Genomic DNA, 144,179 nt, shown 5'->3' with positions numbered 1-144,179 from the left:
GAAATCCTTTACTATCAGACATATCAACATGTGTCTGTAGATTGTATTAATTCAGTTCAATTACCTGTCGCAGGTGGAGACAGGGATCAATACTTGGTCCTACACTGTGTGTGGAAAATCAACCTCTAGTTCAGATTCACCAAGCATCATTTGTCGGGGGTAATTATTAATAAGCACCTTACATGGAAACAAAACATTACAAAGGTAAACGCGATGATAAGAAAGAAAGCCGGAATATTATTTAAATTAAGACACGCTGTACCACAAAGTATTCTCATTTTGCACTATATCTCATTATTCAACCCATGTAACATATGGCTTAGAAGTATGGAGTAATACATTTTCATCGTATCTAAATCCAATTTATATCGCTCAGAAAATGTGTATGCGCAGTATAATATTCTCTGAATTTAGAGAGCCATCTTCACCTTTGTTCTAAAATCTACGCATTCAGGATGTTCATAAGCTCTGGAAGTTGCTAAATCTATACTTTTATGTTTGATTTGCTCCATAAAAATGTTCCTTACTACTTATCATATTATTTTCATATTATCAAGAGTGTTCGCGTTTACATGCACAAAAAAATGCGTATTCACGCATTGGAATTGACTCTCTCTCTACGCATTTCTTTCATTGTTATGCGTTTTCTACGGAAGCGTATTCGTGCCATTTTTTGTAAGAAAAAAAAAATAAAAATCTCGTAATTACGAGTTTTTGATTCTCGTAATTACGAGTTTTTGATTCTCGTAATTACGAGTTTTTGATTCTCGTAATTACGAGTTTTCAATTCTCGTAATTACGAGTTTTTGTTCTCGTAATTACGAGTTTTTGATTCTCGACACTATAAGCCCTGATTCTCTTAGTTATCAGACAATCCTTAATTACTCAGTCCTTATACAGATTTGAGCTCTTATTTCTCATACATATTGTTGGTTATTGTTCAATGAGAATATGGTGTTTTCAATATGGTATTATCTTGATTTATAAGGTGTAGTAAGCAATCATAATACACTCGTAGATGAATAAATAAATGAATGAACTTTGGACTGTTACATAGCTACAATTGTAGATATTCAGTATGTTATCCATTAAATCAAAAGTCAAGCATAATAGCGTGTAGATTTTGTCTGGCTGGATAAACACTCTTTTTAGGGTGAAATATCGATAGTATGACATTATGCAAATATTTCACATCTGTCAACACCTTTATTAGAGTCTCACAACCTGATAAACACCCCCTCCCCGCCTAAGGAGATAATCCCCGAACTACGAATACCTGCCGATGTGATGTTATTTTTTTTTACATCCAGCATAGATTGGCAGTTGTCATCATGTTGGGTATGCACTAGAAACTATGACGAACAACTGACATCTTCTGATACCCCTTCATGTGTGAAAAAGACATTATCAAAAACAGCAGTGAATGAGGAAGTCGGACAGATTTCCAAACTTCCAGATTAGTATTATTTGCTAACAAAGATTAACACAATCAAAGTTTGTGGGGACAGATAAAGTAAAGAATATTTAGCAATCTGTGTCTTTGCATTGCTTCCTCCTAATGTAAAAGAATAGTACACAAACATTGATTATGATCAAGATGAATGACCGAATTGAAGTGCAACTCATTTCAAGAACCCAAGAAATGATTGAAAATGGCAAATAACAGCGAAAATATGTTTATTTTTATCACAGGTGTTATCAAGTAGAAGTGATAAGTAAATCTCAAAATAGACGATGAGTTGAAATAACGCAGTGATAGTTAAATTTTCATATGCTTCCATAAACATTGAAATTACAAAATCATCATTATGCAAACATTCTGGCAATTTGAAAACCTCATAATTTTGAGATTTTTAGAAATTTGCGATTACTTGACTGTAGTTTTTGACGATGTATTCATTTATTCGCAATGACAATGACGGACTATAGATTCTCATGACAAGTTAATTCTCGTAATTACGAGTTTTTGATTCTCGTAATTACGAGTTTTTGATTCTCGTAATTACGAGTTTTTGATTCTCGTAATTACGATATTTTAAATCTCGTAATTACGAGTTTTAATTCTCGTAATTACGAGTTTTTAAATCTCGTAATTATGAGTTTTTGATTCTCGTAATTACGAGTTTTTGATTCTCGTAATTACGACTTTTTAAATCTCGTAATTACGAGTTTTTGATTCTCGTAATTACGAGTTTTTGATTCTCGTAATTACGAGATTTTAAATCTCGTAATTACGAGTTTTAATTCTCGTAATTACGAGTTTTAAAATCTCGTAATTACGAGTTTTTAATTCTCGTAATTACGAGTTTTTAAATCTCGTAATTACGAGTTTTTAATTCTCGTAATTACGACTTTTTAAATCTCGTAATTACGAGTTTTTGATTCTCGTAATTACGAGTTTTTGATTCTCGTAATTACGAGATTTTAAATCTCGTAATTACGAGTTTTAATTCTCGTAATTACGAGTTTTAAAATCTCGTAATTACGAGTTTTTAATTCTCGTAATTACGAGTTTTTAAATCTCGTAATTACGAGTTTTTAATTCTCGTAATTACGAGTTTTTAAGTCTCGTAATTACGAGTTTTTAATTCTCGTAATTACGAGTTTTTAAATCTCGTAATTACGAGTTTTTAATTCTCGTAATTACGAGTTTTTAATTCTTGTAATTACGAGTTTTAATTCTCGTAACTATGAATTTTTGAATCTCGATATTACTGGTTTTAATTCTCGTAATCATGTGTCTTCATTCTCGTTATCTACTCATATGGCGTACTATCATGGCCTCTACACATTGTAGTTTTCCTCCAGCTACATTATTACCTCTATCTAACATTATTAAAAGACTTTGGTCAGTCTTGGGGCATGATATATCATAGCCATTAACATGAGAATGTTGCAATAGTGTTAAGGAAGTCTGTGCCTGTATAGAAACAAAACACTTCAGCCATGTTGCTTAGTTTGCCAATTTAAGGGCAACTTGTAATCTGTAAACTCTGTACTTAGTGGATCAGCAAATCAAAATTAAAATTTACAGTTCTCACTTGCACCGAATGTCAAAACGTTTGATACATCGCAACCATATTTGAAAAAATGCATTTATTCACAGCATAAATGTAATAAATAAAATTAAACTGAACTACAATTGATGACTAACAAACTTACAAGAAGAAAACAGTCAAATATTGATTGCAAATGGCATTGGTATTCTCAAACAGGTGCGTTTGTTAAATTGTGTCTAGCCTATCGCAATACGTTTCCATGTGATTTACTCAAAGTTCACCATCCATATTTTGGATCACTATCCGGTCAATCTGAAACTGATGGGAAAATAAGATATTTTAGAACATAATTCCATCACAACATGATGTATTAACAAACCCATCGATACAACGCACACTGCACGCATGAACGCACAATGCAAGACAAGCTGTACAATGAAAATATTTTGCAACTACATTGAGCAGAATTAGTAGGTAATATGTACAATGCTCTTTAACAGGAATTGACTTGACTTCTTTCAATTAATTCCTGTTATTACTTATCAACTGATAGGGACATTAAACAGATCGCCCTGCATCAACTTAGATGTGAGCGCACAGCAAACATGGAGCTGTTCATACAGCATGCATATGCATAGCCCTGCATACAGGTCTGTGTATTCCCGGCGTTATACGGCCTCCACCACAGCCTTGCAACGGTCTATGGAGATAACTGGCGACTGCGGTCCGGATCCGGACCGCAACGAAAAAACGGTCTTTTTGGCCGAAATTCTACTCTCTCAGGGCAAAATCCTTTCCCTGCCTACCTTTACCTCCTAAGGACCCCCAGGAGGCCGTATAACGCCGGGAACACACAGACCTGTACGCAGGGCTAGCATATGCATGGTGGGTTGCTGTTTAAGTAGGGGTCATACAGGTCAATCACTCTTATGCCGCGCATTCGTGGCTAGCACATCGGTGATCATTGGATGGCATAGGTCTCTTATCCATAACAGGAAACTGACCAATCTAGAAAGAAACATTTCAGTGAAAATTCAGGCCAGCTACACCCCGTTTCCGACAAGAACTTCCCGTCCGCCCTTAGCTTAGCTGTGGCTGTGAGTGACCTTGACAACACTACATTCACTGATAATGGCGTCATTGAAAACAGTCGAAGATGTAGTATGCTCATGTAATTCCGTTCAATTGCAGATCTTACCTTTCCGTTTGGTAACACTCAAACAACTGCCCAATGAAGTTCCTGCTTCTTAAAACGTTTGTAATTGTTGACTGACTTCGAACATGTCGCACTGTTGGTGTGGTCAAATGGCTGGCATGGTAGGACTCGTCCCTTTGAAGCATGTTGCGTTCTCTTTCACCAGGTGTCATTAAAAGGAGAAGTCGGCTACAAATAGACGATTTAGCACAGAAGTGTTAAATAAAACAAAACCCCAAGGAGCCCACGCAAATATTATTTGCTGAGCAGAAATATCAAAAGAAAGGTGATGTCGAGAATTAAAATCTCATAATTACGAGAATCAAAATCTCGTAATTACGAGAATCAAAAACTGGTAATTACGAGAATCAAAAACTCGTAATTACGAGTTTTTGATTCTCGTAATTACGAGTTTTTGATTCTCGTAATTACGAGATTTCAAATCTCGTAATTACAAGAGTTCAAATCTCGAAATGACGAGAATAAAAACTCGTAAATACGAGAATCAAAAACTCGTAATTACGAGAATCAAAAACTCGTAATTACGAGAATCAAAAACTCGTAATTACGAGAATTTAATACATGTAATCATGAGAATCGGAAACTCATAAATATGGATATTGATACATATTTTATAATTATCTTTCATGAAAATGTAAAGTCTGTAATTGTCATTATGATTGAATATTTATGATCAAAAGCTTTTTTCTAGTAGGCAAATAGGAAATTCCTAAACTTTTAAAATGGTGTAGTTATCAAAAAGCCAGCATGTGAGCATAATGATCATGTCGTAACGTCACGAGTTAAGTGAAAATTTACTTTTCATTGTGTTATATGATTCCATCTGATCGTTTAATTGAAATTTCCTTTTCATTTCCATTTAAATATTATCATTTCATCATCACTTTTTCGCTTTTATTTGCCATTTTCCTGTGTTCTTGAAAGGGATTTTATGTAAATGTCAATTAGTTCATCAAATAGATAATACACATTTTTCGTGTAGTGTTATTTTATGTTGAGAGGAAACAATGAAAGGACACTCATCATACACAAGTCATACTTCTCTTTATCTGTCTATGTACATTATTTTTACATGAAATGAAGCTTTGAAATCTTTCCAACTTTCTTGTTGAGGCCTACTGCTGTTATATGCTTTTCATACATGAAGGGGGATGTCGGACAGACATATAGAAATCATACAGTAGGATAGTTCAAATATTTCATAAGATGTTGGTTTCTCATCATGATTTCTAGTGTAGACACAACATGAAAAAACTGACGGTCTGTACTAAATGTAAAAAGTTAACACCACTTAGGCAGGCACATGTAGTATCGGTGTTATCTCCTGAAAGGGGAGCTTTTCAGCTTGTCGGAGAAGACCCAAATATAGGTGTTTATAGGAGTGAAGTTTTGGCATAATAGCATACTTATGCATTGCATCTTTAATTCTGAATGTATTGTCTATCCGGACAGACAAAATCTATAGGCCATGCTTGGCATGATGCTTTGCGTGACTTTTGATCTGCTGGATAAGTTACTGAATATCTACAATTATAAGCCATGTAACAGCCCCAAAGTTTATTCATTCATTTATTCATTAACAAGTTTACTATACTTGCTCACTACACCTGATCGAGTCAAGATTCACGTTAACCTTTGTATTCGTTGAATTATGATCAACAATACGTATGAGCAGAGGTTCACACTAAAGAGCTCAAACACCATAGAAAGACTATGAGTTATTATAGTTTATGTCTCATAATATGTAGTAAAATCAAGGCTCATACTTAAGAGAGTCAGAAACTAGTAATCATGAGAATTGAAATCTCGTAATTACGAGAATCAAAAACTCGTAATTACGAGAATCAAAAACTCGTAATTACGAGAATCAAAAACTCGTAATTACGAGAATCAAAAACTCGTAATTACGAGAATCAACAACTCGTAATTACGAGATTTTAAAATTCGTAATAACGAGAATCAAAAACTCGTAATTACGAGAATCAAAACTCGTAATTACGAGATTTTTTTAATTTTTTTTCTTACAAAAATGGCACGAATACGCTTCCGTAGTTTTCTATTCGCAAAGGAAAACAGTAAAATGTTTCCGAAAGCACTCCCTGAGCTCTTGTGAGAACCAGAGGATATTAGTGCCCGATTGTCATTAAATTTGTTGCAACGTTTCTGTCAATCACTCATTTGTGTGGAAAGTTTCGGATTCTCTGGGCGTTGTCTGAAATATCGGCATCGTAGTCAAAAGGCACGTTATCATATCAACTGTGTCTATGAACTACGTATACGTTGATAATTTTCAGGCGAGCGATAGTTTCTGAAACTTATGACGCAAAGTGAGTGACTGACAGAAATTTTGCAACAAATTAAATGCCAACCGTTCATGATGATCGCGTCTCACTGTCCCCATATTTGATCAAAGAGTCCGTGAAAAAATGATTCAGAGGATCAATCGAAAGACACTTCTGGGCAACCCAACATGGAGAACACGGAGAAGCGCAGTGAAATTGAACCCATGTCGGAATACACGACGTATTGTCCTGTTGTCTCCGATACAACAACAGAGGATGAGCGCCAAAGTGAAGCCGTGAGCCGTGATGATAATGCACCGGTTACAATAAAAATTCCATCCACAACCACGCGCAGGCTACCAAGAACAGTGCAAGACTGAATATCCATAGTTGCGTTTTGATGTATAAATATAAATGTATAAATTTCGAACACTGCTAGCGCCTGGATTAGCTGCAATACCTCTAACCTTTGGGTTGCCCGATGTGTTCTGACGGCCGCATGTATACCCTTCGCTGTTACGTTTCAGCATGTTTGAAACACAGCCCAGTTGTTCAAGTTGTTCGTTGAACTTGTTTACATTAAAATATAACCCTTTTCAGAATTAGAGCGCGAAGCTACTGCATTGTATGTCCCATGCAGACAGTTTGTCTGGGGAAGTTGAAATAAAAAGATTTGTACATGGACCAGTGCATGGTAATGTTACATTGTATCTTAATCTTGAACACAGGGTGCCAATTAAAACTCTCATTTACAACTCGAGCCTCAGACAGAGCTAGTTTTGCCTTTGTACAAGCAGACTTTTTGGTCTTTATCAAGTAGCCTTGTTCAACACCAAAGTGGCCACGGCTACAGCTGAAACTAATTAGTGTAAGCAGTTTTATTGCAGTTCACTGCAGTGGCTTCGCGCTCTAATTCTGAAAAGGGTTGTACATGTACATCGTACAATCCGAATTGGTAGTGTAGATTTATTGAACGGCTCATCGTATTTTGTAGTCAGTTTTTTCCATCCATCGAGTGCGGAAGTGAAATTACGCGGCTTATGATGAACAACGAAATAGATGCTTTGCGAAATCACGAAATAACGAAATGACAACATTTCCACAACCCCAAAATTTTTCTTCAATAAAATCTAGTATTTAAATAATGTCCGTGACCGCAGCAGTTGGTTTACTGGGTTTAATGAACGGATTAGGTATGTAATGGAATATTTTGAAGTGACTTCAATCACGGTCGAACTACAAAGTGATACATGGCGAAATCATGGGCCGCCATGAAAATATCAGTATGAACACGTACTCCCACAGTCACTACAGTACCTGTTTAGTCAGGGGAGTTGTGAAGCTTCACAAATCTCTCTCGAAATAAAGCCATAACATTTTGGGATTGAGGTTTTTAATCTTCAAACACTAGCTGTCGAAACGCAGCTATCTGTTGGCGGGTAGCGTGCGTAGCTATGTGGTGGCAGGGTTGACCTTTGATCCGCAAAGCTCTGCATGCATGGCAGGGCACAGGCGACCCAATAAGTATTACTGAGTTTTTCACACTGTTTTCTCTATCATTTTCTCTTCTTTCTTCATGCTCTGAATGATCGGAATGAATAAAATAAATGGTTTACACAACATAACCTAGCCTCCATGACTATTTACTTTACACTTCATTACAAGGACGTATATCTCTCATACACACATGCTGTAATAAATTAGTCAACACAACTAATTATGCTAATCCGTGGACTTATCAGACGTTGGTCAACATCGGAAAGATAGGTTTTAGTATAAAATTCCTATCTTTCGCGATGTTGATCAACCCGTAAAATCCCTGATAAGTCCACGGATTAGCATAATTAGTTGTGTTGACTAATTAATTACAGCATGTGTGTATGAGAGATATTCGTCCTTGTAATGGAGTGTAAAATAAATAAAGAGTCACAGAGGCTAGGTTAGGTTATATAAACCATTTATTTTATTTATTCCGATCATTCAGAGCATGAAGGAAGAAGAGAAAATGATAGAGAAAACAGTGTGAAAAACTCAGTAATACTTTATGGGTCGCCTGTGCCCTGCCATGCATGCAGAGCTTTGCGGATCAAAGGTCAACCCTGCCACCGCATAGCTACGCCCCTACGCACGCTACCCGCCAACAGATAGCTGCGTTTCGACAGCTAGTGTTTGAAGATTAAAAACCTCAATCCCAAAATGTTATGGCTTTATTTCGAGAGAGATTTGTGAAGCTTCACAACTCCCCTGACTAAACAGGTACTGTAGTGACTGTGGGAGTATGTGTTCGTACTGATATTTTCATGGCGGCCCATGATTTCGCCATGTATCACTTTGTAGTTCGACCGTGATTGAAGTCACTTCAAAATATTCCATTACATACCTAATCCGTTCATTAAACCCAGTAAACCAACTGCTGCGGTCACGGACATTATTTAAATACTAGATTTTATTGAAGAAAAAATTTTGGGGTTGTGGAAATGTTGTCATTTCGTTATTTCGCGATTTCGCAAAGCATCTATTTCGTTGTTCATCATAAGCCAAATTACGCATGCATACAGCCTTTACGCAATTTTAGCAGACTATTAAATGCGTATGCCACACGCAAAGAGGAAAAAGTTACCGCGAACACCATAGACCATTGCTACGATACCCCCCCCCCCCCACCAAAGGTGGACATGAATGTATACATCTGCAGGTCAATCTTCAATATCTTACACAGGTGCAAAACTATAGCACACATTGTTGAATTTTGTTAAAAAATCAAACTTCTAGGTGTAAGTTCACAAAAGCCATCTTTTATGAGAATGTCTTGCTCTATGTTAATGTGCTTAAGTACGAAGGTAAAATGAATTCTAGCTGTAATCATCTAACTTTGTGGGATTTTTTACTGTCATAGTTACCATCTTCTCTTCACAAAATTACATGTATCAATATATGTACATCAATCCATGTATCGATACAATGTACATATGAGTTAACAGGCTAGGCTCGACTAGCACAAGACTATATTCGTAGTTTCTTATTGTCAATGTATTCTGCGGAATTTGAATTGTATTATATTTCTTGAATATTAAATATGGCAATAAAATAATGATGACGATGATGACGATGACGATGATGATGATGATGATGATGATTGACTTGTCGCCTGAAAAACCAACGTGTCGGTTTTCCACGCGGCGTCGCCTGACCTCATCGGACGACGCGACGATATCATACAAACGAGGCAACTCCACGGGCAACTCGAATTGCCTACCGCGTTGCTCGTCGCGTTGCCTACCGAGGTGCCTCGTGTAACTCGACCATGCGACTGTTAGGTAGCCGTCATTATTTACGGTCTGGCGGGGGTCGGGGTGGGGTGGGTTGCAGTAATTTCATCAGAAACTCCGAAATTTCGAGTACCCCTTGCCAACCATGATGAATTTGAGTAACCCCCCTCTCTAACTCAGAAATTTTGACTGACCCCCCTCTTAGAAGAGCTAAATAGCAATACACGCATTTGTAAAATTTACAAAAATACAGCGATAGTAAAGACCTTTCAAATCCTGATGTACCCTGCTTTATTATTATCGGTTATCTAATGACGGTTGAAAAAGGTGAAACAAATTAAATGAAATTCGAAGTGACGACGAAACATAGATATTAAAGCTCACGCTATAACCAGTATCTAACCACATAGTACTGTTTAATTTGGATGGGTATCATGACTGGGCTTTCACTAGGATATATGACTGGGCAGAGTTTGAAAGTAAAAGGGGAATAACATGCGCGAGGCTGAGGGGGAAGTGTCAGAGGGGATATTCACCATCTTGCGTGGAAAATTTTGAGAAATTGATTTGTGCAATGGTGCAGCCTAGTGCAATCTGAAAGCCTCAAAGGTGTTTTTTAATTTTTTTTTAACTAGTAAAGCTGTTAGAACACCCTAAGGGGAGAGCACAGGAGGGGTGTCCCCCTCTCGCATCGAAAATTTTGAGAAATTGATGGGTGCAACCATGGTTCAGTTTGAGGTGTTTCAATTTATTTTGCTTCAAAAATTGAGTAACCCCCTTCTTCCTCTCCACATTTTGAGCAACCCCCTTTCAATTTTTTGAGTTACTCCCTCACATGCTTACGATCCCCAGGCCGTAAATAATGACGGCTCCCTTAGGTATACTAGTCCCAGATCAGCCTGAAAGTTCTTTAAAAGTTTCCGTGGTGCATTGCGCACAGTGAACGTTCATAATTCTAATAAACTCAATTAAAGGTTTCACCCTGACAAATATTTTCGTGGCCGAATTATGAAATACAATATTCATTTTGAGTTTCATTGATATATGCCAGTCTTGTACGCCAATACGTTGTACAACATAAAATCTCATAATTTGGTTGTTTACTGTACATATACCTACAGAGTTTGACACGACCAAGGAAATGCTCTATGGGATGACCGGGAATAGGCGTAGATCTCTTGCGTGGATCGCTCCGGATCACTGTTGTTACTACCAAGAGTATAATCAATATTTTGGTCAAGAGCACCAGCCTGATGGCATGTGTTGTTAACTTTATCGCACCGAAAATTTGAAATCATCACAAAATCCAGTATTTGTACTGTGCGTATGTGCGCTACCAATGGCGTTCGGACGGCTTGCCTGCAAGAGGGCAATAGCAATTCAAACCACGTTATATCACACTTTTTTGGAATGTCATGTTGCGGAGTTTCATCCAATCACGAGATCAGTACTGTAGTTGAGGTGTAATATTCAGTGTTGCAGCCAGGATTTTTAAACCAGGGGACACTGTGTCCCGCTACTCTTTATTTTGGGGGACATTTTGTATATTTTGGGGACAACATAAATTGTGCACGTGTACAAAATACGCACACACTCGCACGCACATGTTGTGTGATTATTATTAGTACATAGATTTATTATAACATTTATGTTCCGCTCAAGGATCTATGTAATAATAACTGGAAAGACCTTTACCATAGTAACTGTGCTATACTGTTTTGTTCAAATCAACTGTGTCCATGTCCACCGACAGATCAACTAGTCTGATGAATAAAGTCAAGTTTGATGACTATATTATTGTTTGTTTATGCGTCTTTGTTTTGCTTGTCTCCATAGTTGGAGTGCATCCCTAAATGGAAATTCATCGATGGGGGGCCCTTCGGCCGAGATCAGTGACAAAGTGTGTAGTCTTTCAGCGTCTAGGCGGTTACGACTGCTTGTTTTGATTTTGTTTTGAACTGAAAATCCACGCTCACAATCGGCGGTTTGAACAGGCAAAACGAGGGCAATTTTAGCCAGCCTGAACAAGTTTGGGAATTGATCTCGATGGTACGCATACAGCAACTTCCATAACGTGGCCATCTTATCTCGCGGGTATAACTGTGACAATACCAGCGCCTTCACAATTGACCACTCACGGTGAACACAATTGCGATCAATTATAGGCTCAATTACAGTTCCATCTTCAAGAGTTTTTGCATCGCCGAAATCTGAAACCAAGGCACTAATTTCCTTGTTTCCAAATTCGCTGACCTGATCAGCTGACAGAAAAGACAGGGGTCGCATAGCCAGGACAGCAAAGGCATTAATCAAGTCAGTAGTGTCCTGGGGAAACCTCTCATTCAGGTTCTGCAGGATGTTTTCGATAAATCCACTCCTGATATTCCTGAAATGTGCAGTGGCATTAGGCGTTGCGCTGATAGCATGGCCACGGACCGAAAACTTGCCTTCGGACGTCTTCATTCCTTCGAAATCTGAAAGAAATTTGCCATCTTGTGTAGCCAAGTCTTGGACTTGACTAACGGTTGTCTTTACAGAAGCCTGTACAATCGCGATATCGATGTCAGCGCACTGAAATACCATACTCAGGTGTGTTAGAATCGGGATAACATCCATGAGTAGGTGTGTCGTAGCAACAAATTCGAACTGTGTCATCGTTAAGACCCTTTGCGACGGGCGTTTTCTCAGCTACTGAGCGAAAATATGTGACCAGCGAACCGTACGTTCTATAAATGGTCTCAAGAGCGGCGTAAAAAGAAAACCAGCGTACATCGTGTACTTCCTTGTATTTAAGACTGGGGTCATCAAGAATTGCTTGGATTTCCTTCACCCCCTCTGTGCGAACTGCTGATCTTTTAAAGTAGTAGTAAATATCCGTTAAAGTTTGTCGGTATTTTTTGAGATACGGGATTCCGTCGGCCGCCTGACTGGTACACAGCGCCAAGCGATGCGCCACGCAGTGAATACTAATGAGGTATGGGTTCACTTCACGCTGGATACGAACTGATACACCATTCTTACGTCCCCTCATGACGCTCGCACCATCACTACCGAAACCAATCAGCTGACTAGGTTTGACGCGGTGTTTCTCGAGTAGATTTATTTTCAGCTCTGTAGCTATGGTCTCTGCTGTGCCATCTTTTACTTTCACGTTTCCTATGTATCGCGTTTTCGGGGTGAAATCCTCCTCAATTACACGGACGTACATGACAAGCTTTTTGGATACGGAAATGTCCGTGCTTTCATCGGACAGCACACTAACAAATTCACTTTCTTGTAGTTGCTTTTGTATATCATTAGCAATCACTTTTCCGATGGCATCCTGCATCTCTTCGGCAGTTTGTCGAGAGGTGTAACTTGCATTCTGTCCGATCCGCAACTTATCCACGGTTTGAACGCCTTGCAATTTCAGGAATTTCAGGAGTGATTCATATTTTCGTGTGGCAATGTCCTCCTTTGCCAACCAATAAACCGACTGCATTGCCGATATAATCCCTTGATCGTTTTCTGACAGAGCTCGATTGACGGCGGTGTCGAAACTTCTACGCAAGGCGACTTCTTCAATTGCTTGCAAGTGATCACTACCGCGCATATGGCGGTCTAATGTTGATGTACGGAAATTTTCACATCCAGATTGTTCAGTAAACGTATTTTGCTTGCCAGTTTCACGACAAATCTTGCAATGCATATGTTTCTTTTCACTGTTGTATTCAAACCAGTTAGAACACTTTTCATTATTCCTCCAACTCTCTTGAAACTTTCGTTCCGTGGTTTTCTTTTTCTTCGACTCTGGTGGATCGCAATGTGTGTCACAATCAGATCGCGTCGAGTGTGAGTCATCACCCTGGGCAACAGACGGTGTTTGATCGTCATTGCGATCGCGATCGGTTGACAAACTCCGAGTTGGACTCGTGAAAAATGATGTAATTCGCTTTTGACGTCCTGCCATATTGAACTTGCCTACCGAAATGCCGTTCAACTGTCGATGCATGGCAATGGAATGGAATTTTCCGCGAACGAAAAACAAATGCATCAGTCGTCAATCAAATTTGTATCATTTTGTAACTCATTTGTTTCACAAAACAAACGTCAAGCGGCCGGACTACGATTGAATTTTGCAGAAGTAATTGTAGCAGTATGCGGTATCTGCCGCCAATCAGAGCTCTGTCGGACTACAAATCAAAGTAATATCAAGTGTACGGTTTTAATTAGCTCCGAAAATACGTAAATAAAAGCCTCAAAAGAATCATGCAAAACAAAGGTCGCCGTCAGTAATCTATCACTTGCAGACTACACCGTCACACAGTGGCTCAAGAGTGCGCCCGAGGTGACCCGCAGGACGCAAGAATGCGGGACAACAGGTCCCGTTTTGGGGACATTGTCGCAAGGGCGCGTCCTGGCGGCAACACTGTATTATTGTACCTTTGTCAATACCAGTGAATTTTGTGACCTCATACCCTCAGATACTTACAGATAATGTATCCAATTATCCATCATTGCTACCAAAGATGTTTTATACATCTTCAAAGTCAGTGACATCTCAAAAACTATAAAATAATAGCATTAATATATCCCCGTCCTCCCACAATTGACTCATCAAGCAAACTTTGCGCTCCATAATTTACTCGGCTCCGCCTTGTTATGCAAATTTTGCTTTCGTCCATTATAAGCTTGGAGGGGTACATTATTGCTTAGGTAAATAGACGATCTGCTATATTGTTTTTAAAAAGATAATAAATGACAATACAAACCATCAATTCACATTTAGCTTATCTTTTCAATGTTTTTCCACAAAGTGGACACTGTAAAGAAAAATTCTGTAAGTTTACGTTGCCGCAGGAAGGACAATTCAAAACCGGCGTCACACTTTTATTCAAAACAGCTCTGAAATGTAATATATGCGTAATAAATTCTATAGGAGTCAGCATGCCGTCGCAATGAACGGAATGTAAAGTGCTGTGTCTATTATGGGTTACCATTTGTGATAAGTCTTAAGCTATGTCGGAACTAGTGTCGGCTCCCCGCCCGCCCGCACCATGTGTTGTAATGGATACCGCTTATGGTCACATTCATGATGGAAAATATGTTGGCCAAATGTGCTCTACCCTTACTCTATCCTAGACTACCTTGGATCCTTAGGGCTACTGTTTTACACAAAAATTCCACGGACAAAATGTCGGCTACACGTCGGCTACCCTCCGCTACCGTGTGTCTTATGGACACATCGAATCTGTCTCCTCAAAACAATATTTTATATTAGTGGAAGTAATGTTTGAAACTTCTCCGCTACCCTCCGCTACCTGGTGTTCTATGCGCTACCGATTTTGAGCACATTCTGGATGGGAAAAGTGTCCGCTACCCTCCGCTACCTTGTGTTCTATGCGCTACCGATTTTGAACATATTCTGGACGGGAAAAAATGTCCGCTACCCTCCGCTACCTTGTCTCCTATGGGCTACCGATTTCGACGCCTGCAAATTATCTTTTTGTGAAAATAATGTCTAAAACTGGTCGGCTACCCGTCCGCTACCCTCCGCTACCTGGTGTTCTATGGGCTACCGATTTTGAACATATTGTTGATGGCAAAAAATATCCGCTACCCTCCACTACCTTGTCTCCTATGCGCTACCAATTTTGAGCACATTCTGGCAGGAAAAAACGTCCGCTACCCATCCGCTACCCTCCGCTACCTTGTCTCCTATGGGCTACTGATTTTGACTCCTCCAAACAATCTTTTAGTGAAAATAAAGTCTAAAACTTGTCCGCTACCCGTCGCTACCCTCCGCTACCTGATGTTCTATGCGCTACCGATTTTGAGCAAGTTCTGGATGCCAAAAAATATCCGCTACCCTCCGCTACCTTGTCTCCTATGCGCTACCAATTTTGAGCACATTCTGGCAGGAAAAAACGTCCGCTACCCATCCGCTACCCTCCGCTGCCTTGTCTCCTATGGGCTACTGATTTTGACTCCTCCAAACAATCTTTTAGTGAAAATAAAGTCTAAAACTTGTCCGCTACCCGTCGCTACCCTCCGCTACCTGATGTTCTATGCGCTACCGATTTTGAGCAAGTTCTGGATGCCAAAAATATCCGCTACCCTCCGCTACCTTGTCTCCTATGCGCTACCAATTTTGAGCACATTCTGGCAGGAAAAAACGTCCGCTACCCATCCGCTACCCTCCGCTACCTTGTCTCCTATGGGCTACTGATTTTGACTCCTCCAAACAATCTTTTAGTGAAAATAAAGTCTAAAACTTGTCCGCTACCCGTCGCTACCCTCCGCTACCTGATGTTCTATGCGCTACCGATTTTGAGCAAGTTCTGGATGGCAAAAAATATCCGCTACCCTCCGCTACCTTGTCTCCTATGCGCTACCAATTTTGAGCACATTCTGGCAGGAAAAAACGTCCGCTCCCCATCCGCTACCCTCCGCTACCTTGTCTCCTATGGACTACCGATTTCGACGCCTGCAAATTATCTTTTTGTGAAAATAATGTCTAAAACTGGTCGGCTACCCGTCCACTACCCTCCGATACCTGGTGTTGTATGGGCTACCGATTTTGAACATATTGTTGATGGCAAAAAATATCCGCTACCCTCCACTACCTTGTCTCCTATGCGCTACCAATTTTGAGCACATTCTGGCAGGAAAAAACGTCCGCTCCCCATCCGCTACCCTCCGCTACCTTGTCTCCTATGGGCTACCGATTTCGACGCCTGCAAATTATCTTTTTGTGAAAATAATGTCTAAAACTGGTCGGCTACCCGTCCGCTACCCTCCGATACCTGGTGTTCTATGGGCTACCGATTTTGAACATATTGTTGATGGCAAAAAATATCCGCTACCCTCCGCTACCTTGTCTCCTATGCGCTACCAATTTTGAGCACATTCTGGCAGGAAAAAACGTCCGCTCCCCATCCGCTACCCTCCGCTACCTTGTCTCCTATGGGCTACTGATTTTGACTCCTCCAAAACAATCTTTTAGTGAAAATAAAGTCTAAAACTTGTGCGCTACCTGTCGCTACCCTCCGCTACCTGGTGTTCTATGGGCTACCGATTTCGTGCATATTCTGGATGGGAAAAATGTCCGCTACCTCATAATGCTCAATAAATCTGTAAATGTAATTATATTCCTTTAAGAATTTTGGGCACGCATCGTAACCGACACCAATTTATTTGATTACAAATGCTGCACATTTCATTTTACTGGTTTTATAGACAATTTGAAAGAAGGTACTCATTTATAAAAAAGTTACGGCTTTCCATAATGTCAAGTGGAAGATTGAGAAAAAAGTCCGGCTTTTCTATTACATAATACAATCGTTAAAACTTGTACCAGCGCACTAATACATTACGGCTTGTTATCTATTTATTTCAAGATTATTTGGTTTCCGCTACCCCCGATACCGATCGATACGTAGCAGAGACCTCGGCGAAAAAAAATTGTGCCCCGAATCCTGCATTGTATAATGGACCCACAGCTAAATCAGGATATTCTCCGATTCCTCGAGTCAATTGGAAAGTTTGCTGTCAATGCACAGTCACCTGTGGTGTATTCCGCTTTGCGTCTATAGGCCTATATGCGCCCCATAGACGTGTGTACATATGCCTGAGAAGAGGCAAGCCGCATATGTACACACGTCTATGGGCCCGCAGAGCGGAATACACCACAGGTGACTGTGGTCAATGTCAGTCCTAAGCAGTGCCCACGAGCTATAGGCCTACGCTCACGGTTTCTTCGGTATCCGGTTACCTTACATCAAAGTTTGAAAGTGAAATCGATTTGACAAAGTGTTAGACATGGAATGCAGGCGAATTTTTTCACCTTTTGATCATCAAGCTGTGGGCTTTAATTTAAACTTTAAACTTAAGCTTAGTCAGAAGTCGGTTGAAATTATGCCCAGATTGCTTCTTTTACCCACTTTCATAAACGATAAGTCAATAATCTTTCTAAATTGAAAAGGAAACGTAACAAACGCGATGAACGGTACGAGTAGATGACATATACTCTACTCTACTCTAGGTAAGTTACTTCGGGGTTTATCGCTAAGCACCTGGCTCAACTCGGGGTCTCATGCTTGTTCTCCATACATCCAATCATCAGCTTTACAATTTATGTATTGTGTTCCATGATTTGTTCGTTTACTTCGCCGACATTGTATCAGCTGCTCTGATTCGCTAAAAGTTTTAACGCAGTTAATTAGCATAGCCTTTCACAAAGGCATCGTGAAGTTCATATCGTCGCCGATCCGATGTATGCAAGAGATAAATGCTAGCACTCAATGAATTTTTGGGTTCGAGAAAGAAATCAAAGCAAACAGACAAGTCGATACCCATGCTATTCTTATGCATGTGTCCATATACATCGTATACATTGCCTGTACACAGTCAATTCTGTGACGATTTAGTGAATGAGCTAAGCCGATCTTCATCGGTCGTACATGATTTGCTTTCGTAATCCGTTGTTCAACAACTTAACCCTTTGAGTGCTGTAATTTTTACCACTAAAATTTTAGTGCAACATTTTAACAAATTTTATAAATTTTTCTGCAATTAATTTGATAATTTTGGACCAAATGGACATCACATTTCATTGGCCACAGATTTTTATCAAAATTATGGCAAAAATCTGAAAAAATTCGACTGGGGTACATTTCATAAAGGCGACAAAAGTTGACTTTGGCGCTCAAAGGGTAATACTTTATTTAAAGAGATCCCGACACCTACAGACCAGAATGATAGTTACTGTTGCTATGGGGTGCAAACACTTAAAGATTACAAGGGGGTGTTTCATCGCAAATAGTAACTGTCAAGCTAGCCTCAGATTCGTAGTCAAGCATTTGGATCGCCCCTCCCTGCTTTCTCCCACGTTTTGTCACTATTTCCATGTAAAAGATAACAGTAGCACGCAAGTTTTTGTTTTCAGATGCTAATGGGCATGGGGACATAAATCTAATCCCAAGTGACATATTTTTCGACGTGGTACACTTATCACTTTACTGTCTACTCAGGAAGTCTTCGTGTTGTATTGAATTTTAAAGGGGCAAAGTCGGCCATTTTTCATGAATTTCGTTTGATAAGAGATAGGCCTACTATTTATATTGTTTGACATGTTGAAAGGTATCGTGTCTAAAACGGGGGTCGAATATATGCATGGTCACCCATACATTTAGTATCTTTCAACATGTCAAACAGCTTAGTAGTATCAAAAAAAAATCAAGAAAAATGGCCGACTTTGTCCCTTTAAGTCCGTTAAAACAGTTTCGCTTCTGTGTGATATCTCATCAGAGAAAGTCCGCTTTACTCACCGTGAACTTGGGTCGGTTGTCTACCAGACTATATGTCTTCTTTCTATCGTCAAAATGACATTTTCTAAAGATTGTCTTCATCGCCCAAAATCTCCTGCCATCTCTCCTCTTTTCCTTCTCGGCATCATTGGCATTATCGTGATGATAGTCATGTCAGCATCACTCGACAGTGTCATAAAATACACATAGAATTAATATTGGACAATTCTGTACAACTGGTTAACTTGGAAACTTTGCATGCTCCAAGTTCTCGACCTATGGTGATCTGCTCGTGCGACCACGTAGGCCTTTAGGCCAAATAAAAATACATGTATGTGTGTTTCCTGTAACATGCCTCTGAAAAATAGGGGAGGTAGGTCGGAGGTTATGTATTTTTTGTTTTTATGTTGTCGAATAAAAGCCATATAATACTGTAAAGTGTAGACAATGTACTTAATTTTTTTTAAGTTTAGGATCGGTGGGTTTTTGTAGGGTCAGTCGGGTTGCTGGACACACACATATCGTTATTTGGCCTATTTTACCCTCCCTAAAATGGAGACAGTTTACGTGCGAGAAGGGTTAAAAAGACCACTCCCTTTATATCTGTGTATCCTATTTTACACGTCACACGAGCCGTATGAAATAGAAAATTCTTGAAACGTTTGATTGCGGCCGACAGAGTGACGTTTGTAAACAATGCAAAGAAAGCAATAGGAGCAATAACGTAAACCACGTCTTAGCCGAAACCGCGACTTACCCGAAACTGCGACTTAGCGAGGGTCCACTATATTGCAGCCTCCAGAATTGCAAGCAGCTGACATATGATCCAGAGAAACATTCGTAGTCGCCTATACATTCTTTGAGCATGACTCGTGTAATAGCATCACAAAATTGTTCTTCTTATAAGATACTGAGGACAATAGCTATAATTTTTGCGACTAGTTTCATCATTACACGTTTTTGTTGTTTCTCGCAAAATGTTGAAATACAGCGTATTGTACCGTAGTCACTGTAACGTTGAATATGTAAAAACTAGCATCCGGACATTACACAATGCATATACAGATGCCAGGGCTCGAAATTAACTATTTTCCCTGGTTGTCCCATTGGGCTACCATTTTCTGAAGTTTGTAGCCCAGCGACAAGGTCTGGTAGCCCATGCGTGAATAAGAGGTTTTTTTGTAAAGGATATTTTTATTTATATCTAGACAATGAACGATTTATTTTGGATGACTCTATCCAGTAAGTGAATTTTCTAGTCTTTTAACATCAATACCTGCAGATCATAGCCTTAGGAGAACGTTATAGCATGTGTAGTGGACAACGGTGACGCCTCAAAGTTTGACGACCTATTCACACATACCCAGAGCCTATATGCAAATTTTGATGTTCGCAATGACAACGACTTTTCACTCAGCATGTGTGAACATAACATGGCTAAAATATATTGGCTATGAATTTCAGGATGACAACTTGGTACGGTCATGTTCCTATAACTTTCGTGGCAATTTTGACTATATTTCCCCACCATATCATGGGATGATCTCGTACACTTCGGAAAGCGAATTTTTTGGGAGGCCCGACAGGTTTTTCCTTGCAATTTGAATATTTTTTGTTTAATTGTGATTGATAAATTGTGATTAAATAACTATGAAAATGAATTTTCATTGGCCATCATTTCCCGAGCCTGTTATCCAAGTACATCAGTTCAGATAATGATATTTTATTGAAAGTTTGTTGCAACAAAGTCGACATGTCCTTTCTCTGTCCAGTTGGTTGGGTTGATTGTATGAGTGTTGGTCATCTCACAGCGATCAACATCATGTCGCCCACTAAGTAATTTCATGTCCTAGGCGTTGGTAGTCCGTGTGGGCTACCATTTCATTCGTTTTGGTAGCCCCAGGGAAAATTTGGTAGTCTGTGGACGCGGGACTACCGCTAATTTCGAGCCCTGGATGCTGTATAACCAGTTGCACCACATGCATTCCGATATGATTTAGGTAGATGAACTGGAAACTGTGATTTACAGACCGTGCAAACATACTGGAAACCTAACAAAAGTTCAAGGTAAATGGCACTTGGAGTTTCGATGTGTGGAAAACATCGTCATGTACATAGACAGCAACTCACTGTTTTAAATAATGCATCAGAAGGATGTTTGCTGATACCGAAAATATAGAAACATTACAATTATGTATAACTAACAAATTGACTGATGGTTGAATTCGAAGTTTAAAATTAATAAAACGGTACCTGAAATCAAGTTATAATAATAGCTACCATTTTCTGTGTAGACGTCGGAAAATCCGAACTATTTGAGACCGTGAGCTACCTTGTGAATACGCTCACTTTTGATATGGAAGAATTAATCCACACATTCGATTTTTATTGCCTTTAACATTATTAAATTTGTATGCGAGATATATTCCGCAAAATATCAGATGATGATTTCATTATAACACACATGCAGTGCTTTTCGACGCCACTGACGTAATATTTTGATAATTTAAATTACAGTGAACCCTGGAGTGAAACAAATACAGGGTACCTTCGGTAGATATGAAAAGACTGCGAAATGATAAAATATTATTAAGATTTTGTTTCCTTTAACATTCTCAGATCTGTCTACTAGCAATATTACATGAATGTCAGATGACGAGATCAGAATAGCACCATGCAGTAGTCTCGACGCAATTGAAAGTCATGATATTTTCACAATTTAAATATATTTATGACGGTGAACTCTTGAGTGAAATATTTGCAGGTTACCTGTAGTCTTTGATTGTGACTGAGGCATTTGTGCCAATAACTGACATTCGTTAATCTCAGAGAGGTGACAGAAACAAATAAATGCACCTGTATTTCATTTTAATTATGCAAGAACACTGATAATTTTAGTGGTCGAGTTACGACGCAGTTATTCGTTTCCACTTGCCAACTTGACACGAAATGCGAAAAAGTTGCGCAATACGAGAATTCAGTAAATTCTCGATTGGATTCAAACCCACAACCTATGGTAAAAACATTAGCGGTCAAAACCGCTCGGGTATATTATCCCCGGGCTCTCATGACGCGCCGGGGCGCTCAATTTTTATGAGAGGTATTGCAGAGCGAAATCCGGGAAGGGTCAGCTTAATCGGGCAATCAAATGAGGGATTCATTCTTTTTCACAAGACATAGAGGAAGGTCGTAAAAGTGTTTGAATGCAAACAGAGATCATCACATTAGCAAATGATTACGTTTATCATTTTGATCAGATTGAAAGTATTAAAACTAATGAGGCCAAAGACATTAAGAAAAAAAATCTGCACTGCGCAGAAAAAGAACGTTCCCTCATAATCAAAATTTTCATTAGAATTCCATCGTGAATGAATACATTGGTAGTCTATGGACAATGGAGAGTTTACACCCATAATTTCATGCATGTTACAAGACATAATGATAACTTGTTTTGGATTTATGCATGCCCGTATCTTCAGGTTCTCGACATTGTAAAATATTCTTCAGACAAAAGCGGGTCCCCTCTTCCTTTTTAAAGGTTTTGTGTCGTGGGGCTGCTCAGACCGATAGAGTTTCGAAGATAATTTTAATCTTCACAAGAAGTCAGGTAATTTCTTATTTTTTATATTTTATATATTACAATAATGAGCACCTTTTCCTTGGTTGACATGAGGCCTTTCCTTTTTTCAGTAAATATACATATTTACAAGAATATTGTCCCTTTTTCACAGAGCCGAAAAATCACCACCAACGTTGCATCATTAATTGACGCTCTAGCCCTCGGGTATTAATTCGATTCATTTATTTCTACACAGTATATGTCAAGAGATGACATAAAACACAACTGAGGGAGTACCATGAAGACTCAACAGAAACGGTTGAGGCTGCGTTTACAAAAATCGCGATTGAAATCTTTTTTCAGATCCCCTCAATGCTCGGACAAATTTTCAAGTCCCCTGCCTATTAAGATCAAATTTTTCATATAGCCGCATATATATGAGGAATGCAAGCAAAACACAAACAAACAAACAAACAAACAAGCAAACAAACAAACAAACAAACACGACTTAGATGCTAGTAGCTACTTATGTTTTACAAACCTGACAATACTAGAAGGCTAAATTTAAATTATTCCATCAAATAAACATTATTACCTCGAAATTTTCGGTGTAATAGTGGAAAATTTTGTAGAAAATAAATGATTCAATTCAGTCACACATATTTGTTTTTATTTCGATTAGAGACTTTACTGTTCATTTGACTTTTCCATATTATAAGCTTACATCATAATTCCCCGCGATAACCTAAAAATTAGGTTGTCATCTCTTAAATTATGAAGTCAGCTTTCCTGTATAAAATGGCAGTAGAAGACACCAATACCTTGCCATCAAACATAGGTCAGGTTATTTCAATTACTAGAGTCAATTTTGATTTATTTAACGAGATTTCTTTATGTTATTTACTGTTTTTGTTTTGAAATTATGAAAATAGGCCTGGGGCTCCACAGTCTTTATACGCATTGAAAACTAAATTAACGTAGATTCAAATTCCTACGATGATTAGGGCCAACCAAAGTGCATGTATATTTTGTGATTAATAGAACACATATTCCCCTATTATGGCAATATTATAGATTTTTACTAATACAAGAACAATGAGGAAAATGGGAAAGGGGAGACGAAGAAAGTGCCAACAAACAACTAGTCGAAGTCTATCCCGGTTTACAGTATTAATCTCGAACTGAGGAATCAGGCAAAACTGTTCACACAAAAATAAAAGTAACAAAATAAATCCGAAATATAGATCAATAAGTGGATTACATACATAGGGAAATACATAAACAGAGGAGAAAAAAAGAACAACGTGCAAAAAATGCAAATTGAGAATTTCATATTTGCAGAAGAGATCTTTCAGTGAGTTTCCGCTCTTCTTTTAGACATAGTGTACAAAGTTAACACAGTCTCTGAAGTTCAAAAGTTTCGTGTACCTGATAATGGGTATTCCTCAGAATTTTCTGGCAAAGAACCAGAGGCGGCTAGTGAATGTTTATCACCGGAATAAATGCTGAGTACAGATATGTATCACTAGTGGAAAACAATACATTTTTCCTATAATTTATTTACTGGTAACGAAGCAGCCTGCAGTGCAGTAGCTGTAGTTATTTATATATAGTTTATTTCAAGTGGTGGGCCCTCTGCCCATCACACAAAGAGAGTTAGATTTTCTCAGAGAGAAAATAATTACAAAAGTAAATCATCAGAAACCTAAATATATTTAGATACATCACTTCTGTTGTCTATTCTGTACAAAGAAATCTCTTTTTAAACGATTTGTGAACAAAAACTCATAACGTGTACTGTACTGGTTGATTTTTACATGCCAATAGGCAAAACATTTATCCTCGGTAGGAAAATACTGGTATCTTTGCGGAATCAACTCAGGCCTCTGTCTGGACCTCTGCCCCATTTCTACCGATGGCTGCACAGCTAACGAAAATAGGGTCAGGTACGGGCTATTATTGTAAGCATGGCTGTCATTGGTCAACTGTAAGAGCCCAGTGATTCCATTGAAATTGTTACCAATTTGGAGTTACCTTCGAATTTAGATTTCGTTTGCCCATTTGGTAATTTTGCACCACATATGAAATTGCTCTAATAGAGCTACAAGAACCACCCTGGCATTAAATTTTAATTTGTCGATTTCCTGAGTGGAAAAGTCACGAAGTGTAAAGAAATCTTTGTCTAAGCCTCCATAAAAATGATTGTCAGACTACATTCAATTCATCCATGCCATAAAAAAACTTGGGCGATAAGTACATATAGGTTTTGACAAAATCAGAGTGATGGGTTTACTTTCGGATTTGTCATTCAAAATGTATTAATGTGTTATTTTAAAATTCTAGTATAAGATGGAATATGCATCGGGGACAGATTCAGACTCTCAAACTGTTTTCATACTTTTACTTGAGGGTGCTCATTTCGAAGCTCTGGGAGTAAAGACTACTTATTATCATATCGTCTTAGTCCTGTGAAAGTCGACAATTCTATTATTACGACATAAATGACAAGGAAATGCGGCCATTTCTGAATTTCAAATTTCAGTCACTTTTAGAAAGTGTGTCGTGCTAGTTCCCAGATATTTATCTTTGATTTCAAAAGAGAAAGGTTCGAGGTTTTTGAGAGGAAAACTTTGAGCTAAGATAAATCTTTCCGCTCAAACATTATTTAGATTGGTGATGAGCATACACAATTATTTCTCTGTGGTGACTAAATCCGATGAGTCTCCAATTTGATCCAGCATTTAAACAACTGAAAGATACTTTAAAGTGTACCACTGAACTAAGGAGCGCCAAAGGGATTGGTACTCAGAAAGCGACGAGAAGACTGACATGCCGAAATTAGTCGATGAGGAGAAAGTTTGGAGCGAGCAATCGATTGGTGATATACATTTTAAACATTGCTGATGTCCAGTCGTGCTATTTATGAGAAGGTGAAGATAGGGGGCGCACATGGATTGACGGCTTTGCCAAGTATGAGAAAAGTAATACGCTGGTATTTTGAAAAAGGATTCCTTGAGGCAGTCATGTAGTCATGTTGTATCTGGATAATTTTTGTCCAACAATTTTTTGCAACCAAAGCGCATTAAATTATACTTTGTTCTTCTGTGCAATTCTCTCTGATATTTAGACCACCTGTGCTAGCTCCTAAATCATGCCGTACAATATCAAGATATTGCATGGCACTCGTGCAATATTCACATCAGACCAGTGCAACATGTAGAATATGTGGGTGACATAATACAGAGGAGAGAATGACAGAACAGAGAGTCTATGTACCTGTAGTGATGTAAATAAAAATACTGGTTTCATGGAAATTGCGTCGTACCTTCTTCCTTAGTAGAATATATCAACTGTTTGATAGAAAACTACGCGCAATCATCAAACGAAATGTTTCACGATAGCATATATTCAATGCCAGAGTACCGTTTATTCTACACACATCTTCACTGCATCTCCTGTGGTACATTAATGTTGTGGTTGACAGTACCTAACTTAGATATCAATCTGTTGGTCAACGTCGACAGTCAAAGAGTCTGTGAAAATGGGGGAATAACGAGTTGTACAACAGTCGCTATATCTAAATGTGTTCTTACTGTTTCTTGGACTACTCATGGCTTTCCAACGTTATAGTTTCATTCAAAGGATCATACAAATAGAAAATATGAACTGAAAATGGTCCCGTTTTTCATAAAATATTGCAATTGCAATTGAGACAGGTCAAATTATGTAAGTCCCCACAAGCACATGTTTACAGAAATACTACTGCAAGAAGAGTCCAAGACTCTAAGTATCTCAGAGCAAGCCCGTGCATATCGGGCTGTGTTCATTTTAATGAGTTTTAGCAAGTAAAAAACACAGCACTTCATGTCAAGAGAAGAATATGAGAATCCTCTGATGTGTTTTTGGCGTTGACTAAAATTTTACACGTAACCGTATGCTAGGTCAGCCCTGTAATAAATTTTATTTAAAGTATCTACTGCAGCATCAAAATGGCCGCCATCTCTATGTTAACTCAGTGGAGGAAAAATAAATTTCGATTTTCAAACAAGAAGGTGAAACGTTTTTCTGACACAAAAAGCTTTAAACTGACCCTTACAAGTGGTAGATCAGAAAAGCACTGTGAAAGTTTGAGAGTCCGAGTATTTGTCCCCAGGGCGCACCCTACCTTATAGGCAATCTGATTAAAATCTGATGTAGGATGGTCATTTTCCACTTTTGCTCGGCTTCTAAGAAAATTCCACTGCAAGTCCAAATCAGTCTTAATATCCCAGCAATTAGCTTGAAAAGCTCAACCTCATAATCATCATTGCACCTACTTTAACCCTTTCACCACCATGGTTTAGCCTAAACGCAGTGTTATCAATGGTAGTTGTGGCCCTGTTTACAGGGAATCGGAGGTGAACAAGTTAAATGTGAAGGGATAGACAGTTTAAGAGAAGAATTTCACGACCAAAAATGCCAAAAATTGCCCAAAAAACAAATATGCAAATTTCACCATGATTTCAAGTGATCCTAATTTGGTTATCCTTAGGACATTGTAAACCAAATTTCAAAGCAATAGGACCTGTGGTTTCAGATAATGTTTTGTCAAGCCCATGTGGCCTAAGGTACTTTATAACAAAGTATGACAATGATCAGATGGGCAGTTCCCGAGTTCTTGATTTTTGACCAATTTTACAGGTTTTTTACCACATTTCAAATGTTTACGATGCTGACGTGTACATTTTAAAAATGGACTTGACTTCTCAAGATTTTGCTGTGGACGGACATATATGTATACATGTACATACATAAATACAGTACATACATATAAACAGTACATACATACAAGTACATAGATACAGTTCGAACCCTGATTGAGACCACCGCGCCTCCATGTACATTGTATAAGTACAGGTACAGATATAAAGTACACGTACACAAGCGATTCTGTCTGTTGCCACCCCGCTAGGTGACTGAATACAACCCGCTGAGGATCCGAACCCTGATTCAGACCACCGCGCGCACATGTAAATGTAAAAGTACAGGCAGGTACAGTTATAACTACAAGTGAACATGCGATTCTGTCTGTTGCCACCCCGCTAAGTGACCAGATCCCGCCTGGGTTCGAACCCTGATTCAGACAACCGCCTGTACATGTACATTGTATAAGTACAGGTACAGATACATAGTACAAGTAAACAATCGATTCTGTATCTCGTCACTCCACTAAGTGACTGAATGCCACATGTCGTGCGTTCGAACGCTGAATAAAACCATTGTACAGGTACTGACCAACAGCCACAGATAGTAATACAGGTACAAACGTACATACGTACAGAGAGACAGGCAGAGAGACAGAGACAGATACAGAGACAGACACAGAGACAGGCAGGCAGACAGACAGACAGACAGACAGATATGCAGAGAGAAAGACAGACAGACAGACATATATACATATAGAGAGAGACAGAGAGACAGACGACAGGTAGATAGACAGACATATAGACAGACATATAGACAGACAGATCGACAGATAGACAGACAGACAGACAGACAGACATTTCACAGCTATGAACCTCCCACAGAAGACCAACCTATCAATATAACCTTCTTCAATTTGATTCATTGAAATATCATTTGTCTCACAAAGCTTCCATAATTGCATCATTCTTATGAAAAACACCTTAGCCTGGAACAGCACAGTTATACTTTTCTCATAACAAAACCATTCACACACTGCAGGTAGCACGTGAATTTGGATGAATGACCTATGACATTTCACCTGTGTACCACTTTTGAAAGCATGGCCAAACGTACCAAAAATATGAAAATTTCGTCTTGAGTCACCAAGTCATTTTCAGGTCTCTCACTGGAACCTGCGCACCCAATTTGAAATTAATGACTTACACAGTTTCAAAGAAGAGTTTTGGACCAAAAATAACATCAAATTGCCCTAACATACGAATATGCAAATTCCACCATAACAATCGCTCATCTACATCTTATATGACATGGCTCTACCAAAAATCAGCTTAGCATGTGCAGTGGTTCGGGAGTTTTGATGTGGACGGACAGACATATAGATGTACATCTCACAGAGAGACTTTTTTATCAAATAACCTCCAAGTTGCCATATATGTATTGCAAGTGGGAGCTAATATAACCACCCTGGCATTAAATTTTAATTTGTCAATTTCCTGAGTGGAAAAATCACAAAGTGTAAAGAAATCTTTGTCTAAGCCTCCACTAAAAATGATTGTCAGACTACATTCAATTTATCCATGCCATAAAACACTTGGGCGATAAGTACATATAGGTGTTAACAAAATCAGAGTGATGGGTTTACTTTCGGATTTGTCATTCAAAATGTATTAAAGAAGACCTATCAATACTCCAGGAAACGAAGAAAAAGATAAATTGTGTAATGTGTCATTTTCAAATTCTAGTATAAGATGGAATGTGCATCGGGGACAGACTCAGACTCTCAAACTGTTTTCATACTTTTACTTGAGGGTGCTCATTTCGAAGCTCTGGGAGTAAAGACTACTTATTATCATATCGTCTTAGTCCAGTGAAAGTCGACAATTCTATTATTACGACATAAATTTCAAACTTCAGTCCCTTTTAGAAAGTGTGTCGTGCTAGTTCCCAGATATTAATCTTTGATTTCAAAAGAGAAAGGTTCGAGGTTTTTGAGAGGAAAACTTTGAGCTAAGATAAATCTTTCCGCTCAAACATTATTTAGATTGGTGATGAGCATACAAAATTATTTCTCTGTGGTGACTAAATCCGATGAGTCTCCAAATTGATCCAGCATTTAAACAACTGAAATATACTTTAAAGTGTACCACTGAACTAAGGAGCGCCAAAGGGATTGGTACTCAGAAAGCGACGAGAAGAGTGACATGCCGAAATTAGTCGATGAGGAGAAAGTTTGGAGCGAGCAATCGATTGGTGATATACATTTTAAACATTGCTGATGTCCAGTCGTGTTATTTATAGGAAGGTGAAGATAGGGGGCGCACATGGATTGACGGCTTTGCCAAGTATGAGAAAAGTAATACGCTGGTATTTTGAAAAAGGATTCCTTGAGGCAGTCATGTAGTCATGTTGTATCTGGATAATTTTTGTCCAACAATTTTTTGCAACCAAAGCGCATTAAATTATACTTTGTTCTTCTGTGCAATTCTCTCTGATATTTAGACCACCTGTGCTAGCTCCTAAATCATGCCGTACAATATCAAGATATTGCATGGCACTCGTGCAATATTCACATCAGACCAGTGCAACATGTAGAATATGTGGGTGACATAATACAGAGGAGAGAATGACAGAACAGAGAGTCTATGTACCTGTAGTATTGTAAATAAAAATACTGGTTTCATGGAAATTGCGTCGTACCTTCTTCCTTAGTAGAATATATCAACTGTTTGATAGAAAACTACGCGCAATCATCAAACGAAATGTTTCACGATAGCATATATTCAATGCCAGAGTACCGTTTATTCTAAACACATCTTCACTGCATCTCCTGTGGTACATTAACCCTTTTCCTGCCAAGTCCATATTTCACCACCAGGTCAAGATGGTTAAAATTAATGAAACACAACGTATTCAATATGATGTATTGTAACATAATACTGTACATTTGAAGGCTGTTGAAAACATAATACTGTAAAATTGATTTTTTTTGGACAAAAGATGCTATAACATACCAAGCCAAGCGGGTGAAAATACGTCATGTTTTGGCTCAATACCTCTTTTTACTGACTTGGCTGATGGGGAAGTGATACAGTTATTACTGTCTGGCAGGAAAAGGGTTAATTTTGTGGTTGACAGTACCTAACTTGGATATCAATCTGTTGGTCAACGTCGACAGTCAAAGAGTCTGTGAAAATGGGGGAATAACGAGTTGTACAACTGTCGCTATATCTAAATGTGTTCTTACTGTTTCTCGGACTACTCATGGCTTTCCAACGTTATAGTTTCATTCAAAGGATCATACAAATAGAAAATATGAACTGAAAATGGTCCCGTTTTTCATAAAATATTGAAATTGCAATTGAGACAGGTCAAATTATGTAAGTCCCCACAAGCACATGTTTACAGAAATACTACTGCAAGAAGAGTCCAAGACTCTAAGTATCTCAGAGCAAGCCCTTGCATATCGGGCTGTGTTCATTTTAATGAGTTTTAGCAAGTAAAAAACACAGCACTTCGTGTCAAGAGAAGAATGTGAGAATCCTCTGATGTGTTTTTGGCGTTGACTTAAATTTTATACGTAACCGTATGCTAGGTCACCCCTGTAATAAATTTTATTTAAAGTATCTACTGCAGCATCAAAATGGCCGCCATCTCTATGTTAACTCAGTGGAGGAAAAATAAATTTCGATTTTCAAACAAGAAGGTGAAACGTTTTTCTGACACAAAAAGCTTTAAACTGACCCTTACAAGTGGTAGATCAGAAAAGCACTGTTAAAGTTTGAGAGTCCGAGTATTTGTCCCCAGGGCGCATCCTACCTTATAGGCAATCTGATTAAAATCTGATTGAGGATGGTCATTTTCCACTTTTGCTCGGCTTCTAAGAAAATTCCACTGCAAGTCCAAATCAGTCTTAATATCCCAGCAATTAGCTTGAAAAGCTCAACCTCATAATCATCATTGCATCTACTTTAACCCTTTCACCACCATGGTTTGGCCTAAACGCAGTGTTATCAATGGTAGTTGTGGCCCTGTTTACAGGGAATCGGAGGTGAACAGGTTAAATGTGAAGGGATAGACAGTTTAAGAGAAGAGTTTCACGACCAAAAATGCCAAAACTTTGCCCAAAAATACAAATATGCAAATTTCACCATGATTTCAAGTGATCCTAATTTTGTTATCCTTAGGACATTGTAAACCGAATTTCAAAGCAATAGGACCTGTGGTTTCAGATAATGTTTTCTCAAACCCATGTGGCCTAAGGTACGTTATAACCAAGTATGACAATGATCAGATGGGCAGTTGCCGAGTTCTTGATTTTTGACCAATTTTACAGGTTTTTTACCACATTTCAAATGTTTACGATGCTGACATGTACATTTTAAAAATGGACTTGACTTCTCAAGATTTTGCTGTGGACGGACATATATGTATACACGTACATACATAAATACAGTACATACATATAAACAGTACATACATACAAGTACATAGATACAGTTCGAACCCTGATTGAGACCACCGCGCCTCCATGTACATTGTATAAGTACAGGTACAGATATAAAGTACACGTACACAAGCGATTCTGTCTGTTGCCATCCCGCTAGGTGACTTAATACAACCCGTTGAGGATCCGAACCCTGATTCAGACCACCGCGCGCACATGTAAATGTAAAAGTACAGGCAGGTACAGTTATAACTACAAGTGCACATGCGATTCTGTCTGTTGCCACCCCGCTAAGTGACTAGATCCCGCCTGGGTTCGAACCCTGATTCAGACAACCGCCTGTACATGTACATTGTATAAGTACAGGTACAGATATATAGTACAAGTAAACAATCGATTCTGTCTCTCGTCACTCCGCTAAGTGACTGAATGCCACATGTCGTGCGTTCGAACGCTGAATAAAACCATTGTACAGGTACTGACCAACAGGCACAGATAGTAATACAGGTACAAACGTACATACGTACAGAGAGACAGGCAGAGAGACAGAGACAGACAGAGACAGACACAGAGACAGACACAGAGACAGGCAGGCAGACAGACAGACAGACAGACAGACAGACAGGCATGCAGAGAGAAAGACAGACAGACAGACATATATACAGATAGAGAGAGACAGAGAGACAGACGACAGGTAGATAGACAGACATATAGACAGACAGACAGACAGACAGATAGACAGATAGACATACAGACAGACAGACAGACAGACAGACATTTCACAGCTATGAACCTCCCACAGAAGACCAACCTATCAATATAACCTTCTTCAATTTGATTCATTGAAATATCATTTGTCTCACAAAGCTTCCATAATTGCATCATTCTTATGAAAAACACCTTAGCCTGGAACAGCACAGTTATACTTTTCTCATAACAAAACCATTCACACACTGCAGGTAGCACGTGAATTTGGATGAATGACCTATGACATTTCACCTGTGTACCACTTTTGAAAGCATGGCCAAACGTACCAAAAATATGAAAATTTCGTCTTGAGTCACCAAGTCATCTTCAGGTCTCTCACTGGAACCTGCGCACCCAATTTGAAATTAATGACTTACACAGTTTCAAAGAAGAGTTTTGGACCAAAAATAACATCAAATTGCCCTAACATACGAATATGCAAATTCCACCATAACAATCGCTCATCTACATCTCATATGACATGGCTCTACCAAAAATCAGCTTAGCATGTGCAGTGGTTCGGGAGTTTTGATGTGGACGGACAGACATATAGATGTACATCTCACAGAGAGACTTTTTTTTCAAATAACCTCCAAGTTGCCATATATGTATCGCAAGTGGGAGCTAATATAACCACCCTGGCATTAAATTTTAACTTGTCAATTTCCTGAGTGGAAAAGTCACAAAGTGTAAAGAAATCTTTGTCTAAGCCTCCACTAAAAATAATTGTCAGACTACATTCAATTCATCCATGCCATAAAACACTTGGGCGATAAGTACATATAGGTTTTGACAAACTCAGAGTGATGGGTTTACTTTCGGATTTGTCATTCAAAATGTATTAAAGAAGACCTATCAATACTCCAGGAAACGAAGAAAAAGATAAATTGTGTAATGTGTCATTTTAAAATTCTAGTATAAGATGGAATGTGCATCGGGGACAGACTCAGACTCTCAAACTGTTTTCATACTTTTACTTGTGGGTGCTCATTTCGAAGCTCTGGGAGTAAAGACTACTTATTATCATATCGTCTTAGTCCAGTGAAAGTCGACAATTCTATTATTATGACATAAATGACAAGGAAATGCGGCCATTTTTGAATTTCAAACTTCAGTCACTTTTAGAAAGTGTGTCGTGCTAGTTCCCAGATATTTATTTTTGATTTCAAAAGAGAAAGGTTCAAGGTTTTGAGAGGAAAACTTTGAGCTAAGATAAATCTTTCCGCTCAAACATTATTTAGATTGGTGATGAGCATACAAAATTATTTCTCTGTGGTGACTAAATCCGATGAGTCTCCAAATTGATCCAGCATTTAAACAACTGAAATATACTTTAAAGTGTACCTCTGAACTAAGGAGCGCCAAAGGGATTGGTACTCAGAAAGCGACGAGAAGAGTGACATGCCGAAATTAGTCGACGAGGAGAAAGTTTGGAGCGAGCAATCGATTGGTGATATACATTTTGAACATTGCTGATGTCCAGTCGTGTTATTTATCGGAAGGTGAAGATACGGGGCGCACATGGATTGACGGCTTTGCCAAGTATGAGAAATGTAATACGCTGGTATTTTGAAAAAGGTTTCCTTGAGGCAGTCATGTAGTCATGTTGTATCTGGATAATTTTTGTCCAACAATTTTTTGCAACCAAAGCGCATTAAATTATACTTTGTTCTTCTGTGCAATTCTCTCTGATATTTAGACCACCTGTTCTAGCTCCTAAATCATGCCGTACAATATCAAGATATTGCACGGCACTCGTGCAATATTCACATCAGACCAGTGCAACATGTAGAATATGTGGGTGACATAATACAGAGGAGAGAATGACAGAACAGAGAGTCTATGTACCTGTAGTATTGTAAATAAAAATACTGGTTTCATGGAAATTGCGTCGTACCTTCTTCCTTAGTAGAATATATCAACTGTTTGATAGAAAACTACGCACAATCATCAAACGAAATGTTTCACGATAGCATATATTCAATGCCACAGTACGGTTTATTCTACACACATCTTCACTGCATCTCCTGTGGTACATTAATGTTGTGGTTGACAGTACCTAACTTGGATATCAATCTGTTGGTCAACGTCGACAGTCAAAGAGTCTGTGAAAATGGGGGAATAACGAATTGTACAACATTCGCTATATCTAAATGTGTTCTTACTGTTTCTCGGACTACTCATGGCTTTCCAACGTTATAGTTTCATTCAAAGGATCATACAAATAGAAAATATGAACTGAAAATGGTCCCGTTTTTCATAAAATATTGCAATTTCAATTGAGACAGGTCAAATTATGAAAGTCCCCACTATCACATGTTTACAGAAATACTACTGCCAGAAGAGTCCAAGACTCTAAGTATCTCAGAGCAAGCCCGTGCATATTGGGCTGTGTTCATTTTAATGAGTTTTAGCAAGAAAAAAACACAGCACTTCATGTCAAGAGAAGAATGTGAGAATCCTCTGATGTGTTTTTGGCGTTGACTTAAATTTTACACGTAACCGTATGCTAGGTCAGCCCTGTAATAAATTTTATTTAAAGTATGTACCGCAGCATCAAAATGGCTGCCATCTCTATGTTAACTCAGTGGAGGAAAAATAAATTTCGGTTTTCAAACAAGAAGGTGAAACGTTTTTCTGACACAAAAAGCTTTAAACTGACCCTTACAAGTGGTAGATCAGAAAAGCACTGTTAAAGTTTGAGAGTCCGAGTATTTGTCCCCAGGGCGCATCCTACCTTATAGGCAATCTGATTAAAATCTGATTTAGGATGGTCATTTTCCACTTTTGCTCGGCTTCTAAGAAAATTCCACTGCAAGTCCAAATCAGTCTTAATATCCCAGCAATTAGCTTGAAAAGCTCAACCTCATAATCATCATTGCATCTACTTTAACCCTTTCACCACCATGGTTTGCCTAAACGCAGTGTTATCAATGGTAGTTGTGGCCCTGTTTACAGGGAATCGGAGGTGAACAGGTTAAATGTGAAGGGATAGACAGTTTAAGAGAAGAGTTTCACGACCAAAAATGCCAAAAATTTGCCCAAAATACAAAATATGCAAATTTCACCATGATTTCAAGTGATCCTAATTTTGTTATCCTTGTAAGGACATTGTAAACCGAATTTCAAAGCAATAGGACCTGTGGTTTCAGATAATGTTTTCTCAAACCCATGTGGCCTAAGGTACTTTATAACCAAGTATGACAATGATCAGATCGGCAGTTCCCGAGTTCTTGATTTTTGACCAATTTTACAGGTTTTTTACCACATTTCAAATGTTTACGATGCTGACGTGTACATTTTAAAAATGGACTTGACTTCTCAAGATTTTGCTGTGGACGGACATATATGTATACATGTACATACATAAATACAGTACATACATATAAACAGTACATACATACAAGTACATAGATACAGTTCGAACCCTGATTGAGACCACCGCGCCTCCATGTACATTGTATAAGTACAGGTACAGATATAAAGTACACGTACACAAGCGATTCTGTCTGTTGCCACCCCGCTAGGTGACTAATACAACACGTTGAGGATCCGAACCCTGATTCAGACCACCGCGCGCACATGTAAATGTAAAAGTACAGGCAGGTACAGTTATAACTACAAGTGCACATGCGATTCTGTCTGTTGCCACCCCGCTAAGTGACTAGATCCCGCCTGGGTTCGAACCCTGATTCAGACAACCGCCTGTACATGTACATTGTATAAGTACAGGTACAGATATATAGTACAAGTAAACAATCGATTCTGTCTCTCGTCACTCCGCTAAGTGACTGAATGCCACATGTCGTGCGTTCGAACGCTGAATAAAACCATTGTACAGGTACTGACCAACAGGCACAGATAGTAATACAGGTACAAACGTACATACGTACAGAGAGACAGGCAGAGAGACAGAGACAGACAGAGACAGACACAGAGACAGACACAGAGACAGGCAGGCAGACAGACAGACAGACAGACAGACATGCAGAGAGAAAGACAGACAGACAGACATATATACAGATAGAGAGAGACAGAGAGACAGACGACAGGTAGATAGACAGACATATAGACAGACAGACAGACAGACAGATAGACAGATAGACATACAGACAGACAGACAGACAGACAGACATTTCACAGCTATGAACCTCCCACAGAAGACCAACCTATCAATATAATCTTCTTCAATTTGATTCATTGAAATATCATTTGTCTCACAAAGCTTCCATAATTGCATCATTCTTATGAAAACACCTTAGCCTGGAACAGCACAGTTATACTTTTCTCATAACAAAACCATTCACACACTGCAGGTAGCACGTGAATTTGGATGAATGACCTATGACATTTCACCTGTGTACCACTTTTGAAAGCATGGCCAAACGTACCAAAAATATGAAAATTTCGTCTTGAGTCACCAAGTCATCTTCAGGTCTCTCACTGGAACCTGCGCACACCAATTTGAAATTAATGACTTACACAGTTTCAAAGAAGAGTTTTGGACCAAAAATAACATCAAATTGCCCTAACATACGAATATGCAAATTCCACCATAACAATCGCTCATCTACATCTCATATGACATGGCTCTACCAAAAATCAGCTTAGCATGTGCAGTGGTTCGGGAGTTTTGATGTGGACGGACAGACATATAGATGTACATCTCACAGAGAGACTTTTTTTTCAAATAACCTCCAAGTTGCCATATATGTATCGCAAGTGGGAGCTAATATAACCACCCTGGCATTAAATTTTAACTTGTCAATTTCCTGAGTGGAAAAGTCACAAAGTGTAAAGAAATCTTTGTCTAAGCCTCCACTAAAAATAATTGTCAGACTACATTCAATTCATCCATGCCATAAAACACTTGGGCGATAAGTACATATAGGTTTTGAACAAACTCAGAGTGATGGGTTTACTTTCGGATTTGTCATTCAAAATGTATTAAAGAAGACCTATCAATACTCCAGGAAACGAAGAAAAAGATAAATTGTGTAATGTGTCATTTTAAAATTCTAGTATAAGATGGAATGTGCATCGGGGACAGACTCAGACTCTCAAACTGTTTTCATACTTTTACTTGTGGGTGCTCATTTCGAAGCTCTAGGAGTAAAGACTACTTATTATCATATCGTCTTAGTCCAGTGAAAGTCGACAATTCTATTATTATGACATAAATGACAAGGAAATGCGGCCATTTCTGAATTTCAAACTTCGGTCACTTTTAGAAAGTGTGTCGTGCTAGTTCCCAGATATTTATTTTTGATTTCAAAAGAGAAAGGTTCGAGGTTTTGAGAGGAAAACTTTGAGCTAAGATAAATCTTTCCGCTCAAACATTATTTAGATTGGTGATGAGCATACAAAATTATTTCTCTGTGGTGACTAAATCCGATGAGTCTCCAAATTGATCCAGCATTTAAACAACTGAAATATACTTTAAAGTGTACCTCTGAACTAAGGAGCGCCAAAGGGATTGGTACTCAGAAAGCGACGAGAAGAGTGACATGCCGAAATTAGTCGACGAGGAGAAAGTTTGGAGCGAGCAATCGATTGGTGATATACATTTTGAACATTGCTGATGTCCAGTCGTGTTATTTATCGGAAGGTGAAGATACGGGGCGCACATGGATTGACGGCTTTGCCAAGTATGAGAAAAGTAATACGCTGGTATTTTGAAAAAGGTTTCCTTGAGGCAGTCATGTAGTCATGTTGTATCTGGATAATTTTTGTCCAACAATTTTTTGCAACCAAAGCGCATTAAATTATACTTTGTTCTTCTGTGCAATTCTCTCTGATATTTAGACCACCTGTTCTAGCTCCTAAATCATGCCGTACAATATCAAGATATTGCATGGCACTCGTGCAATATTCACATCAGACCAGTGCAACATGTAGAATATGTGGGTGACATAATACAGAGGAGAGAATGACAGAACAGAGAGTCTATGTACCTGTAGTATTGTAAATAAAAATACTGGTTTCATGGAAATTGCGTCGTACCTTCTTCCTTAGTAGAATATATCAACTGTTTGATAGAAAACTACGCGCAATCATCAAACGAAATGTTTCACGATAGCATATATTCAATGCCAGAGTACGGTTTATTCTACACACATCTTCACTGCATCTCCTGTGGTACATTAATGTTGTGGTTGACAGTACCTAACTTGGATATCAATCTGTTGGTCAACGTCGACAGTCAAAGAGTCTGTGAAAATGGGGGAATAACGAATTGTACAACATTCGCTATATCTAAATGTGTTCTTACTGTTTCTCGGACTACTCATGGCTTTCCAACGTTATAGTTTCATTCAAAGGATCATACAAATAGAAAATATGAACTGAAAATGGTCCCGTTTTTCATAAAATATTGCAATTTCAATTGAGACAGGTCAAATTATGAAAGTCCCCACTATCACATGTTTACAGAAATACTACTGCCAGAAGAGTCCAAGACTCTAAGTATCTCAGAGCAAGCCCGTGCATATTGGGCTGTGTTCATTTTAATGAGTTTTAGCAAGAAAAAAACACAGCACTTCATGTCAAGAGAAGAATGTGAGAATCCTCTGATGTGTTTTTGGCGTTGACTTAAATTTTACACGTAACCGTATGCTAGGTCAGCCCTGTAATAAATTTTATTTAAAGTATGTACCGCAGCATCAAAATGGCCGCCATCTCTATGTTAACTCAGTGGAGGAAAAATAAATTTCGATTTTCAAACAAGAAGGTGAAACGTTTTTCTGACACAAAAAGCTTTAAACTGACCCTTACAAGTGGTAGATCAGAAAAGCACTGTTAAAGTTTGAGAGTCCGAGTATTTGTCCCCAGGGCGCATCCTACCTTATAGGCAATCTGATTAAAATCTGATTTAGGATGGTCATTTTCCACTTTTGCTCGGCTTCTAAGAAAATTCCACTGCAAGTCCAAATCAGTCTTAATATCCCAGCAATTAGCTTGAAAAGCTCAACCTCATAATCATCATTGCATCTACTTTAACCCTTTCACCACCATGGTTTGGCCTAAACGCAGTGTTATCAATGGTAGTTGTGGCCCTTTTTACAGGGAATCGGAGGTGAACAGGTTAAATGTGAAGGGATAGACAGTTTAAGAGAAGAGTTTCACGACCAAAAATGCCAAAAATTTGCCCAAAAATACAAATATGCAAATTTCACCATGATTTCAAGTGATCCTAATTTTGTTATCCTTGTAAGGACATTGTAAACCGAATTTCAAAGCAATAGGACCTGTGGTTTCAGATAATGTTTTGTCAAACCCATGTGGCCTAAGGTACTTTATAACCAAGTATGACAATGATCAGATCGGCAGTTCCCGAGTTCTTGATTTTTGACCAATTTTACAGGTTTTTTACCACATTTCAAATGTTTACGATGCTGACGTGTACATTTTAAAAATGGACTTGACTTCTCAAGATTTTGCTGTGGACGGACATATATGTATACATGTACATACATAAATACAGTACATACATATAAACAGTACATACATACAAGTACATAGATACAGTTCGAACCCTGATTGAGACCACCGCGCCTCCATGTACATTGTATAAGTACAGGTACAGATATAAAGTACACGTACACAAGCGATTCTGTCTGTTGCCACCCCGCTAGGTGACTGAATACAACCCGTTGAGGATCCGAACCCTGATTCAGACCACCGCGCGCACATGTAAATGTAAAAGTACAGGCAGGTACAGTTATAACTACAAGTGCACATGCGATTCTGTCTGTTGCCACCACCCCGCTAAGTGACTAGATCCCGCCTGGGTTCGAACCCTGATTCAGACAACCGCCTGTACATGTACATTGTATAAGTACAGGTACAGATATATAGTACAAGTAAACAATCGATTCTGTCTCTCGTCACTCCGCTAAGTGACTGAATGCCACATGTCGTGCGTTCGAACGCTAAAAAAACCATTGTACAGGTACTGACCAACAGGCACAGATAGTAATACAGGTACAAACGTACATACGTACAGAGAGACAGGCAGAGAGACAGAGACAGACAGAGACAGACACAGAGACAGACACAGAGACAGGCAGGCAGACAGACAGACAGACAGACAGACAGACAGACATGCAGAGAGAAAGACAGACAGACAGACATATATACAGATAGAGAGAGACAGAGAGACAGACGACAGGTAGATAGACAGACATATAGACATACATACAGACAGACAGATAGACAGATAGACATACAGACAGACAGACAGACAGACATTTCACAGCTATGAACCTCCCACAGAAGACCAACCTATCAATATAACCTTCTTCAATTTGATTCATTGAAATATCATTTGTCTCACAAAGCTTCCATAATTGCATCATTCTTATGAAAAACACCTTAGCCTGGAACAGCACAGTTATACTTTATTCATAACAAAACCATTGACACACTGCAGGTAGCACGTGAATTTGGATGAATGACCTATGACATTTCACCTGTGTACCACTTTTGAAAGCATGGCAAAATGTACCAAAAATATGAAAATTTCGTCTTGAGTCACAAAGTCATCTTCAGGTGTCTCACAGGAACCTGCGCACTCAATTTGAAATTAATGACATACACAGTTTCAAAGAAGAGTTTTGGACCAAAAATAACATCAAATTGCCCTAACATACGAATATGCAAATTCCACCATAACAATTGCTCATATACATCTCATATGACATGGCTCTACCAAAAATCAGCTTAGCATGTGCAGTGGTTCGGGAGTTTTGATGTGGACGGACAGACATATAGATGTACATCTCACAGAGAGACTTTTTTTTTCAAATAACCTCCAAGTTGCCATGTATGTATCGCAAGTGGGAGCTAATATAACCACCCTGGCATTAAATTTTAACTTGTCAATTTCCTGAGTGGAAAAATACAAAGTGTAAAGAAATCTTTGTCTAAGCCTCCACTCAAAAATGATTGTCAGACTACATTCAATTCATCCATGCCATAAAACACTTGGGCGATAAGTACATATAGGTGTTAACAAAATCAGAGTGATGGGTTTACTTTCGGATTTGTCATTCAAAATGTATTAAAGAAGACCTATCAATACTCCAGGAAACGAAGAAAAAGATAAATTGTGTAATGTGTCATTTTCAAATTCTAGTATAAGATGGAATGTGCATCGGGGACAGACTCAGACTCTCAAACTGTTTTCATACTTTTACTTGAGGGTGCTCATTTCGAAGCTCTGGGAGTAAAGACTACTTATTATCATATCGTCTTAGTCCAGTGAAAGTCGACAATTCTATTATTATGACATAAATGACAAGGAAATGCGGCCATTTCTGAATTTCAAACTTCAGTCACTTTTAGAAAGTGTGTCGAGCTAGTTCCCAGATATTTATTTTTGATTTCAAAAGAGAAAGGTTCGAGGTTTTGAGAGGAAAACTTTGAGCTAAGATAAATCTTTCCGCTCAAACATTATTTAGATTGGTGATGAGCATAAAAAATTATTTCTCTGTGGTGACTAAATCCGATGAGTCTCCAAATTGATCCAGCATTTAAACAACTGAAATATACTTTAAAGTGTACCACTGAACTAAGGAGCGCCAAAGGGATTGGTACTCAGAAAGCGACGAGAAGAGTGACATGCCGAAATTAGTCGATGAGGAGAAAGTTTGGAGCGAGCAATCGATTGGTGATATACATTTTAAACATTGCTGTTGTCCAGTCGTGTTATTTATAGGAAGGTGAAGATAGGGGGCGCACATGGATTGACGGCTTTGCCAAGTATGAGAAAAGTAATAGGCTGGTATTTTGAAAAAGGTTTCCTTGAGGCAGTCATGTAGTCATGTTGTATCTGGATAATTTTTGTCCAACAATTTTTTGCAACCAAAGCGCATTAAATTATACTTTGTTCTTCTGTGCAATTCTCTCTGATATTTAGACCACCTGTTCTAGCTCCTAAATCATGCCGTACAATATCAAGATATTGCACGGCACTCGTGCAATATTCACATCAGACCAGTGCAACATGTAGAATATGTGGGTGACATAATACAGAGGAGAGAATGACAGAACAGAGAGTCTATGTACCTGCAGTGTTGTAAATAAGAATACTGGTTTCATGGAAATTGCGTCGTACCTTCTATCTTAGTAGAATATATCAACTGTTTGATAGAAAACTACGCGCAATCATCAAACGAAATGTTTCACGATAGCATATATTCAATGCCACAGTACCGTTTATTCTACACACATCTTCATTGCATCTCCTGTGGTACATTAATGTTGTGGTTGACAGTACCTAACTTGGATATCAATCTGTATGTCATCGTCGATAGTCAAAGAGTCTGTGAAAATGGGGGAATAACGAATTGTACAACAGTCGCTATATCTAAATGTGTTCTTACTGTTTCTCAGACTACTCATGGCTTTCCAACGTTATAGTTTCATTCAAAGGATCATACAAATAGGAAATATGAACTGAAAATGGTCCCGTTTTTCATAAAATATTGCAATTGCAATTGCACCCTGTAATAAATTTTATTTAAAGTATCTACCGCAGCATGTTTATAAGAAATCTTAATATTTATATAGGAGATATTGTACAATTGATCGAGCACATTGTCCTGTACATTAATTCATAGTATTCATGTTCCAACAAAATTCATGAAGGGAGTGCAACTGCATACTATTATTAGATTTTATTACTACGCAAGTGTAAGTAAATTGAATAGGGAAGTGATCTAAACCATCTGACATGTCAACTCTGAAGTCATTGACATATTGAAACAAAGGCGTACTGAATATTGTACCATTACCAGTGCAACAGGTGAAATTTCCATGTGCACCGCCTTCGAATCCTCCATTAACTAAATGCACGTGTGGTCTTCAACGAATTCAATTAAGGAATACCCATGATTATTCGTTACTTCATCTCGAGATACCATTGGTGTATTAAACTCACCAATCTAATCTGTATGTTGATTTGTAACATTGTCTTCCTCTACAGCAAAATCATGTAAATTTCTTAATTTTGCCCAAAGCCAGAGTAGAAAATAATGAAATACCAAATGCAAAGATAGCATCAGCTAGACTCGTTCTCCACTTAGGAAAAAAAGTCTGGTTTATTCTCACCAGTGAACAACAAGTGTGGCTGATCTCAACAATGAGGATCGAGCCGGGGGATCGAGTCTGGTTGATTCTCACCAGTGAATGATGAGTATGATGCATTCTCAATGTGAAAATAGCCATTTTGACTGCGTTGGTGAGTATTAACAGCCTCAACGGTGAGAATGGTTGTCACACATGATTCTCACCAAGGAGTGCTTCTCTTACTGCCCACCAATGAGAATTGAAAAATTGTCACCGATTGCAATAAGACTAACAATAGATTCTCACTTATTGCGAGAAAGCGTCACTTTCTCGATCCTGATCAAAAAGCTAACAGAAAAAAAATCCAGTAAATCGGACAAATATTACATGTAATAATTACTATGCTTATAGAAGTGACGTTTGGGTTCCGGACCCCTGTTGTACAAGTTACTGACGTCCTATTATCATGATTGAAAACGAAAATCCCCTAATAGAGAGATCTATTTATACACTGTTACTGGTGCGTCTCGAAAGTAAAAGACTCAAACATTTGCTCCACCTTTCCTCGGGGAATATTTCAATTATTCTCCTACAAAATTGTAAATCTGGGGACACCGTGCAAAAATTTGGTACTTGAGAAACAAAATATCCAAGATTAACCTATATTTGAAATTCAAAATGGCCGCCATCTGTGTGTTCACTCAGTGGACGTATAGCACGAGATTTTGACAAATTCACGACATAAATGCACAAGCGAATGCAAGAAACAAGAAATTTAAGTAAATAGTTTTAATCGCTGTTGTACAAAGAATGGTAAACTGATTACTGGAAGGGAAGCTGACAACTAATTGAATACACAGGCAACGCCAAAACTTGTCAACCAGGACAAAATAAAGAAGTTTGCAGTTACTGGAAATGTTTCACGGATTATAGGAAAAATATTAATCACTCTTTAAGTCTAGTTTCTTCGGACACAAAAGTTTAAAGTAGAACAAGATACAACACAGGCGAATAGCTAATAAACAGAAAGCCAATAGACATGATAGTAGTTGTGCCGTGTATTTTGAAACATCGTTCCTCTTTACATTAGCTTCATGACATTTTGTCAGAAAAAAAATGTATCCCATAGTATACCTATATACCGAAACCCCGGCGGTGGCAGTCTCTGGACGGGTGGGTACCCACGCTCGTTAGCAGAGTTTGAAATGTACCCCTTTTCCCAGAATTTTTCTCTGAAAAACACCCCCTTTTTTGGGAAAATCTGGGAGAAAATCACTGCAAAAAACACCCCCTTTTTTCCGATATCTGGGAGATTTTACCTAAATGTTTGCCAAGACATTTGAATACCATTATTTACCAATTTCAAAGCAAGTGTGCTGACTCTTGGTGAAAAAGGAACACATAATACACTAGCTTAGCATGGGTTGACTTTGTGTTTGATGTGCACAGTAACAGACTGCCTTGTTCAATGTATGCTTAGTAACATAATGAAAACTTGAAATACAGTGATCGTTCAATGTTTTGTCTTCACCATATGTTCATCAGTCACACTCATATACAATCACTTTTCTGATCCATTTTGATCTTGTATTAGTTGATGGCTCTTGAGTTATTAGACATCATCCGTCATCTGTAGCTGCAAAAACAAAAAAATCCTTTTGTAGTAAAATCACTTGTAGCTAAGGGAAATTTGCCACCAGCTACAACCATTTCTTTCACTGAATTTCAGCAAAGATTGGATAAATAGTACTCTCCTGCTTTCATGTATCTATCTATCTAATACTGCAATCTCAACTGTTAATACAACTATATGTACTACAAAACACTACATGTAAATGTCAGTAAAATAAACCGGGTACAATCTACTGAATAACAGTTAATTCAACTAGAAATACTTCTTAGTACAAAACACCACATGCAACTTTTATTACAATAACCTGAACAGATAATCTACCAAATAAATGACAACCAACCCAAAGAGAAATACTACAACTACAAAACACCTCATGCAAGTGTTAGTACAATCTATAAAATGACAACTGGTTCAACTAGAAATAATGGTAGGCATTCTCATGTTGATTCTCTGACTTGAGTTGACCAGCGATGCCTTACAACTCGTAAGCTAGTAGCTATGGACCAAGCTGTGATATCGCAGTGGTGTTGTGGCGTCTATCGAACGCGCTCGGGTCAAGGGTCATCGCCACAGACCTTGGCCCCGAGAGCATTCGATAGACGCCACAGCAGCACTGGGCCGCTGCGATATCACAGCCACTATGGACCAAACAGCACAGCTAGCTACATTTTTGCTGCGGATCCGTAGCCCTACCACTCCCTTTGCTGGTTGTGTTGGGGGAGTCCCCCAACACAACCAGCAAAGAGTTAGTTACAACCAGCAAAGAGTAGTTACAATCACCTTCACGATGTGATGTACGGTTCTCCCGGGACGGTTCTGGAGTCCCCCCAACACAACCAGCAAAGAGAGTGGTAGGGCTACGGATCCGCAACAAGCTGTACATTAATTTATTAATTTATGCGTTTCGCTAAGTTTTGAAAAGACTTACTTGACTCGGAGAACTCACTTTCCAACATTTGAATCACTCCTGAATCACTGTGTGTACTCCAGGTACACATCCACAATAACCGCATCTCAAACTGTCATTTTCACTGACAAATTCCATGCAATTTCTGCACAGGTTTTGCATCTCCCGCGCAGAACACCTCTACCATCGGACCGCCATATTGCTAGTCATACAGGAGTTGTTTGTTGGATGTTGAATTAGCTATCTCCCCCCCCCCCCCCGGTAATACAGCGTATCAATTCATAAAACACAAGAACAAAGTTAACCATCACAGGGACGGCCACTGGATTTCTAAACAGCCAGAACATACTAAATTTTAATCGAACTGATTTGAGGGGTGGGCACGTAGTTACAATCACTTTCACGATGTGATGTACGGTTCTCCCGGGACGGTTCTGGATCATGGCTCGGGGGACCGCTGCTGGGTTTTACTCTCTCTAGTGAGAAAGCGTCTTGGGAGGAGAACCAGACCTATTCTCGGAGAGTGATCTGAAAAAGTGCCCCTTTTTTCGATTTCACGGACCTAGATGTCTCCGTGATTTCCGACTAAAATCACCCCCTTTTCCGCGAAATTTCTAACGAGCGTGCGTACCCGGCTGCTCCGAGACTGCCACCACCGGGACCGAAAGTCAGACCTTTAGCTCCGCTGGCTTGCCCAGAATTATATATGTGCATATTTAACTAGGTACAGGATGTGGCATCATAAAGTCTCCAATCATACAAAATACAAAGGGTGTAGCACTTGTGGTTACTGATTTATGGACATATATTTATAATTGAGGTCAAAGGTCATCGACGTCATGTGACGTTTTGTAAAAAAAATTGTATCCATAGTTGTACCTATAATACCTAAAATCAGACCTTTGGCTCTACTGGCTTGCCCAGAATTAGATATCTGCATATTTAATGAGGTACCGGATGTGGCGTCATAAAGTCTCCCATCATACCATATATGAAGGGTGCAGCATTTGTGGTTACTGAGTTATCAGTGCGGGTAATGGCAATATAGAGGATATTACGATAGACCAATCAGCAAACCTGCCGTCACCAACGTCATGAATAATTAACCATGCAAACCTAGGCTTGTTAATTGCAACGAGTTCAGAACTTTTCGGCTTGATTTCACCTGATATTTTTAACTCTCGGGAGATTTTAGATGTAGACGTTGAGCACATAATATTCAGTACAGTCGAGATGGTGACAGACACAAGTGGTTAGTACATCAAAAATTACTTCTTTGGATGGTTTTCCTGACAGGTACTGCTCCTACAAATCAGAATTTGACCCTTGTAAATCTACAGTAAAATATCTGTCGCCAAATATCACCTATTCTCGGTCAAATTTCAATTTAACCTTGCTATCTGTAGTATGAATAATGTTTCAAGCTTTCCAAAGATGGGTCAACTGTTCTCTCCGGTCATCGGAGCACGATGGAGCACGATTTTTTTGATCACCATGCATTTCCCAGTACGATTGACCATTTGCTGAGAAAAACGCACGCCGGATCAATCGCCGAGAAGTTAACCAAAAGCTGGGATAGAGAACGAAAGACGTCAAATAACTCTTTGTTGAACATGGTCAGTAGTAAAGAAACTCAGAAAACTATTTCTGAAGATAACCTTACAATTTTTAACACGGTAGAACGTCGCAAATTGACTCGGGCTAGGACAATTCTGGGTAACCAACAATCTCACTCGATCGGTGGATCTGTCAGGTCAGACCGCGATCTCAACATTACATTTCAAAACGAACCCTCGTAACCTTTAACCCTCGTTGCCTATACAGTACGTGATTGGTTCTTGTCTTAACCTTATTACATATACGGTACGTCATTGGCTCTTCCCAACTATCCTCTATATGGACATTACCTGGACTGGTTATGGACATATATATTTTTTAGGTCAAAGGTCAATTATTATAATTATTAATAAGGTACAGGAAGTGGTTGGTCGTATGACATTTTGTCAAAAAACTTTACTCCTATATTTATCCCTACGTAACAAAAATCAGACCAGCAACTCTATTGGGAAGCCTGGAATCAGAAATGTGCAAAATAAATGAGTTGCAGGAAGACGCCAAGGTCAAAAGTCAAGTGGCATCCACAAAATTGTGATATGCAATTTGGTCCTGTCAAATATACACTAGCATTCTCGGACTCTTACATAGGCCAGATAAGCAATTGCCACAGCTTAGCTGCATAGGTATAGGGAGGTCAAAGGTCACTGAAAATATTAAAAATAATACTTTACAAATCATCTTCACAAATCGGAAGAGCTTGATGTTTGGCATGAAGGAGCCTAGCCCTATGGTGTACAAAAATTTAGAACATAATTTGATTATTTGATTTTTATGCAAATAAAGTCATTTTTAAAGTTTATTTTCAATATGGCTGTCAGCTCACATGACCCTATGCTATGGTTATGTGATCAAAATTACTTGCTTGTGAGGAGTTTTACTTATGTGCAAAATTTGAAGTCTCTTGGATACAATGGTATTCGCGTGGCAGTTGCATTTAGAGGACGGGAGAATTAGAAGAAAATCATAATAATAGATATAACTGCAAAGCAGCAATGAAGGGTTTCGAGGAAATGAGTGAATGGTCACATAGTTATAACATTATAAAGAATGAGACGTTTAGCTTTATTGTAAAGCCCCGTAACTTGATAGGTGCACAATTGATGAGGTTCAGAATATTGCATCATATTGTCCTTATCCTACCAAGTATAAATATTATACCTCTTGTGGTTACTGAATAAAAGACAAAACCGTATATTTGAGGTCAAAGGTCATCGAGATCACGTGACATTTTGTAAAAAAAATTACCCCATATTCATCCCTATATACCGAAAATCAGACTTCTTGCTCAATTCGTTAGGCCAGAATTAGATATGTGCATAATTAATGGGATAGAAAATTGGTCGTCATAGGGGGACCTTGATACCGACTATGAAGGGTGTAGTACTTGTGGTGCCTTAGTTATGAATTGATACGTGTATTTGAGGTCAAAGGTCATTGAAGTAACATGAATATTTTGTCAAAAACGTTTTCTATGTCAGCTTTCCCTATGTACCAAAAATCAGACCTCTAGCTCAATTGGTTAGGCCAGAATTAGATATGTGCATAACTAATGAGGTACAGGAAGTGCTAAGTCATGTGACATTTTAGTCAAAAAACTTTGTTCACATAGTTATCCCTGTATACCAAAAATCAGACCTCCAGTCACATTGGCTTGCTGTGAATTAGATATGTGCATAATTAATGAGGTACAGGATGAGCTGTCATAAGGTGTCCCATCATAACAAATATGTAGGATGCAGCACTTGTGTTTACTGAGTTATGGACAAACATGTATATTTGAGGTCAAAGGTCATCGAGGTCATGAGACATTCTGTCAAAAAAATTGTATACAAAGTTATCCCTATATACCAAAAATCAGACCTCTAGCTCTATTTGCTTGCTTTGGATTAGATATGTACATAATAAATGAGGTAAGAAAATCATTGGTTATGTGACATTTTGTTGAAAAAGGTCAATTGGCATCCGCAAAATTTTGGTGTGAAATACGGGTCCCCTACTTGTCATTGTTCAATAGACACTAGCCCTCGCGGGGCTCTTACACAGGGCAGAATAAGCCCTTTGTTATAGCTCAGCTGCATAGGCAGAGGGAAGGTCACTGAAAAATGTGAGAAAATAACACTTTAACAATCTTCTTCTAAAAATCGGCAAGGCTTGTGACCTTGATTTTTGGCATGAAGGAGCATGGCTATGTGGTCTACAAAAGGACCACGCGGAATTTCGATTGATTGATATTTATGCAAATGAGAGGGATTTAAAGTTTAAATTTAAGATGGACGCCGGGTGATATGATCTGTTGGCATGGTAACGAAATACAAAAATACGATGTTTGAGTTTTACCTATGTGCCAAATTGGAACTCATTTGGTATAACGGTGTTCGAATGGGAAGTATGAAAAGGTGGCTGAACTATAATAATAAAAAACACAATGATTACAATAGGGTTTCCAGCCAATTGGTCTGGAAACCCTAATTTTAATAATAATAATAATAGTCGCGCCAGCGGCTTACTGACTACGCATGCGCTTATTCATAATATACTATGCGACTAACCGGAAGTGTACCCTACCTTCATGGGCGCCGCCATGTTTTTTTGAGTACTCGTAAATAAACAAATACGAAACGTGCAAATTATTATTTAATAACATGCCATTTATAAAATATATCTTTTGTTAGCCAGTTAGTGTTGTTATCTACCTTGTCGCTGATACAAAATATCGTTAATATAACGCATAAAAAGTAGAAAATGGGAGAAAACTGTCGTGCATATGAACGGGGGCATACGCAAAGAATTCTGGGATTGAATTTTAGAAAAGCGCCCCCTGTGTCAATAACTGGATTCAAAAATTGCCAGTTTTAAAGCTCTTTTTTTCAGCTTGCAAGTGGAAGGTGGGCAGTGCGGTTACCATTGCAATGGTAACGGTGGCATAATACATCCCTTGTTTAACACAATAGGCTGTTTGATGGTAAAAATTGTCAATTGTTTTCCAACATTTTTACACATTACAGAAAATCTATTCCTGTACTGCTGCAGGGTTTGACGTCGTGTACGTACGTGAACTGTTTTCATCAGAGGGAAAGTGGGCATAGGTGTCATATAAATGTATATTAAGTAACAATTAATTATATTTTATCATGAATCAATACAAATAACATTGCCAATCTTAACCCCTTGCTCGACACCAAGGGCTGAGCCCTAAATAATAATAATAATAATAATAATAATAATAATAATAATAATAATAATAAATACAGCTACAAAGCAGAAATGAAGGGTTTCGAGAAAATGAGCGAATAGTCATGTAGTTATCACATTTAAAAAAACAACAATAGACATCTAGTTCTAGGGTATAGTCAATACAAATATTTTGACAATTGATGAGGTACTGGATGTATCATTATAAAGTCACCAATCTTACCAAGCGGAAAAATGTTACTCTAGTAGTAATTGATCTAAAGGTATAGTCGTATATTTCCGGTTAAAGGTAATCGAGGTCACATAATACTTTGCATAATTAATGAGGCACAGAATGTGTCATCATAAGGTCTCCCATCTTACTAAATATGAAGTGTGTAGTACTAGTGGTTACCTAATTGTAGACATATAAGTGCATTTGAGGTCAAAGGTCATCGATGTCACATGACATTTTATCAAAAAAAGTGTTCCTTAGTTATCACCATGCACCAAAATTCAGACCTCTAGCTCAATTAGATTGCCCATAATTAGGTATGCACATAATTAATAAGGTATTGAATGTGTCATCAAATGGTCATCCATCATACCAAATACGAAGGCCAAGTACTCATGGTTAATTTGTTATGGACATATATGTGCATTTGAGGTCAAAGGTCATCGATGTCATATGACATTTTGTCAAAAAATTTTGTTCCTCAGTTATCCCTATGTACTAAAAATTAGACCTCCACTTCAACTCGTTAGGCTAGAATTAGATATGCGCATAATTAATGTAATAGGTATAGAATGTGTCGCTATAAGGTCATCCATCATACCAATTATGAAGGGTGTTTAACTTATTGTTACTATATTAAGGACAGATATGTGTATTTGTTGTCAAAGGTCATCAAGAACACATGACATTTTGTTGAAAAAGTTGTCTTCCATAGTATCCCTATGTACCAAAAATCAGACCTATAGCTCAATTGGTTTTGCCAGAATAAGATATGCGCATAATTAATGAGGTACAGAATTTGTCTTCATTAGGTCACCCTTCATACCAAATATGAAGACTGTAGTACGTATGGTTACTTAAATATGGACATATATGTGTATTTGAGGTCAATGGTCATCGACGTCACATGACATTTTGCCAAAAAATTGTATTGCTAAGTAATCCTTATGTAACAAAAATCAGGCTTCTCGCTCAATTGGTTTGGCCAGAATTAGATATGCGCATTATTAATGAGACACCCTTCATACCAAATATGAAAAGTGTAATGCGTATGGTTACTTAATTATGGACATATACGTGTATTTGAGGTCAAAGGTCATCTAGGTCACATGAAATTTTGTAAAAAAAAGTTTTGTTCAATAAGTTCTCCCTATGTACCGAAAATCAGACCTCTACGTCTATTTCCAAGCCCATAATTAGATATGCGCATAATTAATGAGGTACAGGTAGTGCTAAGTCCTGTGACATTTTGTCAAAAAACTTTGTTCCCATAGTTATCCTTGTTTACAAAAACTCAGGCATCTACCTCTATGTCAAAGCCCAGAATTAGATATGCGCATAAATAATAAGGCTAAGTATTATATGAAGGTCAAAGGTCAAGGGCAACCCCAAAATGAAGGTTTCCAATTTGGTCGCATACTTGACTTTGTTCTATAGACACCTGTTCTCAGGGACTGTTAAAAAGGCAAGAACGAGATATAGCAATAGCTTAAGGTGGTTGGAAAGGCTAGAGCGCCAGTTATAAATTTCAACAAAACTATTAAAATATAAAAGTGGTCAACATTCTCTGTGGAATAAAAAAACCTAGACATTTGGGCACAAAGGCATTGCAGAGTTATAGCCTGTTAAAACTTCTGAAAAACTGACCAAATAAGAAGAAGTTGGGGAGTCTTTAGTGTATTAACTATGGTAGAGGTCCCCTAGCTTTTAATAAAATGTTTGAAAAGGGAAAGTCATTATTTGCTGTTTTTCAGGAAAGTTTGACAAGGCGGTGCTGACATTCAGAGTGAGTGACTGCTATTGTAAATGCATTTTTAGATTCTTTGAGTGTCAAAGAGGTGTCAAAAGTGAGATTAACCAAACAAAACTGCTCTATGACTTCAAAAGAGGGGTGCAAATATGGCTTGTTTTCAACATTTTTGACAGAATAACAGTTTTCCTACGTAATTGTATACCAATTTAATCCAACTTTGAAATGAGATATGGACATGGAATTTTTACAGCCTATTAACAAGGTTACTGAAAAGATTTGTACGGCACAATTTTCCTGTATTTGAAGTACTTTTTGAAAAATCACATTTTGAAATTTGAAAGAATTTTTAATAATTTTTTGATATATAAACCCATGTAAAATCATAAAAACAAATTTAATTTACAAATCCTGCCGTACAAATCTTACAATAAATAGTGTCAACATATTTATAACTAATTTGGTAATATTAATACAATCCAATTATTATTAAATTCAAATATGTAAAAAAAATATGAAAAATTGAATTTTAATATTTACTGGTGTCATATTTCAAAATCATGGCTGCAAATATACAATTTTTATATTCTTTGGAGAAAATATTAACTAAGGGAGTTATCCTGAAAATTTGAACTAAATATCTTGATTCTAACACTTGAAACTTGACATTAACTCTGTGAAAAGAATTGGTGCAAAAATATATAGCCTTTCCAACCACCTTAACTGCAGAGGAATAGGGGAGGTCAAAGGTCATAAAAATATGAGAAATAATGCTTTAAAAATCTTGTTCTCAAAATCGGCATGGCCTGTCACATTGATTTTTGGCACAGAGGAACCCAGCTGTATGTTCTACAAAAATACCTCGTGGAATTTTGATTTGATTCTTTTTTATGCAAATGAGGTGAATTTGAAATGTTCAAAGCAAGATGGCAGCCGGGTCATGTGACCTGTCGCCCTGGTAATGAAATAGAAAAATATAGATTTAGAGTTTTACCCATATGCCAAATACGAACTGAATTGGAACAACGGTGTTCGAATGAGAGGCGAAACTGTGGGGAGAACAATAATTATAATAAAATGTAGCTGCAATTAGCAGCAATGACCGGGTTTCGAGATATCTCGTTGCACAGGGGCATTAGAGGAATAGATATGCCAAAAGATGAAAGGCTATGGTAGTATTTGTGAAATCTGGGTCAAAGGTCATCGAGGTCATGAGACATTTTGTCAAAATACATTGTATCCCAAAATTGTCCTTATATACCAAAAATCAGACCTCTGGGTCTTTAGGCTTGCCAAGAATTAGATATGTGCATAATTAATGAGGTTCAGATGTGTCATCATAAGGTGTCCCATCATATCAAATATTTAGGGTGCAGCATTTGTGGTTACTGAGTTATGGACATAAATGTATATTTGAGTCAAAGGTCATCAAGGTCACGTGACATTTTGCCAAAAAAATGTAAGACATAGTTATCCCTATATACCAAAAATCAGACCTCTAGCTCTATTCGCTTACCCAGAATTAGAAATGCGCATACAAAATGAGGTACAGGAAGTGCAAAGTTATGTGACATTTTGTCAATAAATTTATTCAAATAGTTATTCCTGTTTACCGAAAATCAGACATCTACCTCTATTTCCAAGCCCAGAATTAGATATGCGCATAAATAATAAGGCTAAGTATTATATGAAGGTCAAAGGTCAAGGGCAACTCCCAAAATAACACTGTATGAAAACAAAATAATACCTACTGTATTAACATGGATTATTGTCTGTATTTAAGCGGAAGAGTGCATCTACAGATGAATACAATCAATAATCCATGGCTTGTATTCAGCAAGCCTGTATTCATGTGGATTCATGTGAATTCACGTGTATTATTCTATAACACAGGCAACTCATAAGTGTGAATCTATCTGTTTTATTGCTTTTTGATGCAGTTAAAGGTTTCAAATTTGGTCGCATACTTGACTTTGTTCTATAGACACCCGTTCTCATGGACCGTAAAAAAGGCCAGAATGAGATAAAGCAATAGCTTAACTACAGAGGAGTGGGGAAGGTCAAAGGTCATAGAAAAATATGAAAATAATGCTTTAAATAGGGTGGCCAAAGTTAAGCTAAAATGTTGCGACATTATACGCAACTCACGCACACTGAAAGTGAAATTTGATTTTCGTGAAATTTTAAACGCCATTTTTTCTGAAAATAAGTAGCTCAGTTACTGAAAAAATGGATATTTCCAATTAAAATCGATGTATGTGGCAGGTTTCATTAAAAAACTGAAGAAAAAACGATAGAAAAATAGTGTTTTTCCTCTCCAAAAATGCCACTTTGTACTGACCGGCCACAGCGCTCGAGCGGTCGCCGCTCATGGCACGCACTTCTGAATCCAGTCAATACCGATTTCGCAACGGAACTGCTTTCGGGCCCTGTGCACGCTGTCATAGAACTGGGAAACTTGGCCAGGAAGTGGCAGACCATCCATTTACATGTAGTGGTGAGTTTTTGTTATATTCTGGGAATTTTAGCCAGCACACACGAGGTAAAGTGAGTACGGTAAATTCGGTGTAGATTTTTCCCATTTAGATACATATTTTTGCCATAAAACTTGTAGCATGCTCTTTTTAAACATCATTCCAACATTTCTGTGAAATATGACGAAAATCTGTCCACGAGCACAAGTACGAATCATAAAAACAAAATCGTGTTCATTCATAGACCTCAGTACAGTGTGACTCAAGATGGCGGCGGAAGGCAGTCACACTGAGACACCATTGAAAGCCTGCCTGAGGCTGAAGTTAGGGACAGCTATTTCTTACAATTTCATGGCTGAAAATGAACTGCATTAAAAGACAATTGGCAGTTTAAATTGATTTGTTAGAATGGAGTGTTATTAAATAACATTGTGACAAAATTTCATTGTATTGTGAGCTCTAGTTTTTAAGTTATGTGAATTCAAAATTCATAAAAACATAAAAATCCATCCATTTTTCGATGGTACGGTACGACGGTGCCGCCGCAATTTTGACTAAGTCAGACAAAATATTTTCAATTTTCAACACTCACAGTTTCAAAATCCAAGACTGTGCATCAGTCAAATCTTGATTTTTCCGTAATATTGGGTAAATCTGTGCACAAGACACATAGTTTAATGATTCCATGTGAAGTAAATAAAAAATTATGGGTTGCCAAACTTGAAGGAATCGGCATTCATTGAAATAATTTTAAAATTTGCCGAAAATTGTCCGCGAAAAAATGGCATTTTTATTGCTTTAAAAATTCATAACTTTTGATTGGATACAGCTATTTGCATAATTTTTTTTTTATTTTTCTTCTTTTACCCCATTCTTGCTAAAAATCCATTTAAACTGTGTGTATAAACAAGAGAAAAAAATGGCTTGGCCACCCTACTTTAAAACTCTTCTTCTCAAAATCGACAGGGCCTGGCACGGAGGAGCCTAGCTGTATAGTCTACAAAATGACCTCGCGGAATTCTGATTCGGTTTTTTTTTATGCGAAAGAGGTGAATTTGAAATTTTCAAAGCAAGATGGCAGCGGGTCATGTGACCTGTCCCCATGGTAACGAAATAGAAAAATATTGATTTTGAGTTTTACCCATATGCCAAATTGTAACTGAATTGGAACAACGGTGTTCAAATGAGAGGCAAAACCGTGGGGAGAACAATAATAATAAAAAACAGAACGATTACAAGAGGGTTCGAGACGAAAGTGAAATTTTGTCAAAAAAGATTCAAACCTTAAGTTATCCCTATGTACCAAAAATTAGACCTCTTGCTCCGTTGGCTTGCAGAGAATTAGATATGTGCATAATTAATGAGATACAGGATGTGACGTCATACTGTGTCCGATCATACCAAACATGAAGGGTGTAGCACTTTTGATTACTGAGTAATGGACAAATATGTATATTTGAGGCCAAAGGTTATCGACGTCAAGTGAAATTTTGTCAAAAAAATTATTTCTTCTAGTTATCCCTATATGCTAAAAATTAGACCTCCAGCTCTGTTTGCTTGTCAACAATTAGATATGTGCATAATCAATGAGGTACAAGATTTGGCACCATTAGGTCTCCCATCATACCAAATATGAAGGGTATAGCCTTTGTGGTTAATGCGTTATGGGCAAATATGTATATTAGAGGTCAGAGGTCATCGGGGTCACATGACATTTTGTCAAAAAAATGTATTCTATTGTTATCCCTTTCTACCGAAAATCAGACCTTCAGCTCTGTTGGCTCGCCAAAAATTAGATATTTGCATAATTAATGAGGCGCCAGATTTGGCACCATAAGGTCTCCCATCGTACCAAATATGAAGGGTGTAGCCATTGTGGTTAATGAGTTATGTATATATGAGGTCAAAAGTCATTGAGGTCACGTGACATTTTGTCAAAAACTTTTATCCCATAGTTATCCCTATATACTAAAAACCAGACCTGAAGCTCTATTTCAAAGCCCAAAATTAGGTATGCGCATAATTAATAAGGTGCAGGAAGTACCTTGTCATGTGATACTTGGTCAACATGCTTTGTTCGTATAGTTATCCCTGAATACCGAAAATCGTACCTCTAACTGAATATTGAAGCCCACAATTAGATTTGCGCATAATTATTGAGGCGCAGAATGGTACGAGGTCAAAGGTCAAGTTTTACAAGGTTTACAAAGTGGTCCCACATATGACATTGTTCAATATACACCTGTCCTTTGAGATTCCTATAAAGCCCTGAATGAGATATAGCAATAGCCTAGCTGCACAGGTATAGAGAGGGTCAAAGGTCACAGAAAAATATGAAAAATAATGCTTTAAAATCTTCTGAAAATTGTCAAGGCCTGTGATCTTGACATTTGGCACACAGAAACATGGCTATATGGTCTACAAAATGATGGAATTGAAAATTTCAAATGAGAATAGCAGCTAGGTCATGTGAGCAGTCGGTATGGTAACGAAATAAAAAAAAAATGTCCAGTGAGTTTTACCTATGTGCCAAATTGGAACTCATTTGGTCGAACGGTGTTCGAATGGGAAGCAAAACCGTGGGCAGAACAATAATAACAATAAAAAACAACGATTACAAGAGGGTTTCGAGACCTAATAAACAGAACGATTACTACAGGGTTTCTGACCGGTGGTCTCGAAACCCAAATAAAATCATGATTGTGAGCAATTGATTGACACATCTATGATTATTTACCTTCATTCATTTTCGTTCAATTTAACAAATAAAAGTAAATTATTGCGGGCTATGACTCAACACAAACAAAATTGAAATTATTTGATGTCCCAGAAGTGTCACACACAGGAATGCAACATATGAAGTTAACATTCTAATCACGATAAACTTTTGTTTAACGACAACGGTCATGGTTTGTTCTCGCAGTGACGTTCGATCTGTCATTCTTAACTACCGGAGTTGCATGCGCCCGAAAATCTGCGTATAGTATGCATGTTGTTTCAGAGTCTCTATGACTATCAATGAAATCAAGTGGTGTGAATATTTGTTTCCCTTCAGCTCGCGCATTGAAATTTCGATTAAAAAATCTTTCCATTACATTTTTTTTATTTCAGAATAACCTTGCTCTCACAGCTCACCTTGCTCCAGCAGTTGACCCATTTTTGGAAAATTAAGGATAGGCGTAGAAAAAAAAGTACAGCACATGGAAAGGGGACCTTTTAAAGGTAAGACCTTGGGCTTTTAGTTACATAGCTGAGATGGTTTCCCTTATTCATTTTCCATTAAAAGCCAACATTAGGAAATCATATGAACGTTTAACATTGAGTTACAAATCAGTAATTACCGCGCGTGAAAACGGTTAGATTTTAATAATTTTTTCATCTGTTTGCACTTGAAATACATGAATATTAAACTATTTGCTGAAATTGTTTTCAATAGGTAAATAGAAAAAATATACATTTTAATCTGAGAAGTAAATAAGATATTCACACAGATAGATTACTGAAAAACTAAGATGATAATCAAAGTATAGTACAATGCTGCATGCGTGTTTTCCTCTCTGTGTCCGACAGAAAGAGATTTACTTTTGCTCTTGGTACATGCCGAAATTCTAGTCACTATGTTTTGGTTGTCCCTTAATCTTATCTACATCACACTCGGTGCCAAAGCCCCCTTTCCCGTTCTGGTTTCGGCCAATATTGACCGTTACGCAAAAATGGGTAAAATGTCCATTAACGTCAAAGTCGAATTGGCAAAAGGGCGGAAACGCTAAAGTTAGCTTTTTGGCATTAGTATTGCCTCCGGTCAATGTTCAAACAATGTTCAGTCCCACTTTGCCCAGAAATAAGCTAAAGTTAGTCAAAATTGTGAAATTTCACCTTTCAATTTTAGGTCGCTGGCGGCGCTTCCCCCTTCTAACAATCACCAACGTGTTGTCAGCTGTAAACAACGCTCAACTTAAATGCAATAACCCTTTTCCAACGTCATCCCATCAGGACAGATTTGTAAAAGTCAAATATTTTTGAGAGAATACATCGATGTCTTAGATGACTTTGCCGTTCATTTTCCATGAAATTTACGCATTAAAAGAGCACACGACCATTAATTTGCTTAGTTATCTATAAATATATTCTTATTTTGTTTATTTGTTTGTTTGTTTGTTTGTTAACATAAAGCACTGCATGTACATGCTCAGATCGAGTTGAATTGCCAAATTCTGCTGTAATTTTCCATGGGGAGATAATTTAACATAAATTTGTAACACTTCTAACTGCCGACAACGGATACTGCTTTTTGAAGTGAACACTTAATTTCCTTACCATACAATGGTAATACAACTACCCAAATACAAATGTACAATAACTAGTTCTCACTGGACGAGCAAGCGTCGTTAGTAACTCTTCGGGTTAAAAAATGATTGACAATGCACATTTACATTTCGCACTTCGAAGCATTTGGTTGTATCGTCAATAAATTCACACAAAATGCAAATTTAGCACCGATTTCTATGAAACACACGTCCAATTGGATGTCTTGGTATTACATCACAGTTTTTGAATACAACTCACAACCTAGATTATATAAGTGTACTCACTTTTAGATTCCAGGCACTCAGACCAGCAAAGTTTGCCGGTCTAAAGTATTATCGACCTGATTTGTCTAAAGATGTCGCATTGTTATAATTAATATGATATGATTCAGCACGTGAACGTAGCGGCATAGTATTGAAATAATTACATAATGCAATAGAGTATCTAGATGATCAGTGAGACCTCGTATCACAAAAAAAGTCGAAAAAAGAGTTTCTTCGAAATGATCGAAGATCCAAATAAACACCTCGTGATTTTGACTGTAGATATTCTTCTTTTACCCAGCCACTTTGCCAAGCCAAATGTACATTTGATAGAATTTTTCCTCGACCTTTCAGCAGTTTTGGTAACTATTTCATAACAAGCCCAGCGATAGACTGACGGCCTAGTGACGGAGACACCATGTATTGTACTTTTGCGGATAGTACGTAAACATTTTTACAATAGCTGATAAATGTTGTTAATTTCAATAATTACAATTTGCAAAGGGTATTTTTGTCGAAATTCATTGGGAACCTGTAAAGATTTTGCGTCAACATAAGACATTCTGTGTTAAGCACAAGGCAAGGTCAGGTAACAGTAGCTATAAAAGCTTAAAAGTCGTTAGTCTATTATGTATATGAATACCTTATTTCTGAAAAAGTATTATCTCTTTCTTCCTCTCCGTAACAAAACAGCTGGAAATTATGAAGGCAAGATTGAACACTGTTACTCAACTCCCCCGCGAACGACAAATATTACCATTATTCCTCGATATACATATATCAACAAACGGTTAAGAAAGTTATCTTTTAAAATCGTCGTGTTATCAGACTTGCAGAAAACATCTAAATTTTACAGCGTTGTTTGGTATAAACTATCTGTTCAAGTTATTTCTTGTCAGTGTTTTGCAGGTGTTAATTGATGTTGGCAAAAATCACATTGAGTGCCGATGTGCACACAAAATACGCGCTAATGGCCCCATTAAATGTGTGCCATGGGGAGAAATGTCCATATCAACGACACGAATGATTTGTTAAGTAAAAGAAAAATATCTTAATTTAGTCCTACGTATTTATTGGCATTATTATTATTATTGTTGTTGTTGTTGTTGTTACTGTTGTTAATGTTCCTTAGAAACGGAACTATTCATTCTATTACAATTAAAGAATGAGAAGACGATAATCAACATAACGATAAATGCAATTCGTTCATCGGCAAACTCGCATTAATTTCCTGCTTGTTTTCCATATTTTGCAAGGGTATGGCAGTATTGTTACAAATAGTTCGCGATAAATTACTTATCACCACCTAGGAAAACTTCATGTAATTTTTGTATCAAGTAAACATATCCTGCGTATTGATAGCACGACACACCACTGACACCAGGTTAAGAGCACTGCCAGGCCCGGTATACAGGCCAGTAATACAGGCCATAGATCCTCGACCTCTACCTTGTATTTAACCTTTGATAACATTGAAGCTGCTGCTTCAAAGGTAAGAATTGCTGTGGAGAAATATACAGTGAAGGCACAAAAACTCACCTTCGAGAACAGTGATACCATGTATATACCGGTGTATAAGCAAAATGGATGTTTTCATAGTATAATGTCATTTTCATGCGAATTTAGTCCACCCCTCTAGAGATCAATTGCAACTCATTGGTTTAGTCGCTTTCACTGTGACATAGCCCACACTGCGAACTATGCAATGTGGACGGAGAAAACACCATTCAGGACTAGTGGTAAAAAGTAGGAATAAAGGAATATCGTAATTTTCGAAGTTTACTGTTTTAGTCGTCTGGGAAAATTCTTACCTGAACATTACTAGGATTCGGGAAGCCTCCGTGAAAAACCCATTCCCTCGGCCATGTGATAGTTTTTCTGAAACAGAGATGTCACTTCCACTGATTCAGGTGTGTAGCTCCCAAGATATTACGCGTGGCACAGAACTCCATTTTACAGCGTCCATGCCGCATACAGGGAATCAAAAATTGCCAGTTTTTTATGCAATAATATTGTCCAAACTATGGAAGCGAAAGTCAGCGCGGTGTCGTCATATAATGGTGTCCTATCAGTACATGTCCATGATCTCGGCCATGCGATAGTGTTTCTAAATAGAGATGTCACTTCCACTGATTCAGGTGTGTAGCTCCCAAGATAATACGCGTGGCACAGAACTCCATTTTACAGTGTCCATGCCGCAAACAAGAAACCAAAAAATGCCAGTCTTTATGCCACAATACTGTCCAAACTATAGAAGCGAAAGTCAGCGTGGTGTCTTCATATAATGGTGTCCTATCAGTACGTATCCAGGGAAGCAGCATGAACGGCGAGTATAGGGAGATTATGGAGAGATCTACGTGCAACGAGGAGTTGGTAAACAGACATTTTTCATTGTACACACAGTCACTGTCCCTCCAACTGTGATTGGGCCTTTGGAATGCACGTTGATGATTATCATTGGCGATTATTCTCCGGTTTCGTCCAATCACAGTTCACAAACTATATATAGTATCTGAAAACGCCCATTGATCAAAATGTAATTCACTGATAGCGAGTCATGCAGTGGTTAAATTTAAAGTCGTGCTCATGAGTGACCTTCTTACAAAATAGCCTGTGATCGCCCCTGATGTTTCATTTTTTATGGTAATTTAGAGATAAATTAGTGAAGCAAATCACAGACACAGAGAAACAGACCAGAAGCGTGCAATGTTCAAGTTGTGAAGAGGTTGCGTAATCCCCTCAGGAGCCTCAGGTTGCTCTCCATTGTGTTTTCCGAAAAGTGCAGAACATACACCCTTCGGTAATTTCCAGATTTTCGCCAATTTTTCGCAAATTTCGGCAAAGTTCGTGTTGTTCTTGTCGTGTAGAATTGGCGTGCTGGCGAAAAAGGGAAAAGGTTCGAGCTTCGGAGAGGTGAGTTTTACCATTCTAAAAATTTCTCATATTTTTATGAATATATAATATGTGGAAAATCTCGTCCTACTGCAATTATCAACCACGCACGAAATCTGCCAAAAGTATAACACCTGTGAAGCTCATTTTAATATGAAAAGGCCATAGTTTATCGAGACGACTATGACACCAAACGGCGTGCCGCGTTTCTCGTCTGTGTTTCTCTTTGTCTGTGATCAAGTTAATCAAACTATAAAAACCTTTCTACCTAAAATTGTCTTTTTTATATATTAAACATCTTATCATGCATTTTTGGTTTGCAATTCGTTTCATTGCTTTTTCTGAATCATCCCTGGTCCAACCTAAAGTTCAATGGAAGAAAGAAAACGTATCTAAACTTATGTTGAAGCCAACCCACTTGGCCGTAAGCTTACAGATTTGGTACTTGTGAACAGCCGAGCTTATTCTGGTCATCGATATGGCGGTCTACAGATAGGTACCATACTCAGTATACTGCTGCAAATATTAATTTCTGTTGTAAATTGGCAGTACGCCTGCTTCTAATCTGACAGATGCACGCAAATCCCGAGGGGGGGGGGGTAACTATAACTCCATGGCTAATAGTATTGGGGGGGGGGGGGCTCCGCACGAACATGGAAACCCAAACTGTTGTGATACCAGTTTTGAGCAAAAACACCTACCCTTTCTGATACCTAGTTGTGGAAACGCAGCTATCTCTTGGCGGGGTAGCGTGAGTTGCTATGTGAGTGGCGGGGTTGACCTTTGACCCGCATAGCAACTCAGGCTACCCCGCCAACAGATAGCTGCGTTTCCACAGCTATCTGATACAATACCATACGTATACAGATACGATTCACTCGCCTTGCGTACCAGGGGTACCAACAGTCAAACCGACAGATCGGAAATATTGATGGTAGATCTGGGATGTAGATACATGGGTTTCCAGTGTTGACAGCATGATTTTTTAACAAATGTCAGTTTGTGTTTAAAACCGGACCCTTTCTCATACCAACACCTCGTGAAAAGTATACCCTTTCTGATACCAAACAGTGCAAAAAACGACCCTTTTCGCGCGGACCCTCCCCGTATAGCCATCTATGGGAGTTACCCCCCCCCCCCCGGGACGCAAATGCGATCTACCATAATTTGGTCCATTTTCGCGTTAAACATCTTTGTGACATTTCATTTCTAGAAATGTAATAGTTCCACCTATAAAATGCCTGGATACATCTTTTGCGAATACTACGAACTAGCAGTAATATTCCCCTTGACTGGCAGGCACCACAATTCGTCATGAACTTTACGTAATAGTATTTCCGTAAATTCATACAAATCCGACGTTTTCAAGGGACGGCTTTCCAGCATTGAGTGCATTAGGCTAAAACAACCACCCACTAGTCACGGTGAATAACATTGCTCGCGATGAAATCCAAAATGGTAAAGTTAATCACAGAAGCGCTATAAATGAAAATGACCGGTAACATTGCCTTCGTTTGTAAAATGAGGCCTACTTACTGTTGAAGTTGTCGCAAGATACTGACTGCCAATCCTAAGATAGGGTCATTAACAACATCGATGAAAGAAGAGTTAGTCAAATGTTACTCCTCATGTTAAGATCTTTGTTGTGTTTTCCCGAAATGTCTTTTGATCGTAAAAACAAATAAATAACGATGAACGACAATGAATCCAAAGAAATGGGAAGAGGTAAGAGGAGAAGGGTGACTGACAAGTTTCAAGTTAATACTAAGGAGTGGATCATTTGATATCCTGAGGGGCCTTGGAAGATTTCGTGCACGTAGGGGGGATTCAGAGAGGTTGCATTTGAAATGAAAAAAACAGCCAAAGATGACAGAGCAAATGAAAAAGATTGCCAGCAGATATGGAGTAAAAAATAATGCACAGAAAGTTACTTAAAGTCTTTACTTACAATTTTCGACGCGCTCTCAGGGAGCACCATTTCATAACATCTTTAATTTCTTGAGTTCCCTTTGGGCACAGAATTTTGATAATATCTTTAAATTACGGCGCGCTCGTTGATCACCTTGTTTTCATAGCGTCTTTCATTTTCGGCGCCCCCCTTTGGCCACTACATTGTCGTAACATAGGAATTCATTACATTTTATTTCATTAATGCCCTGATTTGATTAATATTTTAACCTCACACTTTTGTTGCTGTTGTTGTACATGTACCCGGTGTTTCAATTTGAAAATAAGGTGGCATTTTTCATATGTTGTGCTTCAGTTTCTCATCCATGCGCCTGAAATATATGCTCGGTCTGTCCACATAGCCTGCATTGGATATCGTGTCTATTTTTGTTCTTTGAAATGATATGCCAGGCTTACTTGTCAACCTAAAGTCGTGCTGACATGCTCTCTCCGCGAGAATGAAAAAAATTACTCCAAAACAATAAGTGATCAGCAAATGTGATGATGGAAATTAATAAATCAACCACTCGTGTCGAGAACAGCAAAGGTGGAAAAACATCAGAGATGGCTGATTTGGATGAAATTATGGCTAAAGTAATACAAAGCCTGGAAATAGTCAAGTTTCGTTCCAAAAGAATAGTGAAGATCAAGTTCAAAGCTCCGTAGGTGATAAGAGATCAGTTATTTGAAATGGTATAAAGCAAGGAAATAGGAGATGGAATTGTAGCCGGCCTCTATTAGGGAGTAATTGGTGGACCCAGAATGTTGTTCGTTACCAATATACCAAAGAAGATATATCAAAGACATGATGAGAATCGGAGACTGTGGAGAGACACTAATATTCAACTCACATAAAGTGCTATCAGAAGATGAAATTGATGATTGTTGGACAGTTTGATGATACAGCTGAACGAATAAGTTGCAACAGATTATTTAACTATTTAATACACCTATGTAACAGATAATACATACCCAGCAAAGTTGTGTAGTCAGCCTGGAAGCAAACTTCATTAAAAGCATGATGCAACTGAATTTCTAGGTAAATTTTCAGGTCTGGTTAGACTTGGTGGAAGAGGATGCCCCTTGAATTCATTTTGACAGCTAAACTAAGCTATTGACCTATGTTATTTTCACAGTTATTCAAACCATAGACCCTCGAGAAAAACGTTTTCCTCGAGGGTCTATGTTCAAACATTATTTGTACATTTTTTGTCTGCTTTACTTATTTACTGTTATGTAGACATAACACTCCATGGTTATGGTAGCATATCTACTGTCAGAGTAATCATTTGCGAATGTCTTTTTCTTTCCTTTAAATAAAAAGAACAAGCAGGCAAACAGCTGTAAGTGTGGTTTTGTAAATGTAAGGTAATTAATATGAGCAAGTGTTGGTAGTACACATGCTCATGATGATTGGGCATACTGGAACCTTTGTGAAATTTCAAGGGTTTGCGAAGTCAATGTTTTCTACTTCTTTTGAGAAGTGATTTCATTGGAAGAATGTTTCAACCTTTACATTATGTCACAATTCATTTCCATGTTTTACAATGCTTCAGTTTTGAGTATTCTCTCCTTTGGCATTGTCTGCTGGGGTGATGTGATTTCTGTTCATGACAAGGGCAGGTTGGAGAAAATCGTTAAGAAAGCAAGTAGAATTATAGGGGAAAACCAGGCATCCATTCAAAACCTGTATATCAGACGACTTACTGATAAAGTGAGACATATATTATCTGACACGACTCATCCCTTGTACAATGACTTTGACAATGAACGTATCGACAGGAGTGGACGACTGAGAATACCACGAACAAATACAAAGCGTTACAAAATGTCTTTTGTTCCGAGAGCAATTTCGGTCTATAATTCAGAATTTTTTCATAGAAACTAAGGACCACGCACATGACCATTCGCATATCTTCTTAACATGCAGAGATGTATATATGAGCATGCTTTTATGTCTACCTGTCTTTCTTACTGTAGGCCTATGTATTTTTAGTGCTATGTTTTTAAGTAGTTTTCATTTGTGGTGACTTGCTTCTGTTTTATCTTTGTGGCGAGCAATCCAATTTCCCAACGAGGAATAAAGATAATAATAACAAGGCAGTATTGCTGAAGGCAATGAGTACTTGGGCCGTGATAGAGTAATTTTGAGCACAATATATACTACTATTCAAATATGGTTTTGAATTTCCTCCTGTCAATTAGGCAGTTGATTAACTGGTTATTAAACGAAGCAATGGCATGACAACGGCAAAATATGTCTAGCAACTTTTGTGGAGTTTGAGGCAGGGGTTCTTTATTTATAGTGGAAATTGCTTAAACTCCTCAAATATTCAAATTACAGCAAATTTCTTTTGTTCTCGATGGTAGATGTCTAATATTTAGATGGGCATATTTAGATTTCTACCCTATAGTTATCCCTATATACCAAAAATCGGACATCCAGCTCTATTGGCTTGCTCAGAATTAGATATGCGCATAATTAATGAGGTATAATATGTGGTGCCATAAGGTGTCTTATCATACCAAATATGAAGGATGTAGCACTTGTGGTTACTGAGTTGTGGACAAATATATATATTTGAGGTCAAAGGTCATTGAGGTCACGTCACATTTTGTCATAATAATTGTATTGCTAAGTTATTCCTATACACCAAAAATCAGACCTCTAGCTCTATTGGCTCGCTCAAAATAAGATATGCGCATAATTAATGAGGTACAATATATGGTGTCATAAGGTGTCCTATCATACCAAATATGAAGGGTGTAGCACTTGTGGTTACTGAGTTGTGGACAAATATGTATATTGGAGGTCAAAGGTCATTGAGGTCACGTGACGTTTTGTCAAACAAATTGTATTGTTAACTTATCCCTATATACCAAAAATCAGACCTCTAGCTCTATTGGCTCGCTCACAATTAGATATGCGCATAATTAATGAGGTACAATATGTGGCGTCAGAAGGTGTCCCATCATACCAAATATGAAAGGTTTAGCACTTGTGGTTACTGAGTTATGGACAATAATGTATATTTGAGGTCAAAGGTCACCAAGGTCACATGATATTTTGTCAAAATGTCTGAGATATCTACATGAACCGATGGACTCACTGATGGACTCACGGACGGATATGACCCAATCTATAAGCCCCCTGGACTTTATCCGTGGGGAGAAAAAACTGTGTCACTGCATCCTTTAGGCAATATGAATACGATGAGAAACTAACTTTTTACTTTTCTTGGCCTTATACATGGGAGTCTATGGAGAACTGCCTTATACATGGGAGTCTATGGAGGTGTAAACTAAAAAGTCCTCTAACACGGCCAAATTCGATCGCATTGTGAAACAAATCGACGTGCATCTGTATGGGGTTGGGTACTATTCTTGTGCAAAGTTTGAAAGAAATTGACCTGGGCATATCTGAGATATCTGCGTGAACGGACGGACGGACAGACTGACATGACCAAACCTATAACTCCCGCAGGACTTCGTCCGTGGGCACTAAAAACAACGCAACAGTTATTACAGCTACACCGGCGGTAGGTTCATATCCAGAGCCCCGTACGGTCTGCCGCCGTCGCTTGAAAACAATCTCATAAACCTGGCCATATGGGCAACTGTGTATGGGCAGCTGGATACTTGACTTCCCGGAGAAGGCGAGCTGTCACGTTCAAGCTCAGGATTATTTGTCGATCAAATTTCTGTAAATTTACCTTTAATACCTAGATGAAATTTTGTCTATAGGCTGAAATTTCGCCGAAGTTTGACAAAATTACATCAATTTTTCAGGTTCATATCCGACATTTTTGAGTTTTGAGTGCAGACAGAAATAAGTTTTGAGGCAACATGGCTGCGACCCCATGTTGACCCCTAGCCCTGCGTACGATGCTATGTGCTACAGCTAACACACAGCGTCGTACGCAGGCCTAGCGAGAGTGTTGCCGACATCGACGGTTATTTACGAGAAGTGAATAAAAGACTGTCATTTTTGGAAGCGATCAAGTAGCTGAGGTAGGCTGGGATACGACTTGGGCCCAAGAACGCTGAATTTAGGCAGTAATTTGGCTTTTTACGTCAAGTCCCAAATTGTATTTGAAGTCACCGACCTTACGTACGGGTCTTTGCACTTGCAGGGCTGTGGTGAGCGGGGCGATTAGCTGTAGCGGAACACACAGCATCGTACGCAGGGCTAGTTGACCCCAAGTGAAAATGTGTTCGCGATCAAATCTTCCTATATTTTTTTTCAGAATTTTCGACAAAATCATTGCTTCTTAAATCTTTTGTAAAATATAAAATACTAAAATAAAAATGCGATGTGCCATGTCTCCAGATTTCTAAAATATCGTTCGTTGACCGTTCGACGGAATACTCATTTCGCAAACTTGTGACGCAGTTGAAATTCAATACTGACCGCCAAATAGTCTTAATGAGACGAGATCATTCTAGACATCCTCCAAATTGTCCAACCATTCGCGTTAGAGTTTAGCTCGCTTAGAGTATCACAACATTCTTCGGCCTTCGTTTAGATCGACATTAATCTCTCCCATTTAGGAAATAAATACACAAGCTACCTTGACAAAACTTCGTGCACCATCCAGGACCAAACGCACTACAAAGCTGTCTTGACGTCATCATCTCCTTACATGGTAATCAGCATACCGTATTTTTTAGCAAAGGAGACACAGAATACGTCGGAGTATTCAGTTTCAAAACGTATTACATTGTGTGATGTTGTCAAAATAAGGTAATGTTACTGCAGTGGTATAAATTACAAAACACAAAAGTTCAAATCAGTTTATTTTGGACTGGCTTTACCCAACATTTCATATTGTTTCTTATGCCAGATTTGACCACGTGCTTGCTGGCGACCCCTTTACATGCAAATTTTGTGTCAAATGGTGTGTTCTCCTGGAAAAACAAACGTACGATTTCTATATGGAGGCGAAATTTGCCCTGGGGTACACCTGGGGTGTACCTAGCTATTTTGAACGAGCTTCTCGAATCTGCAGCTCTATTTCGAAATGATGGTCTGGTTTTCTCAGCTCTAGGATAAGTGTTCTCCATCGCTGTGGGCATTACTATTCTCAACTGGGGGTACAGTTTCCAGTCGTAATGTTTTTCATTGTGTCCGGGATATAAAACCTTTCCTTTTCACACTTTTACTATGATTAACACTAGTCCACGTCTTGTCAGCGATTAAACATGTTTAAAGTTTAAATATTAAATTCTGGTCTCGAGCCCTCTTGTTCGACCAAACAGAAATTACCCCTCCCACTTTGGCTCGTCCAGTGGGTGTAGCAAGGGTCGTGCCATCGCCTAGCAAACGGAGGGTGCATTAATTGTTGCATTTCGATGCACATTTTGATTATATTCAGAAGATTTTGTGGCAAAAACTCAGATAGAGAAGCATTAATATTCACATCTCACTTATTCAAGACTGGCTGAGAGCAGCACTTCCATTCAGTTAACATCATTACGTCATTTATTATGCCAAGAAAGATGAAGCCAAGACATTTTGCCCTCCCTGGTCTCAGCCAGAAATGGTTATACCTTACAGAGTTTTTTCCCACGGAATGAAAACAAATGTACTTGGGCTGAGGCCCTAAGTACAATAATAATAAAAGGTGTGAGTGTCAGCTCAGTGTAGCAGATGTACTTCTGTCAGCAAACAGGTAAACCGACTGAATAATAAATTGTAAACATAAACACGCTTGACAGTTACATATTTTGGTTTTTATTAATATTAGTAACCAGAAATATCTTTACAACGGCAGACTAGAGAGTGCCTTTAATTTGAAAATACACAAAAAATAATACTATTGTACAATTGTGAAATCTCCCCAAACCTCTCAGGTGTGTACCCTGAGTAACATATTGTTACCATGACGAAATGAATTTTGATAGGTCAAGGACTGTACTTTACTAGCTTTGCCATCAGATTTTACTCTAATTTTGTGTGGGGGTTGGGTATTGGAAAGGAGGGAGGATGGATAGGGGCAGGGGCTCTCTAAAGATTGGAACAAAACCAAATGACTATATGGAACATACAAAACTGTTCTTTAAGATATACAGTGTGAATTTTTTAAAAAGTGTTTAGGAGGAAAGTATATACACAGTGGAGGGGTATAAGTCAGAGGGAGGGAAGAAAAGAGATAGTCATGAATAAAAGACTCATGGTAAATAATACCATGGTATGAATTCTCTAATCTGTGCATCACAACATACTGACTTGTAAAAATATCGTTTCTGTTAGCTTCTGATTGCTTTTACAGAGCCTTTGCTGATGAAATACATAAAAATCGACAGTAATGGTTTGAGAAAATAATATTACTGCATATAAATCACCTATATAAATATCAATAATAAATCCATATGAAATATCAGTTAATCTTACAAGTTTCTTCTGTTTTTCTTTTGTTTTCGGAATAAAATGAGAAATTGGGACAAATTGATGATCCCTATACTTGAAGTGATAATCCTACACACTAGAGGATTTTGGGCGGACAATTTTTTGCTAAGGCACTCAGTGGCACACTGAATAGTTCATTATAAGTGTAAAGCATCCACCCATTACATTTTATCAATAGTTTTGTTTTTTCCAACCCCTATCTTTTCACCAGGAAGCCATGATACAACCCCATTTTGGATCCACTTTCAGAGAAATCTTGGGTGGAAAGATGGAGGTTGGTAGAATACATCTGATCACCAAAATAGCAAAATATTGACTTTTGTTAGGAGGCACGCATGGCACTTAAAATAGGATTGGTGCAATCCTGCCACAACATGACACAATACAAACGGCTATTTCCTCAGTGTTTTTGTTCATTACAAACCGTACACTTCTTTCCCTTGGTCATTTTCAGCACCAAAAAAATTGAAGACATGATATTTGTGTAAAAAATTTTCAAATGGGTAAACTTAGTACTGTTGAAGTTTCCCTTGGACATGATCATGACATTGTATTTCAATTTTCAGTTTTGAACACAAAACAGTGAGGAAATCATGAACTTGCCTCTCCCTATGACAAAAGTAATGACAGTGATGACACGTATGCTATTGAAATGACCGATCCTACAGTACAAAGAACAAGAGTCAAATCACGTCGATACCACTTTCTACATTGGAATGTCACATTCTAACCATGGTAGGTAAGAATAGGCCTTAGGTATAGATGCTGCCTACATTTGTTTTCTTTAGTATCAAAATTTGCAAAGTGACCTATGATGTTATTATTGATTTTGAATGAGACTGGACGTAGGTTTCTTTGAGGTAAGTTTGAGCTACAGCTTAGCAATTTTCAGTTTGAAGGCGCACACTACCTTAAATACTCTAATATAAAATGATTTATCAGTAAAATAGAAAAGTTTGTGGATTCATCTCATCTCTGTGTTTTAAAGCCTTGTAAAAGATGATTCCCCAGTGCATTTTCACAACAACTCACTGACCGAGATGCCAAGTCTGGAATAAACTAACACACACAGATCAATAGCTGTGTTTCTTTGGCTGATACACAAAAAGGAATCATCACTACTGCTAAGCTCGGACATGCACACTCAAAAGTGTAACCATGCCTTCACATTTCTGCAATGTCTGAATCAGATCTTCTTGGCATATCTTTTTCTCTGAATGAAAACAGCCACATTCTGTAAATATATCATAGTGAACAGGTTACATGGGGTATAATTTTTTCCTGTTTTGCTTTTTGGTCTCAACTACCATCATTCAACTACATCAAGCACACATTGTCAAAAAACCAAATGAAAACTGATTTGATGTAACATTTCCAATAAAATGAACAAATCACGATAATGCTGTGTAACGTAAAAACATACGACTTCATTGCAATGGCTCAACACATTAGACTTGTAAATGTTGGATGTCTGCTGGTACTTCAGACTGTTTTGCCAAGCAAAAGTTTGTAGGTTTAGTGGTGCATACCGAGCAATGAAGCACAAACATTCACACCCAAAAGTGTGCATGAACTCTATGCAATATGATAGAATATGATGCTTATTATCAGTCCCACTGAATGATGTACGTTGATTTCAAGCTTCACAAAAGGAGTCAGTTTCACAATATACTGGTAAGATGAATGTCAAATACAATTTGTGTTCATCGCACTCCATGTATCTTTCATGACAGCCAAAACTGTGAAATGCACGCGACTGCAAACATACTAGCCATTGAGTTGATAAATCAGCGAGACAGAAGAACTGTGGGCCAACAATACACTTCAGTACCATTTAACACTATCCTAGGGGGTTCAGTTCTTACTTAAAGGCCTCTCTTACAATGCCCCCCCCCCCAGACGACAAGATTGAAAGCCCATTTCTTCCCCTCTCACCAACTTTCAGGAAGTGGAGTTGCAAGTCATATCTGTTCACAATGTAACAGATCATTGTATAGAAATTCTGTGAAAAAATAAATGCTGAAATTATCATCATTCAACATTCCCTTTTTCTCCCCTTTTCCCCAATTTAAAACGGATGATATACCCTGACTCATATCTTATCTGACCAGCAGACAATTTTGTACATGATTGCTACATTGTATGTGTGACATTGACAAGTCTTGCATGATAAAATGACCACACATTTAATTTTTATTCTTTTTTTTCATCAATTTTCAAAAAATTTCAAATTTACACTCGTAGCACCCAAACACCAAATCTGAACAGTTTACCTGAGTGCAGAAAAATGGATGTTTGCAAAATGAAAAGACAGCAACAAGAATATTATATTGTAATTCATTCTCTCTCTCCTACTAAAACTGTAAATTGAGTTTCTTACCAGGTGGGTTGTGTAGAAAAATAATTATTACCCACTTTGTATATTTAATTTGCATATAAAATTTAAAGAAGAATAGGGCAAAAACCCCAAAAATATTCCCTAAAAATTTACACCTAATTATTTTACATGCTATTTGCTTAATAGGATATTGCTGCTTGACAAACTACAAACCACATATTACAAGCTATAGTGCTAAACAAATACAGTAATTTGGTTTTTTTCTTGTATTCATGACAATCAGGCATGACTTGCCACATGTTTGATGGACCTTGCAAATGATCCCTATATACAAATCAAATGCTGTTCAAATAAAATACAATACTCGATGACACAACATCTGCAATCAGTATGAATCATGGGGACACCACCATTGAATGGAATGACTGACGGAATTCACTAACTGGTGGACGGCAAGTCTCAGATTTTGTAACATCTGTTTGCTTTCAGCAAAACCACGATTCCTTTTCTTCTTGGCCAGTGTTGCTCCGATAATAAAAGATTTGACTCTGAACTTTCACATTTCCATTTTACTCATTTTTCCCCGCCGATTCAATATTGCTTACAGCCCTGAACGCTTCAGATGCTCCTCTGGCCTACTTGTTCTTGACAAACACGACAACGTCAGATGAGAGTCTATGTAAACATCTTCCTTCTGTTTTTGCCATCATGGTCAACTGCAGTAGTCACGCCCATCTTCTATTACAAACCTGTTACCGTCTTCCTCCAAGACTTTGGTATGGCTACATTGGTTTAAATACAGAAGCTGGACCTGCATACCTGGCCAAGGGAGGTGTGCACAAGCCTCCAGCATCTCTCCCATTTGACTTTGTTTACCTAGTTTATATTAGTCGTGAATTCTTCAAGAACTGAATAAGCGTCCTGTAGACAAAGATGTATTGACCCACTGTCTGCACCATCAACATGCGCTGCTTTCGTAAGATCGACAGCATCTTCGGGACGGCAATATCCTGTGAAATAACAATAGAGCAGAAAAGGTGTAAGATTTCCATGCAGGCTTTGGCTGCTAATAATTGCAGACATACATGTAGCTATGTTGACCAGTGTCTGTGCAATACTAAGCATGATATGTACCGGTATTGACTTCACTTTTGTCATGAGGCTCACATCTTAGGTTTTGATGACACTTGTCACTGATAAAAAAATACCAGATGCATTTCAAAAGAAATACATCTAAGATCTGCTTTAGTGAGAGATAACCTGTCCCAATCATGTTTTCAGCTTTTCATACAGACACACCATCTTGCCATTTTTCACTAATAATTATATATAGGGCTAAGCCCTTGGAGCTGCGCCAGAGGTTAAGATTAAAGAAATATTATTTCCTTGTGAAGATGCAAAGTCAATGTTTACATGGTCAATAATAGTATTGATTCATGATTAGTGATAAGAAAGAATAACAGAGAATTAATTGTTACTTGCTTTATACATTAGAAGGACCACTGCACATTGCGTCAACAATAGATTCAAACACCCAGTTTACTCTCTGGTGAAAACAGTTCACACACGCTATCAGGCAGGTATAGATTTTCTGTTTATATTTGTCAGAAAGTTGGACATAAATTCATAATTTTTACCATGGTAACAACCGAAAGTGTTTCACGAGGAGGTATTATGCAATAATTATAGTTGCAATAGAAACTGTACTGCCAGACTTTCAAACTGAAAACTAGTGTTCCGACTAAAAACTGACATTTTTTGACACAGAGGGCGCTCTAATATTAATTCCGAGCATTCTTAGCCTTTGTCCTAGTTTATACGCAGAACAGTTTCTCTCTCTTTATATTTATAAAGAGTGACAATAACGATATCTTGTGTCAATGACATGATGGAGAATAATATTAACTTGCTAATGGCTGTGATATATTTTATTAGTGGAGTGTTAAAATATTTGGCACTTACAAGTGCTCAAAAAAACACGGCTGCACCCATGAATTTAGTTGGGTACACTTACGGTTGCTTGCATAGTATATTATGAACCTGCACATGTGTAGTCAGTAAGCTGCTGGCACGACTATCAACTGTTTTACAGTTCAGATTACCTTGTGCCTGCTTTACACTGGAAACTGAAGGCTCTCCTTATTTAAATATCCACACAAATGTGCACACAGACCTACATACACACATTACACATGTGGACAATGAAACATGTAATACAGCATCAGGAGAAACACAAACTTACTTCATTGTATTCCAGACAGGCAATCATGGTGTCTGCCAGAATGACGACACCTGTCCTTCCAACGCCAGCACTGCAGTGTACCAGCACTGGTGGCGATACGTCTCCATCCACCATGCTGTTGGCATGGCGACAAACTGACTGGATCTCCTCTAGGAAAGCTACATCAGAAATCATGAAGACAAATTAATGCCTCGGTAAAATTCATGATGACTCCATTCTGTTGATGATTTCCACTTGACAGACAAGTGAACAAGACACGGCAAATGTTACAGTGACAGCAATTGATCTCCTTATTTTATTTTAAATATTTAACATTTCTCCCCAACTTCCCTTGTCATTATCCACTTTAGTAAATCAGCTATAAATATGAAATTCTGAAATTTGAAATTTTCTCCCACATGCTTACATTCCTAATTTCATCCCTTTCAATCAAAACCAGAGTCTGAAATATAAAACTAGTTTCTGGTTTTGTTTTGGTTTTGTCTGCTTTGGGGGGGAGGGGGGTAGGGTCTTGTGGTGAAAGTACACAACTATTGCAACTATCTAAGAATCCACTGACATCATCAGGACATCCTCGGTGGTTGGTGGGGGGGAGGGGTAGTAGGGTCTTGTAAGGGTGAAAGTACATGACTATTGCAACCTACCTAAGAATCCACTGACATCATCTGGACAGCCTTGATGCGGCCAATTGGTGAACTGTAAATGCCATACTGTACGCTGTTCTCCTGACGATTTGTGTCTCAGTGTAACACCACTGGTCACGTACACACCAGAGTCATTGCTGAACTGAGCGGTCAGTTTGAACTGTGAGAAGAACATGACACAAGACATGTGAATTTCAATGCGCAACTAAAAATGTTTCCCACTTGTTATCCTTTTAATATTTAGTTTTTCCATGACCCCACTTGGAGACTGCACTACTTTGTTTACAGCTTAATGACATTTTGATAAATGATAATCATCATGCATGATTGTATTTCATAGTATGCATGACTTGATATATGTACAGAGTAGTGCAAAATGACTCATTGACTTTGACAATGGACTCAAGTATATTTTCAAAAGAAAATGGTTCTACACTTACTGGTCCAATGTCAAGAGTATTTTTGCTGGAGCTGAACTGTGGCCAGTATCGGAAGCTCTTCTGTTTACCATTCTCTTGTTCAGCAGTCAGCATGACGATGACCTGGACCCCCTGTTCCCAGATCATGTTCCACCAATCGATGACAGTCTCATGTAGTGGACCCTGGGCAGCGATGTAATGCAGTTCCTCACTAGCTACCGTCACTTTGATCAGGGATGCGTTGATGTAGCCACTGGGATTCCTCTTGTCACGCGCTAGCTTCACCCGTGTGTCCTGAAAATGCAAAACAACAAGAACACAATGTATGGTACATATCAGTTCCATGTGTTTGCTTACACTGGCTGACAAAGTTTTCAAGCTGGTGACCTACTTTTCACGTTTTTGACCCGCTTTTTTTTAAACCCTTGTTTTCCTTCAACACAAGCACTTACTGGAAAGGTCATAACATCACACTCAACAGACATTTTATCTCAAATACTGTACTCTGAAGTATCCTATTAAATGTCAAGGACTTTCACTATGCTGGAAACTCCAGCATGTAAATTACCACTAAGTATCACTAAATATGATTAAGTTCAAAGTGCCTGAACATTTGCAATTGGCCTTGAGGGGTGAAAGGTCAACACGAACTCGGCAGAAATCAAATGAGGCAAAATGATCAAAACAATTACAGTAAGATCAGTGTGCTATTGCAGCCTATAAAATGAAACACTCAGAAACACACTTCCCTTTGAGCAACAGAAAATTTCACTCATTTAGAGTGTTCATGTACAGCAGACTCACAAAATTTTGAAGTGATGCCATTATTGACTCAAGAACAAAGGAATCTTGTCAGTTACAGGACAAACTGATATTTAAGATCACATACAATCTTTTGCATATATGTACGTTAGAATGTATCTGTCATTGTCTCTCTTTTGGTTTTTGCATATGCGAGGAATTGCTTACATACACATTTCAACAAATGTATTGCATGAACAGTTATACTGAAAAATAATCAAGTCACAAGTGTAGAGAAGATTGACTTCCTTTCCTTCCAACAGATGACAGAAAATCCTGAATACCATTTCTACAACATTAATCATTATCATTAGTCCTTTGAGTGCTGTAATTTTTCCCTCCACAATTTTAGTGCAACATTTTACCGATTTATATGAATTTTTTAGCAATTCTTTTGATGATTTTGGACTGAATGGACGAAACTCTTAAATGGCTACGGCTTTTGAGCACAATTTTTGTGGAAGTCTGCAAAAATTGTCTGGATTTGAAAAAAAAATTGCATGTCCAGGTTTATATTTTATAAAGGTGACAAAAACTGACTTTGGCACTCAAAGGGTTAACACATTTAAAAATGAGATCAGCAGAGCATTTCAAAGTAATACGAGGTAATACGGAACTGTAAATCAAAGGTGATTAACTCACCTCATATGGCAGTACATCTTGGAACCTGTTCTTGGCAGAGTTTTCAGGTTTCTGTGCTGTAGAGTAGACAGCGTTGGGTTTCTTCTTTGGTATCTGTTCATATTCTGTGAACACTAGACCGTCAGCCAGCTTCTGCTCCAGGACCTTCCACTGCAACCCGGAGAAGAAGAGTTTTAATTCTGAGATAGATGCCACAACATACATGACACAGATTTATTGCTTATTTACCATACTTTGGCAATTTATAGAGCTAAAAATATTTCATTATTGAATAAAGAGGATCACATCCTACTCAAAACTGGAAATGATTTTGTGCATTTTTAATTCTGCATTTTTTTATCAGCAAAAAAATAAATTTCACGTTGACCACTGCATACTGTATCCCTGTTAAAATTGGAAATGGGTTTTCAGGTAGTTGTGCTCTTCCTGTCTGCAATTTCAAGGGTCAAGGAATATAAAACTCGGAATTTGGTGATTCTTTGGCGCCAGTATTCAAGCAATTATACTACTCAGTCTGATTCATTTTTTATCAAATGGTTCCCTTGCCTCTGGAAACTAAAAGGACAGCAATCTACCACTACCAGCAAAAATATAACCGAGACAACCTGGTTTTTATTCATCCCTTCTGCAGTAGGAAGTGAACTGATTTGTATCATGCCAGATTTCTCCTACCCTTTGATTCAAGAGATACCAGCCTGAGCATCATTGGTAATTGGCAAGGGTAATTGAACAGAATTCCTTGGTAAAAACCAATAAAACTGACTGCTTTGCTGTACCCACACTGCAGGGGAAAAGGCACTGATTTATCTCTTTCATGTAGGATTCATGCAAGAAATTTAAATCCTAAGATATACACTGTTTTGGTTGAAAAAAAATTGTTCTTAGCATATCTGATATATTCACCAAGGAACTGAAAGACCTGGTAGTGTCTGGAGGCTGTGAGTACTCTGGTTATTTATGCTAGCTGCATTGTTGATGGCAGATCTAGAATGGTATTGATCCATACGAGTTAAAGGAACAGAGCAATAAAACAATGTATCCTGTCCAAAAAGTGAAGAGTCAGTCAAAAGTGACATGAAGGGATGACCTAACATGCTGTATCTTTTGCAATGAAATGACTTGAAGAACCGTTTATGTACTTACCCTTCCATCTTTGGGTGCTGGCGAGTCATCTTCATCTGAATCCTTTATTTCTACCAGTCTGGACAGAGTCAATCCATTCATTGCAGCAAGTTTCAACGGTCCTATATGAACACCTTTCAGTTTATCCGCCTTTGGAAGTCTCAAGGGTTCTTCCAGATCAGAATCATTGGACGTGCTGTATCCACTCGTTCCTGGAGTGATAACTGAATCATCACTGATCCTTTGCTGGAGTTGAACTTTGTCTCCCCTGTCCGCGACCACTGTCGCTTCCGCATCGCTTTCCTGTGGCTCAAGGGCAACAGTTTTTCCCATGGTTATTGATGACTCTGCCACCTTCCTCCTGTCGAGGGCGCTGTCCACATCAACTGCACTGTCACCTGAGGCGGCAATAATTTGTACGTATCCAGGAGTTTTAGGATCATCCTCAATGTTTACTGTCGGTATATCTTTGACAATTTTGACATCAGCCTCAATGTGCTGAGGTACAGTATGTGACTGCTCTGTTGACACAGAGTCCTGTAATGTTACGGCCGCTGAACCTGCTTGACTGGCATGTGACGTCTCCGTATCAGATGCAACGTCGGGGCTCTCTGCTTGCAGGTCAGCAGTCAAACCAATAAAAGCAGTGCTATTGCTATTTTCAATATTATAAATAGGCACCTTTGGTGAATTTTCTCTCATTTCAGTTGGCGAAGAAGCCGCTGTCTCTGACGAATGCGCTGTCAATTGTCCTTCTTCAAATGTATCATCATCTATGATATCCTCATGCGTTATATCAGTCTGTACATCCCTGCTAATGTGAATTGTGTGCTCCGCAGGAGAAACTTGTGACAAAGTTTCCAAATACTGCTCTGTGTTCAAATTCATGGTCTGAATTGCTGCCAGTGGTATCGAGTGTTGGGAGGTACTTACACTTCCCGATGCTGAGTTCACATTGATTGTCATGGACGTGCTCTGCATTGGCACTGGTTCTTGAAGTGTCGGGATCTGACCCAGCAGCCGCCTGCTCATCAAGTCCGGGCTGCTGCTGCTGATGTTCTGATACTGCAGTGATTGCCTCGGCAGATCCGGCGTGCTGGTGCTGTTCCTGGGATACGCCGGCGGCGGTTTGTAATGATCCAGCAGTAGTTTTGAGTTTATGTATTCCTGTGTGGTTGGCATGTGCTGAGATGTCAACTCAGGGGTGCTGTACGTGTGGGTCATACCCGGGTTACTTCGCAGTGACATAGCAGGCACGTATGGCAGGGATTCTGATGAGGCGTCCACGTAACTATACGTTGGAGAGCCGAGGTTCAGATTCAAGTGGGTTCCATATGGGTTTAGACTATTGTACTGGTTGGGCTGTCTGATTTCAGGCTGACTGTACACCATGGTCTCAGGTTGCTGATATGCATGGGCTCTTCCCAGGTTACTCAGGCTCTGACTCTGATCGCCAATTGTGTTCAGTCGGTTGTGAACACGCACTAGCGCTTCGTTGTAGTCCGGCGATGGCCGATACTGAGGAAGGGTAGTCAACAGCTCCTGTTTGGTAGGCTCGCTGCTTGAAATACTCGGATTGGAAGATGCCGGTGATGCATGCATATAGAGGCCCTGGTTGAGAGACGTTGTACTCGGTGCACTGTACACACTGCTGCCACCATCCACGACAGCCAGCCCGCCGTTGCTGTAGGCATGTTCTATGGTCGGGCCATCAAGACTGAGTTGTGACTGAGTGAAGTGACCCTCCTCAGGCTGCACTGTTATTCTCTCTGGGAGCGGAAACAAAAGAAAAAAATTGAACATCTGTCACTGCACTGCCAAATCAAAAGAAGTATCCACATATTGCTTTTAGTATGATCACCATGTTTATTTGGATACAGCAAAAACATTGCAACTAAAATATACTGTATCAAAAAGATAAACAATCTGGCACTATTGATTTCAGAAAAGTGAGTAGTTTAATTAAATATAAGACAGAGGCAAGAGACTTCAGAATACCTTACATAAAATGACATGCTCAGCAGTACAGTAAAATTCTCATTGAAAACAATACTTGTTGAAATCCGACATGTGCCCACACAAGTTGAATTCATATGTATTGACTGTAAAGCATTGTGTTTTCATGCTTTAGAAACAACATTCAACAAACCAAATGCAGGGGGGGAGAGCCAATCACAATGCTGGTGACATGCAGCAGTGTTCGCCTACCTTGCAGACTGTTGGCTCTAGCATTGGTAAACGCATTAATGTTATATTGTGCCTTTTCAGCAGATCTCCTGGTCAGAGTGGGTTTCCTCTGAAGTGGAATTTGAAAATTCTTGGGAATGAGACGACCTCCATCAAGTGATGCCTCCTTCCCACCTCTGGAAATTTATTGGGAAAAAAAAAGTGAAAATAGATTTCACACTGGTGTACTTTAGATTCAATCACATTGCAACATTGGCAGATGGATTTGTGAGATTTTGTCTTCTTTGACCTTCGATAAAATCCTTGTTCATGTCTTCAAACACAAAGATTCCAAGCCATGCATCCATTGCAACTGCCATTCAAAAGTTTTTAGGATTTCCTATCCATTCACCCAGACTATATTTATTGATGTGTCAGCTGCACTCTAGGTGAATGTAATTATGTTCACTGAAACTAAAGAGGTGTGAGGAAAAAATTGTCAAGAGAAATTTTCTATGCAAATCCAAAGCCATTGAGGAGAAACTCCTTTGAAGTGAAGTCAACTCATTTACTCTCTCCTATTACAATAGTTTAAGGAATAGAGATTTTGATTGACGCAAATTTAATACTTGTCATGTCTTTGAAACAATGTATCAAAGTGACCACATAATCCTTTGACCTTTACAAGTCTGTCAAGAGATGGGTAATTTAGGTAAAGAAAATATAGCTGTATGGGTATTGATAGGAATTCATAAAAACAATGTATTTTAGAGCTATCAACCCTACTTTGTGGTATTTATAAGCAACTGTGTTCCTCATCTGACCAACATCACGATATCGGTAAGGCTAAACAAAAGAGTAATCAAAGTAAGACTTTCACGCCTCTGACACACAGGGGTTAAAAATGAAGGGTTCAATGAATTAACACTGACATCAAATATCAAACATGCAAATTAAACCTCAAGGACCCATATACTCAAAGTCACCTAACATTCCAGGGCTTTCAAGGACTTTTTCAGCAATTTTCAAGGACTTTTTATGGTCCAAAATACCATTTTTCAGATATCCTTTTTTAAACAATACCATTTTTACACAGCGTTTTACATATTATATTTACTATATCATGACTGATCACTTGTCATTTTTGAAAATTTTAGGTGGATTATCAATTTCCAGGACTTTCCAGAAGGCTTTAAAATTCAAGGACTTTCAAGGAGCATACTGTCCTTATCAAACAAACCTGATGATTTCTTCCAATCTCCTTTGAACAAAGAGAACAAATAAAAATTCTGCGGTGTAAAAAGTATTTGGTTGTGTCTCTGGCTGATATGGAGTCACTTACTGCATTGCGGCCATGCTAAGCTTGTAGAATTTGTGTTTGGTGATGAACATGCGGCACACATATTTGGCAGTTTCTGCGTCCTCCATCTGAAACTGTATGGTATCCTGGGTACGCACACTCTCAATGCCAAACAGCCTTTTGTTGTGAACGGTCTGCCTGATGTCATTCCATCTGAGAAGAAACGAGGACATATGCAGTGGAATTTTTTTTTATTTTGCAATGACAGACCGACTCGATCTGTTGTGGACAAATTGAATATGACTGAGCAGTCAATAAATATCAAATTATGAAGATTGGAATTTTCATGTCTGAGATATGCCAACCCCCCTCAGCTTGAGGTGAATCTGTTTTGATCGAATGTCGCAGACATGTAATCGAATACCAGAACAGCCTGACTGGGAGATGTTGATTCAGATTGTAAAGTGATTGTGCAAAAACAAATCACTCTGAACCCCACTTGAGCATGTAGTTACACATAAAATACTACAAAACTCCTGGGACAAATTAAAATATATTCAAGCACTGCTGGCATCCATTTCACATCTACGCTAACAGAAAACATACGGCTCAATAATAAATATTTGATTCATGACACAATATTTCAATTTTTTTCAATAAAGGAAGGAGTGAAATATATTTAAAATGTTTTCATGGCTTCAGCATATATCACATATCATGCTGGAGACTACGAATAACAGCATATTACACTGAGGGTTACGAATTAATATAAATCGCAATATGGAAAGTCCACATTTGAAAAATCCTCACAAATCCAAATACAAAGTTGTCTGTTGTCATGGCATTCACTTCATGACTATACAGACCTTAATGTTTCCACTTACTTGAAATAAACCGTAGGTTGCCCGTTGAGATGCTTGACACTGATGCCTAGAAATGACGCACCAAGTAACAAATCGTTTCCAGATTCATCCTGGGAATAAAAAGAAGACCATTTGCAATAATCATATCGTGCATCTACACTCCAAATTTAAAATCTGTAAGTACTGCAGTTCTCCAAATATTTGAATGGACAGACATCCTCACATACATACATACAAATGATACATACATAAATACAGACATGTACATACATTGTACATACATGTACGATCCATACTGATGGTAATGCCAGACACCAGACGGATACCGATAATACATGTAGTTTCTATATAGATTACATTCTATAGCAGCTACAAACAGAAATCAATCAAAGCTTTACTTGATATGTTACATTTATTATTTTCACAGCATGCATTTATGCGCGTGTTGTGTGAGTGTGCATCAAAATTTTCATTACTTGCCCAGCCTTGGGTGGGAGTAATAAAAATATTTTCACGAAAAACTGCAAACATAAGTGTGTGGCATTATCACATTTGAACCTGGTAAAATAAATATATTACATTCCTGACCCTGGATAGACCTTTCATACCATGATTCATGACTGTTCATTCAAATATTTTCTGTGTTTACGGTTCAGAAAAGAAAATCTTGATTGAATCCCCCTACATCCCCCCTCCCCCCACAAAAAAAAGAGGTCATAAGAAGCACTGCAATGGATATATCTTTGAAATTAACCACATATCGCGGAATGTGATCAACCACTCCCATCTAATCCAAATGTGATAATCTCCTAATGACCAAAGTCCACTGCAAGGAATGTCACAGTTTCAGTGTCTGAAACAAAGATATCGATACGCCTACACATAATCTTCCAACAACCTAATTCAGGTGTACGGCTGATTATTATTTGCTGTGTTGCTCACAGAGGGTTCTCAATTTTATTTTTTGTTTGGAAAACAAAGACCTACATTTTATATTCCCATATACCATATGTTTGGCAAACAGAATTTCTAATGTACCAGTACTAGTATGTTTGATAAACAAAATTGTGTGTATTTTTCTGCACAAATACACAAAGAGATTCACATTTAATTTAGCATTCATTAAGATGAATACTTCTAAAATGTGTAGGGTAAGAAACATGATGAGACATGACAGTCATCTAAATATCTCAATAAAAGGGAGAAAAATTCATCATTGTTCTATTTCAAAAGACTAGGATTGTTAGACCAGATGCAAATTATCTAAGATACATTTCTCAACTGTGCCTATATTTGTAATCTCAACAGTGGATAACCATGATAAATGTAATGATATAATGAGGTGGCATTGTTACGGGATTTCCTTTTTATTCAAAAACCACATATTTTCCCCCAACATGTGCTTTGACAGTTTTCAATGACAAGTGCATCATATGGGCGTTCATGCAAAACAGAGTCATGCAGACTGTCCCTGAATAGGGAATTATCCGACAAAAGCGAGTCAATGAAAGAAATACAGATACATGCTGTTACAATTATCCCAAGTGATTTCCATTGCAAAATTCAACTGCAGTCACCTTGCAATTCATTAATTTGAATAATCCCGTGATTTTTGACAGTTTAATTTGAGGTACATTACAATGGAAATTGATCCTATGTCATGCAAATTTTAATTTTTGAAAATTTAGAAACTATTGCAACAGACAGTGGGTGAGTTCCCAGAGGGTAGAATTAACAGAAGAAGGCTCCATACCTTTGCTGGGTAACTTTCTTGACCATAGCCATCGAGTTGCGAGGCTTCGTTGATGTATGCCAGTTCAGCGACATCTGGCGGCATACTTTGATGGTTCCTGTGCTGGTTTGCTACTTCCTGAGTCAACTCAGTCAGAGAATCAGCTTCACTTGTGAGATTCTGTGTATGAGGAACAAAGAAAACACATAAAAATTACCTTGAGCACTTCTGCATTCCTTTGTTCTATGTATAACAACAGAGTGAGCACACATTCTATTAAGTATCTAAAATTAGTTGTGTTCAAAGTAAAAAGGTACTCATGCATACTATAATTTGCAAAACTATACTTGTTTTTACACCAAATGTGTGATTTACACCTGCCTGATGATAACTCGATTAGCATTTCTCGCATATTCCCTCTATTGTAATGACAGTTGTAGCATTCCTAACACGTCTGAAACCCAACTGCTTGGACATATGAGTTATCCAGATTCCATAAATTGAAAAGATTGAAAAAGTGTTGCAGTCACAACACAGTACCAAGTCAGAAATTTGTACCCTGCCAAATAAAAATATGCAGCTCTTGGCATAAACATGTTTGCATTCAACTTATTTTTTTTTTCCTACTCAGCAAAGAAAGACAGGTGTTTTTGTAACAACAGAGTTCTCAACAATTCTTGATCTTTCCAAGAACTGTTTATATCCGAGCAAAGTCACCATAAACATTACTTTGTAAAGCAACAACATAACAATCTTCTGTATTTCTCTCTGTTTTGTTTCCCTTTTTTTTCAAATATGCCAATCTCAGTTCATGGTACTTGCCTTTGGCAGAATAACAAAATCTTTTAAGAATTCCACAGTATGGGTGTATGGGATATGATCTCCAAATTCCGCTGAAATAGAAGAGATGCAAGCATTAATGACATAGCAAATATCACGCTGTGTAATAAAGCACATGATAAAACTTCTTGGCAACAATACATGTACAGACACACAGGCAAGCTGTACGGTCTAGGCCTGAAGCAATGATTTCCTGCGTCTCTGTTTTTGACAGATCCACTCAGCTAGTTATTGGCACTGATAAGTCAAGAGAGTATTAATTTTCAGTGTAATATGTTATGGGGCATGAATGTGATATAAGTCTGACTTCTTAAGTGTACTAAACCCTGGCATTTGGTTCTGCAATGCAGACAACTTGATACTCTAAGAATGTTGAAACATCGACACAGTGCTGCGGTTGTCTTACCAAGAGGTTGGGGTACTCAAATTAAACCACCTCTTTTGAGACAGATTTACGGCTTATACTAGGAAATACATGTACATGTATGTTGTTCATGAATTATTCTGGGAGATTCCATAACTCCACAAAAAAGTACCCTGTAATCAGTTGAAATCTGATCAATTTGGAATTTTTATGGGGACTTTAGGGGATTAATTAGGAACTGTAATTTTACTGGATTATGATCATTTACAACCATCAGATATAGGTATGTATAAAAAATTCTACATCTAAATTTTGTTTTTGTACTAGATGTACATGCACTTTACATGTCAACTTTATCTATACTACTTCTGGTGACCCAAATCAGAAGGAGGCAAAGGATGGAGCCTCTTCATTACAGAGTTTTTGCTCAACCTCTTCTACCGTAATCACGGATCATATAAAAGTTGGCCATACTATTGATTTGTACCGGTATATCCTATATGCACTTAAAATTGATAAATGTTTAAAATCTAAACAACTTTCATTCTGTGTAACATTATCACCTTTATCACACACTTATTCAAACTTGTGCAATTTACTTAGGTGTGAAAATAATATACCTGTGTGTGAAAAACTATTGAGTTAGTACTCTAAAAGATTCACACAAAAGTGTAAATGATATGTATACCCCCGGTACGTCTGTCAGCTCCTCCCCCAATTCTGCATGCATTGGTACACCCTACAATGGAAAAACAATAGGGCTGAACCATTACCATGGTTTGTGCAAGGAATGGTTTCAACTCTACAGAGGATACCTTTCCAGACTAATCATTACCTTGCACAGCATAGCTGGCCAGCAACACTGCTTGCTCAGGGCTACAGGGCAGAATACCTTCGATGATGTCACTCCTCAACTGCAGGAAATACAAGTATCTGGCGATGAAAAGAGAGAAAATATAGCCTATTTCAGTTACTGGTGGATGCATAGCCAGATGTCTCAAATGGCATCGTACTGGTAGAAATGGAAATTTACCTGGAGGGAAGTTGCTTTCATCAGTTTGTAATGTACTGCACAGACTGACTACGATATTTTAAGACAGTCTGTTTATCTGTGACACAGATGTTTTGTTTCAATTTTGTTTCAGCCTTTGAGTGTACTGTATGTCAATTGAGGGAATAAATTTGTTCCCTTGCAAAATAAAATGCAGTCTGTCTGCTATGATAAAGTGAAAAGCACTTCGCAAAGACTCAAATAATGGTAAGAGTTTTGCCATGTGACTGTTTCTTTAGTGCCTGCCAGTTAGAAACTTCGTAAGAGCTGACAACATACATCTTTCTATTTTCATTTTATTTTTTGGCCCTCACCAGTTTTTAAAACAAACTTTCAAAAATTCACTGGCAACATTTCAAAAGATTTTGTCCATACATTGCCATAAAAGAGCCTGTCAACAAAGTCCATTTAAATTTTTTACTGCACCACAGTGAACACCTGTTGCAAAGAGGAGAAATAAATTAACATTCACAAGTCTGCCATTTTCTTTTGAGCTTGACCAGCACAATGCATATGCCTGACATCACAAAGACATTGTCTGGGGGTCTATTATGCTTGGGACATGTATGTCCAGTTTTGGACATACACAACATGTCAACCTCTCTCATTCACTGACTCTTGTCAACACCCTAATGGTGTTCTGTCAAATGCCTGACACATGTAGTACATCGTTTACAGCAGGGCTGCACTTAATTTTCTGAATGCCCTAACTCATTTATCTTACTCTATAATCTGACAACTTCTAGAGGACGCATGCAAACTATCTGAAATACTTTGTGAAGTTAAAAGAAAAAAAAAAGAGTGCCCATACCACATCAAATGGTGACAGGGATTGGACAAGGTTTTCAGTCTTATAATTGCCTTATCTACTCCTGCGATGTACGATGATGTAAATCAGGATTTTTTTTCACACTGATTGCAAGGTTACAGTACTGACTACATTCCAACATGTTCAGGCCAGCAGAGTACGATTATGTGGGGTGAGAGTGTTTTGCAGACGAATTCATATTTATGAGACATGAGCAAGATCACTGAAACTGTTGACTGATAAACTACATGCTTTTAGCATCCTTCATTTCAGTGTACCAACATTATACCCCTCCCTGACCGCTAGCTCCCTTGTCTTGCCCTCCTTTCATATGACTTCTTGTTGCTAGGGGGATCTCACCAGTAAGACAATGACAAGTTACGCATCTGCCTTCCCCCCCTGGAGGGTTGCCATTCAGTACTAGATAATGATATTTCACAAAGACAAAGTCTGTGAAGACCACAAATCACCGGAAAAACCAACCTTTCACAGCTGGCAATGGCAAGCGAACTGGACGTATCATGAAAACACCATCTTGCAGAAATTGAGTGTGTGTGCCCAAATCTTCCTGGAATTGTACAATATACTTGTTGATCGGTTTTATACCTTTGTCTTTGTGAAGAAGTCTTTGCATGAGGTGTCTAAGTGCACACAAATGCACACGTTTCTGCGTGCATGTACATCACTAAAACAGGGCACATCATCAACATTTCTTCTGAAAGTTCTTGAGAGAACTGTGTATATCCACAACACCAAGGTGCCATTCAATTGTTAGACAGCAAGCAGTTTACCCCATATACCGGTACAGCTCATTATAAATGGTTAAACCCCATATACAGCTTATTATAAATGGTTAAATGCTAGACTTACAAATGGCAGATACACCCTGTATCTCTGGGGCAGGTCAGAGGCTGGGATAGTTACCTAACAACCATATCGCACAATTGGCATTTTTTGAGAGTCGTTGTGATAGCATTAAAACTAACATGATTCAAACCTCTGCACACACTTGAAAAGTGCTTGTAATACAATAATATTTCAAGCATTGGGAAAAAACTTTTATATCAAAAGTCAGAATTCATCTACGACATCATATTTCCTCTTTTTTGCTTGGTAACACTGAAGCACATATTCCATTCATACAATGTGCATGTACATCACCTTTCCACAGATTGTAAGCTTTTGTCAATTAAACCAGCTTTGCTCTAACACATGAGTTTTTTCTCATAAAAATCTGCACAAAATTCTAGACTTTTCTGTCATTTTGCACTCCACATATTCTGAAGCACTGGTCAGTGGTCGCTCGGAATGACAAGCAAAGGGGAGGAGTGTCTATTTTTAACAAGTAAAAAGTCAAGTATAAATGACTGCATTGGTCAGGCTCATGAGAGGAGCAGCACACATCTATCATCATTACACAATAGCCTAACAGGTGTTCTGGGGAAAGTCATTCACTTGCTCCTATTTCTTTGTAACCTTTTGAGATAACAACAGGAGGGAACACTGTTGAGGAAACACATTGTAAAGCTTGGAATTGTCATCACAAAAAAAGGCAAAGGTGTGTGTGTTTTTTGTTCTCTGACAAAAAATTTAGGATTTCAATCAATAGCAATGAGGAGGGTATAGAGCTACAGTGGTTACAAATTATCATGGGAGCAGACTAATGTGCATTCACTGTGTTTGTATGTGAATGGTCAGCTCTTTTGTTTGTATGGCTAGGAAAATTTATTAGTCAGGGTTGGAGTTGGGAAGGGTGATTTGATCTGCTGGTCATGGCATGGCTAAATGAAAACTGCAAAACTAATGCTGTGGCTTTTTCCCTTCATTGGGCAAAGAACAGAGACACTTGAAGACAGAGTACTGACACCTTGTCTTCATTGAAACTCAAAGTACATGGACCTTTGCAGCATACTGGATTGAAATCCAATCACGGTGTCACACAGCGAACACATTTAATTGACTGAACAGATATTTGGCATGGAATTCAACTTTCCTCAAAAGACCAATTATTGTACACCAATAATATCATCATCATCATCTTATGAACAAAACTAATAGACAGAAGTAAGAAATATGCCTGCTGCCATTCCTTAAAACAAACGGATGAGCCAACAAAACTAAAATAAAATGCAAAATTCTTACAATGTACACAGATACAAGAATGTTGTTATGCTCTTGCTGGTTCACTTATACAGAACAGAGTGTGCTCTCAGACAAATTTCACATACCGGTACACCCAAACAGAATTCTAACGATATTAACATTCCAGTATTTTAATCCTTCTGAAGTAAAAAAGTCTGCTGAATTCAATGCCTGCCAATCATAACACACCTTTTACGAATAAATCTTAGTAGTGACTATAATCCCACCGGAGCTTTGTAATAGGTTAAAGCAAAACCAGCACATACCTAATTATGAACTGAATAAACGTCAAAACCCATCACGCATTTCTTTGCATCCATCACAAAGAATTTTGGAAAACTGACAGATATAAAAATTTTCATTAGAACAATATTTTGACTGTAAGACCATTTAGTTGTTGGGAATGTATTGTAAATGTCACAATTGTTAAAACTGCTTCTCCACTCCTTAAAACTTGGAATATTGACAAATACACTAACTATATTTGACAAATACATAATTGAGTATGTAATATACTGTTCAAAATTTAGGATCGTTTACTTAAGGAAAATCTGAACCAGTACTTCTCAAGATACCAAACCTACTGATTCATTAGGAAATACTGGTTATACATGTTCTAGAAAAATAAAAAAATAGAAATAATAGAAACATTCATTTTCGTACTGTATATATTGGAGTAGAACACTGAAATATTGATAGTTTCTCCTTGTACCGGGGTATGATTGCCTTAGGATATCTAGTGGCACTGAGGCAAATTGATCTATAAAAACTGGTAAATTTTTCAGCCACTGCCGTTGACAATAAAATCCTGTTGCCTGGGGTCTTGCTCATAATATATTATAATATATATATATATATATATATATATATATATATATATATATATATATATATATATATTATATATATATATATATAATATATATATGTGTGTGTGTGTGTGTGTGTTATAAAATTCTAATATTAATTCAAAATACTTCTTTTTCAGAAGCTCTTTGATTATGTAAAAAATTAAAATGGCTACTTTACTATGGATATGTTGCTATATATTTGTGGTGAGTTAATAAAAAAGTGTACCTTTGATCAAAACAGATATGCTGTATGTTTTTATCTGATTACAAATAATCAAGAAAAACAAGGCAAAAAACTTGATTTGGCAAGTTGTCACAGTTAAGTGTCAAATACTAGTTCATGGAATGTTTGAATTTGACCTTGCAGCATTGGGATGACAAGCTAAATGTGTGGACACTGCCTGCTAGATCTGCATTTTCAGAAATGCCTGATTGTTTCCTTTTTTTCATAAATATATGATACACTTTTAAATGGCATAGGTTGAAGGCCATGGTATAGCAATATTTTATCCAAGCAAAAGTCAATAATAATCAATGATTTACTGGCAAAATCAAGTTGAACAATGCAAATTTATTGATTTTTTGGTCATGAACTTACCTTGTTATTTCTTGCTGTAAGCTGTGCACATCGAAGGCATAAAGCATGATACCAAACCTTAGCATTGGGTCGTTGGCATTTTTGTCAAGTTGCTTCTTCAGGGGTTTATCCAAGTCAACCCATCGAAGCTTGTAATTTTTGTTGATATATTGCAATCCAAAAAACTCATTCTGCAAAAAAATTAGAAACTTCACATCAAAATCTACTGAACATATATTTTTGGGTTTCACATCATACTTTATCATTTGCTTATCTGTGTTACCTAATGGTAGAAAAATATGTGAAATATTTTTGGTTAGCTAGCAGTAACCTGCCTGAATTTTCAACTGCTCTGGGCAAAGAACTTAAAATTGGTGTTCGTTTTAAGGGCCTTTTTTTTGAGATTGGCTAATTATTTATTAAAGAACATTTATGAACATCAACTGGCACAGAAATGTAAATATGCAGGGATAGAAATACTTTTTTATTTCTTGTGGCAAAAGTTTGCCACCGGATATAAAATTAGGTGGCAATTATGAAAAGTCTGGTGGCAGTTTAACACATCATGTGATCGGTATAATAAAACATTTTGTCATTGCCACATACTCATTCTAATCTATAAATTCTTGAAAATATGGTGAGTACACGTCACAAAAAGTCAACCCATACTGCAGGCCTCGAAAATTTTTTTCAAACTTACTAACCGTGGGACACGTGAATTTCATTTTTACTTGCCCGAGAGGAAAAATTACTTGCCCTAAATTTATAATAACTGTACCAGTAATTTGTAACAGAGGGCAAGAGTTTGGGCATATTTAGTGAATCCAAAGAGGGAAAAAACAGATTCAAACATGAACTACATCTTTTTACGAAATCTGAAATGTCACAGAAGAAATGTGAGAATACTTTAATCTTTTCTGTAGATTTGGTCATCTAGAAAACATCTTTGAATTTGGAATTTTTCCACAACCTAATCCAAATTAAAATCTTTGCATAAGAGTAATAAGATTGTGTGATTTACAATGTGCATGGCTGGCTGCTGCTCTTTATTGTCAAGCTGAGATCACAGACAACTGCTCTGCTAGTGTTTATCTGCCAATGCATACGCGCACATGTACATCTTCAACCCTTTTACCTGTTTACATGTTTGCTCACTGAGCACAGCAGTTTTATTTTGATAAATGTATTCGTCAAGAGAGCAGATTCAAGTTTCCTTTTCGTTACTCTCCAGTGCAGATTTGTTTTCTGTAAGTGAGAGCCGATCCCTAACAACCAACTTCGGTCACGTAATTTGAAACTGTCTGCATCTCACACACTACGTAGCTGCAATATGTGGCCTCCTTGGTCGACTGAGCCCGTTTCGACTACGATGTGAACTTGTACTTTTCAACTGGGTGTTGATTTAATTACGTTGAACAGTAAGCATTGCCGAGATCCATGGCTTCGAATAAGTTTACATCCATTTACCGAGCACATGGTGCAACTACACTATCCCGTGAAGCCGATCGATTGTCATACGAGTCATACACTTGCACAAAGAGAATGGCAACCACTGTCAAGAGCATACCACTTTACGGCACACATACAAAACAGTGAGTTCACTCCGTGTCGTCGGAGAGAACATGTCGCAAAACTCTATTTTTACGACTTTTTGTGTTTTACAACAGCAAGAACGATTATTTTGCGATGTCGGGCGGATTTTCAAGGTTTTCAGAAAAAACTTCTGAGAGTTGAAGGACTTACAATGATTGTAGGCGTGTACAGACCTAATGAAATACGTTTTCAAGCTTGAATTGTCCAGAGCTTAGTTGATTCAACCGCTGGTGCACTTGCCCGTCGGACGGGAAGCATATTGATTTTACTTGCCCGAACGCGAAGTTCACTATAGCCACGATCGTCGGGCGATAGGAATTTTTGAGCCCTGTACTGGCTAATGAATTGCAAGTATTTATTATTATTTAAATCATGATGGCTGCAGTTTGGCTTTGTTTTCAAAATGTCACAACATGCTTTTATCTTGTGCCGTATGACTGCATATGCGGCTATCACATAGGGCAACAACATGTCCAGTGTACAAAAGCTGCTGTCATCGATATGGAGATTAGCCAATCACAAGTTTGGATTCACGCTATGTTTTCATTCATGCCAAAATGTCACAATTAGTTTGGTTTTTTTTGCTAATGAGTTTTTCCGCCGTCAGACAACGCGTGTTCCTTCAGTGTTCCTTCATTCAAGCCGTAGGATCGATGACATGATGACCCAAAATTTAGTGGCAGAAAAATACCACCAGAAAAAAAATTTGGTTGCAGATTGACAGTTTTTGGTGGCAAATGCCACCATTGCCACCGATTATTTCGAACACTGATATGTTATGTACCGGTACTATCTGGTGAACTACCATGACCTTGGCATTCTTTCTTATGACTCTTTGCTCGTGACCTCATGTCATGATTGTTATAAAATGAGATACCACAATCATTATGCCATAAAAAATTACAACACTGAATTGGTAATTTTTCCCTCTTAAGAAAATACCAGCACAAGAACTTTGAATACATGCAAGATTGAAAATATGGTGTTTGGACAACTGATAAAGATAACAATCTGTCATACATGTCAACGGAGATACAGGAATATGAAGAGAAGTTCTAAACAACTCTGTACATGTAACACTACCAATGTTTTTCTTTTTAAATCAATGTTCATTATCAATTATTACAGTACAGCATGTCAAGCCAGTTCCAGTGTTTCATCCATGATGGAATCAACAGGGGGATTTTCCCCTTTACCAGAAAAATTTAGTGGCGATTTCCCAAGTTCATATGTGTTCTACTTGTATCTCTAAAGTGTTACTGGCATCATTTCTTTGTGGCTATAGTCCCCACTTGACAACTTACTAGGGGGTGCCAACATGTCAACACGAGGGGGAATCCCCCATCCCCCTGTCCAGATGAAACACTGGAGTTCCATTTGCCAAATGGCACACATAAGGCACTGCACTGATTCAGAAATTTTACTAAACACTTGTCTTCCCTACCTCTTCCAGCTGCAACTTCTGGGCCACCATTGCCAGGCAATCACTGCCTGAATTTTCAGGACTGAGAGTGCATTCCAGTATTGTGTTATCCAACAACTGGATACGTGCGACGTAGGAGTTTTTCCCGGAGACATAGTAGCGCCGAGTCTTCTTCAGTTTCAGCCCAAAAGGCATGATTATTCTCCGTGTTAACTACTGCCTGTAGACTGCATTGGTAACTTTTTTTTCCGAAGCTGCAAACTCTGGTATCTGTAATTGCAAAATTAGAAAGAACAAATAAGTGATGCTGACAATTCAGTGATTTAGTCTCATTCATGCTCAATATGATCAGTATGACATACATGTATAGGTCAAATAGTTTCAAATATTACATAGGCAAAATAAAAAAAGCGTGTTTCCAGTAACCCAACCTACTCCAGTGTTTTTGCTAAGGTTGGGGAACATTGGTAAATGATTTGGGAACCTTGGTAACATTTCTGCTGTCCTCTGATCTGATTGCATTGATATACCAAGGGGAACCCCGGTAAAATGACTGGGGAACCCCGGTAACATTTACTGGGGTACCGGCCTTAACAAAAACACTGTACCGGTACTCTATATAAAAACCTCAACCCAAACTTTTTTTTTCATTTTCAAAAATCACACATGAGTTTACCAAATGTTGCAGCTTTTTAGTTTGTCACACTGAAATAAAAAAATGAAAAATAAAAAAGTTCCTGACTGACCTACCCTATTTCTCAAGGGCTTGTTAACAGGAACACACCCTTTTTTTAAACACCTTACACGGCTTCAGTATTCTGGCACTTGAAAGTTTGATAGATGTACACATGTACGTAATATTTCCATGTGAGTTACGGCACCCTTCTTAATTAAACAATTTTTTTGGTAATTGGAAAAGACGAAAACAATACTACTGGCACATTTCAAAGGCAAATTGCCATGAGTGAGTACCTGAATGAATAATTTCAAATAACATTATTGATTACCTGGACCAAGGCTTTACAATTTACATATAGTGTTTACAACCAAGTTTAAGAGCTACATGTATCCATTGGAATCCCTTCAATTTGCAGCTACATAACAAAATACTTCACAAGATGTATATTTATTCTATTCTTGCCTGGGAATTTGTTAACATCTTTGATTTCTCAAAAAGCACAATTTATGCTATCGATGAAAAGTCAAAAGAGTGTAAACAAATACATAATATTAATGCTAATGTGTTTTATTGAGAGAACAAAATTTACAAGAGATTCACCTGCACTGTCACTGCAGTGTGTGAGATTCACCTATATGTAAATACAGGAAGTTCCTGCAGAACACAGTAACCACACTGAACTGGGAACAAAATCCTAGTGTCTGGCGATTTATTTCTACTTTTAACAAACTGGCTAAGTCATAAATCATCGTGTTGCCGGTACACTGTGAATTTCAGCAACCAGAATCACTCTTTTTTAAATACCAACAGTCACGCAACTCCCCATGATTGAAAATGTCCAAAGTAGAGCAACATAGGAACTTGTGAGATTATTATTCACCCTCTTGTGGTTTATGTACTGCAAACACTATAGTATCCACCTACTTTAAAGTTTTATAAAGCCAACAGGCTGCCATTGTGTCATGAGTGCTTGTTACACACTTGAAGTGAAGAAGCAACAGATGCTCTCCCCTGAACTAACCTTGACACATGTCACTGTAGATCTGTAGACACTCTACGTGCAATTGTGCATCACACTGTAATTACTTTGACATGATGACGTTAACTATTATTCTTTCTTTTAAATCAATGATATCAGAGTGCAAGTCACTGAATTTTGTTTTTGTTTTCTGTTTGTTCATTTTTTGGTAGTTCTGACGTGACTAGATCCGAGTCACGTAATTCAGATAATTTCAACATTTTGGTACCATTGCATCAAAATGGAAAAGTAAACATTTCTTTTTTAACATTCCCTGTTACACGAATATTACCCATGTCGACTCACTCATGCGTAAATGCAAATAATGTTTCTGAACCGAATCAATCGTCATCAGTAATATCGCCACTGATATTTAATAAAACAGTCTTCTCTGCATGCATCTGTACTGACATGGCACCAATCTGCATGGTTGAAAAAATGCACTCTGGAAAATTGTCAGTGTGCTCTTCATCTCCGATTTGTTACACTAATCCTCTCAATATATGCCCTGATAATCACATTAAAGTGGCAACAAATGCCAAAATACCGGTGTACGAGTTTTTCACTCGCCTGTCTATGCAATAAAAACAAAATATCTTCTGTTATCTTTCTTGTCCACCACGAAAATGTACTTTGCATTATATTTACTACAATTATTTGTTATAATTCCCTTTCAAGCAAACATAACCAGATGCTTTTTGACTGAAGGGTGTGTTTGGATGAGTAAAATGTCTTATGAGGAGTTCCCATTGCCATAAATTCCGCACACAGGCTGATGATTCACGTCAACACATGTTCAACATTACTACGCTGGTTTTCAAGGAAAAGGAAGGACTTCTTTTTGTCTGGTTATGTTGATTACGTTTTCCGCCATAACTGTATAGACATCAGCGAGTGTTCAAAGAAATAGCTTTGAAAATATTCACCACAAAGTACCGAGGCAAATCCAACAATGAGGAGGTCATTCACCCAGGCATTGTTGACAACATGCAGACAAGTTTTTACATATTTTTTCTGACCATTCAGTAAAGGAAGATATCATTAATTAGAAAATGGTAGTATGACCTCCATGATAACCCTGCTGATTCCATGCCCCTTCATGAACATTTGTAATTTCAGTTCACTCAGAGAAACCCTCTGATTTCCACATCAAAGGTTAGAATTTAAACTTTTGGCAACCGATTTGACAGAGGTGACATACCCGAACACATCTTCACCTTTGTACTGGCTTCATCTTTTGCACCAGAGCCTCTTGCAAACAATCAGAAGCGCTAATTCACTGCATGTGGCAAATTTTGACTTGGGCAAATTGGTGAATGAGAATTATGAGATATCAGTGTGGTCTACATTTTGCCAGCAGAGCTGAATAAACTACCCCTTGCTCTGAAATTATGAGCACACCATGCAGTCAATCTCAATGATCTCTCTGTGGTGTAATGTAATAGGTAAGATTGCTGAAACAATATTTCACCAGTTTTAATTTTGAAATTTTAACAAGAAGACACACAATTCACTTGTCACTGAACACTCAAAGTCTGATGGACAGAAAGCCTAAGTTTTGACAACTGCATATACAGAATTATTTCCGCAAAAATTCTCAATAACAGTATTTTAAATATTTAAATCTGCATACAAATTGCTTTTATGACTTAACAAGGAATCTCAACAATTCTTTGAATGACTGAAATGAATAGAATATTTTGTATTGACATGTATTACCCTTAGCTTCATACTTCGTCATATTTTGTATCATACATTCTACAAATGGACTGCTTACATACAAATCTTTTAATTCAGGGGGGTGTGGTGACCAAAACTTTCATTACAAGTTTGTTGGACAGTCTTTTGTGTGTACAATTTTGAACAGCTATCTGTACAATACAAAAATAATACAGATATGATAATAGCAATTAAAAGTGATTTCTACACTTCAATTCCAGAAGCTGCACTTTTGGGAGAACTTGTGACAGTTTACACATGAATTGACAAAAAAAGAACTCTAGCAAAGTGTTGGTATCTTTGAGAGATTCTCGCCCACTCCTGATGAGCTCTGCTGATGCTCATGCTGGAAAACTGATTCATTCAAGGTCTTTGCTCTGACATGTGGTGGTGTGACCTTAAAATTTGGGTGGGATTGAAAATGGGGTGGAAGAAGGCAAGCCCTAGGTAGGAAATGCTGATGCCGATCCATTTTTTGCATTTTTTTAACATTGTGGTATTATTCTCAAGATAAACACCCATTGAGTTCCACGTATGACACGACTGGTCTCAATTCATTTACTCATCGGGACACAGCCATTAATATTACATACACCATAAAACTTTGATGATTGACTTTACAAACTACTGTTTGTACTACCGTGTGATTGGGTATGGTTTTAATATGAACACTGTGGTCAGAAATGTGGCCGTTATCCATAAAGAGCTAGTTTATAAATGTTTACGATGTGCGATTCGCCCTGGTCCTAGTCCCCAACAATCATGCATGACTATTCTGTTCATTCTCACAGCCACGGCAGAGAACGATGAATGATGGTAGAGAGAAAACGTCGATTGCTTTGTTTCTCCTTGCACACTGGCATGGCAGCAGATCGTGCAAGAATGAAATGTGGGAAATGTTGTACATGGACATGCCAGAGGAGGAAAATATATATGCGTGCTTCCGTTTCGAAGTCTCACTTTTGTTATACTGCTCCTAGTATGATGATCACTCATCCGTGAAGGGCTATACGTGTACTGTCCTTTTCGCGTACTTTTAGGGCTTCTGTTAACGGTTGCTTTGGTTTCGTGGTGTAAGATATTCGTGCAGACACGAAAGTTAAGCAGGAAATACTGTTGGTGACTTGCATTGTAAAATACCTGAGGAGCTAAACAGCTGGTACTGAAGTTGTGATTTCTTTTTCGGAATGATGTGTATTGCCAGCATACACATCGCATTCGCGATCAGCAATGTTTTTGGTGTACACCCTGGTAGAGCCTACATTAATCACACAAGCAATTGTGGAATAAAATTGTTGTACTTACCAGACGACGACCTCTATGGGATCAGTTTGTCCTCGAAGGTCCCAGCATGTCTGCTACTACCATGAGTAAGGATACACCTAAAGTTCCGAAACCGGTTGAATATGTCTGAAACTGTTATTATTTTGATCAAATAGTGTGTATGACTATACACAGACTACATACAGTCGGTTTGTCACGGGTCGATCTTCGTCGGAGCCGCAGCACACCAAAATACACTGCTTCCGCTGCACTAATTTTTCAAAAGCCGGACCGTTGCGATCGGTAATGTTTGGTTATCGACTCTCAGAAAGTATAAATATAAATTGACCATTTGAAATAGTGTGTGTATGGCCAGAACGGCGACAACCATGCATGTGAAAATCACAGAGCCTACAGAGGATGGATACTGGGCAATACCATTCGTCAGCGATGAGTCCATTAACTCGGAATGCCAGCAATGTAATCCAACCCACGGTCATGTGACAACGGTGCCCTTCCGTCGGCCTGTGTGACCGATTTACCTGCATATTCTGATTCACTCTCTTGTTCCAAAGGATATTTTTCTGGTTATATATTGACATCAAAAGATGTGTAGATTTGCAAATAATGGCAGAAACATAACTACTGTGAAAATCGAACAAGTCTTTGTCTAATGACTTCCTGTCCAACAGAACCATATATTGACCAATCACAAGCGACGTTCTCTGTGACCTGCGCTAAATTCAAATATTCTAAGTTTACGTTTTTCCTGAGCTGCCGAGTGCACGTAGCTGATCTGTTTGCGTTAGATTTTGGTGCACCACCAAGATGGTATTTTAAGACACATCTAAAAGAATAGCAGGTTCGTCCGGTAAGCAAAATGACAGCATGTCATGCACTATAGTTTGTTACAATAATCTTTGTTTCAACGGAACCGAATCGGGGCTGACCGTACACCACCACGCACCAGTATAATCAATGTCTGAATGCGCCAGTTTAAATTTGAATTACGCAGGTAGAACTCCAGTTGGAGTTGTACATCAAAGGTTATTTTCTAACTTTTCATTACATGCGTAATATTTTCTATGAACCGTGTGTGTATATGAATCGTGCAAGACAACTGCACGTACCGAGACAGAGGGTTGCTTGTTCAATTCCACAAACGGTCCCTATCCTAGACTCAATCTCAATAGCTCAGGGGCTGTGCTACAAGTTACTACCTCACAAATTTTACATAAATTCTGAACATCATTCAGGGTTCCACTGCAGTGAGGTAATTACATATATGTAAATAATACGATGATGACACAAATATATTTTATCGACCATATTCATAGTTGTAAATTTATTAATACCATAAGCAATTTTTAAACTTTCGTTATGTCATAATGTATGACCCTGTGATTGAAGTATCACACATGCTCAGGACTTTAAAAGTTCATTGATTAACGGATTTTTTCTCAGAAAAATCGAGCGATCATTTGGCCAGTCCATGGAGTTAAAAACAAAACGTCTTATTTGCTCTACACTGTAGTACCAGCTATAGTTTAAGAGACAAGAAATGTATACTCATCAATTTTTCCCTTTCATGGAGGTACATTTATTTATCCATGTTTCTTGCTTTATAGCCATAGCCCTTGCACATGCAATACTTTTTTATGATTAGACATTTTGATGATTCTAACTTTTTTGATGTACATAGAGCATTTGCAGTTGTTTTCTGTTGTGCTGAACATACAGAATTTTTCAACAGGAATGTGCAAGGAGGAGTATACATAAAATTTCTTTCAAAGGGTATTGTGCATTAAAATAGTCTGCCCATTAGCAAGGAACTGTGATCAGCAACGATATGGTTTTTCAGCAAACACTCAGTTCTATCATGTGTCAAAATGCTGGGAGGAGTCTGCATAAATTGTTTTTAAAGTGTTTATTTTACAACAGTGTCTGGCTTCTACCTCTAAGGTGTCTGAACATCGGGGAAGCTCGGTCACAGCATGGGGATATGAGCAAAAGGATCAGACAAAAGAATAATTCTTTCAAATAAGACAATAGTTTTCCCAGATACGGTATATTTTACTTTATTTATTAATGTCAAGTCAAGCATACAAAATTGGTAAAAGAAGGAAAAAGTATGATTTTCAACAGAACTCTTGTACATGCAGTATGCCTCAGTATCTAAACAAAGAAAACATTATTATTGTGCTCTTTTCAGCCAATCAAAGGAAGATGCAGGGATCAACTAAATTTATCCTTTTTATTTGACATATGTTTTCATCTCATGCTCCTACAGTTTTCAACTTTCACATTGGACTAATGAATCTCATAATGAACAAAAGTGATCAAGTACATGTATTGGCTGTTGATCTTGAACTGTATATTACCCAATCAAAACATACTGCATGCTAATTCATGAGCAATGCTCATAACTTGGAGGAACATTCACATGCACAATACAGGTATTTCACAGTTGCCTTCTTGAAGCACTTTGTTCAAAAACAATTATACTATGCATACAATCAGATGTCTCTTATTATTTTGGAATAGGAGAGGACTGGTCCAGGTGTAAACAAAATCAAAACCAGAGGCTAAAAGTTAAGGAATCCTTATTCTCACGTCCCCAGTACACTGGGCATGTGAGAACATGAGTGTGGGATGATGGGATTGATTTGCTCTCACACTCTGTATTGTTATGCGAGCAAAATTTATTTTCAATTTATGAATACTCATTGGTCCTTTACTGTCCCTTCACTGTGTATTATTTGATTGAATGGGCAGTAGCGTACTATACTGTACATGTAAAACCAAACTATAGCACAGGCAGATGACACACTTCAAAGTGAAGGAGTTTTTGCACTTCCCGTGATGACAAATATGTATGAAGATTGACCAAAGCACAATGCCATATGGTTATTTTTACTCATAGATCCCAAAATTGTTAATACTAAGTGCTGTTAAAGCATTGAGAGGAAAATATACTCAGTATTCAGTCCGGGTCAGCTCCAAAATTGGAGACGCTATACCATAATATTTTCCCCCTCTCATTAGCCAATCAGCGGCCAGCGCGCCATCAGTAAAAATTGTATTTCCTGGCAACCTCCACATGCGTCCTTCGTTACGTACGCCATACTGTGTCGAACTCCCGCGCCATATTCTGTCATAATGTCGAACAGTTGTGTGGCCACTCTGTCAAAACACAATTTCAAAATCGCGTACCAGTTTTATTCTGGCTAAGACAACCAAACCCCATATATCGCTGTGATTCCTAGACTCTGGCTTGAAGTCCTGCGAAATATAAATCGTGTACCTACTACACAGATCGTTCAGAATACCCCATTTGTATCGGAGATGGCAGTGATGCAAATTCTACCGTATGGGGAACAGTTGTGTGGCCACTCTGTCAACACATTTTCAAAATCGCGTACCATTTTTAGTCTGCGTTTGACAACTACAAAACAGGTATCGTTTTAAAGCTCTGACATTGCTCTTCTTTCTTGCAAAATGTTATACGCGTACCTACACAAATAACCTTTATAACAGTATTTCTAATAGAGATGACGAACATCCACAAAATGATTCTCGGTACTTGAGCGAAATCGATAAACTGAGGGTAGAAATGAATCGTCAATATTTCGAATACCGGTATTTGTTCACTAATCGGACTCCTTGTTGGACATGACCTTCTGCAGAACACGTGGATTATGTTGACTGTCGCAATTCGTCGAAATTCACAAGACAGGGGCTTAAATAAGCGGCCCAAAACTGCCGATCACACTTGATGGGTAATTTGTGACCCAGCGTGACCTGTACTTTATTAATGATGTAATCTGGTTGATGATTGGCTGAATGCCGGAATACATTATCATAATAAGTCTCCAATTTTGGAGCTGACCCGGACTGGTATTACCTTGTTTCGAATAGCAATTTATATGATTGGATGTGGACAATGTTTTTTGAAGGGGAATGATATAAATCAAAGTACATAAGCTATCAATTGCAATGGGGCTTTCTACAATGAAATACGATACTTGCAATTTTGTCAAGATTTGCAGGGACTTGGGAAAAATAATCCCACACCTCACTGGAATGAGATGACAGTGAAATAACTAATGTCCACAAATGTCTCACACTCATTTGGGAATTTCTGTCTTACACTCGCCTCCAGCTTGTGCGAGACGGAAATTCCGCAACTTGTGTAAGAGATCCAATCTCAGTCCATTACATGAATTCTGTTATTTCTTATGGGGTATTGCTCTTTTTATCAAGTACATTTATTTGCTAATCATATTTCATTATATCACAGGAATTCTGTCACTTAAAGTAAACAAAAATAAACATGAGTTGGGCTGGTGATGAGTGGAAGGATGGCCTTCCATCGAGGGCACTGCAGAAAATCCAACAGTTGGAAACTTCACTTGACAAAGTCAAGAAGGAGCAAAAGCAGAAGCAGTTCCAGCTGGAAAGTTTAGATCAAGCCTACCAGAAACAGCTGAGAAAAGTTGAGGAAGAAAAGTCTCAGAACTCTATTCTGAAGAGAGAGTCCCAATCCTTGATGGATACTTGCCGAGAAATTGAAGAAAAAAAAGAGAAGGTGATGCATGAGCTACAAACGAAAGACTCCCTGATTGCTTGTCTTGAAGGAAAGATCACCCATACCAAGTCACAGCTTGAAACGGAGACAACCAGGAATCATCAGCTGAAAGGTGAAGTAGAGAAGGCCGAAGCTGAGCATTTGCAGTCTCAGAAGAAGCTTGAAAGGCTGTCTCATGAGCATTCCCAACTGCAGGAGAACTGTAACCACCAGAAAAGGCAGCTAGAGAGCCAAGCTGAGAAAGTGAGAAACCTGCAGTATGAGCTGAAAAAACTTGAAAGTGGTCTTGATAGGCAGGGAAATAGGAGCAGACATATTAGCACTTCATCACATGGTAAGTTCTGTTATTTTGATTGGCTCACTTCAAAAATTTTATTATACTGATTTTCAGTGGCAAAGAGGAGACTGATCTCACTTGAAGGAAAGCTTTCAAAAATTTTCTCAGTACCAGTAGTTCCAGTGTACCGGTATTTGAACTGCTGAGGCCTGTCAACACAATTTACTATCACACATGATCACCTGCTGCTCAATTTGCTGTTGAGTGGGTGTTGCACGCACATGTACATGTAAATACAAGTAGTGAAAATTATGCAATTCAACACAGTAACATTTTTATCATTTGTTTCATTTACAAAGTGGACCATAGTGGTGATGATGTCACTAGTCTGAAGAATCAGCTGAAAGAGTTGCAGGAAAAATACAAGAATGAAGTTGAGGCTCATGAAAGAGTGGCTGCCAACCTGCAGCTTTTACAGGACAAGGTAAACACATACATCCGCATGTGCCGAGTCTAATCATCATAAACCATCAAATACAAACCATTGTAACTGCAATGCGTTTTGCACAATATGCAATGCTATAGTTGACAAATCAATTCTAGTCAGAACTTAAATTTGGTTGCATCAATAACAATGCACATTCAACGCATAGAGGCTGTGTTGCCTATATGACAACTTAGCATTTTGACAGGAATTTTAGAGGAATGACAAACTGCATTCTACATACATGATAAGAACAAAAATACTGGGAAAAATTTAAGTGTAAATTGCAGCAGCTCTTTCAGTTCACAGGTAATTTTGTCTAGATTTATTGAGACAAAGCTCTGCCATGGGAGCTGGGTCATATCTTTCATTGTACAATTGTACTGTACATACTTATACAGGGTTCTCCCCAGAGTTCCAAGAGTGCTGGACGACTCATTAATATTCATGAGCATTAATATTCATGAAAAACTGTCACATTTTATATGCTTGTATTTTTACTTTCTGAGGGCTTGATATACAAAAAATAATAGCCATTTCCACTGTACCTTCAAGGCAGTTTTAACTGAACAATACAAAAAGAAAAAAATCTTTAGTAGTTGTAAAGGAATGTTTTGAAGCTTCTGAAAAATAATGAACCACTTTGTCATTATTTTCCTGTGCTTATATCATCCCTCACAACTATGAAGTTTGGATTACCATTGCACTGTACCAGCATCCGATGTTTTTTTAAATGACCTAGGTAGTCTTGTTAATGCTCATGTGCAGACTCACTAGAGTTTAAACCAAGAACTTAGGGGTTGACTAATCAGCCATAGTTTTCAAAGTTGAATTTATTTATATTTATTTATTTTATTTAGTTGAAAATAATGTCTAATTCACTTCAATTACTTCTTGATAGTCATTGTAGAATGGGAAAATTCACAAACAGAGAGGCTTGTTGCCACGAACAAGTAACTTTTGGCATATTGACCTGAAAAATAGGTGATAATTCAAAGACTGGATTCGTTGACACAAACTTGCTCGTGACTTTCATTGCATGCAGTCTTTCCACAATGCCACTCATTGAGTCTGAACTGAACATTGAATTAGTACGTTTTAGTAGAAGTCCCGTTTTTTGTGTTGATTTTCGCTACCGTACTTCATTTTTATGTTGTTATAAACCTTGATACAAAGCAAAAAAAAACTTCAGTTTTTCTCCTTCTTTCGATCGTACAGAGATACTGTGTGACAGGAAAACCGTGTCCTGTTCATTAGGGCAATGATCTTGTGAACGTAAGTTTATGGGGCGCCGAATGTAAAATAATTAGTTTACACATTTAAAACATGCATTACTTATCACATCATAGTCTCTGCCTGGATACACATACACACACACACATAACACAACACGTACACACATACAATTGATACACACACACACACCTACAACATACATACATACATAAATACACACATACATACATACATACATACATACATACATAAATACATACATACATACATACATACATACATACATACACACATACGTACATACGTACGTACGTGAGTACATATGTACACATCGCACATACATACATGTTTGTATATGTAGACACATACGGACATACGGATATATACGAGTTAACATACACATGGTATCTGTGAGAATACATGAGCACATATACATTCAGTACAGGACATCCAGACGACATTGGTGGAAGGTCGGCTCATGTACCAACACATGACGCACAAACTTATACACAAACACATCCCACAATTACTGCACACTGTCACCGTTGGCGACGATACGTATCACGGAGATACATAGTACATGCAGATTTCTCAAACACACCAGTGAGTTCAGCTTCGCGACACACATGTGAGCTTCGTTACACAAGTGAGCCGACACACATACAATATCAAAGATACAGATATCACTGAGACTGAATGCGCATGCGTTGAAACAGCGACGCATACAAGTGACGTTTCTCAAACACACAAGTTACTTCAGACACACAGGTGACAGGGGGTCCCACTCATATTCTAGGAAAACTGCATAACACACAAGTGACTTCAGACACACAGGTGTCGGGGGGTCCCACTCATATCTAGTAAAATGCTCTGCATAACATACAAGTGAATTCAGACACACAAGTGACAGGGGTCCCGCTCATATCGTAGGAAAATGCTTAGCTATTTATGTTACCGAAATTGAAGTGTAATAAAGGGAAAGTGGCTTCACACATCACTCATCTCGTCTTGTATGTGCTTTGGTGTGTTTAGTGTCTGAAATGTTTTGGCTGTTAGTGTGAAAATTAACAAACGAATCGTTAATTTTAGAATAAGCCATGGCGAGACGTGGGTGTAGTCAGATGTGTCTTTGACAACCTTGACTCCTTTTTTATCCCCACGTTTCGAAACCAGAGCCGTCTCTTCCTCAGTCGCCTAAGATATATGTATATCTTTTTTGTTTTATGTCATGTCGATATTGTTGATCTCCTGTTCTTCTAGCAATGAAGCCAGAATATTTATGTTTGGATCAACATGTGTTCGTCCGTTCATTGACTTGTTCCTGATACAAAAATGCCGTGGACTTTGGCCTGTATCAGTATATCGCTAATGTTTGGATTTCTTTGTATGCGATGATCAGTTGTTGTGGAAATATTTCATTCAGGCTTAGTGTTTCGTCCTTGTCTATGTGTTCCCAGTTTTCGCACATTGCTGCTTTTTATAGCTTCTGTTCTTATACATATTGTTGCTATAACTTTCGTTGTGAAGACTAGTGTTTTCTTTGTTTCTTCGTTTGTTCGCTTGTTCGGTCTCTTCCTCAGTCGCCTAAGATATATGTATATCTTTTTTGTTTTATGTCACGTCGATATTGTTGATCTCCTGTTCTTCTAGCAATGAAGCCAGAATATTTATGTTTGGATCGTCATGTTCCTAATACAAAAATGCCGTGGACTTTGGCGTGTATCAGTGCATCACGTATGTTTGGATTTCTTCTGTATGCGATGATCCATTATTGTGGGAATAGTTTCCATGGGTTTTGTCCTTTCTATGTGTTTACACTTTTTGCACATTGCTGTTTTTATTGCTTGTGTTCTCATATACGGGCTTTGTTTGGAACACTGGTGTGTTTCTTCTTTTGGTAGCTGGTGTTCTAGTTGCGTAATTAGTGTAGCAAGTTGAGTAATGGGGTGTAGTCTGAGTAGTGGGTGGAGTGCACAAGTGCGTAAGAATGTCCACGGCCTTGAAGTATTAATGTTTGACTTCGCGTAAGTGCGACAGCGAGTCCGCAAGATTAATATGTTCATGTTGACGTATCTTGCTGTGATATAGATTTTCGAAAGGGCCGAAAGCCAGAACAGTTCGCGGAGCCAGGACGTGGCTATAGTATTGCGGGACGTGCCGGAGTTTATCACCTGTGTTTGCGATGTGACCAGATTTCCTGTTTGTTGTTAGCCACGTTCAACTAATCTTGTTAAGTGTATTGACCTTTGAAACAAAGTTATTTTTAGGGACTGTTCAGAATTTACTTCCAGGGGGAGCCTGGAGGATTTTCTTTTTCTACTACATCAGATTTAGAGCTACATATATCACTGTCACTGCCAGTATGTAGTAGCAGGGCAGTAGTTGTATTAACTTTTTATTTTGACAAATTTTTGTTCATTTTATACAATTGCGTTCTTGTTCTACTCCCTACAGCATGTTGAGTTGTCCAGTATTCAGCTTGCCAACACACCCTATGTGTGCCGTGCATTTTAATTAAAGACATACTCTGCAACAAAACGGTTCTAGATTTTGTTTAATTATTACTAACATTAGAACCACTGGACGACATCAAACTGTTGGGAATCAAAATATTTTCAGGTCCCCCTATAGGCAGAGCAAAACTTTCAAGTCCCCCTCGACTACCCCAAAAATTTTCGAATCCCCCTGAATTCCTCCATCCCCCTAACCATTTTTTGAACGCGGTCTTAATTATGCGTGCCACCATCCGGAGCTCTGTGACAAAACATAGTGTTTACTTTCACATCGACACATAGACATTTGTTAAGTTCAGGCGATTGTTATTATTTCTTCGTCCACTTAAATCATAGACAGTAGATGAAGACATTTCCCGGATCCAAGAACCATGAGTAGGCCCTCGGATACTCATATGTTGTGAAACCCACTTGCAATAATTGTGTGTTTGAGTAATCTCACTCGTACGCCACTGTTCACAGAGACGCATATGTATTCAATTTCTGTAACATAAATAGGCTGAACATTTTCCTACGATATGAGTGGGACCCCTGTCACTCGTGTGTCTGAATTAATTTGTGTGTTATGCAGTTTTCCTAGAATATGAGTGGGACCCCCCGTCACCTGTGTGTCTGAAGTCACTTGTGTGTTATGCAGTTTTCCTAGAATATGAGTGGGACCCCCCGTCACCTGTGTGTCTGAAGTCACTTGTGTGTTTGAGAAACTTGTATGCATCGCTGTTTCAACGCATGCGCATTCAGTCTCAGTAATATCTGTATCTTTGAATTGTATGTGTGTCGGCTCACTTATGTAGCGAAGCTCACATGTGTGTCGCGAAGCTGAACTCACTCGTGTGTTTGAGAAATCTGCATGTACTATGTATCTCCGTGATACGTATCGTCGTCAACGTTGACAGTGTGCAGTAATTGTGGGAATGTGTTTGTGTATAAGTTTGTGCGTCCTGTGTTGGTATGTCTCATGAGCAGACCTTCCATCAATGTCGTCTGGATGTCCTGTACTGAATGTATATGTGCTCGTGTATTTTCACAGATACCATGTGTACGTTTAACTCGTATATATATGTATGTCCGTATGTGTCTACATATACAAACATGTATGTATGTGTGATGTGTACATATGTACCTACGTACCTACGTACGTACGTATGTATGTATGTATGTATGTATGTATGTATGTATGTATGTATGTATCTATGTATGTATCTATGTATCTATGTATGTATATATGTATGTATGTATGTATGTATGTATGTATGTATGTTGTATGTGTATGTGTGTACGTGTTATGTGTGTGTGTGTGTTTGTGTGTGTGTGTGTATGTGTATCCAGGCAGAGACTATGATGTGATAAGTAATGCACGTTTTAAATGTGTAAACTAATTATTTTACATTCGGCGCCCCATATAAGTTCAACAGCTGAATAGTTTTTCATATGCAAAATCAGCGTATGGTAATCAACCAGTGGTATTGTTTAAATAGCATTCTATAGTACCATTGTTTTCATCAACTCTTCATGCAATTTTGTGAACTGCTTGACCTCAAAAGTGTCATAGACATTCATGTTGATTGTTCATAGCATTGAAGTGCAAGTGCCGGTCGGTCACTTGTCAATGCTGGTCGGAAATTCTGAGTGCCGGACGGGCCCGACCAGTGCCGACCGGCGTGGGGAGAACCCTGCATACATTTGCAGACTACAGTTACTCTACGATCACAATAATGGCCATTTTTTCTCTCACTTCTTAAACTTGCATTCATTTGCTCCATCAGCAGTAGGAAAACACACCTTTTCAGCCACTGGTGTCGATCTCACTCTTCCTTCCTGATCGTACGCTTCACAAAGCATGTAAAGGACATACCATATTGGTATCATTAAAGTTGATAGTGTACAGACCTTTATTTTTTTTGTGTTGACTTTTTTATCTGTTAATTACTTTTCACACCCTAGGTTGACCAGGAACTGAATGCCAAGTCGACAGAAATGACCAGCCTGAGAGAAGAGAAAATGAACTTGAGTTTGAAGCTGGAAAATAGGACTTTAGCAGCAGGTGCTAAGTCCAGGGAACAGCAGATAGAGTCACTAGAGCAGCAAAAGATAAATGACATTGCCTTGCAGAAGATGGAATCTACCTTACAAGATCTAAAGAAAGAGAATGAATGTAAGATGACAACCTTTTCATGTTACGCGTAAATGTCAATACACACAATTATTCTCCTGAAATTACAAAAAGTGTTCACTCATACATCACTGTTTTTTGACATAACTTTCCCATGTATCTTGCGATGTGCCATCCATGCTAGTTTGTTGCCCCATGACTTACGATGCTATCTTTCACTCAAGAAACTCTTGTATTATTCCACATATTGATACAGGGTTGACTTGAAAGAAATTTTATAATAAGAAATTTCTATATTGGCCCAAAGAGTTCAAAATCTTAGCATGTAAAGGATATACCATATTGGTATCATTAAAGTAGATAGTGTACAAAGTTTTATTTTTTTTGTGTTAACTTTTACGAGCATTTATAACTTACTTCACATATATATTTTTTTCAGCTATCAAGGCATCTAGTTCTAAATTGGAATTGCAGCTCCAAGCTAAGGAAAAGGAGGTTGCAAACTTAAATGGAAAGATCGCTGAAATGCAGACTTCACTGGATTCCAACAAGTCTGTTCTCGCTGATAAGGATAAAGTAGTGAATAAACTGCAGGCTGAACTCAACAAAGTCACTGCAGATTTGGAAAAGGCAAATATCAAGGTACTGTATGGACTTGCAGGTGTACTTTCTTTTTGTTCATTCAAAAGGTTCGAGAGACAAATTGATGTACAAATAGAAAGTTATTTCACAGGGAAAAGTTGTCATTTTGGTCAATTTTACTAATCTTTGCAATTTGTGATACTTAAAGAGGAATTTCACCAAGGCTGATTTTTACATATGTGGTAGCCTTTGGGTCGCTTATTCTGGAAAAGCCATGTTTTGCCATTTGTAACTCACGCAATTATTTACAAAAACAGATGAAAATAGTGGCAGAAGGTGCACTTTAAGGTTTCATCAACTTCATGTAATTTGAATCATGGGAAAATAATGCCAAGCTTGGTGCTTTCATCATGTGATATGGCACTGTCATTCACGTTCACACCAGGCTGTGCATATTTGCATAACTGTTGTGTATGTTATACAAATACACAGCCTTATATAAGTGATGTGAACATGAGTGAGTAGATAATGCCATACCCATCAGAAGATGGCACCTGCCATATAACGTGATGAAAGCGCCAAGCTTGGTGCTTTTTCCCCAGATTCAAAATACATTAAGTTGATGAAGCCCTAAACTGCATATACCACCACTATTTTTGCCCGTTTTTGTAAAAATCTGTGCCAGTTATAAATGGTGAAAATGGCTTTTCCAGAATAAACAACCCCAAAGCTAGCACATGATATGAAAAATTAGCTTTAGTGAACTTTGCCTTTAATTGTATCAATAGAAGATGTGTACAACTGTGTACCTCAATATGTGAGCGCATGCACACATTGCTGTGTAAAGAGTGATATCAGCATCATTTTCTGTATTTACTATGTGTAATCATCAATATTTGTTGGCCAAGTGGTAATCTCTTTTGGAGACAAGTTGATAAATGTGATTTGCAACTGCATTTTCAGCTGACTGGTCTTGAACAGAAAAACAAACAGCTCACCCAAGAGCTTGACTGCCAGCGCCACAATGCAGAAGCTGCCCGCCAGGCACAAGAGCAGAGGATGAAAGAGAGAGAACAGGAGCTGAGAGCCGAGATTGCTCAGCACTCCCAGGTAATGACTGCTTTGGACAAACAGTATAACGACATGAAGAAAACGATGCAACAGGAGCTCAACCAAGCCAGAAAGTGAGTACAATAACATCCAGGGGAAGTTCGAGAAGGCTGAGCTACAGAATCAAAAGTTGGAGAAGCAGCTGAAGGAATCTGAGCACAAGTTGCAGGGTGCCGAGCACAGCAAGAAAGTTCATGATGCAGCAATAGCAGAGCTGAATGCAAAGATGGCAGACATCGACAAGGAGAAGGGCAGTTTGGTCAGCAAACTGGATGAGAGCAACTGCAAAATAGAAAACTTGGAAAAGCAGCTGTCAAAGGCAAAAGATGATGTACAGCAGAGTGAGAACATTGTGTGTGACCTGAAGGGAAAGATGCTAGACAAGGACCTTGAACTTGAGAGTGTCAAATCCGAGTGTGAGAATGAGATTAAGAGTATGGCTGAAACAGTGGACAAGATGAAGAAGCAGTGCGCTGACCTTGAGACCAAACACAGTGGCGCTGCCGACATGGCCAGTAAATATGAACTTGAAGTCACCAAACTGAAAGAGAAAATTGCTGAATCAGATGCAGAGTTTGGAAAATTGAATATAGAACTGGAGGAGAAAAAGAGGGAAATTGAATCTCACAAGATGGAAATCAGCAGTCTTAGAGATGTTCAGAAGACTTCCTCAGCAGAAGTGGAAAAACTAAAGAGTGACAAGGAAAACATGCAGAAATTAATGCAGAGCACTGAAGAGAAGAATTTAGACCTTCAAAATCAGTTGGTGAAAGGTTCTGAAGAGAAGGCCAAGCTAGAGAAGATTATCTCTGAATCTCAGTTAGCGAGTGATAACCTCCAACAATTGATCAGCAGCAAAGATAAAGAAATATCCCAGCTTACCAAGCACATTTCCGAGGTGCAGCATTTGCTTGAAAAGGAGGGTAATAAACACCAGGAGTTGGTCAACGAGATGAAGTCAAGCATGTCACATCTCGAGGGTAGAATAGCCAACCTCACAAAAGATTTGGACAGCGAGAAATCTACAGTTCTCCACCTGAAGGAAAGTGCTGAAGAATCCAAAGAACAGCATGACCACTTGAATAAAATGATCCAGGCCAAAGATGAAGCCTTGTCAATGAAAGAAAAGGAGTTGCAGGAACTCAGAAATGAAATGAGGAAATCAGTCCAAGACCTGGAAGTTAAAATGCAGAAATCAGAAGCAGAGAAAGCAATTATGATGAAATCAAAAGATGAAGACCTGGCCGCTAAATCAGCAGAGGTCGTCAACAAACTTCAAGAGCTGGAAATGTTGAAAACAGAGTTTGAAAAACAAAAGAATTATGTTGACAGTGTAGAGGACAAGTGGAAAGCAGAGAAATATGACCATGATGAATTGAAGGCTAAATACGACAAACTTCAGACTGAAAAAGCCACACTGGAAGAGACAGTCAAGCAGAAGGAGAGTGAAGTCATGCAGACTCAGAACTCCTCAGCACACAAACTGGAGCTTCTGCAGTCAAGACTGGACTCCCTGGAGAAAGAAGGCAAGGCCTTACAAGCTGATTACAAGAAGGCTTGTGAGCTGGCTGACATGAAGGGACAAGAGGCTACTGACTTGGTCGACAAGCTAGAACAGTCGGAGAAAGAGGTCTGTAAGTTGAGGGACTGGCTGCAACAGAGAGAAGCATCACTGAAGGATTTGGAGACCCAGAAAGGGTGAGTTTTGTATGAGTTTGACAAGCCGTCTGTTTGCCCTCAAGTGTCCAGTCAAGACTTCCATGAACAAATCAAAATTCTAACTGAGTTTGCCCCAATACTTGTTTTTGCTAAGGTTGGGAAAGTTAGGTATGGGAACCCAAATACCATTTATTTTGTCTTCCTATACATGTACATTTGTATTGATATTCTAGGAGGAACCTCCTGTAACGTGAAAAGGGAACCCAGGTATAATTTACCTAAGTTCCACCCTTAACAAAAACGTGTTGCACTCTTTGTGTCAATGCAGGAATGTCCAGAATTTCCTTTTGTCAGCCTGTACATGAAGTACTGTATGGTATATACAATGTACATAGTGTTCTTTTATGATAAAGATTACCTTTCACAGTGGCATGCCATCTATCGGTACATACAGAATACACTGTACATTCACAAGAGTACATTGAGCTCACATTGGTTACTTGTGATACGAATTCATTATAATATATTATTTGATTGCTTTGATATGTTTATTAAATAAAACGTCAGCTTCTAGTTCAAATTGCTATATTTATCAAATCAGATTACTTGAGCAATAGTACTGATTAATGTTACAGAAGGGTAAAAATTCTTGCTGAAATAAACATGGATTTTTATTATGTGTGACAATGAACTGTATAGAATTAAATTCTAAACAAGAAAATTAAAATTATTCATCTCAAGCATGAAAAGAATGAGCTGCATATTATCATGTACTATACATAGAGGAAAGCTCCCAAAAAAAATCAAATCAAATCTAACAATTCCCTAAAGTCTAGCGTGCTTTGTATTGCAGGCTTGCAGTTACAAGTAAAGAGGAGGTACTCAAATCGCTACAGGAAAAAGATGCACTTCTAGAACAATTGAAGGAAGAAATGAAAAGTCTTCAAATGGACAAGGATCAAACAGAAAGTAAACTGAATGGTATGTTATTTCTGCATTTACATTCCTACATTTGGTCAAGATTTCTGCCAAAAATACCAGATTTATAATGTTAATTACCAAGGAAAAAGTTTATGAAATATTAAGAAAGTGTATAGTTTGAATTTTTGTGGGTAAAGTAAACCTACTTCACGGTACATGTCAGCCAACTCTCCGAAATCCAAGTCCCAAGGAAATTTATGACAGGCTAAACACTTATTTAGCTTTAATGAAATCCCTGTTACTTACATGTGCTTTGTAAATTAAAATCTACAGAAGTTATTTTTGACTGGCAATCACTTTTTTTGAACCTTTGCACAATAAAATGTGTAATACACACAAAAAGTTTTCCAAAATGCTGTTGAACGACCTGAGGCTCCCAAAAAAGATAAAAATCAAATATTATAATATTGAGTATTTTAAATTAGAAATTTTCATTGTATTCTCACTTTTGCAGATATTACAAACAATTTGAGGAACAAATTGTGCCAAGTTGAGAATCAGATGAAAGAACGAATTGTTGAGGGAACAACCCTTGCGAATACCTTGACAGAAAGAGAAGAAAAAATTGAGATTCTTCAAGAAGAAGTGAAGAGTCTGTCACTGGACTTGGAGCAGGCTAAAATAATTTCCAGTAGTCAGAGTTCACAGATGGATGAAATGGAGAAGAAAATTTGGGATCGAGAAAAAGAGATGGAAGAAATGCAGCAGAAGTTCATGAAGAATGAGCAGGAACTTGGTCGTCTGGAAAAGGAGCACTCACTAGTGAGAGATCAGCTGGAACAGAGTCAGACACTGATCAAAGAGAAAGACCGTGAACTTGGGCACACTATGAAGGAGCTAGAAGAGCTGCAGAGTAGACTGGACCAGACGGTGAGCAACATGAACACCACCGCCCTTGATCTTGAAACCACCAAGACTGCACTGGAAGAAAACAAACAGCAGAGCAATGCTGCCCTATCCATCAAGGAGTCAGAGGTTGAAAATCTGAGGGAGGAGCTTGAAAAGGTCAGCAAATCTGCCGAGGAATCCATGCAGGAAATTACAAACAAGATGAGTGACCTGAGCACCCAGCTAACCTCACTGCAAACTGAGAAGGAAAAACAAGAAGACCTGCTCCGAAAGAAGAATGAAGAAATACTGCAAATGACAGACAAGATCCAGGATGTTTTGAATGATAATCAAAAGATGCAGAGTAAGTTGGACCTATTGCAGATGGATATGGATGACAAGGAAGAATGTGTTGACAGCTATGAAAAACAGACAGAACAATTAGAGGCAACTGTGAACTCACTGAAATCAACCCTTGATGACAGAGAGTCTACAATCAAGTCAATGAAGGAGGAACTCAACAGAGCTCAGACAGAGCTTGATCAGAAGAATAGAGAGGAGAGAGAGAACTCTGATTTGATTCAGACATTGAAGCAGCAGGCAGAACAGCAAGAAGAGGTTGTCAGAAACCTGAGAGACAGTGTCAAGGATGGTGAGGAAGTTGTTAAAGAGCTTGGCAAAGAATGTGAGCAATTGAAATATAAACTGGAGGCAAGCCAAGGTGAGTTCAATCTCAAGGCTGCAGATTGTGAACACCTACAGGAACAAGTTGAGCGACTGGAGGATTTGGTCAAGAATGAGAAACAGAATGCTGCAGACCAGAAATGTGAAAATGATGAGTTGAGTAAACAGTGTGAGCAGTTGAAAAATGATATGGATGAGAAGACATGTGATGTAGAAACCAAAGAACGTGAACTTCATCATCTAAGGGAGCAGCTGCAAGACCTGGAAAATGCTTTGAAAAGTACCAGGGCTGAACATGAGAATTCTGTGGAGCAAATGAATCAACAGCATTCTTCTCTGCAGTCACAGCTTGAAATCAGTGTCATGGACGTAGAGGACAGAGACAAAATGATAGAAGATCTCAACTTGAAAGTTGAACAGATTGAACAACAGGGTCAACAACAGAAGTGTGAGATTGCAAAAGTAACAAAAGAAATGGGGCAAATGGAAGCAGATAAGTGCAAGATCACTGGAGAAAATGAATCTCTCACAGAAGAAGTCTGCCGCCTCAAAGAAGAGTTGGAAACATCTGCAGAAAAGTCTGCAGGGCTGATAGCCGATTTGGAGAGGAAGTTGACAGCAAAGCAAAAAGACCTAGAAGAACAGCTCAGTAAACTGGAAGAGGCACGCTTTAACCTTGAAAATAATGCAGAGGATATCCAAAGCTTCACTGAACAATTAAGCACACTCTCAGAGAAGAATGATCAGCTTAAGCAGCAATGTGACCAACTGACTGTAGTAAATGCTGAGCTGAAACAACAACTTGAATCTGCCACCGGTGAAACTGAAAAGGTCTTGAAAGTAAAGGAAGGCCTTGAAAAGCAACTTCAAAACATCAGTGCTGAACTGCAGCAAGTTTGCGAAGACAAAAAGGTTGAAGTGACTAAATTAACATCAGAATTAGATACCCTTGGAAAGGAGGTTGAAACACTGACTGGGGAGAACAATGAAATGACTAATACATTGACAAGTAAGTTCAGATTTACCATACATGTATACACCATTTATTTGCAAGGATTGGTGCTTTGGCAGTTTACATACACATAAAAAGGTCATAAATGGAGGGTTGATCAATCATGGATGTGTCAACATTACAGGAGATAATTTAAAAATGAGAGTAGAGTCTCTTTTCACTAGATTACTATCTCCAGTGATGTTGACAGATTGACATTATCTTCTGATATGGTCAACTAGTGTGCAGTTTAGCACTGAAAAAGAAAGTAAACTGTTGATAGCAAATACCTGCACACACACACACACACAATGATCATACATGTAGATTGAAAATCAAGAATAAAAAAAACATTTCCCAGTTTCTTACATAAAAGACCGTGCTGAAACAAGCAAGTAGCCTGCACTTACCAAAGTCTAACCATATTAATAAGCAACTGTAGTTTGTGCCAATGACAACTGTTTTCTGAAAGCTGTGCATGGGAATTTTCATGATTGTCCATAAACCCTACCTATATTGTTTGTTTTAGAAAGTCATTCATAACACTAATGCAACATTGTTCATGAACAATGTACATATGAGTGTACATATACTCATCTTCATGTTCATAATGCATATAGTTTTTGTGACATTTTATAACTTACTGATTTTTCTTCAAATGATCTTACAGAACAAGACTCTGAATTGAAGTCAGTAAAGCAGTTACTGGAAGAACAAAAGAAAATACATGACACTGCAACTAAAAATTCTTACTCCTCCATTGCTAGCTTGCAAAAGGAAAAAGAAGAACTTCAAACTGAGCTGAACAGTACCCAGGATGCCTTGGGTCAAATGACCAATGAGCTGCTGGCAAACAAGGACACCCTGGAACAGTCACAGAAAGACTTCAGTGCAGAAAAGGACAACCTCTTGAAGCAGCTGCAAGAGAGCGATGCAAACTACAACACAGCTGGTAAAAACCTGAAGGAACTTGAGGAACAGTTGCACTGTACACAGGACGAGTTGCAGGACATGAAGACGCAGTTTGAAGAGCTTTCAGAAGGGAAAGCTGCCAGTGAGAATGATAAAGAAGTCTTGAATGTTGAATTGGAGTCTCACAGAAAAATGCTTGCAGAGAGAGACAACAAGATCTGTGACTACGAGGAGTATATAGCAATGAGAGAGGGTGAGATTGAGAAGATGAAGACAGACTATGACGAGTCTCAAGATGAGCTGAGCAGTAGTCAGAAAAGCCATCTAGCCCAGCTCCATGAGAAGAACCAAACCATTGTCAGGCTAGAGGAAGACCTCAAAGAGATGGAAGAAAAACTTGAAGGGAATCAGGCAGAGCTGAGGGATATGCAGAAAACTTTGACCCAGAAAGAAAGAAATTTAGAGGAAGAGCAGGAAAAGCATCAAGCAGTGGTGACGAGTATGCAAGATCAATTGGAATCCCTTAAAAATGAGCTGAAGGAGGCACAGCAGAGTCAAGTTGAAGAACATCACAATGTCAGCAAACGTGAAGATGAGATCCAGAAACTGAAGTTCGAGGTGGACAATGTGAAGAAAGACCTTGAAAAGAGAGACACTGAACAGATAAGCAAAGAAGCTCAGTTCCAGCTTGACATTGACTTGCTGAAGGATGAAATTGAGGACTACAAAGAAAGGCTGGCAGAGAAAAGTAACTTGGTACTGGAAGTGGAAAAAGAGTTGATGCAGTCTAATGTTACAGTCGATGAACAGAAATCAAGTCTATCAAAAGTGCAAGAAGAAATGAGAAAAGAAATTGAATGTCACAAAACAAGGGTGGTTGAACTTGAAGCAGCCTTAAAACAGAAAGCTAACCAAATAGAATTATTAGAGCAACAAATGAAGGATGTTGAAGTGTCCTTCACCAATGATAAGTGTCTTTTGCATGAACAGCTGTCTGAAGAGTCACAAAAGATGACAATTCTGAAGTCAAAGTATGATGAAGAGGTTCGGTCATTAAACCAAACAATCACAACCCTCAAATCTGAACATGACTCCAAAGTGACTGAAGAACAGGAAAAGCTCACTGCCATGTCCGAGGAGCTGGAGAAAATGAAGGAAAACCTCAAAGTGGAAATGGACAAAAGAAATGAACTTACTGCTGCCGCAGAACAAGAGACAGCATCCAGCGAAGCTATGAAGGATGAGCTGAACACCTTCAAAGTGTCATTGCAAGAGAAAGAAAGCAAAGTCAAAGAACTTGAAGAGGAGCTGGAAGCCTCAAACATGAAATGGAACACAGCAGTGTCCCGTATTGACAGCCTGCAGGAAAATCTAAGAGACCAATATGATGCCATGCAGCATGCAGAAAAAGAATTCCATGATACAAGGACTGAACTGGAAAGCCAGATAAAGCAAAGTACAAATGAGATTCAGAAACTCGCTAAAAGTCTGGAAGAGCAAGGAAAAGAAATGGAAAAAGTAACAAAAGAGAAAAATAATTTGGGATTCAAAGTTGTCAGCTTACAAGAAGAGAAAGAAGAACGCAGTGATGAAAATAATTCAAAAGTTGAGGAACTCAAAAATGAACTTAGCAGGCTTAGTACAGAAAATGACAGTCTGGCTGCAAAGTCGACACTTTTAGAAGAAAATCTTTCTGATAAGGCGTCAGAAGTAAAAGAAGTAGATTACAAGGTGAAATCCATTGAAGATGAGCTTGCTGCCAATCTTGCTGTTGTTGAAAATTTGAAGACGCAACTAGAGACTGCATGTGATGAAAAAGTTTCCCTGGAAAGCCAACTCACAGACCAACGCAATGAAGTTGATAAACTCAAACAAGAGATGTCTGAAATGAACAGCAAGCTTGATTGCACAAGGATGGAAGCTGATCAAAGTGTGACTAGACAAGAAGAGCTGAACAGTCAAATTGAATCGCTGATGGCTGAGAGAAATACCCTCATGGATAAGCTAGATAGTGCCATGAAGAAAGCCAGTGACCTCAGTGTTGACAAGGATGAGCTGCTCAGTCAGTTGGATTGTCTCTCCTCAGATCTGGTAGCCACCCAGGCTGAGAATCAAGATCTGGTCAACAATAAAGAATCGAACCAGAGTAGTCAGGTTCACGCTGTCCATGAGATTGAGATGCTGAAAGAAAGCAAGGAACAGCTGAATCAAGAATTGCAGTCTGCGCTTAAACAGAAAGATGAAGCCCAGGACTTACTGGACAATCTGCGGGAAACCATTGCAAAATCTGAAGGTGAGAATCTTGACTTGGTTGAACAGCTAAAATCTGCCAGGACCTCAAATGAAGAGTTTAAGCAGAGGATAGTGGAGATTGAGAGTCAGGTTGAGATGCTGAGAGAGGAAAAAGAAGATCTGTGCAGTCAGCTTGACGCCAGCGAATCGTCAACTCAACTTGTGGCAGCTGAAAAACAAGAGCTGGAAGAGCAGATCAGGTCACTGTCAGTTGACAAACAGGGTCAGGATAGACAGCTTACAGCTCTGCAGGAAAGGATGGACCAAGCTGAAAAGGTAAAAGAAGGATTAGAAGGGGAGGTTGGAGTTCTTAGGGCAGAGAAACAACACCTGGAAGAACAGTGCAGTAGCACCCAGTCTGAGTTACAGGACATCAAGGCAGCCTGTGAACAGCTAAAGCTACACATTGACAGCTTTGCTTCAAAGGAGAAACAAGCAAGAGCCCAACAGATTGCAAATGCTGAGTTCGCCGAGTCTATTCAATCAGAAAATATGACTCTGAGAGACGAAATAAAATCTTTGAAAAGAGAGCTCCAGGAACATGACAACAAAGAAGAGGAACACAAGTCAGAGGTTCAGAGGCTTGAAAATGAGAAAAAGCAACTGAGAGAAAAGTTTGAAAACATGGAGACTGAACTCAGTGTCCTAGACTCTGAAAAGGTTGACCAAGTATCACAACTTAAGAATCAACTGAAAGAAGTCAACACACTGAAAGAAGACATTGCCAATCAAAATAAGCAAATTGACAGGCTAAGGAGAGAGAATGAAGTCTTCCAAGCAAATGCAGAAAGTGAAGTTTCAACTCTTATGTCTGAAGTTACAAACCTGAAGGACTTGCTTAGGACTACCACCAGTAAGCTGGAGGATACCGAGGAAAGAGAGATGCAACTTCAACAGAACAACTGTGCGCTAGAGGCTGAAAAACAGGAGTTAAGTGAGCAGAGTTCGTCCCTGAATGAGCAGGTCAGTGCCCTCAATGCGGAAAAGACATTGCTGGACGAAGCGGCAAAACATCTGCGAGAACAGCTTCAAGAAGTTGCAGCCAGCAAAGATGAACTTGAAATGAGCTTGAGAGATCATGAAACAAGCAAGCACAACTTGATGGACCAGATAGCAGCCCTTGAAGCAGAAAAGGCAGATCTTGAGTCCCAGAATGGGGACATCAGTAAAAATTCAGAGAACATGCAGTTCAGGATGGAAGAACTTCAGTGTGAGGCGGATGAACTTCAGGAGCAGCTGCAGGCAGAGAGGACCAAACAAAATGAACTACAGGACGCCTATGTACTGATAGAATCTGAACACAGTAGTCTGAAGAAACAGTATGACAATGCACTTGCAGAGAACTCACAACTGCACAAGAGTCTGGAGGAGACTGTTGCAGAAGCTGCAGAAGTGAGAAGTCAGCTGGAAAGTCAGATTCTGGAAGCAGCTTCCAAATTATCAGATATGGAAAAGGAAGTTGAAAGTCAAAAGGTAAGACTTCATGTATTCAAATGTTCCAGAGAGCTAATGGTGATATAAGAACAATTTTTATTACATTGCAAATTGTTGTCCATAAGATTACACCAAAGTCAGTGAAAAGTTGTCAGCATAAAGTATATGGCACACAGTACAATCAAATTTTGTACCATTAAAGGGACAAAGTTAGCCATTTTTCATGACTTTTGTTTGGTGCGAGATACCTCTTATATTGTTTGACATGTTGAAAGATAATGAATGGGTGACCATGCATATATTCGGCCCCGGTTTTAGACAAATGAAACCATCACAATGAATTAATGGTCATGACCATTAATTCATTTACGTGTTGGTTTCATGTATCATGTCTAAAACTGGGGTCAAATATATGCATGGGCACCCATTCATTCAGTATCTTTCAACATGTCAAACAATATAAGTAGTATCTCGTATCAAACAAAATTCATGAAAAATGGCCGATTTTATCCCTTTAAAATATTTAGATTTATTGTAATACTAAAATACAATTGTTTGTGCACATTATACAGTGAAGTACTGATAATGTTGTGCTTACTGCACATACTCCTATCACCCTACAGTTTATTTATTAAATTAAACTGTTGATAGATGTGCCCACCATGAGTGTGAAAAGTACCAACATAAATACAGCACAACCTGCATGAATAATGAAGACGTCTAGAAGTAAAATATATGTTTTGTACTGTGAGAAAAACTATCATTGCCACTTAACTCTGGCTTAAAGTAATAGATAAGCGCCCTCTATTGATCGAAGTAACAACTTTCATATGTTTACCACAGCAGACAAGTTCTTGCAGGGTAAAGTGCAAATAAGGGAGTATAGGGCTAATAAATTGTTATGCAATAATCATAGAATTGGTTAATAGAGCCAATAGTGTCAACAGACATTTGTAGCAGTAATGTCCTTTTTCCATAAAGGATTCATTACATGTAACTTTTGATGTATTTTGCAGTTTTGTTGTTCTGTTTGTACTCCCAAAACTATGTCAATTTCCAACTTGTCAACATAGCATTCTTGTAACTCATAATATCACTGCTGGTAACTGAATTTTAGTCCAGCCTAGAATTCACCAACCACACGACATATTGTTCAAAGTCCATTTTGTTGGCAAGACTAATATTCTGTATTTGAATATAATTTGGGGGTAAGAATAATAAGAATATAATAAGAATAATAAATTCCATTTGTTTTTCTCAACAAAAATACCAAAAACATCAAAAGCCACAGCTGTTGTCCCCATACTGGCAATGTAATTTTCAATCAAATGGGTTTTTTTTTTCGCAATAAATCTTTTCACCATAGAACTTTTTTGCCAACATTCGTTATTCTGCCATATATTGTATACAGTATCATCTATACTTGCTAAAATCTTTTTGAATGACTTCATTGGCTTATTTTTAATTCTGAAGTTGCTGGTAGAAGCTGTGGCTAGCGAAAAGTCTGACCTAGAGAGAGCTTTACAAGGGACCCATGAAGACTTACTGAAGTCACAAGCTGCAGTCAAAACTGAGGTTGAGAGTTATGAGCAGAAGATACAAGACATGGAGAAGGAAGTGGAGGAAGAGCGGAAGAGGTTACAGAATGAGGTAAACAATGAGATAATGACATTTTTCAATGTATAAGGGTAGAGGCTACACATTCACAAACAGGTGGCATCATAAAAAGTTTTGTCAAATATACATACATGTTGTGCATTTACTTCCTCCCATTGTGATGCATGGCAGTTAGGGTTGATTGCTTCACAACAAAAGCTCTTCCTGTCTGTTATGATTTCTAACCAGTGAATTGGAAGTTTGAATAAAAATATCTCTTTGACCGTACTGGCCATTGGTAACACACATGTACATGTGTACAGTGGTAATTGGTTTGCAAGCGTCTTGATTTCACAATATGGATCATGTCTCTGAGAACTTGCCACAATCCCGTCGCTCTTCCCTACTAAGGGCTGTAAATGAAGTTCCATATGTAGTAAATTAAAGCCCCTATAGCTGTAACTCTTGAAATTTGTTGACCTGAAAAAGGCTTTCTATTTTCTCTGCTTTCTTTAGATTCAACAAATTTAAAGGGTATACATGTAGTCTCTTACTACTAAAAAAATTGGACAAGTAAATATAAATTTTAACCATTATTTTGATTTCCCGCCATTTTTAAAAACTGGTAATATCACAAAGAAAACAAAGCATATGATGTCCCAACTAAAATATTCAGCACCATGCACTATATTGGACTAATCTGTTGTTTCTGTGAGGATTCCAGTGCATATATGCACGGCGTACAGTGTTTTTGCTTTATTTGCGTGAGGGCGCCATTGTACGTTTGGGCAAACGTTTATTATTTATCTTGCTCAAAATTGCACATGCAATCCCAGGAATAGTTTATTATACTTGTATAAATACTCCTCAATGAGTACATTCCCACGAACTTGTTTTCGTTTGGAAGTAAATTCACAAAAATAATGCTAAAAGATACAGCTATTGGGCCTTTAATAGTCAGCACTAATACCACAATCATTGGGTGAATTTCAGAACGACAGTTTTGAAGGTTTTGTTGTCTTTTCTCTAGCATTCTGCTGAAATGGAGTTGAATGAGAAAAAAGTTGCAGAAATTGAGAGCCAGCTAGCTGAGAAGACAGCACTGGCTGTTGATCTTATAGCCAACAAAATGGAACTCGCCACAGCTCTTGAGGAAGTTGAAGACAGGTTGTCGCTGACTTCAGAGGAAAACAGACAGCAGGTAATTCAGTGTGTAGCCATCAGTGTCAGTGCTATCACCAGCTAAGCTTTCACCAACATGTTTTTTTTTACTTTATTTATTTGTTGCTTCTACGATTTGATCATGAATGGGTATTTTTAAACCTACCTTTTTCACTCTCAATTACAAATTTATTGAATAAAGTTTCTTCTCTCTGCCTATTAATTGCATTCGTTAGCTATTCAGGCCACTGCAGTCTTGTAAACATGAACTTCAGCAACATGGACTTGTATGTGAATTTGTCACCCACGAAAATCACTACACTATTACTTTTATTTGCATATTATGACTAGTATAATGGAGCTCATCCTCACAGTTTCATGACTTGACTTTTTATTCAAACAGAGCGAGAAGATTGACGGTTTAAAATCTGAGTGCGAGCAGCTGAAACTCTCAGCAGAGAGGGCCAACCAAGCCATGAAGAGCATGAGCATTAAACTCAAAAGAGCGGAACAGGAGGACTCTCCCAACCAGAGGCATGTGAAAGAGATCAAGAAGCTGGAAGGCCAGTGCTCCAAGCTGAGGGCGCAACTTGCTGATGAAAAGACAGCCAAATCGAAAGCGGAGGAAGAACTTGAACGAGTGCGGGAGGCATTGAACAGTAAATCGGACACTGATTCCAGTGAAATGAATGAACTCAAAAAGGAAGTTGAATCCCTTAAGAAGGACAAAGCCTCATTGCAAGGGAAGGTACAGCTGACCATGAGTAATGCCAAAAGACTGGAAAAAGATCTGTCAAGTCTGCACTCCCACATCTCAAAACTTGAATCCGAGAAAGCCAGCCTGAAAGCTCCCTCCGGCAAAGGTGCCAAAAACGTGAAGACTTCTGACAGCGAGGAAGTGGAAAAGTTGAAAGAGAAACTGAAGGAGATGGAGCAAGAGGTCAGGGCCAAGGAAGAGGAGGCGAATACCAATTTAGAAAAGTACTGCAGTCTGATCAAGAAGTTCAGGAAAACAGACGAACTGAATCAGTCGCTGAAATCCAGAGTGACACTGATCGCAAATCAGCTGAAATTGCAGAACCAGAAATTGGCAAATCAAAAACCTGACAGTAACAGAGAAACGACCGAGCAAGCAGGACAGAATGGGAAGTCTTCAGTTTCCCCAGCGCAAAAGTCCAAGTTGTCTGAGGTTGCCCACCTGACACCTCAGGATATCAAGAAGGCCAGACTATCCACCAAGAGGAGGAGTCTGATCCAGAACTCTCCCAGCTTGGAAACTAACAAATTACCACAAAGAGAGCCTGATGTAGCTGTTAGGGACAGAGACATGGCTGAAGCCAAGCAGGTGAAACCAGCTAAGCGTTCCCTAAGCCCCTCTGCCTCAGACTCCAAGCGTACAAAGTACCAGGATGAAACGGATAAGATCAACAGAGAGGCCACAAGGAAATCACCATCTCCTGAACTTGAGGGATTGCCTTCTGTCGTCAGTAAAGGTAACTAAATCATTACCAATGTTACAATGTAACAATCTAAGTTCTTATTCATTAAATATATTGTAGAGAAATGGAATATGGTGATCATATACACGTTATGTACACATTGGTCCCTCAATAATCTCAGAGAAGTGACATGGCCAGTTTTACGTTTTGATGGTTACACTTTACAATCTTCAGTACGACTAGTTAGAAAGTAATACCAGTCACTTTTTCAGTCACAGGCATGTCTGTAATAAAGAGCAAATTACTCAGACAAAATACATTCAAATATATCTTGAATCATTACAATTTTATTGCTGCTCTGAAATATTGAATTTTTAAACATTTTACGGCCATAGAGAAGTCAGGAGTTAGGCTGTGCTTTTACCAACTAAAGCACATGTCATAAATTACTGCCATCTACTCTGCAGGGTTCACAGATATCCCTTCTGAGGATGCAAGCCGGAGCCCTTTTATCCTCCGCCGGTCAACTTTGAAACGTACGTCTGTGTCATCAAAGGGTTCAGCAGAGACCACTGTGCAGGATGTACCACAACCGCCAGTCACCCGCACAAGTCAACGTCTCCGGAAAAGTCAGGAGCATCAGCCGGCAGAGACTGAGGGTGTTTCCACTCGGTCATCTCACAGAAGAATTACCCGTAGCAGTAGCTCCTTGCAAAGCAAAGCTAAGGCTAAAAATGTAAGTCCAATGATGTACACATGAATGATTTATCTGAATATCCATCTCTCCAGAAGAATGGGTATGTCAAAGCCAATCCGTATGAACAGACCATTTGCTGTAGCCAATCACCAGGGTCACATACCGGTCGGTATGTGGTCAAGCAAAAAGAAGACACATTGGAAAAAGTGTATATCACAACTGATATTCCATGCATAAACATGGCTGACTCTCTTCTTTTATTTATATATATATATATATATATATATATATATATATATATATATATATATATATATAAAAGTAAACATATATAAAAGTAAACATACACACACACACACACACATAGACAACTTTGTAATGAATAAATAAGTATTTTCACTGATTTGCTAGCTTAGCATACTGTTTTTCAATTGTCTAAATGCATTTTTCAGCATGCATGTATTTCAATACACTAAAGATATGATTGACCTGCAGAAATTATGCAAAAACAGACAAAAACAATGTCTCTACAACATCTCTCACAGAGTTAGGAATTTATACAGAGAAGTGTATTGTTTCACCTTACGATTGTTGTGATGGACTTTGTGCCTACAGTGTACGTTGATATTCTTCTAACTTTTTCATTTTATTTTTCCACAGATCCTTCAAGACGGTGCACCTCTCACCACGGTGACAAATAGTCCCCAGAAAGTCGTCCCAGCTGATGAGATGTCGAAGAGGCCTACTCGTCTCGGTGGCATGAAGAGATCGCTGAGTCTCAAGAAGTCCCCAGAACAGAGAAAAATGCAAAGAGAGAGGCAGGGAGAAGGCAAAGAGGACTGCAAAGTTCAGTGAACCTTGCGTCACTGAAACAATCTGTGACCACAATAAATTGTAGACTTGCTCTGCTTTGTATTATATTCCTACTCATTTGCATATTTGCAATCATGAATAGATTTAATAGTGATATTTTTAAAGTGAAATGTTATTCTTTTACAAGTGAAGATTAAGATGCAATATCTTAGTGAGCATTTTAAAAATTCTGCGAGTATAATTGTTATTTATATCACATTATTTTATTTGATATGATTAGTATAGTTATAGTTTTACAACTTTCAGTCATGCTTGTCGATTTTTTTTTATTGTCTGTGTCTTTCCTGTATTCTTTTCTTCCTTTAATGTTTAAATAATGTATTTTGATATTTGAATTTGCAAGGTACAAAAAGTTTTTAGAAGCATTTGCATTACGTATTTTTTGTATGTTCTTTTATTTTTGTACATGTCTTTTTTTGTATATTTCATCTGATATTGTTGCATTTTTTATCATCATGTTCATTGGTGGTGGATTTTGTTACTGATATTTCCCTTTGCCACTTTGTGACAATAAACTATTTTACTTGCAATTACAAACAAGTGTGAAGAAAGTTTCATGGTTGGTAGCAAAATTTGCCATAATTGTTGGCACTGGTACAGTGAAAGCAGAATGCAGCATGTGAAGATGCAGTTCTCACTGAATATATGAAAATATATTGCTTATTGCCAGATTGTTGCCAGTATGACATGCGCTGTAGTTGGAAAAAAGCGCAGGAAAACCCCTGACTTATCAATGGCTGTAAAATATTAAAAATTCCTTCAAAACAGGTAATTAGATATGATCACAACTCTGCAACACTTCAGCTTGTTAATTGGTTCAATTTTGTTCTCTATGGTTCCACTATGGTCTTCTGGAGCAGCCATTTTGTATTCAAAAATGTTGGGAATTTAGAAGAAAGGACAGGTTAGATTCAGAGGTGAATTTAAAACTGTTCAGTCCCCACTACTCCTGGTATAAAGTTTAAAATTTCCCCACCCCACTCAGGCTACTTTATGTATGAAGGTCTTTCAGTGTAAAACAATTTTCATAAGTTATGGTGAGCAAAGATCAGGACTGGCATATGTTATCTGTATGGATATCTTACAGAGTTCCTTTTCAAGTTTGCCGCAAGTAAAGTCAAATTTTGGCACCACAGTGTAAATTTATGGTGAAAACTGATTAAATTTGTAATGATTTCACTACCAAGCTGTGTCACAAAAGGGTGTCTGTATGAAACTTTGCTAGGAAACACCAAAGTTCAACTTTGGGGTTGAGTCCACACCATATACTATGTGAAATGTGATCTTTTTTTTTATTGAATAATCGTTCAATAATTGAAACTGCATAAAAGTGAGTATGGTAAATACCTATGAGTAATATGTTAATTAAGATATGTGCCACACAGTGGGTGGCTAACTGATATTGGGTCGCAGAAATGGAGAGGGTCACTATTTTTCATGCAAACACTTATGAAGGGTCTCTATTTTCATGCAGCGTCATTTTGAAAAACACCGGCCCTCCCCTCTGTAATTTTTGTCAAGTCCCTAAGATGGAGGCTCCCCAACAATGATTGAAGGGCCACCTGAAGACCAACTGGTATACTTTTTCAGAATTTACAAGGGAGTGATTGTGCATGGAAATTGTGAATGTTCTATGTTTACGAGTGGTGAAGTGGTACTTGACAGCGCTTGTCATTTGAGTTTTGAACACAGATTTCTTGACTGTGAAGTACAAGTTGTAGTGACTGTCTATCACACATTATCAAAAGATGTGTCGAACGTTGCATGTTCTCTTATCGTGCCAAACGTTTCAAAGTGAAAACACTGTAGCAGAGCTTTTACCTCTTGAAAAAGACCATATTCCATCACATTCCCTAAACAACAATGCTTCACCACTTGTTGACTAGAAGTTCTACCACCTTTTGCATAGGTGAATCTTGGAGCTCCTTTCTTAGCTCCATGGGTGAATGAAATGGAAGGGTAGGCCTTTGCCATACCATCTTGTCAGAGTGGTATGTCTTGAGTTTCACTTTATATAAGACAATCAAGAGCATGAAACGTAAAACATGAACTACAAAGCTTATGGCTTTTGTCAGCTTTTAATATATAATACTTTTGGAATTCCACAAATTGAACTTTGACCTCAAAGAGAACTGGGAAACTTGTCATGTAAAAAAGAGCAGAAAAATCCTCTATGGAAATGTTATATTGTCCGGGATGGATTGTAGAAAAACAGTTAAAATAGATCTTACCCCATACGATACTGAATGAAACATTCAGGCATATTTTTTTATTTAGATTTACTTTTTCCATAATTTCATGACAGTATTTCTTAAAATCTTCTCAAAAGCAAGTCGTCAATAGTGACAAATCAAATATGCATTATGTGCACAACAGACCACAAAAAACTACCTTGTTGACCTGTACTGTGCATGTGACGGATTCTGTACCTATATATATATATATATATATATATATATATATATATATATATATATATATATATATATATATATATATATATATATATATATATATATATATATGTAGTTGTTAATCGTGGTTTAATTTTTTTTTCAGCCATGGGTCATACCATGTAAATTGTAATACATGATACTTTTACGACTTATCCGGACACCAAACTTGCTTATTACCCAGCAACTTCGCTGATGATATTGAGACTTTGATCGGTAATTACCAAAGCACTTTGGTAATTCACCTCAAACTTGATACTTGATCTGGCTGCGTGAGTGCTCCATGGGGTACACAATGTGTATACAAAGTCACTGATAAGTATCATACTAGTGCCATAAACTAATTTGTTACCAGGGGTTGGCATTCCACTGAACAGCATTCCTCAGTAAAACCAACATATGTACATGTGTGCTGTTCGTCCGTGTTACATGTAAAACTAAACTACGGAGAGGAGAGGTTACGAGAGTATAATGGGTCGGTAGGGTTTGTTAAATTACTTTTCAGAGCAGAAAAACTATTACTAACTTTAAAACAAGGGGACATTGGAATTCCTGTTTCAGCATTGTGAGGGAAATCCTACATTATCCAGTTTATTTATAATCCTATGACCCTCCGTCTCCGTCAACTAGAATAGTCCCACTCCGCACATCTGCCATTGGTTTTCCTCCCATAAAACCTGCAGTTTCATTCGGTTTGAAGCAATTATAGCAATTATCCTTTCATCTGTAAAGAGTTTTTACATTATCCCTTCATCTGTGAAGAGTTTTTTTACCGGTGACTATTACAACTTTCACTGCCAGCTGTTGTTTTCATAAGTTGCAGACCATTTGATACTGAGTACGCTGAGTTGCTTTTACGTGCAGGCAATGCAGATGCCACTTCACAGTTCACACTGTGCTGTTGATCGGCAAAGTACAAGACGTCTTTGTTTCACTTTTTTTATTTCAAGATATGATTCATGTGAAAATTTTACGAAATGTCACTGATGGGATTGTGTTTTCAATATCATTTGATGCAGGGATATGAAATACTGTGTCAGTTTAGCTTGGACTCATTGCTGAGTTTTGCTGCCTTTTAGCAATGGTTGTCTATCAGCATAAATGTGATCGAGGAATGCCCGTTCATGGAGATAGAGAGATTGAAAATCTTTTCTATATTCTAGCTTCCTTTACAATTTCTTCAGGTGTAAGTCGATTTAGGAAAGTGATTGAAAGTTTGAGTGGTGTTCAATAATTGTGCCTAAATCAGCACGAATTGAGCGGAAAAGTATTTACTAGTAACTAAGTAGGACTGTTCAATCAAACATGATGTCCATTGAAGTTACAGAAATATTTTTGGTGCAGTGGGCAGGTTTACTGCAATGCAAGTTGCATTTGTCCTGTGCCATATTCATCACTTTGTTCAGCAATTTTTTGTATGGGTACACTGTTGAATACTTCGAGTGCAAACTCATGTCTCAAATTGGTTTATGCTATCACTGCATGCACTGTAGTTGTCGGCGTCTGTGTTTACACTTTGCCACCCATGGAGTTAGGCCTACTGCAGCCAGATCAAGTATCAACTTTGAGGTGAATTACCAAAGTGCTTTGGTAATTACTGATCACAAAGTCTCAATAACTTTAGCGAAGTTGCTGGGTAATTAGCATGTTTGGTGTCCGGATAAGTCGTAAAACCACAGGAAATCTTTTGCTTTATTTGATCGTCCCATTGTTGTTTCCCATATCGTTTATAACGCGGCCTGTGAATGGACTAAACAGCCACAGGTAATATTTGCACATTTTTTTATGTAAGACGCCATTGGTGGATAAATATAGAAATTTCGTCATGAATTTCCCCGACATTGTGAACGGTTACCGGAAGAAGAGCCATGGTATTTTCACTCAACAAGGAACATATAACATATACTCGTCAGTAGTGCTTGGCAAGCGACTGGGTGTAACGCGTTGACGACACATTCGAAATGTCAGCACTTGCACGTTCTGGTAGTGGTAGCTATGGTAAGCACAACCAAACTGTGTTGGATTCTTGCAATCCCGGAGATTTGCTCGAGTTCACTCGCGGCTGGTATTCACATTGGGGAGTATATGTCGGCGACGGACAGGTAGTGCACCTCACAGGTGAAAATGACGGTATCGGCGATGATATAGGTAATCCGCAACACGTCTTCTCTGTGTGGGGAAAGCAGTTCAACAAAGCGAAAGTGAAGTGTGAGAATTTCTGGAACATCGTGTACGATTGTAAAGCGATAATCAACAACGACAAAGATGGCAGTCAGTCTGCGGCCTCTGTCGAAGAGATTGTCGAGCGAGCGTTCTCGAGCCTCGGCGAAATTGGCTACAACGTTCTGTGGAACAATTGCGAGCATTTCGCCAAATGGTGTCGATATGGCAAGAAAGAGAGCAGCCAGGTAGCGTAATTATTCCGTTGTATTTGATCTTCACCATGACTTTGAGGTAAACATGGCTCTGTGGTGTACGGTGTCTCATAACTCGGTCATAGGTAGAACGGGGCAGGACGTGATGTCCGTTATATTTTGGTGCACACCACAACCCCAGGCAAACAGCATAAGGCTGTCCGTAAGATCTGGCGAAAATACTGAAACGAAAGTGAAAGTACCATATTATGTTTACACTTTAAATGTAAATTTAAGTGTGTGATAAAGCATAACTGTTTGAACACCGCCGCTAACATTTTCGTGCCTGGTGCTAGTGCAGTGAAAAACTGAAAGAAGCCATGGACCAAGAAAAACATCAGAACAAAACGAAGCACAGAGGCAGCCAGTTTTAAAATATTTAACTATATAGGTGTTCTTGCATGTGGTGTTAACGTGTTTTAGGAAATTAAGATGAATATGGGAAATTACATGTTAGCTGTTCATGACTGGCGAAGTACAAACCTCCAAGTAATACATCTGTGAACTTCAAAAACTGGCAGTTTTACACATATGCAAAACATGTAGCATGATGTACAGGTTAGGTTTACAATGTAATAGCTCTGCATGGCAGGGCTGTGTGTTACGGGCGTTATACGGCCTCCCACCAGCACGGTGGGAGGCCGTATAATGCCAGTAACCCTGCCATGCAGAGCTAAGGTTAGGTAAAATCCTGCACCTGTACCTCCATTGACCGTCACAAACAGATAGAATCACTGTGGAGACCAGATTGTGTATCCATTGTGGTAGTCGTAGTTACCACATTTTGTAGAATTCTAAGCTTCTTTGATTTTATATAGGTATATATACACACACACACACACACACACACACACATATATATATATATATATATATATATATATATACACATATATATATATACATATATCAGAATCATTTTGGTATTTATAAAATTTCAATAACAAAATAAACAGAGATCAATCCTTGTAACATCTAATGTCTGTATGTCTTTTCAGACAATGACCACAAACAGCAAAACAAGCAAAATGATTTTTAGCTCGCATTTGGTAAATGTTTACATATCAAAGAGAGGTTATCTTATAAGGTGAATCAGTTCATTTGCATCCCATTTGTTTCGTTTACTGAATACTACAGTAACCAATCTCTAATGGTATCTTGACACAATCAATTGCAATACATGTATCCTGGTGCATGTGGTGTGTTTGTGGTGGAAGGGAAACTTAGGGTCAGGTTCAGCACTCGTTGATCCTGCTGCACAGTTTCTTCATTACATATATACCTCCATGTACACTATTCACAACCAGTTGACAAATAGTTATAACCCGATCCATGATCATCACAGATGGAGTTCTTTAATATGCAAATTTACATTTCTTCTTGAACGAGCACAAAGCTTAGCAGTGTTTTCGGATTTAAACAGTGCAACATGAGCTGTATACATCCTACACTCTTCTCCTTTCATGTTGTTGCTCGATCAAGGTAGCGGGTTAACCGGTTGGAACGGGCATGCCAAATGATATATTTGAAAGATGTAAAACCTGATCTCCCCGTCACCCCTCACGTCCATGTGTTGAAACCAACAATGATCTAATAAAGTTTACTTATTTTCAGTTTGTCAAATTGACTAGTATTCTCATTGCTTGATTATATTAGAAGAGAAGATTCTCCGGTTTCATTGATTTTGCTCATGTTTTTTATTAATTTTTTTTTTTGCAGGTCAATGGTTTTCTAACATACATGGGCATCGGACTTGCATCTGTTGCTGGACTCATGTTATTTACAAAGTATGCAACCAAAGAGCAAGAGAAAGAAAAGGCACACAAAAAATAAGCAATTCCAAGATGAAGAGGATCAACTCTTCTCAATGGAGATGTAGATCATCAGTTGGAACTTTTATGTGCGTCAGTTTGTTGATTCTATCTTCCAGTTGCTCAAAGTGTTATCCTGCGTTTCCGACATATCCGTCATTTTTCAAGTCTTCTTCAGAAAATTGATGGCAACTCATTTTGGTGCAATTAAACTCCTGTCAAATTCAACCAGGTAGCCATTACATAGAAAATTTTATTCGAGAGATGTTATGCTTAAAGCCAACTTTAGGAAACAAAAGTGAAAATGTCGCACGACTATAAGTAGGCAAAGTCTACAAACCCTAATAGTATATGCACAGGAGACTCTTACTAAATATACTTACCACTCTTATATCTTCAATTTCAAATGTAATTTTTTTTTAATTTCAAGTGCTTTTCTTCCAAAGCCATGACTCTGCATTCATATAAATATGTTAATCTCAAACATAGATTCTGATTGGCTTTCCCAGTGTTTGATTGTACAATGTATGTACCCATGTCAGTCCTTCACGGAAGGACTTACTGTTACCAAAACACAGTCACACTTTTCATTGTTGTAATGATGATCTTCATGTATGTCACTGAGAGTAGACATTAGCACAAATGCTGACAACTGTTATTTCCTGATGTTGTCCCTTGTGAATTCTGTGTTTATCATTTTAAATGAAATATTGTATACAGGAGCATTTACATTATCATTAGTATCCTACAGCTCATCAAAAGAAATTTCATTAGGAAAACCAGGTCTTCATTATTTGACTCCTCTCATGCTGAAGAACCTTGCATTGCAAAAACTCAAGTCGTGACACAGGGTTCTTGCTAGTGACAGAGATGTTCCTGCTGTGCATACAGATTTGTGCAAATGACAATTGTTGAAATTGTTTTCTTACAATTTGTCTGAATTTATGTGGTTAACATTCTTCACTATTTCAAGCTTGTGTTGTCGTCTTGTACAACTACAACAGAAAATCCAACCTGGTTGTTTGTTATTGTTTCAAATTCTTGTCGGGTTTTCCCTTCAAAATTTATGCGGTTGTTAGGATTTTATTTTGTGAATTTGTTTCTGTGTGCTTTGTAAGCATGATTGAAAAAAAAGCTGACTGTGCAATCATAGGTGTGTCTGTGAAAGTGCAAATTTGACATTGGTCTAGAGAGAACATACTTTTGCTGTAAACTGTTTTAGACCAAATTTAAATGGTCACACTTGGAAAGACATAATTTATATGTTGAGGAAAGATGTGAGAAATTTTTTCAATGTAACATGGTTTAAATGTAGATATTGTCAGATTTAGCTGAACCACTTGCAATAATAGCAGATGCTTTTGAATGACTTTAAAAATGTGAATAAAAAATGTGCCTTAATTGTCTAGCTAGTATGTGTATGGCTGGTGAGATAAGCTTATACCGGTATTTACATGTAAAATAAACTGATTTGCTATTACATTGGAGGAAGAAGAGTGAATTTTTGTCATGGAAAATAGGTTGCAACACTCCTTATTTTAAAACACCATATGCATGCTTGACCTATACAACAAGACACTGCCAGGGACAACAACTAGGACAAAATGACAAGTGGTGTACAGTGTACACCAACAATGTCATATAAAGGTCAGGTGAGGTCATGACATACTTTTGCAATCCACCTGTTCTTGAGACTGTTCACAATCAAAGTATGATGCTCCTGTGACCTCACACTTTTCAGGATTAGGCATAGGGCGGCTGAGTCTCACTTAGGCTGCGTTCAAACAATGGTGAGGGGGGGGGGGGCTGGATGAATCACGATTGAAATCTTTTTTTTCAGATCCCCCCCTCAATACCCTCGAAAATTTTCAAGTCCCCCTTAAAAAAATTACCAAATAGCCGCATATTTATTAGGAATGCACGCAGAGTATAAATAAACATGTAATGTGTCGTTCTGCATGCAGATGTTCAACACTACCTCTAAGGCTGTAGAGCCATATACCTAGGGGAAGTTCTTAAGGTAATATGCACCTCGAAAGTGAAAGACTTAAACTTTTGCTCAAACTTTCCTCAATGAAACGTTCGACCATTCTCTTATAAAAGCAAGAATAAAAATCAGGGGTCACCATGGTAAACTTTGGTACTAGAGTGACAAATTACTTGCGATTTTTCGATATTAGAAATTAAAAATGGCCGCCATCCCTGTGTTCATCTCTATTGGGAAAAATAAAATTTTCGAATTTCGAAAAACTAAGCCGGTGAAAACTTTTCTTTCGTCAAGAGCTTCAAAATGAGTCCCCCACAAGTGGTAGGTCAGGAGAGAATTGATAAAACTTGAAAGCCCGAATTTCTGTCCCCGAGGTGCGTTCTACCTTAAATTGATTCATTTTTAAATGCATCAGTGGACTTTTTGGATTTCTCAGTCTAAGCTGACTTGAGTCTATCCAACTCTGGCCAGGTCAATGGCACCAGGTGAAATGCACACAAAATGATAATCGTGAGAGAGTATGAAAATTGTGTATTCCTAGCTACGCTTAACCACAGAGTATCATAGACAGAGTGGCAACACCTATTGTTTAAGGCGTGAAGCGGTTACGTAAGCAATCCGTGTTTGCCTCGCCTCACGAAGCTCTTGGCTCTCTTTTCCGAAGAGTGCCGACCATGCACCCTTCGGTAATTTTCGGATTTTCACCAATTGTTAAGCGAAAGTATGTTCGACAAAGTTTGTGTTGTTGCTGTCGTGTGGTGCTGATCGGAATTGATGTGCTGGCAAAAACGGGAGTGTTTTGAGCTTCAGGAAAGTGGGTTTTACCGTTTTAAAAATTCCTCTCATATTTTTATGAATATATAATGAGTGTGTTTGAACCAAATTTGAAAGTCTTTTATCGATACTGTCTGGTTTTACTCAATGGTTTACGGTCAGTCATACCGCCTTTTACACGTGCGTCAAGAAAGGACATGTTTATGAAACTGCTGGCGTGTTATGTTTTGATTGGCGTGAAGCAGTGTTTCTGGCCTGAGAGCTCACAAAGTAACTATGGTTGCTAACGCGACTGGCAGTACGATGCCATCTCGTCGTATGTTTCGCATAATCTCGTGTAATTATCAACCACAACAAAGCCTCCAAAACGTTTAACACCTTTGAAGCTCATTTTAATATGAAAAGCCAATAGTCTACCGAGACGACCATGGAACAAAAGGCATGCAAGTGTTGCCACTCTGTTTATGATACTCTGTGGTTTAACCAAATTGTGAAAATGAGCACAGTGACCTACCGAATTTTTTTTTTGTTCTTCAAACCAAACATCAGGCGAATCAGTTTCCCAAGATGGGTCCTTCACGACTGAAGACATTTTAAAACAATTTTTTTGGCGTTACACGTGTGGGTTAGTCTCGGTTTAACCAGACTGCAGTGGGGCTCTTCTTCCGGCCGCCCCACAGAAGAAGAGCCTCACTGCAGTCCGGGTAAACCGAGACTAACGTGTGCCACCACATCTGGCGGAAGCCAAACTATTGAGTCGTAATATCTGTAGCCTGGACCCAGGTCCAAAGCGAAGAAATAGGGTCTAGGCTATGTCTGCGACGGTAATTACTTTACCCGAGAAGCCTTTCCGACATCAGTACCGGGATAAACTCACATAATATAATTATTTGGATAGACTATAAATATCGCACAGTCCAGGACTGATCGCAATGGCTGGCTTGTACAAAGTTTTAAAAATTGAAAGTTTTTTTTTACTGAATCACAGTCCGAGGCTGTAGGCTTAGGTGGCGATACTGTAGCTGAATGCGACGAACTGAGCTGGTAGATGGCATTTGTATCACCGATTTGGCTAAAATTAAACTCTGGTTACTTAGCCTTATCATCTCGCCAAATCGTAATGTTTTAATCGTACATTAAGACCTTTGCGAGCTTTATCGAGCAAAAACATGGGTCGGACGCGATATTGTCATATCAGTGTATAATGTTGCTCCCTGGAGATGCTTCCCCACGTTTTCTCACTTTTGTCGGAGGATATTCATGCTAGAGCGAATATTTTTAAAATCAAAAATGACTGAAAACCGTTTCCTTGCAATATTTCCCAGGCTTATTTGTCCATTTTGACCAGCCAAAAGATCTAACTGCCGGCCCGCCCGAAATTGTATCTACACCATCGGCTGACTGCGTTTATTTGTGTCACCGAAGTCTTACTTTGATCGGTAGTTATTTCATCGGCTCAGCGAAACTTTTCCTGGTACAGGGGTTATTTGTGGTGGCGTACATATACATAAATTGGTTTGAGTCACACAATATGACCAATGGTAAGAAGGAGATACATGAGGATCACCTTCTCTATAAAGCGGAGATGAATCAAAGGAAGGTGTTTGCCGTGTAAATGAAAAGAGTATTATGAAATAGTATCAGTTGAAACGTCTCGGTACTAAGCTTAGTATCTGTAAAAGATCACGATAAAAATGTTTTCATAATTCCAATTATTACACTCAAGATTTTGATGCTGAGGTACAGGCCTACAGCTGTATATTTGTTACATGTAATTGCTAGATCAGGTTTTGTTTCCAAATTTCCCCTTTTAGTCCTAAACATTGATTTACTTTGCGGCAACATATGACAGGCTACGACAACATCGGACTCAGTTATCTGTCTGCTGGAAACTGCTGTGTTATCTTATCAGCAGCTATCAAGTTCACAGGTAAGACCATATAAACAAACACTGAGCTTGAACCACAGAAAGGGAGAATTGAAATCTATCGAAATCTGACGAAGCGGCGAAAGACGCAGGATGCATTTTTACGTCGCAATTACTTTACTTCGTTCAAATTTTCTGCGAGAATCGTATCGTGCTAGTTTTTAGTTTTGCTCCATATTCTGCTGAAATTTTAATCGGCGGAGTGAAAATATTACCAGCTTTAGCAAATATTACCACCACCAGAAATATTGTGACAATTAATTTACAAAATTGTTAGAGTTTGGATGAGTTTTAAAGTTTTATTAATATCTTTTATTTTTGTTTTTATTGTCCTAATTTATTTCATTTGGCTTGAGCACACCAGTTGTAGACTTCGATCAGTTAGATTTTGTGCCAGTTAAATTTTGCACCATCTTGTATTTCCATGTCGCCCCTTCTCTGGTTCAAGCACAGGCGAACGAGGAGTCAGTAGTCTGAGAAATACGATATTAATATCGTAATTATGAACAGTAATATTTATTGATACAACCATGCTGGTATTACAGCAGGATAGAGCAACCGGTTGAGCTATCGCCCTCGATATGTAGTGCAAAGTCTTAAAATTCACATCCGGGAAAGACAATGAATGATTGTTTTTTTTAATGCATCACATCATGTGAATGAGCACAAATTATTCCCAGGTCAGATTAATTCATCACTTTTTTATTTTATACATTGACGTATGCTTTATTCTGCTGCCGTTGGCGTATCAGCATAAATCGTATCAGTTAACATCATCATATCGGTCAACCAATTAGCGATCATTACATTTAACCGCCAACTAAACTGGCTTGACCATACAGATTATACGTAGATATTTCCGTTTTCCCGAGTATTCGATAACGCGCGTTTTGTACTATCAGAACAAGCTATAAACTGAACACGAAAATCACACGAGAAAAGCGTTTGAGTGAAATTGTAATTACTGTAGCTGTAAGCTTATTGCGCAGAAATCTTGTTCACATTTATCTCTGGCTACGTTGGCGGACGTTAAGTTTAGCGAACACAACTCGAGCGGGGAGAACGGAAATATTTACATCTCCATTCATCTAAATATGTAAGGTCACCAGATGAGACATGGTGATCGGAGGTTAATGAGCTAAATTGGTCGACGGTGACTCACTGGGCAACATTTTAGAAGTGTATGGCCAACAAGTGATGACGTCAAAGGTGTGTGTACTATGTTGTCAAACGTTACGTTCTAAGGGAGCCGTCATTATTTATGGCCATTGGGGTCGGAGGAATTTCATCGGAAACTCCGAAATTTCGAGTAGCCCCCTGCCAACCATGATGAATTTGAGTAACCCCCCTCTCTAACTCAGAAATTTTGACTGACCCCCCCCCTACTTAGAAAAAGTAAAATACCAATACATGTATTTGTAAAATTTAAAAAATACAGCAATAGTAAAGACCTTTCAAATCCTGATGTACCCTGCTAGATTATCATCGCTTATCTCATGATGGTTGAAAAAGGTGAAACCAACAAAATGAAATTCAAAGTCACAAGAAAATACACAATAAAAGCTCACGCTATAACCAGTATCTAACCATATAGTATATTGTTTAATTTGGATGGGGGGCATGACAGGGTTTTCACTAGGATATCTGACTAGGCAGAATTTGAGAACATGCGAGAGGCGGAGGTAGAAAGTGTCAGAAGGGGCTTCCCCTATCTTGCACGGACAATTTTGAGATATTTATGTGTGCAATGGTGCAGTCTGGTGCAATCTGAGAGGTGTTTTTGATTTGTTGTTTAACTAAGTAAAACTGTTAGAACACCGTACCCCGAGGGGAGAGCACGAGAGGGGGTACCTAGCTCCTCTCGTATCGAAATTTTTTGTGAGAAATTGATATGTGTAATGCTGCAGTCTGAGAGGTGTTTCAATTTATTTTGCACTCGGTAAAATTGTTTGAAAATGACATTGAACACTGATATTTTTATTACATATTTTGCATGATCAGTGTTTGAGTCACAATATTCAACAACCAAACAATGACAATACATTTTGTAAAAAAACAGTTCTCAGTTTGCCAGAGATTGAAGACAATAAATATGCAGGAACGGAAAACTGTGACCTTCTTGTGTCATTTCTCCAGTTGCCAACTTTCAATGAAAAGTCTGGATATGGTATGTTTATTTGCAAAATGGTTTTTGAACTGGGGTCAATGACATTATTTTTTTCTGTGATAATAAGGGATGAATTCATAACGGTTCAGTTTTGTCCTAGATCCTCTGAAAATTTTGAGAAATTGATGTGTGCAATGGTGCAGTCTAGTACAATCTGAGAGGTATTTTCTACCAGTTAAACTGTTAGAACACCCCAAAGGGGAGAGCACAAGAGGGGTGTCCCCGTCTTGCATGGAAAATTTTGAGAAATTGATGTGTGCAATGGTGCAATCTGAGAGGTGTTTCAATTTATTTCGCACAAAAATTGAGTAATCCCCCTTCTTCCCGCTCCACATTTTGAGCAACCCCCTTGAAGTTTTCAATTTTTTGAGTGACCCCCTCACATTCCTCTGACCCCCAGGCCGTAAACAATGACGGCTCCCTAAAAGGGGCGATACCAGTTGATACGAGTTAGGAGCCGTCATTATATGCCGCCTGCCGGGGGTGGGGAGTCGGAGGAATCTGAGGGTGAGTTACTCAAACATTGATAGCCACAAGAGGGGTGGTAATTGCTTAAAATGTGGAGAGGCAGAAGATTGGGCTACCCAACTTTTTGGAAGTGTAAGCTTAATGAAGCGTTTGGTGCAGTTATGAAATAATACTGAAATAGTAGAATAAAATTAAAAACAATAGTACGATTTTATGAAAACATGGTACAATTTGATATGTAACGGTATTTATATCACGTATATTAACTATCATTACAATGTTTCAGTATTTTCTGATAAATATATTTGTATACCTGCCTGATCAAACATGAGAAATATCTACTTTCCATTCTATAGGGAAAATGTACAAAGAAAGCTAATTCTAAAAGTATACAAAACAGTGGCCATCCTCGATAACAAAATCATTTTTATTGCGAGAAATTAATTTATCTTAGTCCAAAAATACCTAAGCAATAGAGATTTCTCGTATTTTTCAACCAAATGTAAATTAATCTCGACATTAAGTTTTTTGTCTTGTTTATTTTTCTGTCCTTTTTGACATAAGGTTTTGCATTCTCTTGAAAACACAATATTGCAAAAACAAAGTTTTGATACGCTGTATGAATAAAATGCATTCTGTGCTTGCAAATGATTATCTGATAAAGTATACTGTACTCATAAATTTTAAATATTAAGACTAGAGGTCATGGAGGAATACTCTCAGCAGATACCACTATAAGTGCACAGAATTTCGGACAAAACTTAACTGTTGTGAATTCATCCTTATTAACACAGAAAAATATATTTTAATTGACTTAAGTTTAAATAACCATTTGTCATTCAACCACACCGTATTATCAGGCTTTTCTAAAGAAGCCGCTAGCCGGAGAATTGAACGGCCGGCGAGGTCATTACTTCGGCCGTAAAATATCAAAGTCGCAAACAAACAAAAAATGAATGGATTAAGAAAAAATACTGACTTTGACTGTTGGTCCATTAATATCGTTTACAAAAATGTAATATTTCGCAAATGACACAATGAAATCACAGATTTTACATATTCTTTAATCTGCAGTCTCATGCAAACTGAAAACTGTTTTTAACCTGATACAAACTGTATTGTCATTGTTTATTGTTGAATATTGTGACTCAAACATTGGTCACGCTAAATATGTAATAAAAATGTCAATGTTCAATGTCATTTTCGAAGTTTTATCTATGCAAAATAAACTGAAACTCATCTCAGATTGCACCATTGAACAAATAAATTTCTGAAAATTTTTGATGTGGGCACTTATGCTAGGAAAGGGACGTAGAGTGTCCTATGCTATTTTCTAAACTATGCTATTTTCTAAATTAAAAAGTTTGAAAACGCCTCGCAGATTGCACCAGACTGCACCATTGCACACATAAATTTCTAAACATTTTCCACGCAGGAGAGTTGACACCCCTCTGGCACTCTTTCCCCTGTACTTTCAATTCTCCCCAATCAGAAATCTTAGTGAAAACCTTGTCATGATACCCGTCCAAATTAAACAACACTATATGGCCGAATACTAGTTATAGCGTTAGCCTTTATGTCTTTAATTTGTTGTGACTTTGAATTTCATTTTGTTGGTTTCACCTTTTCAATCGTCATAAGATAATTGATGATAATCTAGCAGGGTAAACCAGGATTTGAAGGTCTTTACTATCTCTGTATTTTTTGTAAATTTTCTATATACAGGTATTGATATTTAACTTTTCTAAGTTGCAGGGAGGGGGGTTGGGGGCTCGGTCAAAATTTCTGTGTTAAAAGGAAGTTACTCGAATTCATTATTGTTGGCATAGAGGGTTATTATAAATTTCGGAGTTTCCAATGATATTCCTCCAACTCCCAGACCGTAAATAATGACGGTTCCCATAGGATGAGGAGAGTCGATAACAAGAACATATGAAACGATGTTTTTCTAGTCAACGGGGGATAT

At 38.3% G+C, this 144,179-nt stretch overlaps 5 protein-coding genes and 1 long non-coding RNA gene across 6 annotated transcripts; 3 read left to right on the top strand and 3 right to left on the bottom strand.

Moving 5' to 3' along the window:
- Positions 1 to 12,329: 12,329 nt before the first annotated feature.
- On the bottom strand, positions 12,330 to 13,715 carry LOC139148814 (uncharacterized protein C17orf113-like). Its single transcript, XM_070720245.1, has one exon. The coding sequence runs from the start codon at positions 13,713 to 13,715 to the stop codon at positions 12,330 to 12,332; it is 1,386 nt and encodes a 461-aa protein (XP_070576346.1).
- Positions 13,716 to 44,973: 31,258 nt separating this feature from the next.
- Positions 44,974 to 46,160, bottom strand: LOC139150115 (uncharacterized). Its single transcript, XR_011556194.1, has 2 exons — positions 46,121 to 46,160; positions 44,974 to 45,195 (listed from the first exon to the last, which is right to left on the bottom strand). It is a non-coding gene; the product is annotated as an uncharacterized lncRNA (long non-coding RNA).
- A 24,307-nt stretch (positions 46,161 to 70,467) lies between these two features.
- LOC139150114 (tyrosine-protein phosphatase non-receptor type 14-like) lies at positions 70,468 to 100,233 on the bottom strand. The gene is made up of 15 exons (XM_070722286.1): positions 99,805 to 100,233; positions 95,105 to 95,353; positions 92,089 to 92,258; positions 87,474 to 87,571; positions 86,257 to 86,327; positions 85,456 to 85,614; positions 83,724 to 83,812; positions 82,882 to 83,052; positions 81,582 to 81,736; positions 79,395 to 81,142; positions 78,252 to 78,401; positions 76,830 to 77,102; positions 76,390 to 76,549; positions 75,746 to 75,903; positions 70,468 to 74,513 (listed from the first exon to the last, which is right to left on the bottom strand). Exons 2-15 carry the CDS (start codon positions 95,276 to 95,278, stop codon positions 74,385 to 74,387), a joined length of 3,705 nt encoding a protein of 1,234 aa, XP_070578387.1. The 5' UTR covers positions 95,279 to 95,353; positions 99,805 to 100,233; the 3' UTR covers positions 70,468 to 74,384.
- Positions 100,234 to 104,095: 3,862 nt separating this feature from the next.
- On the top strand, positions 104,096 to 112,743 carry LOC139148813 (centromere protein F-like). The gene is made up of 5 exons (XM_070720244.1): positions 104,096 to 104,684; positions 104,987 to 105,111; positions 110,805 to 111,015; positions 111,413 to 111,615; positions 112,519 to 112,743. Exons 1-5 carry the CDS (start codon positions 104,096 to 104,098, stop codon positions 112,741 to 112,743), a joined length of 1,353 nt encoding a protein of 450 aa, XP_070576345.1.
- LOC139150113 (golgin subfamily A member 4-like) lies at positions 112,707 to 128,743 on the top strand. Its single transcript, XM_070722285.1, has 9 exons — positions 112,707 to 114,363; positions 115,178 to 115,305; positions 115,760 to 117,826; positions 118,479 to 122,485; positions 123,920 to 124,096; positions 125,073 to 125,243; positions 125,607 to 126,696; positions 127,110 to 127,378; positions 128,000 to 128,743. Exons 1-9 carry the CDS (start codon positions 112,892 to 112,894, stop codon positions 128,192 to 128,194), a joined length of 9,576 nt encoding a protein of 3,191 aa, XP_070578386.1. The 5' UTR covers positions 112,707 to 112,891; the 3' UTR covers positions 128,195 to 128,743.
- A 3,733-nt stretch (positions 128,744 to 132,476) lies between these two features.
- On the top strand, positions 132,477 to 136,370 carry LOC139150112 (phospholipase A and acyltransferase 2-like). The gene is made up of 2 exons (XM_070722284.1): positions 132,477 to 133,073; positions 134,799 to 136,370. The coding sequence occupies exons 1-2, from the start codon at positions 132,627 to 132,629 to the stop codon at positions 134,910 to 134,912; spliced, it is 561 nt and encodes a 186-aa protein (XP_070578385.1). The 5' UTR covers positions 132,477 to 132,626; the 3' UTR covers positions 134,913 to 136,370.
- Positions 136,371 to 144,179: the final 7,809 nt, after the last annotated feature.

This window comes from Ptychodera flava, chromosome 14, assembly GCF_041260155.1.
Source record: "Ptychodera flava strain L36383 chromosome 14, AS_Pfla_20210202, whole genome shotgun sequence".
NCBI lineage: Eukaryota > Metazoa > Hemichordata > Enteropneusta > Ptychoderidae > Ptychodera > Ptychodera flava.
This window is presented reverse-complemented; position numbering and strand designations above follow the sequence as displayed.

What these genes read in the sequence shown, in the direction of transcription:
- LOC139148814 (XM_070720245.1), bottom strand. Translation starts at nt 13,715, where the DNA reads ATGGCAGGACGTCAAAAGCGAATTACATCATTTTTCACGAGTCCAACT.
- LOC139150114 (XM_070722286.1), bottom strand. Translation starts at nt 95,278, where the DNA reads ATGCCTTTTGGGCTGAAACTGAAGAAGACTCGGCGCTACTATGTCTCC. An exon ending in ATACTCTTGACATTGGACCA is followed by an intron (nt 76,550 to 76,829) that starts GTAAGTGTAGAA and finishes TTCTTCTCACAG; the next exon opens with TTCAAACTGACCGCTCAGTT. An exon ending in TGATGTCAGTGGATTCTTAG is followed by an intron (nt 75,904 to 76,389) that starts GTAGGTTGCAAT and finishes TTTCTGATGTAG; the next exon opens with CTTTCCTAGAGGAGATCCAG.
- LOC139148813 (XM_070720244.1), top strand. Translation starts at nt 104,096, where the DNA reads ATGAGTTGGGCTGGTGATGAGTGGAAGGATGGCCTTCCATCGAGGGCA. An exon ending in TGCAGCTTTTACAGGACAAG is followed by an intron (nt 105,112 to 110,804) that starts GTAAACACATAC and finishes TTCACACCCTAG; the next exon opens with GTTGACCAGGAACTGAATGC. An exon ending in TCTAAAGAAAGAGAATGAAT is followed by an intron (nt 111,016 to 111,412) that starts GTAAGATGACAA and finishes TATTTTTTTCAG; the next exon opens with CTATCAAGGCATCTAGTTCT.
- LOC139150113 (XM_070722285.1), top strand. Translation starts at nt 112,892, where the DNA reads ATGGCAGACATCGACAAGGAGAAGGGCAGTTTGGTCAGCAAACTGGAT. An exon ending in GCCTTCTGTCGTCAGTAAAG is followed by an intron (nt 126,697 to 127,109) that starts GTAACTAAATCA and finishes TCTACTCTGCAG; the next exon opens with GGTTCACAGATATCCCTTCT. An exon ending in GCAAAGCTAAGGCTAAAAAT is followed by an intron (nt 127,379 to 127,999) that starts GTAAGTCCAATG and finishes ATTTTTCCACAG; the next exon opens with ATCCTTCAAGACGGTGCACC.
- LOC139150112 (XM_070722284.1), top strand. Translation starts at nt 132,627, where the DNA reads ATGTCAGCACTTGCACGTTCTGGTAGTGGTAGCTATGGTAAGCACAAC. An exon ending in GCAAGAAAGAGAGCAGCCAG is followed by an intron (nt 133,074 to 134,798) that starts GTAGCGTAATTA and finishes TTTTTTTTGCAG; the next exon opens with GTCAATGGTTTTCTAACATA.